Source organism: Phaenicophaeus curvirostris, chromosome 2, assembly GCF_032191515.1.
Source record: "Phaenicophaeus curvirostris isolate KB17595 chromosome 2, BPBGC_Pcur_1.0, whole genome shotgun sequence".
Taxonomy (NCBI): Eukaryota; Metazoa; Chordata; class Aves; order Cuculiformes; family Cuculidae; genus Phaenicophaeus; species Phaenicophaeus curvirostris.
The window spans coordinates 1506634-1646569 of NC_091393.1; the positions used below are offsets into that span (position 1 = coordinate 1506634).

Genomic DNA, 139936 nt, shown 5'->3' on the forward strand with positions numbered 1-139936 from the left:
TTTTCTCATATGGCCTTACCTGTGTTGTCCTGTAACACTGCCAGGAGCTTGCTTTGCTTTAGTGAATTCTGGCTCAAGCCTTACAGCTGAAGGGTAATAAATACGTTATACTCGGAAACCTACATTGCCATTTTATTTTGATTAGCTGGCACACCCCTATACTTATTGTGCATGTGAGGCAGATTTTCTGATGATATGTGTGGGTTAACTTCAAGTGGGGCCTTCTAACTCCATCACCTGTATACATCTATAAACATGGCAAAGTTGCATGGTGCCCTCCCCTGAGTGTTGGTCCCGGGGATACCTGACAGCTCTAAGTGTTGCTCTAAACACCAACCACCTTTGCAGATCAGGCCCTGAGTTTCCAAAATTAAGCCAGCAGATGTGAAAGTTGATGGTTAGTAATAGTGAGGGTGCTGGTAGCAGAGGCGAGGACACCAAGGGAAAAGTTAGCTGCTACCATCAGACTTTGAAGAGCAGAAGTGACTTAACAATTTTAGAAGCCTGTTCTGCTTTTGGTTTACAAAAGCACTTACTGCAACACCGGCCCCCCACCAGTGCAAGGAGAGGAGGATCCTTACCTGCAGGTGGTGATGAGTAGCTGTAACATAGGCACCTCTATCCAGCAGAGTCCCCATCCTGGGCACAGGGACAACTTCACATTTCCAGTAGTTTCTCATGTCCCAAGAATGACTGGGTTAGTGACTCTCATCTGTTGACTCATGTGCCACCTCTGTTATTTGTGGACCACCTGGCAGCCTGATTTTGATGTGTCCAAACTCATCAGCTACTGGGAAAAATTTGTTGCAAATACTTTGTGTGGATAGTTTGGTGTTTCTGCTTCTTCGTAGCAGCCATCCAAACCAGGAGGTGGTTACTTAATGCAGAAATAATAAAACACATTCCTGTTGGATGGATGAGTATAACATGGGGATTGGGCTTCTAGTGCAGCTAATGCTATAGATGAATTCAAGACCAAGTATTTTTATAATTGTTGAAGTTCATTTTTTTCAGGAAACCTTTTCTATGAAAGACTTTAAAATAGAAAAGCATGTATTGTAAGAAGTTAGAAGAGCTGTTAGATCTCTGTACACATGTCCAACACTAGCTCTAGTATGAAAAATCCAGATAAAATCTCCTGGGCTTTAGAAGGAAAGGGCAATTACCCAGTGATCATTAATAACAATAGTAACAACAAATACATGAATTGAATTAAAGACAATTAAAGATACAGAGGAGGCACATGAGCAGAACTGAAAATTCACAGGGCAAATACCTTGCTAGATAATCTGGAGGAATAAACCGGTGCACATTAAAGAGATAAAGTGATTTGGGGTATATTAACTGTCCTCCTGAGATGCTGAATGAACTAAGCAATGTCCAGAGAATGGAGTGCAGGGGCAGTGATTTCCAGGATTCTGATCTCCTTGTCGTGTCACTGCCAGTGCGGTTCACCAAGCCTGATTTATCAGAAGAGAGGGGCACTTTCTGGAAGCTGCTGAAGCTGTACTTAAGACATTTCAATCCTTTTCAGGGAAGCAGAGGCTTGTCCTCCACATTGACCTGTGACCTGGCTGCTGGGGCCTTGCTGAGAGCCAATGAATAGCAGACACGGATGAGACCGAGTAATTATGATGGGTGAAATAAAGATGGCTTCTTTCTTATTTTTATCTCAAACAGAGGAGCTAATTTAGGGAGCTCTTTTTACAAAAGCTCACAGTGACTCAAATCCTTCACCCTTTGACTCAGTGGGGACAAAACCAGGCTCAGAATCCCTTCTGGAATAGGTTAGATGGACACTTAAAATACAGTGGGTAATGAGTGCAGGTGGATCCTGGTGATGCCGGCACGGGCCTGGGAAGCTCTGGTTTGCTCTGGGTGACCCCAGGCGGCCTGTGGGCCTTGGGACCTGCCAGCATCTCCCTGAAGCCGTAGAAAACTGATTGACAGAGAACCTTGACCTTCTTTATTCTCCACCAGCCCTTCCTTGTATCCTGTCACTTCACTTTCTGTCTTATGCTTTATGGTGGTAGTATTCTAGGAAATGAATGATTCTGGTTTTATTTTGAGTGAGTATAGCGTGTCTCTGTGTGACTCTCAGGGGTGACAAGGTTTTTATGGTAACTACTTGTGGCTCTTGTCTGCAAGATAATGTGTATCTTGTGTTGATCTGCTGGAGGGTAGGGAGGCTCTGCAAAGGGATCTGAACAGGCTGGACCACTGGGCTGAGACCAATGGGATGAGGTTTAACAAGGCCAAATGCCGGGTCCTGCACTTGGGGCACAACAACCGTATGCAGCTACAGACTAGGAGAAGTCTGGTTGTAAAGCTGCCTGGAGGAGAGGGACCTGGGGGTGTTGGTTGATAGCGACTGAATATGAGCCAGCAGTGTGCCCAGGTGGCCAAGAAGGCCAATGGCATCTTGGCTTGTATCAGAAACGGCGTGACCAGCAGGTCCAGGGAGGTTATTCTCCCTCTGTACTCGGCACTGGTGAGACCACTCCTCGAATACTGTGTTCAGTTCTGGGCCCCTCACCACAAGAAGGATGTTGAGGCTCTGGAGTGAGTCCAGAGAAGAGCAACAAAGCTGGTGAAGGGGCTGGAGAACAGGCCTTATGAGGAGCAGCTGAGAGAGCTGGGGTTGTTTAGCCTGGAGAAGAGGAGGCTGAGGGGTGACCTCATTGCTCTCTACAACTACCTGAAAGGACGTTGTAGAGAGGAGGGTGCTGGCCTCTTCTCCCAAGTGACAGGGGACAAGACAAGAGGGAATGGCCTCAAGCCGCACCAGGGGAGGTTCAGGCCGGACATGAGGAAAAAACTTTTCACAAAAGGAGTCATCAGGCACTGGCAGAGGCTGCCCAGGGAGGTGGTTGAGTGACCATAGCAGGAGGTATTTAAAAGACGAGTAGGCAAGGTGCTCGGGGACATGGTTTAGGGGCAGATATAAATGGTTGGACTCGATGATCCTGGAGGTCTTTTCCAACCTGGTGATTCTATGATTCTAATCCATAGGGCTAGCCCCAGCCAGGAAAAAACATTTTCAGCTCTTAGTGCCTACGTCTTGCCAGCTCTCAGAACAGTGAGGTGGCTCTTTCAGTAACAGCAGTGAGATTTGTCTGGTAACAATGTACCTGATGCTTCTAATGTAGTTTGTAGATTGCTTTAACTCTGTATGCAATTTTTTTAATTGCATGACAGACTCTTCATATTTGTTGCTCATTCCAGAGTTTGATTTTCTGTTAAATCCAACAGTACAGCGCTGAGAAATGCTGGCAAACCAAACCAAACCAGACAGAGAAGTACACAGCTGAGCGGGTAGAAAGGAGAATCCCAGCCTTCCCCTTCCCAAACACAATAGCCAAACAATTGTGTCACTCAGGAAGCTGTACTTGCCCACAGCAAAATTCTAGCAGTCTAAGCCAGAGAACCAGAGAATGGTTTGGGTTGGAAAGGACCTTAAAGATAATCTAATTCTGACCCACTGCCATGGGGGAGATTGCCCAAGTGCCTCAGGGAGGTGGTTTAAACGCTCCTCCATTAGCTTGGGAGTGTGTATATCAAGTCACTTCCGAACATGCTAGTGTGCCAAGTAGCCCCCTCTGATGTCAGCTTAGAATGACCAAGTGCTCAACTAAAACGACTTCAGGGGAACAAGGCTGCAGCTTTTAGTATAAGGGCCAATAAGAGGCCGGCACTTCTTCGTGAGTCGCTGGGAGAAGCAACCCCAATCCCTGGTCTGGAAACAGAGCGTTACTGCAACAGGTGGAAGGGGAGCTGAGCCTATTGTTGCTCTGTGAAACCCCCTCATAAACTGCCCCTAAATGTGTCCAGTAATCACATTTTTTCCAGATTCTTTGGTCAGAAAGGCTATAAAACCTTTCCCCCTGCTTAATTTTTTTTTTAATCACTTAGTGCAGGATCCATATGCCTGTTTCTCAGTTCTTTTAGTTTCCCTTGGCTTTCACTAACATAGAAACAGCTCCTAGGGCTGGGGAGCGCTGGGGTGGCACTTCTGCCTGCCCCCTTTACTCTCCCAGGTGGCTGCTGCCAAGCAGAGGGTCTCTGCGAGGGAAGCCTCTGCTTCTTTCTGAGCAGCTTTGTGTGAGACAACCCCTTTTCACAAACTCTCAGGCTTGAAACTCCATAAAAGTTACGGTTCAGCAGGCTTGACTGTGACTTTTTGTCACGGCTGTCAGGGTAGGTCAAGGAGAGATGAAAGAAATGGGGGCTGGATGGAAAGGAACTTGCTGCTCTTCAAACCCCTGCCCTTGCTGAGCTGCCCTGGGGGAGAAGCAGCATTTCTGCTTTTTTTCATGGGCAGCTTCCAAAATATCTGCAGATTTAACTTATTTTAAGTTACACCAGTAACTTTCAGCCAGTATTTCCTAAATGTCTAGTCAGTCTGATTGTTTAAAATACTTTAAATGCTGAAGCTAAAGGTTTGCTTTGTTTGGTTTGGTTTTGGTGGGGTTCTTTCAGCTAATTATTTTAGAGAACCTATGGCATGATAATTGAGTGAATTCCTAAAAGGGAAAGAAGACAAAAGAACAAATTTTCTAGAATACTGGAGACCAAGAGTGTCGCAATGCAACCACCTGCTGTATAAATCTGTGTAACCAGCCACAACGACTGTAAAAAACTCACCTTTGTGTTGTACTGCCAGTAACAGGTTTACTCAGCAAAGGCCAAGACAAGTCCATCAATTTGTTTCCAGCTACAAAACATCTCTAGACATTTTGTCTTGGAGACACCAAAGGAAAGAAATTGCAGTCCAACTCAATTTGTCCTGTGCCTTGGTGGGGGAATTGTTCTGCTGATTAATTATCTTCACTTATGGAAATATCCACACATTTCTGGCCCAGGCTTTTTGCCTTTTCTCCTGCAGGGCCCAGTATGTGCCGTATCTCTGTGGCTAGTCAGGCTACGTTGTTTGGCTAGTGTCTATTTTTGAGTGAGAGAGATTTTGATTCATAATCTTGTTTTAAAGCCAGAGCTGGACACACTAGTCCAGCATCAAAGTTGAAGGACTCTGGAGCAAGAAAGTAGCCAGTTTCTCAAAATGACAATAAAGGAGGAAGCAACTCCTCATTAAAAAAAAAAAAAAAAAAAAAGATATTTAGTCTTGTCTATCTTTTAAAATAGAAAAAAAAATGGGTTTGCATTTTCCTACTGGTGCACAAAAGGACTTTTTACTCTAGTGAACAAAGACAAAGAGCTAGAAGTTGAGGCCAGGGGAACTGGAAATGAGGCACTACTTGTTAGCAGCAGGTGATTAAAACAAGCTGTCACAGAGTGGAGCATCTCTTTTTTCTCAAGAGCATTCAGGCAGGATCTGAAGCCTGACTGGAAAATATGCTTAAAGCAGCCAAGCAAACAAGGCTCCAGTTAAATCTGAGTGCTAAATTCAATACAGAGGTAACTGCCCTGAACTTAACAGCCTCCATCATGCAGCAGATCAAACTAGATAAATGACAGAATTTCTGGCCTTGGATTTTTTATTATTTGGAAAAAAAATTGGGTTGTAATCATCTAGAGCTGGATGGATACCAAAGCTCAGAACTCGTTACCATTTCTACCTAGTCCACGTTTTCATGGCTTTAAAATAGGAATAATGACACCAGTTCTTCTGTGTTAGTTTATGAACTGTTTCGCTGCTCCAGCCCTGAATACCCAGGCTAAGTGCTGCACAGCAAGTAACACACAGGGCCAAATAGTGAACAGCCAGGAAACAAAAATCGACCAGCTGCATGTTAATTGAGCACCAGCAGCAGTCTGAAAATGTGCCCAGGGCTTGATGGCAACTACTCTGCGATCATGTGTTGGGCAACACTTGCAAAAACATAACGGGTGCAGAGTAACCTGCTCTGGAGGGGACTGGTTGTCCAGAGGTCAACAGCATTGCAAGCAGCAGATGCCACTGGGCACAGCAGAGAGCTTTGCAAAAAAAGTCTTAAAGTTAATTAATCAGGGCATCACCTAAATTATACTAATTAACAGGAGTAGGACAGCCACAGAATGAACTCCCTCCTCTCTGCCACAGTTTCTTTTCATGCAAATACACAGAAAAGGAGAGTTTTAAATATGTAAGCAGCTTGAAAGTACAAGAAATTATTTGCATCTGGGATATACGCTTATTATCAGGGAAAATACAGCTGGTGTGGAGGGAAGAAGATAGGTAAGCAGCCTTTCATGAACTGAGAGTAATTTTGAAATTACTGACTTACGTTCACAGCTCCTGGTCCCAATAGGCTGCAGAAAAGACATTAGTTCTTTCACAAAGGCTAAATTTGTTCCAGCACTGAGGCTTACAGAAAGGCTGGAAATAGCTTGGAAGCATACATCCCAAGACCTACAGAGTACAGGGAAGCAAATGAGAATGGTTCTTTTATAATAATTCCAAAGGGCTGCTGTGATTTTTGCTGTTATTCTGTTGACTCATCAGGAAGTCTCAACACGAGAATTTCCTCTCGTTGGCATGAATCAATGTTGTTGTTAACGCTGCGTGGCAGATCTTCTCTGAAAGGTTAGAAAGGGGAGGCTTGGCTTGCAGCACTGGACTTAGGTACCCTGATGATCTGTCTTTGCTTAGCGCACAAGACATGACTTCCTGCCTTTAACATGAAAATTGTTCTTAACTGTCTGGGGAACTGACGAAATGATGAAGACCATTGACTTCTAGACACTCTGGGAGGGAGGGATGCATGTTTTGGAGACTATATGGGAAGAATTAGGTGTTGCTGCTTTTCCAGGCACTTTGATTTCAGCCACTATTAGGCACTACTGGAGGGGAAGCTTTCCCGTTTTACTTGCTTCAAGGGCTTCTTACATCTGTGTGTCTCCAGTGCTGCTCACAGCTCCCCGAGGTGTCAAGCTCAGAGGTTGGACAGTGCCATGCCCAAGATATCTCCACCATTCTCCAAAACACTGGGGTCAGGCAAGCCAGAACGATGTGCAACAACCCAGTGTGAATTGTGTTCTTCAACAAACACACTCGTAAGCCATTTTAAAGAAAGCCTTGCTCCGCATGACTGACTCAAGAAGTCTTAGCCAAGGGGATTCAGAGATACCTGTTCCCCTTTCCAGGAAAGTGATGAAACCATTTGACTACTAGTTTGGAGTGGGGCGGGGACAGGACTGGATGCGATGCGACATGCATTCGGGATACATGTTCACAGCTCACTCTTTTCTGAGGCCATGAATTGGGGCAGGGAGGGAAGTCATGCAACAAGAAGAGTATACGATAGAGCAAATAGATGGTAACCCTTCATGCAGGCACTTATACAAATAGGAAAAAAAACCCTTCTTCTGCCTTGTGTTTAGCAGAGATTGTTAAATTCTGCTATCAAACACCTAATACGGAGTCCTGTATAGAAATAAAGGCACTGTCACTAGCATACACAAGCCCTCTATATTTTAATAATGATGGTCTAATGCCATCTAATTCACAAATACACTTTACTTGGAAACTGCATCTCTAAATTATATAATGGTAGATGACACCACTCAGTTCTTAAAAAAAACCCCCCAACTCTTCAAATTATTTTAAATTAGCATGTAATAGATATGAACAGGCTTACAGATTATGGAAGAAGTAATAAAGGTGGGATGAGATTTAAATACCAGAGAATAACCCAAATGTCTGATAACTTTCATGACCTGTGTGCTTTCACAGCAAATAAGTACCAAAACCTATAATCTTGCAGTTTGACAGCTGAACAGGGTTTAGGATGCAATTTCAGCAGAATTGCTAGTATGATCCAAGTATGCATTAATTATTTATTTCTCCCTACCCCTAACAACAGCCTATACAACTAAAATTATCTTTTCTGAAGATAATATCCTAAAATTAAGTGAACATAGGTGTGTATGAAAAGTTTGCCCGGTGTCTGTGCGGTGCTTTTTTACCATGCAAATAAAGAAAATCTCAAAGGCTCACTGTAAATGCCAACGTTATATGTTTTATTTTTAATCAAGTAATTCTTTTAAACCTCACAATATCCATGACTGACAGGAAAAAAAGACATTAGGCATGAAATGAGAATATAAAATACATGATATGTAGAAAGGCAATCAGTGCTTTAGTCCCTCAAGAGCGTAAACAGGTGAAATGACTTTCAAAACTTCAGCTTCCTGTCTTTTCCTTAAAGCATAAAATTCAAGTGATTTTTCTTTTATTTCACCTTGTAAACAACATACAAGTCAAAATGGACAATGAGGTAATCTACACTACAGAAGATAATTTAGAAACACTAGATAAGACACAGTATTAAAGACTTAATAGAAATCAGTGTTCACTTTGGTCTCTAGTATGGTTACTGTTATTATTACCACAAGCAACACATACTAGTTTAAGCCAGTCTGGTGATGTTTGTCAGCCAGTTGTCGCTTAACTTAGTAATCCAAGAGGTAGTCAAAACCATTACCCTTTGTAAAGATGGTTGCTCTTACATTTGATTCAATGACAATGGTAGCAAATATCTTGGTACTTTTCATCGTTCTCATAAAAACACTGCCGAAGCTGGTAATATCCAGCTCCGCTTTAGTATAAAAAAAGAAGTGTGTGTTCATAGATCGACCTCTTGTTATCAGTCAACAGTTGTAACAGGGGTATCACAACCAATGATCTTAAAGAAGAGGCTGTTGATATACTAGGCAAAATAAGATTGATGCATTTAACAAGGCTCTGCTTGTTTCTAAAACAATACTCAAAATCTCATTAAGACTTCTAAAAAATTAAAAATCAGTGCGTCTGCACATGTTCATATCTTCCCAATTACTTTTATATTCTAGCACAGGGGAATACATATATATTTTTTATGATAAACATTTCTTACAGATAAATTAATTAAATTAAATTTAAGACTCAATGAGATTTCCCATGGTTTTTATAACTCTTCTTACAAAGAATGTTACAAGATCTATAAACACTTTATGGGGCTCTATTCACAAAACTAAGTATGATTGAGCAGGAACTCCAGGATAACACTGATGCAGAATAAAACTGGGCTGGAAAAAGGTGGCCTACAGAGGGAAGAAGTAGAATTCAAATGTGGTGTTTGGCACTCTCTCAAACTGTCTAAATTCAAAACATTGGAAATGGTATCACAACGCCAGATTTACCATCAACTGCAGCAAAAGGTTATTTGGCTCCTCCTTCAAATGCAAGCCTTCCTCATGGCCTAACTTCTGTGGCATGTAAATACAACGACCTCTCTTTGAGGGAAGAGTAAAAACCACCTCACAATGTCCCTTATGATTAAATTGAGTATTTTCAGGTGGGGGAATGGGAGACACAGAGAGATTCTTGTTCTGAGTTTAACCTTGTCTCCAGTATTGTTAGGAGAAAAACAGGTATGTCTGAGCAGATATTTGAACTATTTCTACTCAAATTGAGTTTTATTGTGAAGCATTCTGGCAAGGACAGGCTGGTGAATAGGAAAAATCTAGGCTGAGCCAATGCTGCAGAATATTAATTTTGTCCTTAGACATGAAGGAAGAATCCCAAACTCAGTCTGTGCTTCTTCCTTTATAAGGTTCTTTGCTTATTTGGAACGGGCTATTGAAGGAGTACAACTAGATTTTTTTTTTTCTAGGGCAGCCCAGTGCTAAGTAGGTACCTGCTGCAGCTTGTGCTGCACGTACACGTCTCTTTAGGAGATATATTTATTTTCATGAACAGTGCCCATAATCCTTTAGACAGAAAAATAAAAACTCAAAGAAATGTTTGGAATTGTCTCATAATTTCAAATGAATGCTTAATCTTGAACAAGTACTTGCCATAACGTATGCAGTGGTGAACTATCAGTTACTTATTCAGTACAGATAAAAATTATGTACCATAGATCAACAGCCACCTTTAAGGCTAGAGCAGCACAAAGGTGTGTTCATGCAGTAAATATGAGGTAGTCTTTTGCTGTAAACAGAATAATAATTTTATTGTCACCTATGTAAACAAAGTGGGCTTGACGCTTTTGTGTTTCTTCTCTTTTCCTTCCATCCCTTGTCACCCATCCCTCCCCTCCTAGAAAAGCTAAGCACCAGTAACTCCAACTGGAAGTCAGTGGGAGCTGTGGTTGCCTAGCATCTCTGAAAATTCAGACCCTGTGAATGTAAAGACACGAATGCTCATATAAGCAACCAGTACAGAACACCACTTTTTCATTTCACAGGAACTCATAATACAAAACGCCGAGATCTGATTATCAGAAGTGTAGGTCTACATCAACTCAGAGGTAGTTACTAATATCAGTACATAATACTTATATAGAGATACAAAGGTCTAAGACTATTTGGTTTTGTTATGAGTAAGCAGGTCTGTAGACTATTCTGTAAAGAAAAAACAACATTACATGGTATATTCCCTGAGCAAAGTTCTTTGTCCTGAGTATGTTATGTAATAGTGACAACATTCTAATATATAAAAATAAAACCTTAAGCTTTCAACAATAAGATAGGGTTTGGTATGTGCTCTTAGGAGTTCAGTCTGACTTTGGTGCGCACGGTGATTTCAAAGAGCACCAATTACAATCTGCATGTTAAAAATATTTCCTTATCTCAGCTCTGAACTTGTTATATATAAACAGGGAATGACCAGTTTTCAAATCCACAATTGCCTATTCTCTAAGGAACTTTGGTTTAAATTTTCAAAGTGACCTAAGTTTTGCATCTTTGCTGTTTAACCTGGTTTTTACACCGGCTAGGAGGTTAAGCAATGCCACTTTGATTTGTCTACATAATTTAAATAAGTTTACTATCCTTACGTAAGGCAAGGAAGTTCTTCTCTATAGGTATATCACATTCAATATCGTCAAAGGTAAGCTTTGCATTAGCATACTGAGAACTTCAGTATAAACCATCGAAAGTCTCACAAACACTGGCAAGGACTTCACACAAAATAGTTTTCTTGAAATTGTGCCCTTCACTGAGGCATTTGATTACTGCCTGTTCACTGAAGCAGCAGCAGCAGCAATAGTAGAAGTCTCATCTGGCAGGACAAGTGGGAGGGGGAAGGCCACGTAACAAGCCAGCTGTATACCTGTTGTAACAATCAGCTGCAAAGGAGGTACCATGTGTAGGACTTTGGCTCGCTGTAGCATTTCACGCAGGCTGTTTCTTTAGTTTGATTATCCAAGCTTAAACCTACCTGACTCTTTCAAGCTTTAACAGCCTGTGTTTATTGCCAATGTTAAGGATTATACAGGTTTCCCTAATTAACTTACATCCGCAATGGGATTTGTCAAAGTACGTTATCTTACGTGTGACTTGGTAATTCAGAAGTTACAAATGGAAAGCGACTTGAAGTTTTGATAGGCTCCAACTCTATTAACCCTGAGCAAGGGCTGCAGCCCAGGGAGTCTCACTCTGAGGCCACCAGTCTTTCTCCTCCTTAATGTAGAAGTGTGTGGTCCGGGCATGCTCTGGACGGAGGCTGGTCAGCAACAGTCTCCAGTTCACAAGAAGCAGATGACACCCAGGGCTTCTAGCAAATCTGCAGATTCCTTCACTCAGGCTTGTCTGCAGCAGAGACCTGTCCTTCTTGGCTGTACACGTGCTTTTATCATCTGCAAGGGAGGCTGGCTGAGCAAGCCCAAGTACTAATCTACCTTTATTCTTAAGAAACTACTTATCCCAGGATCTCATTAGCTTTGCATTTTGTTTTCTTTCAAAACCAAAACAGACATCAACAACAAAAATCACTGGGGAGTTGTCTCCATGGCATTTCAACAGAAAACAAGAGAGAAGACCCTTCAAATTGAGGGGCACTATTTGGGACCAAGAGAAGTTGCTGCTGCTGCTGCTGCTACTGCCACAAAGGTCCCCTAAATGTTCACAGAGTTGAAAGGGTTAAACAGGATAGTATCCTGATTCCACTCAAAAGGGTCTGTTTGGTAACAACTCATACATTCTCCCCTACACAACAGTCGTCTAAATTACAATTACATCCATATTAATTTAACAAAACATTTTGAGAAACCAGCACAGAAACTACACATTCATTGTCTTTTCTGGAGCTTTAAACTCCTCACCAACAAAGGATGGTGGCAATGAGAGCCGTGTCAAGTCATGACACTGCCCTGCATGGGCACAGGGAGGGAAGGGGGTTTGATACTTTGTGGAGATAAGAAAGAAAATAACTCGAATTGATGGCATGGGGGATGTCTTAATATCTTTAGTACCATATGGCAGCTTTTAAATGTTAAAAGTATCCTTTGGTTCACAAGAGAAGTAACAGTCTTGAATCTCATTTCTCTGTGTGGTTTTTCAGGTTTGGTTTGGTTTTGAAGGAGATTTCTTGGTGTTCTTGTCTTTTTTAACATGTTTGAAAATAGGTTCTAGGAATGAGTTCAGGAACATCTGTGGATACTGTGCCTATTGCTTCACAGTAATGTCTTGTGGGAGCTGGAGAGTGGTCTGATGGAAAAAATATATATTTATAGATATGCACACAAACACACACGCGCGAGTGCACACTCATACACACACATACAGAAGGTAAAACATAATGCACCCTGCTCAAATGTACTTTGCTTGGAGTGATTTGTCTATCAAAGAAAAAAAAAATTCACAGTTCCTCAACAGTAGTTAAAATTCCAGGTCAGGTACTGATAATGAAATTATTTCCCCTGTACTTGCATGAGGTAGACATCCCAAGAGGATAAAGAAAATGCAAAGTTATGACAAACATTTTAAGTTTTTTTCCTTTTCTGAACAGATGGCCCTTTTCTGCTCGGTTCTTCGGGTGACACAGACAACTTACTTGACGAAGCTTCCTGTGGTGACCTGCCTGTGCGCTCCGAGATCTCCGACCTGCCCTCCTGAGAGTATGATGGAGATGAGTAGCCATGCGTTCCTCCCCCTTCTCTTGGGAAAGCAGAAGTGGAAGGCTGCGGCTCAGCTTCGTGTCTTCCCTGAGAACTAGTGGGCTGCTGCGAGACAGTTTTATGGGGGCAGTTAGCCACCATGTGCATGATGCTCTGACAGTAATGGCACTTCTTTGGCTGCGGAGGTAGACTACATTCTTTAGCGTGGTGGTCGAGACCGCCACAGTTGTAGCATCTAAAACCAAAGAGAGACAGATAGTTATAAAACACAGCGTCAAACAGTAAGACTTTTGATGCTGGGTGAGCTCAGCGTGGTCGTGCACTGGTGACAGAGCAGGGGCTTCTGCGCCCATACCCACTGCCGCAGGCATTTGAGTTTTGCTTTATGAATTTGGAAGCTGCCCCTTTGCAGCAAACCCCAGCGTGTGCCCCGGCCCCGCTAGAGGGCACCAGACAGCCAGGCATCCCCTGCGTCCCACGCTCAGAGAGATGCTCAGCTTTGGATGCAGCCCCATCCTAAAGGGCAGCGAAACCCAAACTCGGAGGGGGGACCCGGCGCTGCCACCGGCTCAGCCAAGGCACGGGGGCCGCACTTACACGGTGCTTACGCTGCAGAGGGCTCCTAATGGCATTTACGGTGTCCATTCGAAAGAAAATAAATAAAGCCTTGGCAAGAGTCATAAATCAGTGTTGGTTTGTTTTCTCTCGAAATTCCCAAACTGCACGCAAGCGGTGGTGATCCAGATGCCACTTTCAAAAGGATGTGGCTACTCGGGGGCACAGTGTCTCCTCCACACCACATGGACAAGGAAGTGTCCCCAGTACTCAAAACCGGCTAAAATCCACCAAATATTCTTCTATTGATCTTGTTCAGTAAGGCAGTCCTGAAGAAATCTCCAGCAATTCCTTATGGAATCCACATGCCAGGAATGCCAGTCTGTGCATTCCATTATTCTAACACGTGATACAAAGCCATAATTATATACACGCCTTTGGCACGGTGACCCTAAGCCAGTCGTGTTCACCACTGAACTTCTATTTTGGCTATTTTTCTATGTTTTCTGTTTCTTTGTTTCATAAAACTTGCACTGAATGCATAGATGTTTAATTCGTTATAATTAACAGGCTTCGGAAGAGAATTAAACCGATGTATTTTTTTGCTTCCCCTTAACCATCAACTAACTTAAAAAACAAATGCACAAATACTTAGACCTGGTGGAGACAACTGAAGGATTAAGAAAGACTGTAACTATAACTTACTAGATGTAGAAAATAGTGCAACGTGTCTAGATAGAGCCTGCATTATAATATTTTAATTTTTCAGATTCCTGGAAAGTAACAAGGTTACTACTACTCTATGCAAAACCAAGAAGTTTAGTCCATGCAAAGCTGTGTGTATGGCTGCAGCCTCATCTAGAGAATTTACCTTCCGAAGAGAAACTATGAATAAAACCTGTGAAATTTTTAAAGATTTCAAAATGGCTGATAACGACTCTAGGAAACAACCCGCTGGCACCTTTACATCTCTTCTTCACTATTAGTAAGATACTAACCATATTTTAACAGACAAAAGAGAAACCAGCGCAAGTCGCCCACAGCATGCTGTCACGTCCTACAAGACTGACCTATAATTTAGAGAAGTTAAATGATGAACAGAACTTCATTATCCTTTCAGAAAACCTTGTAATTAAATTGTCATTTCTTCCCTAAAATTGAATAAAAACCAAGAAACCAAATCCATTATACTGCACTCTGTACTTCTATGACAACTGCAATAACGTATTTTAGGTGAACTGGCTCCATGTTTATGTCACCACTGCACTGAAGTTTTAAGTGATTTTTCAGTGGAATTTGTAAGCTGAGACCAAGTCTCTCTGCATGTACTACAGAATAACCCCTGAAAAGACATAGCTTCCCTTGAATCAAGAACAAAATAATATGTACAAGCCCCATTTTCATTTAGTATTGAATTCTCTAGCAAGGACATTAAATACATTGTAAAGTACAAACATCCTGATCTAAGACCAAAACATCAAGCTTTTTCCCCCTTCCTTTTTTTAATGTTTTACATTTTTAAACAGTATCCACCTCACTACTTTTTCCCAAATCATTGCTGATACTTTCAAATTAGTGACCCTCAATTAACAGTAGCCTTCAGTCTTCTGAACTGGCATTCCAAACTGTTTCCCAAACAAGCTTTCTGAACACCTTCTGGGTAAAATAATAAGGAAGTAAAACTTGCAATCAGAAAAACAAAAGAATAGCAACAATAAAAATCCAAAATAAATACAGAAAATGTTTTACTTTCTCCCCCTCCGATAAATACATTTAAGGAGTCACAAATGAGGTACTTATAATAAATTAGGTTATATTAGATTATGTTTATTATTATTATATTCTTCATTGGTTTCTAGCAGTGAACGCATTTCCACTTGCTTCTTTCCCATAATATCACATGTATTTAGAGTGGTTTAAACAGGAAAAAAGTTTGAAAATAGATTAAAGGGCCTCAGTAGCAGGGTAGGTGGTAGCCATGGACAAATCAATTAATCACTCACTACGGTATGCACTGTGTTATCCAATTCAGTGAACCATTTCACCTCACCAATTGACCGAGAACCTGCTGTCAGGGCCCCTGCTTCCACTCAAGAGGCCTCTGTCACCTTTTGCATATATATTTATCAATACACCTTGCTTGCAAAATATTGTAATTCCCTACTTTCATTCAAATCACCATTAAAATGATACCATAAAAGAAAACTCTATCAGAAGCAGTCCTGATTCAGCTATGATTTGGCTTTTCAGGAACGTTTTTTGTTTCCGACCAACTCAAGTATTTGGCTAAAGTGTTGCATTAGAATATATATGTGCCAGCCAGAGTGTGCCTGGACTTAAACAGGAGGGTGGTATTTATTCAGCTCTTTTAACTATTTATTCATTCCTTGTCAATCACTCCTAGCAGAACAGATCACACCCTGCTCTGAAATGCCTTCCTTCTCAAGGAATTTACACCAAAATGGAGATGGTCAGCCACCTCACAGCTCACAAATGATACCACATGGCATCATCCATACACATCAGAGTATGGTATTAACCCTTCTATCTAAAACACTTCAAGTCTTTGTTCCTGTCAGCTGCATATACTTCCATTACAACATTATGAAGCCTAATAGCATACAATATACACACACAAGCCCGTACAGCCATATCTCTAAACACATAAATATATGTAGGACAATATACAAGCTGGCTCCTGCTAAGAAAATCAGCAAACTCTCATTTGAGTATGTTCTCAGAAATTCTCAATTAGTACAATGACACCAAGTATTTCTTCACTTCAGAAGCACCATGGGAATAACGTACGCCAGCTTAAACACTACATAAAAGTTCATATGTAAATTACATCATGAGATGAATAAACCACAAAAAGCCCTTTAAAGTGCAATTATAGCAGAAGTAACCCTTATAAAAAAAGCAACAGCAAGAAGGATTTGTTAAAACAGGATTGTCTGTCTCACACTAGGCTCCCATGATTTACTAGGTAGCTTCAGGCTGAAGAAAAATGCAAAAAGAATAAAGAGATGGCAATTATCCTAATGTGGAATCCTTTCTTCACTACAGCACTGACTGTAAGGTAAACAAGGATGATTATTTTATATTTAAAAGCTGAACATTTTAATAAAGGAACCCCTTGAGGATCTTGTCTAGTATTGCATTTCAATATTTTCAAGAAAACTAACATTAATACCTATTTACGAAGAAGGAAGAGAACATATAGCAAGGTTAAAAAACAATTGTAAATTCTCCTTCACTATAGATTTGTAGTTTCACAAAACTATACATATTAAAGGAACCATGAACAAGCAAAAACCGTAGACATTCCAACATAAACTATGTTGGATTAATTGCTTTAAGCTTATAACTGAAATGCATTAGAAGTACTCATTTTCACATCAAATGCAAATGTAGAATAAAATGGCTCTAGTTTTCAGCTTTTCTCCTTGTCTTAGCAGTCAGCTCCTACTTAGGAAGTACAATCTAGCCCTATCCCTTTTTACAATTCTAATAGTCCTGTTTTGCAAATAGGCTTGCCACAATAACAGCTCAGCTGAACTAAGCAGCAAGGAGGGTAAGCACAACTGCTTGCTTCTTCATTCTGCTTTATAATATGATTTAGATGATAATCTAATATATATGACAATTAGAGAATAATTTCTGTGCCTCTACACTATTATCTGTTGACAGAACAAGCTTTAAAATTACCCTGATGACTGACTTTTTCTTGGGGGGGGGGAGGAGAGGGGTAGGGGAGGGGTTAACATCTAACAGGGACAGCTAAGGGAAGAATGGGGGTATAGTCAGAGGAAGACTAAAATAAATCACCAGGATATTTCAAACATCAACTTCTCTTTTGTTTTTCCTTTTTGAATGCTATCAGACAACAAAAAACTGCATCTTGGCCAACAATGCTCCATCTAGCAATGCTTTGAAAAATGGCATGGTATTTTAACAGCATATGCAAGTGAGATGTTTTTACAATACACTGAATGCCAATTAAGCAATTAAAGCATAAAGGACATGCTTAAGATTGTATCAAAACGTGCTGCCTTTTTCTAGTAATTATTTTCATGACATAGGTAAAGAAAAGGACAGTTCTTGCAGACAGAACACACAGCAAACTGCTTCTATTTTGCTCTAAGGGGACATTAAACTATCCATGATCTAAAAGAATATGGATCTTAGACAGAACTAAGATGCTTTACTTTTCAAAGGCTTCAGTGACTTGTCTTGAAATCTGGCTGTGGAGTGGTGCAAGGGGACACTGCTGGCTGGTGGATGTGAACCCTTAGAAAATTTCAGGGAGGCCTGTGCTTGCTTGGGCACCACCTTGGACAAGTAAGAAACACATCCAACAGTTCCACAGTACCGAAAGAGGCTTCTGGATTGTTGGGGATCTGCTTATTTCAAATTGTCTTTGACATGGACTACTTAAACGTTCCAGTAACCAAATCCAAGATACCAAACCTATCACAGCAGCACTCCAAAGACTGACAGGCTCACAGGTGATTGCTGCTACACAAGCACCTCTTGTATACTACTGTATTATAAAAGGACTAATCACCTTTATTTAAATACAGGTATAACATGAAATCTCTTCTTCCTGAGAAGTCTACACTTAAAAATGAAAAACTGGTTTGAATATTTTTTTTTTAAACAGGTCATTACCCTTATGTCTCAAAACAGATAGCACATGCAGATCTCATCCTTTTAGAGCAAAAAATGCTGAAACTAAATACGAGGCTGCAGTCACAGAATCACAGAATAACCAGGTTGGAAGAGACCCACCGGATCATCGAGTCCAACCGTTCCTATCAAACACTAAACCATATCCCTCAGCAGCTCGTCCACCCGTGCCTTAAACACCTCCAGGGAAGGTGACTCAACCACCTCCCCGGGCAGCCTGTTCCAGTGCCCAGCCATCGCAACTGAAAAAAAGGCAACTGTCCCTGGCCAATAACAAAGTTTGGTTGGCTGCCAGGGCAACAAGCTCCAGGTGCAACAGCAGAGAAGGAGCAAGGGCAGCAGCAGCAGCAGCGCATGGCAGGGGAGGCATGAGAAGCAGTGGGGACCCCCAGGAGCCCCCACAGCAGCCAGCACCTGCCAGCAGCCCTGCGCTGGGCACCAGCTCCTCTGGCATTTCACTTCCCACTCTGCCGCTTTTATTGGGGGGATTCCCTTGCAGGCATTGTTTCGGGAGACTTGGGAGACTTCTCTCCTCATCACTTCCTCCCTGAGCGTTTTAAGCAGCAGTAAATCCCACGGGGAAATAAAGCCAGCCTATGTTTTTTTAAAAAATCATGGGGCACAGGAGGGGCCTTACCACCATGCAGGACTGTGCCCCCTCGCTGCTGAGCTGTGCTCCACAGCCGCCCCACGCCCCACTCCCCACACCCAGCGGGGAATGCACACATAGAAATGTGGCCCAGCTTTTTGTTTTTAAAGGATGAAAACCCATCAGTGAGTCAGTGAGACAAACACAAGACGCATCAAACCTACATGCTCTGCCCGTGCCCTCCAAGAAGGAAACTGCTGCAATGTTTCTTCGTACATGCACACTGCTGGTGTTTAAACCATTTTCTTTATTAACCTTTAATTCCTAAGCAGTAGTTGAAGGCAGGAGAGAGAATACAGGTGACTTTGAGATGATCTAATAAGGTATTAGTATTCAAACTACTGAATACTGAAATAATACTGAAAAAAATAACTTAAGGTAAAGTGAAATTATCTTGCTAAATATACTAGAGAATGGAGCATTTAGCATCTTCATTACAGTATTTACAGTTTGTCCAGCAAGCATGGTTACACTAAGCCAGAAAACCTCACTAGCACTCTCACTTTATCCATGTAAAAAACTTAATCTTTTTTATTTTAATCTTTTTTATTTTAAAACTGTAGTTATTCTTAGCTATCTAAGTTGGAAAATGGTGTACTACCAATTCAGAAAGTGACACATCAGGGCCACATTTAGATTTGTGCTGATGCTGTGAGTATTTGCTACCCTGAACTCCTCATTCATATAAAATACTGTGAAGGGGCAGCATGCTGGGTAAGTTAATTGCAGGCTGTTGTTCTTCAGTAAAATTCAGTTTGAAGATTTCCTGCGCTTTACTAGCTTTTTGAGAGTAACAGAAATATCATCTTTTTTAAAAAAAATAATGATAACCTCCTAAAGAAATAAAGATGAAGTAAAATAAAAATGCTCACCTACCTATTTCTCCTCCAAACCCTACAACATATGTAAAGGTACCACAGATTGGAGACTTCCAATTTCATGAGAAAAAGAAAGCCCCTCCATTTTTTTAAGCTTGCCTCCTTTCATCTTCCAGATAGCCTCAGCAAGCTGACACAAACCCACTGTCTGCAAGGCATCCAATAACACAGGGCCAAATATTGATGATGTTTACTCTTGTTACAAATAAATAAATAAAAATGCTCCATTGTAAACTACTTTACTGTGGTTAGTTCTAAATCAATCTATTTCCCCCAGTGTACTGCAGAAGTAATATCAATAGGTTACGGTCTTTTGTTGCTTGGGTTTCCCCTCCCCCACCCAACAAAGAAGCTGACAAACAACGTGGGGCATTTGCCTGATAAATCAGGCCTGTCGGGATACAATTTAGCTTAAACAAATTCATTTCCTCACAAACTTAAAATCTGCTAACACAATTTTAGTGCAAGGCAGTTTTTTTGTTTTGTGCTTTGGGTTTTATTGAGAACCAAGAACGATAATAAAACAGGGAGGCGGTTGAAAATGCAGCCTTTTTCTCCACAAAAAAAAAGAGGAAAAGACTACACGGACACAGCTCTTCAAAAGTAACCTCAACGATGTTGTTTCCATTCCTTCTTCCTTTTCATGAATCCTTATCTGTGCTAGCCACTCAGCCCTCTTTACCTACATGGCGGAAAATGATTTTTCACATGATCACATAAACATCCTTCTGAAATGCACCCTCACGAAGGAATGCTTTGGATGTACTTTCATTTGTTACAACAAAAGGGTTTTCTTTATATTGAGAGTTAAGATCCCCTGAAACAACAATTTACAAAGTGAGGGTTTTTTCCTAAATAACATGAAAGGTTTTTTTGCTCAATAGTATCAATACAGCTTGGAAAGAATGTGACTATTTTAATGGCTTTCACCCACCCAGATAAAGCAGACGCAAGATCAGTGACGGTTTAAGTAAGTTATGTTTTAAACAGTCATACATCACGCATTTGGAACATGAAATGATATATCATGATTTCAAATAAGTCTACCATTGTTAAGCTTTTTGTGTTACAAAACCACACACACAAATATTCTCAAGCTCAAATTTCCCTTGCAAGCCTTAAAATAATTTTTTTATTATTCCTACACAAATTAATTAAAACAGTTCTGTACGCAGTACAGAAGCACAATAAGTATTGTCCATTGTTCACGTCGGCGGTTTGCTCTGGGTCTCCCTGCTGTGCATGCCCACATTGGTGGCCTATTGCCCAAGTTAGCTGGGGTGCCACACTTAGCCGGCCTGGGGGTGGCCAGAACGAAGTAGACCTTGGCTAGCTGAGTTTGAAACCACTTCCACCACAGGGTGCCCCTGCTTATAGCAGCATAGTTCAGTAACACCAGAAGTCTTCACAGAGGTGGCTTGAGCCTCCTGGCCATGCGGATAAGGATACACACTGCATAAAACTGGCTCAACTCTTTTTGGGTCAGTGAGATGCTGTTCATGAGCTAAGAGGCAACGCCTGACCTTATCTGCCTCTCAGCAGAGCCAGTTCCACGGTTTCCACACCCTCTGATTAGCTAATCTACAGACAAGATAAAAGGTTAGTAGGTAATTGGGAATCAGCTGTTAAAAACTGCCATTTCTCTGTTGTTCCTTATTTTATCTCTGTTGTTTCCTTATTTTATTTGCTAATGCTAGGCATTAGCAGCAAATACAAGTAACTAGGACTCCTCACAACAGCAGGCAAATGGCATCCTGGCAAGTACGTTGGAGCGCTGAAGCCCGTAGTGGTAAAGGAAGAGGAGGAATGCTACTCTGGAAGTTCAAGACCTGTTCTTCTTCCCCACATACCCCACATTCTTCATCCCCACAGAGCCATATGACTTTAAGCATCCCTTATAATTAGCTATCATGCACAAAGGTACCCTCACAAATACCTGATGACACGAGTATGGATTGATCCTTGCCTTGAACTAGAGTCTCCTATTACATTCACTGAATTAGATGACTTGCACAAATAGAGTCTTTATTACTTGTTAAGCATGGCAGGATTTAACCAGCAATCCCCATATTCATTTCATTATTCAGAAATAAAGGAACGGTTACCGTCCGAGACACTATGTGAGGAGGCCATGCCAGCTATCTCTATAGGGGTTCCTTCCAGAGCTCATGCAACTGATGGAGTAAGTCTTGTCACATGAAATACATTCACTGCTTTCTTTCCCAACTGTATAACAAAAGGACATAAAACGTGGTGGCTCATTTTTGTTGAAACAGCACCTGTAAGTACACGTGTTCAATACCAGCAAGAAGAATTAAGCCATTCAGTTGCTCTATAGCCACATTCTACGAGTAAGGAAAATCTGTATCACTGTGATGCACTGACTGAAAAAGCAAACAATTGGTTCCTAAGTAACTTTTCCAATTGGTGCCTCTTGAAGATGTCTCAAACAGATTAGCTCCATCTATTGATGTTACTACTAAACTGTTGCATTCAGCATTTTTTATGATACATTTTTAAATAGCTTTTCACATCCTAAAGAAAAAAAGATTGTGAAACTTTTAAAATCAAAATGCAGAAGCAAGAGTAAATCATGCAGATTATTTCAGCTGCATCAAGATTAACTCTCATATGTTAAAGCTTTTAACTCCCACATAAGGCAGGCATTTCTGTTGTCCCATACTGCCTGATCCCTGAGAATTAAAAGTGAAATAATGCCATTTTCTACTACTCACCCCACCTCACCGCCAGATTTATCCTTAATGTTAATTTTCTCTCTAATTGTGTACATGAAAATAAAAACCACATTTGTGCCCATAAAAACAACGTTGTTAATTCAAAATTTGGCATTTCCTTTTTCTTAATATTCCCCAGGATGAGAAATCTTATGCATAGGTTTGCATAGGTTTTAACCTATGCATAGGTTAAAACATCTTTCTCTGAATTCTGTTAATTCTGTGTACAATTAAAACTAATGAAACATAACTGAAAACATTTGATTATATGTAATAAACTAGGTAACTTTATCTGGTTTGGTTGTGATTATATAGATTAATTGGTATCACTCCAATGAAATGGTAACAATGAGGTTAATAAAACTTTTTTTAAAAGAGCAATTTAATAGTCTTAATTCTGCTCTCAGTCATATGGGCATAAATCCAGAGCAATTCTGATGATTTCACTGAGCTTATTCTCTGTTAACTTTAACAGTGTAACTGAGAAAATAATTCCCCACTGTGTATGAGTACTGAAAAGTCACATTGCAGTAGCCAAGATTGGTTGCAGAGGTCACAGTGATACAAGCTGTGAGGCAATGCAGGCTGAAGCCTCTCAGTTTCATCAGCAAATCTGTTTTTGCTGGTTTATGTAACAATTTAAAGCATAACACAGCAAGAATCATGAAGTTGAAAAAAAGAAAACCAAGAATTATGGCCAAGGTAGAGGAGGGATGAGTTTGATTCTTCTGCTTGTTTATGCTCAGCCATTAAGGTTAAGAAAAAATGGCCGAATGATTTCAAAAGTAAGGATGTCTATAGGTTTATCTTGTTTAAGAATCAATTTTCCTGCCATGACTTATGAACTCAGGATGAAATCAGGAGATTTAGATAAAATAGGAACCCTAGACTTAAATAAAATGTCTGAAAGAAAAGAACAATTCAGAGAAATGCAACCCAGTTGTGATCAATGAAAGTGGACAGCAGATTACAAGTCGGACACTGAATGCACTGACCAAAGAAAAACACAATGAACATGCTCACTGAGCTCAGCACAGAATGCCGTTTAGATCAGAAATTCATACCCAAGCCACAACTCCAATTATGGAAGCCCTGAATTTACAATTTTGAAAGCAGTCACAAACCAGAAAAGTGATTAATGCCAGCACCATGTCTGTGCCTTAAATAATTCACCTATATTCTAACCCAGACCACCTTCCAGTTACCAGTAACACTTGCTACTGACAGGAAAACCATACAATTAAAACTGGAAGTGCATGCAGGCAGAAAGGGCAACACATTTTAATGCAAGCCCTGAAGTGGCTAGTGATGAATCAGACCTCTGGTTGTTGTGGAAGAAGGCATGTATGTCTCTGCAGCCACCTATGCGAAGCATGCACAGGCCAGCAAGGTACTGAATTTCTGTAGGGGTTATGGTTACAAGTTCTTCTGTTTTGGAATGCAAATCCCACCTTTTGGCAAAATTAAAGGATTACTCAGTTATGCTGGTAGCCTGTCTGCTCTCCTCTGATCAGGTTAAAGACGTGGAAAGGTGACTGGGACATCATGTAGCAGCAAGTAATGGAACATGTAATGTGTCAAATCCATAGGAATCCACAGGATTTTGTTAGCCCTGACTGAAAACCAGTTTCTTCCTGTTTTAATGATTACTGGCCATAATGCTCTGAGGTTATGGAGACAACTCTTCCTATTCATTGAGCAGAATTATTCCAGTGACAGACCTTCTGCAGGAAAAAAAACCAAAGACAGAGTATCTTTCTCCCACAAGACCTTAAACTGTCAGAGCTGTATTTGAACTCACAGCTGGACAGAGAACTGGATCTACTTTTTCTTCCGCTCTGGATAAATGTCCATCACTGGGTAGAGAGAGCAGGGAGCTTGCTGGCAGGCAGAGCAAGGGAGCCCAGCTGCTCAGCACCAGGCTGGAGTAGTGCCCCCGCCACCCAGGCTGCATCCTCCATTTGTGTGAAATCTTCCTTACACCTAGTCCTGAGGGCTGGTGTATGGGTACCACAACCCTCAATCTGTGCAATAACAAATTGTACTGGCTGTCAGCATTAGATATTACTGCACCATTGTAAAAACTGCAACATCAGCCTTAGGAGCTGCTGTACTCTTTGTAGCTGAACTCTTCACCCTGTATTGCCCAGAGGCTCCTTCGCTGCCTGCCCTCTTCAAGCAGAGCCTCCCCCCACACCTCGTGGTGCTGCTTCCTTCCACTACTGGGTGTGATCCTCCTGGAAATGGTGAGTGACCTCTGCTCCCCAGAGGGTGAAGATGAGAAACCCCTGTCTCTTGCCTACAATCTACTCATCCTTCTTCAAAAAGCTGAAAAATTACTATTTGGAGATCACAGCACCCTCCTGACAAAGGGAAGACTTGCATCCAAACATGTCTTTCACACTGAGCAAGGTATGTGGTGAACCTACAGGGACCTTTTCTGTAGGTTAAAGTGTGCTCACTGCTCCGAGCCTTACAGGTGAAGGGGAGGGCTCAGGAGCCAATCTGAGAATTTTGCAGGGCTCACCTGTAAGCTAGGGTACTGAGTTGCTGGTTGTCCAGTAGAAATCTCAATGGATACAAGACACAAACAGCAAGTAAATTCAGGTTTTGAGGCTCTTGGCAGCACCCAAACATTAAATCTAGAAACCTAACACCTTTGGTGTGGTTGAAAATAGTAATGTCTGAACAGTTTTAACTGTAGAGGACAATGGATGAGACCTGAAGTCTAGGACTTCCCACGCTATTCCCGGATTCTTTCAGGAATAAACAATTTTAAACCAGGCTCACTCTTGAAAATCTGGAAGGCTTAGAAGCTTTGCTCCTAAACCGAGAGCCCTTTAGCCCTCTTCCTTACAAATCTAATTCTAAATATCCAAAATACCTGGAAATACCAAATTCAAAAAAAAACACAGAGTGGAAGGAGACTGTGTCCCCTACCCAGAAGTCTGGACCTCAAGCACAGCCCACAAATACCCTTCACAAAAAGTATCATCCTTCCCAGACTCAGAAGCTGGTTGTGGAGAAAATGGCATCACCTTCTTGTCATAGGCAGCCTGTGTGACTCTCGTGTATAATCAAATGTTTACAGGTATTTAAATACCTAAGCCTCACTGACCTCAGAGGCAAGCAAGGATCTGAGTCTGTGCCCCTAGGGATTATATCTGGCAAAGCAAGAAAAGAAAAAAGGTTACGGTACAACAGTACAACCACGTGATGATCACGCCACAAATTAATGGGCATTCACTGGACTAGAATAGGAATCAGCCACATCCTGGATAATGCATAAAATACCTGATTTTGAGTTTGTCACCTTTCTTATAGCTATTTCACTACTGTCCAACTATTAGGATGAAAAGTCATAGACAAGTTGTGAAAAATTTATTTCACTTATGCCTACAATCCAAACATTGCATGGAAAATAAAGGCTATCAAGAACTTAACTGGACCGCACAAGTGCACACCTATTTTTTATTCCCTGTTGGCAGGAAGCACAAAAGTGAGAATCAGATGAGGAAAACACACACTTTCTACAGGGTGCAAAAGCCTGAACCAGAATGTCTTCAACAAACCACTCTGCTTAGCTTTCATCCCTGTTTCCCTCAAAGCTTTGCACAGCGAGTGCCACTGCTGCTTGCTGTCTTGGCAGCATCAGCAACAGCTCCTGGGGTGCCCTTCTGATCCGTCCAGAACCTTAAGTGGTGACCAGAACTCCAGCTGAACTACTCTGCATTTCATTCATAGCTGTTCCTTGGTAATGTGAAAATTAATGGAAGATAATCACCCGGCACAACTGCAGGCGTGATAAACATTGGCAGGAGGCGGGAGGGAGTAGATTAAGCAGTGAGATTCCCATCACCCTCAAACAATTCTGCCAGAGGAACTGCAGTATGAAACCACACCTTTTTTCTGGGATATACCCTTGGTCACAGTACATACACAGCACAGAACCTACCCACTGTGATATGCCTGTCAAATGGAATCTTGCAGTAATCATGGCTATGATTACAGGACTGCTGCATAAAATCAGAAACTGAAGTATAATGCTGAAGGATATTCCTGTCTTTGTATGAGATACAAAAGGGCAGCACGCAGAGGCCATGAAGGTGGTTCGGAGAGCTGGGCAACAGAGGAGGGAGGGGGTTAAACAAGCACAGGACCATCCACACCACTCCCTCCATTAACAGTATGAACACCGTTCAACATCAGTGATACTGGTTCATCTTGGAAGCTGCCAAACCTTGGAAGGCATGAAGCAACTGCAGGGCTGTTCAATGCTGGTGAAGCTGAAGCCAACCTTTCAGCAGCACGGTCAAGAGGAAGCGTACCCTGACACAGAGGGACTGCACAGCTCACCAAGGAGGAAGCTTGGCGTGGCAGGATACTGGCTCAGGGCCTTCCTATGCAAGATTACTGATGTCATTAGGATAAACTGTTAGTCAACAACGTCTGCTGGTTTTACAGTACACAAGTTTAATTGTCCAACTTCAGGAGCAGTATGAATTTCTGCTCTGTTAATGAACTCACAATTTGGGGTCAAAGGCATATAACGTAACTAGGTTTCTTGTATTTGTTGCAACACTCCCTGCTCTGTGGATTGCCTTGAGCACCTCCACGGCAACAGTAGATGTGTTCTCTCTCTGGAAATTACCTTGGATCTCTGCCACAGAGTTAAATGCTCAAATGCTTGTCCTACATATCATAAAACAGCCTGACAATTGCATTATCAACTGTGATATCCATTCCATGACTACTGAATTTATATTCAAGAATGAGACAGCCCATAGGACAGTTGGGTCCCCCTGAAGCATTTCAAACCTGAGAAAAATAGCATGATTTCTGCAAAATGCTATGACAATTCCAACGCTTTATTACACTTAATGGCATAGAAATTAACAGGCCAATATAGCTGTTGATGTACCATTGGCTCTCTACAGCTAAAATGTTTTTTAAAAGTCATTGTTTACCACAGTAAATGATGCTATTAGTCAAGTATTTTGTTGCCTCTGAAGGCAAAGTGCTTTACAACAGAACACATTTCCATGTATCAATATCCCTTTTGGCTTAAAACTGGATTGGAGTTTTCAGGTTACCGTACAAGAAATGCTGGTAGTAACCAGCATTAATATTGCTAATAATTTCTGCTATTAGCTGAAGCCAACCACTAAGACTATAATGTCCTTAAAATTTCAGTAAACAGTATCTGACTGTAATTCTAATTTGTTGACAGGAAATTTATTTTTTTTTGTAAATGACTTAGCAAAAAAAATCTGCACTTTCGAAACAGTCCTTACAAATTATCTAAATGCTATTACTACTGTATATCTTCCAAAGAACATCAATACCAAATGTGTTTACCCCACCTGTTAGGAGACCCTTGCCATGTGTGTTTAGAGCAGTGCTCCCTCCAGTCCAGCTCATAAGTTGAAGCATCTGAAGTGTAAATTGTGTGTGACACAGCCAAGGAAACCCACTTTACTTTAACCTTGTTAATGGCGAGCCAGATGGAACGGCTGAGGCCACCCATTGTTCGGGTTTGCATTTTTGTGTAATGCCATGGTGTAGGTCCATAGGGCCTCATGAATTCCCCTCCTCTGAATATATACTGTGCTGTTAAAGGCACTGAAAGGATCAAGCTCTGCTCTGAGAGCAGCTGGCTTTGTATTTTTTTAATGGTTGTTAGCAGCAGCAGGTCCATTCTACTCCCCCACTCTCCCCCTGCCCTTTTAAAAATCCTGATCCGTCAGTTCTTTGGTGAAACCAAACCCTAACTCTGTCCTGTGTAGCACATCATACATTACCTCAGGTTCATCACCCCAAATATTCATCAAATAGTCTCAGATTCTCCCTTGCAGCATCAGACCCTGCCCCAGTGGTTCTTAATCACACAAATAATCATCACTGACTTCATCAACAGTCATGTAATTTCCTTCCTACCAAACCCAGGTAACCTGTGCCTGCATAATTTTTTGTTACTGATTGCCCTGACTTGACCTCTTTTGTGCCTTTAAGATGTAAATAGAAGCAAGAGGAGTTTTGAGTAAAGATAGCCCACGGCAGGATCCTCAGTCTGAGAAATAAGGGGAAGCTGGCAAATTGTTACATGTCAACACCCATCTGTACAGCGCTTTTGATGTAGAAGATAACATCTTACAATGCCTGTGCCATGATGCAGCACATCAGACATTTGCTGATGAAAAGCTGCAACACATAACGCAGAAGAGGCAGTGAAAAACCCACAAGACTACAGCTGGCTGCCTAGCAGGCTTCCAGCTGTGGTGTGAGATACTAGGTGTCAGAGGCTGAGAGAGAGGGGAGCACTCTTCTCCCCGTTTACTCCAGCGGTGGTGTATGCTGTTCTGAATGGGATAAGAAAAGCATGAAGCCATCTCTCCAGCCCTTCCTCCCCAACAGGCCTGCTATCAACAAAGCAAACTGCACATCACAAAAAGGAGACCGAAGCCAGAAATGACTGAATTGCACCATGAAGCACCAAGTACTGTGTCTGCCTTTTTGTGAGAGGACTTTTGACATACTGGCTCCTGAAGACAATACAATTAGCTTAACCTGCAAATTATATTAGAGGGATGCTGCAGACAATTATCTGTTGTTACAGAAACTACACAGCGGCTTTTGCAGCACTGGGGCTGATTAGGTTATTAAAAGGGCTGAGAAACCCTAACTGATAGCTTAGAGCAAATTCCCATACCTGTTCAAAGTGACTTGCTTTTGCACTTCATGGGCAGGGTAAGAACAGAAATCCCCTACCAGATACTCAGGTCAGTGCCTCTTCTGGTGTAGGAGATACACGACTCATTGAAATATATTCCTGCCCTTCCCAGCTGGCCTGTGTGCCTTTGGGAAGAGGAGCTAGGAGGCATCTGAAGCTCAGCAGTGTTGAGCACAACAGTACCAGAAAAACTCCTTCCTGGAGTTCCTATAAACCGACATAAAAGTTTTGGGGTAACCATACCTGGCTGCTAGAAAGAAAGACCACTGAGCTGGGGAGCCACAAGAAAGACACTCTGACAAGAAAGGCAGAACATGGTAACCTCTACTTTATCCCTACAACAAGATCAGTTTAAATCCTGTTACTCACCCCTTTATAAGTAGCAGGGTGCAACTTGGGAAAGTTATTTTTAACTTGAATATTTCTTTAACGTGGTTTTCCTTAAAGTCTGCCTGGATGCTACCGGGTGGCTCAGGGGGAACACTACACAAGCACAGCAGTTTTATACTCACTACATTGCTAAAAACATTTCTAATTTCAACTCATAAATCACAGGGGAGCATGGGAGGTTCAAGAACAAGTGAAGCTCTTGGGATCAGTTGTTTTACCGATTTCAGAGTTCATATGGTAAACCTTATTTTAACTGACAGCTTTCCCTTGCACGCTGTAACAAATCCTTTTTGAAAGCCAGATTAACTTTAGTGTATTTCCCTTGACTCAGAAAATAATCTAGTTAACAAAATACAAATGCTAGGTAAAGTACATAATAAAGGTAAGGCACAATTTGCATCTGATAAACTAACATTGTACTTCACTCATTTTTTCTAATTTTTCCAGGTCTATTAGTAGAATGCAAGGCTGTCATACATATTTTGAGATGGGACTGGCTCAGTTGCATTGCCTTTAGTTTTTATGTCCTTTTTCATGAGCACTCTTTAGCCCTAAGTCCATATTCCAAAGCAAAAGCTGTTAATAACCATGGAGATTATACATCCCCCTTGATTTCAGCACGTTAAGCTTCCTTGAAGCTTTGTTTCTTTCAGAGGCAGCTGTCTGCATTTCCATACCTTACCCTGCCCTCTTGCCACCAAAGTTAAAATCTTGTGTGTACCAGCTAGAAAAAACAGCTGCAAAATTATTTTTCCTATGAAGTCTTGTAGAAGGAATTAGTTCAGCTAGTAACTCTCCTGTGATGATTTCAACAAGAAAACCTTAAGCTGTCCTATAGAAAGTGGAGTCATCAATAAAGCAGGACCATAGTTGCCAATAACACACTCCTTGTACAAAAGAAACTCTGAGTAACATTCATATCACGGTAGAGCTTTATAATAAACTATTTTGCAAAAATGAACTGTGGCCGGGGTTTTTCTGAAGGTAGTTATTTCACTTTCCTGATAACTGAGGGCAATTGAAACGTTTGTAATAAAACTAGTTTGCACTCTCAACCAGCATTTTATAACATACTTTTATACTTGGATCAGTATTTATGAATGCTTTGAAAACTCCTAGCAAAGACCAGGGAAATACGCATGCCTAGCAGTATCAGGGAATACAGGCTTTCCTTCTTTGGAAGCCTGGAAAACACAATGTTGAAAGGATTATATACTGAGTTCCAAAAGGTTACTGACACTCGTGTACTTTTCAGTATTACAGTACTACTAGCTTTAAATGCTGATTTAATATAAACCTTTCTCTCCATTCAGTGCGAAAATGTCTTTCAAAGAACTGTCATTAAGAAACCTGAAACATTAACTTCTTGTGCACCACACACAAACACTCTACAACTGATGCATACAGTAAAATTAGACGGAAAGAATATGGCTCTTACTACTGTGCGTGAAATTTATATTTTTTTTCCCTCTCACAAAGAAGGCAGGTTATCATTTTACTATATTTAAGTTTGAAAGTAAAGCTCTGAAACTACAACATGCTTAAGCTGTTATGATTTATGTGAAATAGCAGAACACTACAGTAAGAAATGCTAGTTTTTTCCAACTGTCTTCACGTCATTCCCAGCAGTTCAAACTAATGCAACAAAAGCTGAAAAAATAATAAACAGATTGCTTAGAGGAAGCTAGTGTGAAAGGAAGATCTGTGATTACACCACACATTTCACTCCTCCAAGCCTACCGCTCACAGTTTGCAAGTTTTGAGGAGTAGCTGCTGAAAGACAGGAAGGGAACAGAGAAATGACCACTGCGTATGTGTACTCTGCCATATTAAAATACCAAACTAGAGGTTAACAGTGAATTAAGCCTGATCAGTGCAGCTTTTAAAGGTTGCTCTTCAGCCCAATAGGGATGCTGGGCATAGACAGTCCCTGATTTCCTGGTACAGTACAGTTTAATAGAAAAGTTAATGGTGTGGTGGCACCAAAGCATCCAAAACAGGTAGGATTTGCTTTTCTCATCCTGCTTTCTTTTGCTGGCCAGGAAACCCACAAGCTGCAGCACTGCTAAAAGCACATACCATTGTTCTTGTGTGCAGGGAGGTCTAGTATGTTAGACCTGGGTGGCAGTCTGACCGGGGAAGCTTGAATAGATAAGGCCTTGCCTGAGACGCTCCCCAAACCCTTTGCAAGGTCTTGCGGATGCAAGACACACCTGGCCTTTCACACCTCTGGCCTTTTGGAGGCCAAACCCAACTCCCTGCTGGGTTTTGTGTTCCTGATGCTTTCCTCCAGTAAACTCCTCCAGCTCTTAAATCCCCACCTGCCACCAATGAGAGCAGACTTTGCGTTTGTTCCTACTACAAGGACCACAAAGCCACCACCATGTTCTGAGGAACTTATCTGCCATGCCAAGTAAAGAGCACAACATGCTCCATGCCAAGCTGCCAGTAGGGTTTCATACTCCAGATAAAGCCACCAAAAGCAGAGCTGTTTCCAAGAGGTGTCCCCTGCTTTGCTATCACCCTATCTGTTTGCCCCTTGGTGCTAGTTTTTTCAGGACCAGTTTCTCTCAGTTTTGCTCCCTGAACTGGCTCTCTGCAGGTTCAGATCAGCACCAGTGACCCTGTGGGGTCCAGACCACAGCGCTGGCTGTGGGTGCAGAGGGCAGCAGCAGCTGGATGGCCCCTGGTAATGTCCAACTGCACCCGAGCAGAGACGTGGCTCACAGAGCCAGGGGCAGCATCCGTTTCTTTCAAAGACACAGCTCCTCTACAGGAAAAAAAAATAATGAATGGGGAGTCAGTTTGTTAATGTTGACCAGTACCTGTGAAACTCCCATTTCTTCAGCTTGACCAGCACGGGGCAGAAAAATCAACAACTATAAAACCTCATATGCTTTATACTTAAAACTACTTCAGTATTGCTTTCTAAAATTTACAGTATTTTCAACTTAATAGTGCCTCTCTAACAAAGAAAACAGCCTGAAAAGCATCATTTGTCAGCCACAGGAAAAAAAAAATTAGTGGTGTTGGCAAGCACAGCTGCTTGAGTCTTTGGCTGAAGAGTTTTGGGGCAATTGTTGGAGAGTTTTGGCAAGCCTGGATCAGATGCATGACCCTGGGGGATGTCAGCATGTGATGAGGAAAAGTCCCTAGATCCAGCTAGGTATTAAAAGGACACAGGTATAAGATACAGAACCAACCACTGGAAGTTTATGTACTTCATATTCAGCATATATGATTTACAAGCACATACAAAGGAAAAAAAGATCTCACTATATTCAATGCCTACATCAACAATAATCTAAACACTACACGTTTACTGCACGTTCAAGAACCACTGTTGCTGACACAAGAAATCTAAAGTTAACCCCTAAATCTGAATGAATCTGTTCTGAATTGCCCCAAGAAACGTTATGGCCTGGGGCTGGGCCAAGGCCATCTCTGTACCTCGCTCATCTTCATCTCTCTTCAGAGAGGCTCTTCTCCTCTGTATAGACTGCAGCATCTGCAGAATTAAGTTATTGTCACACTCTGCCAAATAGGTCTCTAGGGCTGCATCTATTACAGCATCCTCAGGAGAACTCTCCTGGCCACATTGCTTGACCATCTCAGTAGTCTCAGCCCAAGGGTACTGCCACAAGTGCTGCCTGTCTGAAATACCAAGAGGGGGATTTTACAAGCATCTGTCTTTTTACAACAAACTCTCTCAGGGGGGACCATCCTGGAACACCTGAGCCTGCTCATCCACCTCCCACACATCACTAGCAGAACCCCTGCCTTCAGGCCACACACTTGGTAGTCTTCCTCAGACAGTCTGTGCACAGCCAGGAATACCAGCTCTCCCAGCCCCTCGGGCTATACACCAGCCACAGCACACCTCAGAGGGAGCCTGGAACTCAGCACCAAGCCATGACTCAACCAGATTTCAGTGCAAACACAGTTGTGGCACACATCTTCGTTTGCACTGGCTTTTGCAGATAATGCAAACCCCGTGCATACGCATACAGAACACCTGGGGCCCCTGGGCGGCTACAGTACCCAGTATGCCCCAGCAGAGAGCTGTATCCCAGCTAGAGAGACCCCATGCCAGTCAGGTGCCCTGGGCCATGAGTGCAAAGCACACAGCTACAGTCTGTGTTGTTCTTTGACTCATCACCTTGCAGCAGACCCATGTTTGACACTCCACTTCCTCTGAATTGTGTCAAATATGCACATTAAAGAAGCTTCTCTAAGTGTTCCTCACTCTTCTAGGGGGAAAAGAGGGGCAAAGGAAGGTAAACACTACAGCCTGCTTGATTTGAAGTATGTTGAACACCTGTCTACAGGCACCGCAAGTCTTCATTCCCCAGAAAGCATCAAGTCAGAAGGAGCTTTGCCTCGTCTGCCATGGAGAGGTAAGCATTGCCCATCCACCTCTTCTCTTTAATCCAGTGAGCCCCAGTCCCAGAAACTACCACATCCAGCTATCCCTTTTTCCACATTTCCTCCCCATGTCTGGCTCTTCACACCCCCACCTTCACTTTCATCCCGATTCTGCTCCTAATCATCACATTTAACTTTTACATACTGACATGCATGAGCCATTACAGGTCACAGCTGGCTACTTTAAGGAAATACAGATTTTTAAACTGACAAACTTTAATAAAGCAGTGCCTTTAAAAAAAACAACAAACAAACAAAAACCCCAACAAATATGTTTCAAGTCTTTGTGTATAAACCTGTCCTTGTGGAATCTTTTATTTTTGCTTTAACTAAATGAGAATCTGCTTTAAGAAAACAACTCCAAGTTAAAATAAAATGCATTTATATGCACACAAACCATAGTCCTCCACAGTGTAACAAAATACTCAAACTTAAGCAAATTCACCACCTGCTGCCACAGAAAGGGAACATGGTGGTATCCCATTCCCAACACAGCATCTCATTATAGCAACTGGATGTTTCCACCATAGTGATAAGTGTGCACACAGTGTCACAAATAATTTCCAGTAATAATACCGCCTTACAATTCATAGAGTTTTTCACTTAAAGTTTCAACCATCATTTGTAGTGCATTATTTTTTCGCAGGTTTATGAACACCCTTGACTAACTTCACATGGGCAAGACCACAGATGCCAGAAGGGCATGTCATGACATTAGTACTTCTGTTGCTACCTGGCCTAAATGAGAGCAAGCTAACACAGCTATGCTGGTAAAGCTTAATTTTGCCTATTATCTCCCACTGCAAAAGAGGAATGATATAAAACAACGCACTTGGGATGCATAAGCAGAGAGAACTGGGAGAAAGGGACACATGCTGTGGCCACGCTTACTACAGACATGGACGGTTGGCTTATTAAAGGAAGATGCCTTACTAATGCAACACATGCAGCACCTTTCAGAAGAACCTAGTCACGCAGCGTCTTAGCTACCAGTGACTGCAATAAACTAAACCGGGTTACAATGCCAGGATTCACCAGTTCCACAGTGTGACTTTGTTACAACCTCACACAGTGGAAGTTTGAAATAGAAAGGGAGTATCACTGTCAGCACTAGAAAGGAACATTAATTGGATCCTGTCAGTTTTGTCTTGCAACTATAAAAATGACCTATGGTTTGTTGTTTGTTTTTTTGGTGTTTTTTTTTTTAAATCAATGAGGTCATCAACACATACAGGTCATTCCTAAGTGACCTCTTATTAAGTCATCTGCCTTTTGATACTCACTTTCTTCAATGCAGCTGAAGCAACCTTTCATAAATCTATTGTGTGTATACTATACATGTGTATACAACACTTATGTATACAAGAAATTAAGTAATATTTCAGGTTCTTTATGATTAAGGTCAATCGTGTATAAAATGCATCTTAACATTACAATAGCATAAAGACTATTATTATTATACTGCCAAATGCAAAAGTTTTCAAAATTGACTAATTCATATTTTATGCAAGAACGAAGCAAAAAATGTGGGTCATTAAGAAAATTGAGATAGAATAGCCTAGCTATATTACAATATACTTCTAAAGATTTTATGGATAGCTGTCACCTAAAGTACCTCATAGACATTCACATTCACCTGGCAGTTGGGAACAACTGTAACCACTAATTACAAAAAAAATTAAACACTTCTTTGTTGGCTTCTAGTTCAAATTAGCAGCTAGAAACAGATAAGGAACAACAACAACAAAAAAAAAAAGAAGATAAACAATAGTCTCTTCAACAAAAAAGGCCACCAATAATCCAGATTTCTGAAACCCTCTGAACTCGAGTGCATTACTACAAAAGGAGGGGGGCAGTGCAGGTTAAACCCTAGAAAGCAAAGGAGAAGAAACCATCTCTTTATGGCAGTTTGGGTAAGGAAATGACTCAGCTGAGGCAAATTACAGAGCCCATTTGGAGACACTGATTCCAAGAGCACTGGGGGCTGCAGTCAGAAATATGGCACAGCTGCGCTGCCAAAAATTTCAACCTTCACAGGCACATAAGCCTGAAAATACTATTTGCAGTAATTCTAATCAGTTTTGCTTAGCTCTGCAGCAATTTTTTGTTGTGAAAAGAACTTGTGAGGGAACTGAGGATATATTCTCTACCCGTTTCTCACACAGATCAAGCAATACCAAAGCAGGTCTTCATCATAAAAAGTAAAATATAATTTCTAAGTAATTAAAAAATTGTATTGTAACTTCTTTGAGGTTTGAATACCCCCTTCTGCAAATTCAGCAAGCAGTCTTCTCTGCCCTGCAAGCTATGACATGCAAAACTTGGGAGGCAGTTCTCAATACACTTAGAAATTGTGCAACAGTAACTATGGGATGAAAGCCTCCAGCACCCTACTCTCCACTATAGCGATTTTCAGTCTGTAAATCTCATGTGTCTATAGACTACTTTTAAAGGGTAGGCAAAACATAGTTAAGAAGAGAAGGCTTGTGAACAGGATGTTTGAATCATCAAACATCATGAAACAAAAGGATACACACAACAAAAATCCTGAGGAGCAGGTCTTCCAGATTAAAAAGTGTGTGTGTATTTCACTGCTTTCTAATAAATGAAATAACCAAGAATCACAATTACTATTATAAATAAAACCAGCAGTGATTTTAAGTATTGCACGGACTAAGGAGGAAACCAAGTCTGCATTGAAGAGTTTACCATCTGAACAGACAGAACAGAGGAAAGGTAACATAAGGCTTCAGCAAAAAAGAAAATTATCTTAAATCACATCAGGGATGCTGTCTTTATAGTTGCTTAACATTTTTCCTTTATTAATTAACAATTCCTCTGTTCCTTCACGATGATTCACGTGCTCTCTCAAGTGGGCAACCAAAGTCATTCTGCAAAATAGAACTGGCTCTCCATCCATCAATCCAAGTGATTTATTTAACCACAGAGAGGGCTGACAAGCAACCATCACAAAATGGCTGATCAGAAGCTACTCCATTTTATTCCAGGAATTCAAACGGGGAACAGATCTCCAAGATACAAAAGGCTTTCAGGGTTGCTCCTGCCTCTTCAAACCCTTTTTCCCCCACGCCTGTGGTACCTCTGGGGATGTGGGCCACGGCAGTACCACTTGGGTCGCAGGGCACACCCAGCCGTGGCAACAGCCCTTGCAGCCAGTAGAGCTTCTCCAGCCACCCCAGTGAAACGGCAGGAAGGAAATAAAGCAGTGGCTGCGTCTGTGGGAACAGTCCATGGGCTACTCCAGTCCACAACAGCTCCTCCTTCCCTTCTTTTCCTTCCACAAAGATAGAAGAAATGATGGTCATAATTTTTCTCAATTTCCCCTCAGGAGCAAGTCAGCGCTAAATGCTACAAAAGGAAGCTTTTAGCCTTTAGAGGAATAAGGAGGAAAGTTATGAACTTGCAGAGGGGTTTAAATCTCATATCCTTCACTATGAAAAGAACAATAATAACACATGGAGGTTAGACTGAGGCTTACAGATAGCTGTCTGCTTGAGTTTAGCTGTGGCTTATAGTACTTCAATTAGTAGCCACACCTATAGGACAAGTGCCAGAACCCATACACTACAAGTCAGAGCCCGAGCTACGAGATATCCCTAACTATTTGGGATTTTTTTCCTGCTAGGTGGGTTTGCACACTGTAACACTAGTCTGGCTTTTGCATGTGATAATGAAATCACTTCTATTTGCACTTTGAACAAGCAAGACAAAAGTATGATTGCTTAAACAAATCCTTGAACTTACATAATATTCAGATGTGGAAAGGTGTGTTTTTCTAGACAATGCCATCTTTGAAATTGATTGTACAGACAAAAGATGCAAGTTCTCATTCTTCTAAAAACACATACTAATGAATTTTGAAGTATGACAGACAAGAAAAAACAGACAGTGCTGTTTTCTTTCAAAGCAATTTATAATCTAGGAAAGAACATTCCTTGGTGACAAGTTTGCATTGGAAAGGAATTCACATTTGAAAAACTGTAATGAAGAGAGATGCTTATAAATGTTTTAAAGCATCACAGTCAGGAAATTGTAATATGGGAATAATTTTTCCAATGAACTGAGAGCACCTCTATTCTCCAACAAGAGCGAGGGGTCTTTGGCAGACCACAAGCAAAATTCAGGTTCCATAACACTTACTATTGCCGTTTATAAGAAACAGAGCTAATTAAGTGCATACAGACTGTATGATCAGATCCTGAAACATTATTCTGAATATGTTGCATGTAAGCATTCAGTATAAAAAAATATATAGTGCATTAATATTGAACAGGCATTATGTTTCTCCAATAAAAAAATTCTTCAGTGCTAATGTCCTCAAATAATATAAATTGCTTGCATCAACAAACAAAGTACAATTAGCTTGTTACCCTTAAACTGAGTTTAAAATAAGCAAATTGTTTGATGACTTTGATGTTTTCCACCCCAAATGTGCTGGCTAATTTTTCCATTCCAGTTCCCATTCCAATCTTTTAACTGCCTTAATCTCCTGCCCTCAGATGTTGACCTCCTAAGAACAGAGGTCATAGGTTAGCACAGACAGACCTCAAAAGATCTGGACTATCAATTCATGCCTGAAAGATTTCTCTTCCACAAAAGAACCACTAAAAAAGCAAATTCCAAAATCCAGCCCCACAGGCTGTGTAAAATATAAACTTGTTGATATGTTACATTCATAACTATCCTAAAAAGACTGGATCTAAATGATACAAATTCATTTTTTTAGGACACAAAAATAAATAAAACCAATGGCATTGACACAGAATAATGACTAAACTTCAAGATAAAGTGTCTTTAACCACAGACACTTACGTTTAAAATGTTTCTAATACCTACATTTGAAAGTAGCATTTTTCACACCAGGCACTTAAATTACAATTGTTTTCTTGTAATGGTTAAAGCATGAGACTAGCTAACATGGAAAATGAAACAGCACCAGTTTATACAAATTTTACTGATTATCAGTAAGACCACTACCTCATTTTCTTGTGATAATCAGCCATACAACAGATTCCTTGCTGCTTGTTCAGTCAATGAGAGTACAGCTCTCATTAAAAAAATGCCAGATGCTTCTTTTCTATGCATAGATGAAATGTATAGATTGTAAAGGAGAAAGATAACTTCATGAGGCTCCAGTGAGTTAGAAATACAGGGATAACAGGAATGAACTATTTGATAAAACAATTTCTGAGCTCCAAGTAAAATTTGTACATTACACAATGTACAAAAAGACAAAAATTCTAAATGTGAAGTGATTAATGGCACTCCCACATTTAATGACATAAAATCCCATTGAACTATTTAACAAAAAGTAAATGAAAACATTCTGTGGGTTCTTCTTTGACTTAGAAAACTAAAGTGCTTTGCACATTTTAAGCAATGATTTAGAGGAGACACAGGCATATATTCCTGGCATTAATTACGTGAGCTGCTAACCGTGACTCTCCAAAAATATATCAAAGCACTAAAACATGGAAAAATGAGTCTGATCAACAGGAAATTAATGATTTTTAATTTATTTACCGGAAAGAAGTGATTTACAAGTATTAGCTCAGAAAAAAGAATAAAATGAAACCTTCAAAAAGGTTAATAAACAGGCTTTTCCTTACATCTGAGCATTTCTAAGCTTATTGCCAACTATTGATGATACCCTTCCATTGATGAAAGAAGCAACACTGTATAATTTTATAGAACAACCTGTCCCATCGTGCAGACACAGACTGACACACACATGGTATTGTTTTGTTTTACATTCTTAGTTTAGCACAACAAAAAGGCAGAGGTACTAATTTTAAGCACTAGCAAATCTGAAGCTGAATTTGAAACATTGAACTATTGCAGCTTTTTGTATTGGCCAAAAGATATCTATTTATCATTGAGGAAATAAAAGCATTGTGGTGAAACTTTGATGCAAAGGCTGTTGCAACATTAATTGCAGACAATGAAATAAGAGCAGTCTGTGGTTTGCTATTGTTTTCAGAGCCGTCTGAAGTAAATTAAATGCTTAGTATTTAAACTGTCCAATAGCTAGGAGTAAAACTCCAAGTAACTTCTAGGTTAAAGAAAGCCATTCAGTACAGGACCAGTGCAATTAAAATAAATTCTTGTACTTTCAGCTATTCATTGTAAAAGCTCTAGTGCAGGACACTCAACACCAATAAGATTATAAATGAATGGAGATCAAAGAAAAGAAATTGTTTAGTTCACCCCCATATTTCATAGTGACCCTTCACAACTCTTTCCTCCTTAACCGTTCCACGGGTCTGTTACTGAGCAAACCCAGCTCCCTCTGCTCCATCAATAATGCCAGCCTCGGCTCGCTATTCCTCCAGCTTACTCACGGCCACCTTTGTTCTCTCTTGCACACGTAAATGCAATTTATTCCACGAAACCAGTCCCTTCATCCTCATCCTGGAATGTCCAGCACAGTTTCAAAGAAGAAATGGTCCGAATCCCCAAAGCCCAGCTTCTTGAATTTAGGTTCCTTTCTACCCATTACACATAAAGTCAGCATTCAAAAAAGAAAGAAATAATTTACAACTGTAGTACCAGCCTGTGAACTGCATGATGAGTTGTGAGTTCTCCTACATCACCTTTCCTCTTTTGCTGCACAAAATGTAAGACAGATAATGTATACTTCATCTTTAGCCTACTCAGTTCAATGCCCAGACTCACCACTAGGTCCAGCTAAATCTTGAACATTATATAGAAGTGTTGATTCGGGGCTCTCACAAGAATATTTTCATGCATTACAAGTATTAATTACTTTGCAATGGCTGCAGGAAATTGTGTGGTTTAATTGGTCTCAAGGAAATGCACTGCATTCTGGAGCACAAGAAAAGAAGGGCAAATTTGTTTTCAAGAGACTTATTCTAGATGCCCAATTTGAAATATTAGAGCCCACAGAGCACTTACTATTTTATAGCACCCAATACATTTACAGCAAAGCTCAAACTGAGCAACTATAACAGCTGGGAGCATTTGGTGGTTCTACAAAACAAACTCCAGATGTGTCACATTTGTCACCCAGTAAATGAGGAACACACAATAAGCAGACTACTGTAAAAAGTCCCATTTCAGATCAGTCCTCTCAGATTCACTGGAATCACCTCAGTCTTTGCAGGGCAGCAAAGCAGGAGCTTAGCTCTCACTTACACTTCAGCTCTCAATTCCCAGCAATCTTTCAAAATGGAGGAAGCACTGATTCGATCCCTGCGTGTGCCTGAGGTGGGTCAGGCTTCTTCACATTCCCTGAAAAGTGCTCCAACTACCAGCTTTGAGGTGATGATTTGGAGACCAGAAAACTCCGTGCTTCACATATTGGCACCGTTTTAAAAGGTCTGTACTCCCCTCTCCAAGTTCTTCTTCTCCCTCTTTCCTGATCTCTCTTGTGCCTGTGTTTTCATATTCCTGCTCCTTCTTAATCTTCTCCCTATCTATTGAAATATCTTTTTGCACAGCTCTACGGTTACATGTTCAAATGTATGCAAACACCTTGCTTTGCTGAAGTGAGATCAAAAGGACTTTTTGAGGCTCTGACTTTACAGTGCAAGGAGAAGATGTCTGTTCAGTGCAGTAATGCGGTGGGTATACCAGGACCCTGCCCTTAGGACTTTTCAATCCTATGCAGTTATTATAGCAAAGAGGACAGTAAAGGACGGGCAGGGTGTGTGTGCATGCAGATATAAATGCCATCCTGCCTGAGGGATCATGGACATCGCAGGAGCATTTCTATTTGAGTTCCACTGTCTCAATTCTGAACAGCTTCCCATAGCCAGAAGTGACTGCCAAGTCCCAATCAGTTATGCCGCCTGTGGATGGAGGAGGGTGCTACATTGCGGTGCAGGGGTGGCTTAAACAAGTACTTTTTCCAAAATTAACATACCTTTCCTGGTGTAAATATGCCTTAAACCCATGATTTCTTTCAGGACACAGCCTGCTTGAGAAGTGCTCTAGCACACTGTAGGAGCACTTGTGGGGCTGGAGGTGTCTGCACAGTATGAATAGCAGTAGTGTGCCTGCACCACCACTACAGAGATGACAACCTCTGTGACACATTCCTCTTATATAATGAGCTGCTGAGCTTCTTGACAAAATAATATATTTAAGTAAATTCACGTTTTTAAATGATTCATCTTTAAGTAGGTTTGATCTTTAAGTGTCAAGGACAGAAACATGAAGCCACAGCTAATAAAAAAAAACAGCTGTAGCAATCTGGAATTATATTACTGCACAGACTTTATTAATTTGAAGTTAAAGGACTGCAGAACTTTTATTCCTTCTGATGATATTCTGATTAATCGACAGTGCTAAATCAAAGGCAATGGTTTGGGAATATCTGATTTAGCAGCCATGCTGTGATTCAGTTTTCTCTGTCTTTCAAGTTCTTGGTATCTTTTTCAACAGGCCAAGATACTGGGCATATTTTTCCATCATCTATAATCACCACCACTATAGTCTTTCCTTAATGTCATGTATATTAAATGCTTTGAGTATGTTTATTATGCGATACTGGAATTCAACACTGGGATTTGGGGCCTAACTATTTACACTGAACATTTTTGTACTAAAATATAGTACAGACTGTGTGCGTTTTTTTAAAAGACAGTCCTGTGAGCAGTTCTGTTCCCAGTTCATTGACAGCTATAACAGAGCACATTAGCAAAAAGCAGCACAGTCTGTAGGCCAGGGTCAACATCAACTTAAAACAACATTTCCACCACCCAGGAAATCTTATCAAATAATGCCCTCTCCTCTACTACCTTCAAAGCACAGGTTTAAGTATTTACTGAGTTGGACCCTGAAAATATATGCACTTTTTTGTTATTCTTGTCTACTTAAAAGTAGCTTAGTAATACAAAACTAAAAACCAAGAGACAAATTTGAATTAAGAAGATACCAGTTATATTAAGGAAGATTTTTTAGAAAGAGAAATGATGTTTTGTAATCTGTTTACTGAAATACTTTTTAACATACACTCAACTGGAGTTACGCATAACCGCTATCAAATTGTCCAAAGTTCTCAATTCTTCCTTGTTTCTAAATTCTTTGAGCATGGGGAATCCTAACCACAGGACTAGAAAAAAAGCAGTTGGCATTCATTCCACAAAATCGGCAGTTCCTTCTTCCTGAATTACCAGTATAAAGCATTATGCTTGGTAGTGTACATGCTCAGTGCAAAATGAGCTTTCATGAGATGACAAGGAAGTATGTAAGAGTATGTGTTTTTCAGCAGAGACTTAACTGTTTTCTTTCTTACTGAAAGAAATGTTGCTGTTCTGATTTTTCATTAAGTTGTTTGAAACAGATACAAAATGCATAAACAAAAATTTTTTATTCAGCATATCCTTAATTCATGTTTTTTAATCTTCTGTGAATAGAAATGTGGCTAAATCAGGTGACTAAAAGCAATTAACTTCTCCCCCTTGCCTCAAAATCCCCTCAAAACAAAGAAATCCATCACCAGTAAAGTATACACTTGTCCTCCTGACATAACAACAAGCAAGTGCTATCAGAAGTGTTGTAAGTTAAGTAGTGTATGAAATATCGCCATAAGCTCCTCAGAGCACAACAGGACCTAAAAAGCTGATAATAACAGTACGAGATTGAACTGGGATGGCTGAAAACGCTACCCCCTTTTTTCTCCTACACATTGCTTCCCCATGGCTTCATCATTCATGAAGCAGCTCCTGGCCTTTGCACTTTGCAGCATGGCGTTTTAAAACAGTTCAACTACCTGTAATACTCTTTGTAGCAATTTACTTGCCCAGACCCAGAGGTGAGACTCCAGTGTGATCATTAGGCATATGAGTACACCACAGCATAGGCATGAATACATGCTGGTATTTTACTGTACACGAGAGAAAGCTCATCCCTTGATGAAAGGGGGTGAAAGAAAACACACGGCCTGAGAAGACATCTGATTAAAGGAAAACATGCCACATTCAGAAAACGGTATATGTACTTTAGAAACCCATCTGCTGTTCAATGACAGCTTTACTCAACATGAGGCTGCATAAAAACGACACCTTCCTACTCACTTCATCTGTTCCCTGTACATTTTCATAATTTTATCTACTTACTTTAGCATAAAATTTGGGATTCCTATTACAAACACCATGAAAAATTTGGGGCCTCTCTCTTCTTAACTGTAAACTCATAAACAGATACCAAATACAACTTTATTCAGGCTCTGGTCTGTTCTTAATACAAGCTCACAATAAGGAAAATTATGCTTGGATATCACTTAGTGATACCACTACCACCAGGTTTCTATCTCTTGCTTTAGCACAGAAATTTCTATTCACGTGAAGCACACGAACAGCCCTATCAGAAGGCACATCTGATAGAAATGTATTTTCATGTGTTTTGTCAATTTGTGTGCCTAACTGCAAAGCCCAGTCCCCATCTGCATCCGAGTGAGCGGGCTGAAACACCACATGGCTCATGCAAGTTCGCTATCAATCGAGGATCTGAAATAAGCCCTTCCTTTCAAGTTGCCTTATGATGAATTTGGTAGTTAAAAATATGTTAAACAAGAAAACTGCTCTTCAAATGAACGAGGAATTCCTTTTATCACCACCCAACACACTATGGTGTGCCCGAGTACCCCAAAATAACTCTTAATTGATCTTGGTCTCAGAAGCAATGCAGCCGGGTAAGGGACTAAATTAAGCTCTGTAGCCTGCTGTGGGCACTTAGCTTTGCAAATTAAACAGCGTTCCCTACATCTGAAATTTGGAATGGACCTTTTATCCCAATATTACATACACTGCTATGTACAACTGTAACTATTCCTACACACAGCTCCAACATTTGAGTACTGATCTTTTGGCTCTGTATCCTGGCTCTTACTGCTTGAGCTACAGAAACAGACAGGAAGAGAAATCGATTATCTTTTGAGGAAGGCAACTCCTGATACTGTGTGCTGGATCTGGGGGTAAAAGTTAGTCTAGCTATGGCGTGCTGCCTTCTGAGAGGCAAAGCTTTCCTGCTTGTGCTCTCACTCTGGGGCACTTATTCTACCTACACCTGGCATTTCCAGAAGGCTGAAGTTTAGCTACGTTCTAGGCTGGAGATTAAATCACGCCAAATAGTGTATGCTCCACAGATAACTGGGCACTATACACAGCAGCCAGTGGCAGTTGTTTTGTCTTTCCTCCCTTAACCTTCTTCAATTACTGGAGTAGTGGAAAGCTCTTGGGCATTTTGGGGTTTTGCCTTTCTTTTTTTTTAATATAGTGACATTCTGCTGCTCTGTTATGAACAGTTCATACTAGTTTAATGGCTTATTATGGCACAGTCAGCAAATATCAATAATAAGATCATGTAAGAAAGCACATTTCAGATTGCTGTTTATCCCCCTTTCTAAGTGTGCAAATCATTAACTACATAAAACTCTGCACAAGCAATCTCAAATTTTGCTTGAAGATCCAAAAGAAAGTTGCATCCAGCAGCTTGGGTACTTAACATCATCTAATTGTCTTTTGCGGATTAGGTGTTGATACTGAAAAAACGCCTAAATCACTAACTGCCAAAGATGGAAAGCTATACCTCCTTATTTCTCACTATCTCTACTTCAGTACATGGTCCTGTTGGAAACAGGACAGTAGGCCAGAGAGAACTCATTTAATACGTTAGTTTTCATGTAACGGAACAAAGCCTATGGTAGTCTTGTCTGTAAGTCTAAAAGCAGTCTCAAACATCATTGGAAAGAGGAACTAAACGTCCAACAGAATCACTCAGAGAGAAGCAGGAAAATACAACCCTCTGACAGTGACATGTTGACACCATTTTGTACCAAAGGCTACAACTCCCTGAACTTCTAATCTGCTTCTCTAGATAGCTGGGTGCTCTTACTTCATCTGCCCCCCATTTTGCCCCAGTGCTATTCAGGACCTGCTGAAAGCAGGTCCCCGTGGCTGACTGAGGGCAGAAGTGGCCATGCCCCTGTAGCATAGCTGTGTGTGGTGGCCACCTGCCTGGCCTTCTGTCCCACCTCTTGGGTGAAGGGACTTTGATGGGCTTTCCTCACCCATATCAGTCCCATCTGTCTGTTAAGCACAGTTTTTATGAGCTTCTCCCATTCTGGTACTAGTTCAGGGCTCTCCGTCCCAGGCTGTACCACTCCCATTATTCACATCTCCTTCACAAAAATGTCCTTGGTTTGAACCATAGAAGGCTTTTCTTTGAAAATCAAATTACACATTTGAGCAGTCAGTAGAGATGGGATTGGTATAATCTCAAGTTTGAAATGACTCTGTATCATGTAACTTTTCTGTCCTAAACAAGCTCTCCTAGTTCTGTTAATTTCAACCTAAATGTCTTCCACAGCACTTACCAGCAGCTGTTTGTGCAGATCATGAGCTTATAAAGAAAACTTTAAGATTTTCTTATTATACTCTGACTTCAGATCATCCGTGAAACATCTTCAGATATTAAATTAGTTTTCAGTCTGACTCAGACACAAACTAGTTTTAAGTACACAGTTCATCAGGGAAGTATTATTACAGCCCCCTTCCCTAAGTGGCTGTATCTCCACCTAATCAGCGGTTTAGAAATAATGCTTTTCTTCGTTTCAAAACTATGCTTTTCATCATGTCCAACAGTTACTGGTAAATACCATTTATTATATCATAACATAAAACCATTTCTTTTCTAGTTGTCTCCCCTTCATAGATGTCTGCATTGGAAAAAGGTTTTTTGAAGTGTTACAGCAATGCTGCAGTGCTCATTACTATTTAGCCAACTGAGCTAGAAATACACCACTATTTCACTAGCCATATTCACAGAACATAATTCAGCATTGCCCTTTATCCAGTGGTGATGCCTCATTAAGCTCACTCATTTCCAGCAGCTCCCAACTCCCTCCCTCACAATCTACTTGCAGGGCTGTACTTTAAACCAAGTCAGTGAATTGTTTCATGTCAAACTGGCACAAGTTGCCCAGGGAAACTGCGGCTGCCCCATCCCTGGAGGCGTTTAAAGCCAGGTTGGATGGAGCCTTGGGCAGCCTGATCTAGTAGGAGGTGTTCCTGCCCAAGGCAGGGAGGTGGGTTGGAACTAGATGATCCCTTCCAACCTGAACTATTCTATAATGCTATGAAACCCCGAATCTCATAACATACTGCTTAATTATTACACGTTTAAATCCAAACCACTTACTGATACAGGTCACCCAGGCTGGAAAGCTTCCCTGCCACAAGTGTGATGTTAGTAGAGGATAGCAAAGGACTAAAATCTCATAAATTAAAACTGGGAGATGAAGCTATACCCTTAATTATTTCTTCCTTGTCCCGTCCTTCTTGCTTTATTTTACTGCTTCCGTTTTGCAATAAATACTTCAAAACCAAAAAAAGAATAAAAAAAGTTGTCCCCTGAAACATTCCACATGAAGCAAGAGCCAAGCTGAGCAGATGCAGCACCACAGACACTGCTGAAAACGTATTCAAGTTTGAAATCCTACTAGGAATATTTACAGATACTGGATAATACCTTTAGGTCCCAAAGAGAACTGTAGCTTCTAGTCCTATGAGAATCATGCATTTTCTTTGTTAATATTGTGCCAATGGTTTGTGGATCAAATTTATTTAGATACACACTACACTGAAGGATATTTTCCAAGCTATACAAAATCATAAAAATAATGATAAATAACAAATTACAACTAATAAAATGGTCCTTTACCTTCGGTCACACACAAACACTGTGTTTACTTTAAAAAAAAGTGTAATTTTTTTTCCTTCTTCCTCCAACCCTGATTCTGAGACAGTGGGCTAGGTTCTGATTTCATTTATTCAACTCCAAATCAAGATTTCACAAATTTGCCTACAAGTTACTGAGCAGGTGATCAAGGTGTGAATTCACAGTACTTTATCTTTTCTGTATCAGCTCCCCACAGTCACTCCTAGAGAGCAGCACAGCATATTTCTGTGTCAGCTCACTGTCAAAGTTTAGCAAAACACATTGTGTTCAGCACGTGTTAAAATCTCCTACAAAGGGAGCTGCAACCTGCTGCAGTGTAACGCACTGCAAATTCACCCTCTGGCTTGCTTAGGTAGAGATCAGCCCCAAGAGCTGCCACTGTGCATCTCTGCCATAAAACACCACTTCTGAACCCAGTAATTGTCAGATGAAAATCCCAGCTATGCCTTGTTTAGAAACCTCCTCTCTAGCCAAATTACTCTAGACGCTTGTGAAAAAAATATATAGGCAAGATACACAGAGATTGCAATAACTTACAGTAAGCTTTGGGAACCTAATTCCTGCAGGCTGCTTACACCTGCAGCTTCATTTCACATGGACCACGAAAGACCTTCCCTTCCTTGTACTGGCCTGCGCTAGCGTGCTGGCTAGGAAAGATGATGAAGTGGCCAATATCATCAACAGCGATTACAAAGCCTTCCTACCCATGTCATAAAATAAGTGTGGCTCACAATAATCCTGAAGGGGAAATCCTGTCATAGCAACGTTCCCACAGCAGCAACACTGCAAATTACAGGGAATCCAAGTCTACTGTGGAAGAATCACAAAATCTACCAACAAGTGTCAAATACTGGTAACCTCCATGTCATGACATTTTTTTCCCCCTTCTCCATACACCTTGCTGCTTTTACCCCCTTTTTTTCCTCACTTTTGCTATCTCTAACTCCTTCTGCCTGTCTTCTTTCTGCCTAATACACCATTAACAGAGTCATGAAATCCATTCAAATAGGATCCATATAAAAAGATACAAGTAGAAAGGAGCTAAACACAAGAAGTTATTAGCTTTCACAAATGAAGGCAGGTCCCACAGTAAACCAGCAATCTTCCATACTTTTTCCACTATACATGTTGGAGATGCCCTTTTTTTTTACTGGCTAGGCATTCAGTCAAAACTATTTTCCTTCAAGCAAAAACACTGCTCACTGAGTGATAATGTTAATGCTACTTCAAACATTTCACATTTCAGCCTTTTTTTTGGCATCTTATGACTTGAGCATAAGAATTTTGAGACAGAAGTGGGTAGATGTTTTTGCCTACATTTTCTTATTCAAATCAATTAAATTTAATTTTGAATTTTTTCCTTCTTTAAAGGCAAGTGAACATTAAAGAGTACACTGTCTCATAGATCATACCTCTGCACTGTTTATCAGGGTGTATCTGTTCATGTAAAAACATCATTGAAAGTAGGATTCATCTTGCCCAACTTCTAAAGATGCGTAAGTATCTACAGCATCAGAGCTAGGCTGCCTTTCTATTTCCTGAAGATAAACAGCAACAAGACAAGATTCACCCCCTCTATTTTAGATGCTTACCAAGTATGAAAGGAGTTGTATTTAAAGGACTACTTCCTCTGCAGTTACTACACTGTGCACTATAGGTATCTACAGTTGTTCAGATCCTGTTCTCCTTAAAAGTAGTTTTTTCCTGATCTACTTACAACCTGTTCATTTAAATTTCCAGGCTTTTGAAGCAAGGACCATCTTCTTTCATATACATGTGCAACGAACAGGACAACAGCATCATGACTGTGACCTTTATTTGCTGCCATAGTATGAAACATCAATAACAATGACAATACTAATAGTAATTACAGTCCATGGAAAACAAATGGTTTAAGTATGAACTATACTGAAAGTCTAGCTCATTAAAAAAAAAAAAAAGAAAAAAAGCAGGGGAGTGAGCAAGGCCGGGGAGAGAAAAGATTTTTCACAGCCACTGCATGCACCACAACTCTGAAAGGCCAGATATGGTGAGCAATCAAAAAGAAAGCTTTGTATGCCTTACAAAGTCTCTCCTTGTTGTGGTTATGGACTCTGATCTGTTACAGCAGTAATAAATTTTGTTCATGGCCTTTGGCTTTTACAAAGAAGGTGAAAGAGAGACAACTATCATGTTGTCTACAGACCTTAATTAAAAAAAAATAAAAGAAAAAAATATGAAAAAAGTGGGAAAAAAAAACCCCAAACCTCTTAACAGAGGTGGGGACAACCAGAGTTCATCAGTACCCAGCAAAAGTTTCTGCTGTACCTGGCAAAGGTTTTTTCAAGGCTAGGCTACACTGACTTTCCAGGTGACATCCTCTTTCCCAAGCTACTCTCTCATTCAGAACTTGCAGTGGAAGAGAACCACCTCTCAGTCACGCCATAGATAAAATACTGCAAGCAAAACTTGGCTGTTTGCATGTTCTTACTGGGATCCTTCACAAGTAATGTATACCTCCTGATCACAGTCATTACAGCTACTGGGCAGGGCAACACAGCGAGGAAAAAGCGTTATTCACCTTAACACAAGAGATCTGAGGCAGGATGACTGTCCTTGGAGAACTAGCTGTAGATACCTTCATAGTGAAGAGGTTTACAGAACTTCTTCAAGCCATCAGAGGCAGAAAGTAAAGTAAAACAGAGCAAGTCAGGCTGCTGCAGTGTGTATAAACAAGTGCAGCTCTCGAGACTAACCTGGAATTCATAAAATAAAATTACAACAGTTCTTCCGACCACCAGGTGTTAAAACTTTGGGCAACACCTGATACTCTGCTCACTAAGTTAAAAGATAATTAAACAAATTATGTACATCTCAACCATGACTGCATCAATTATACTTTCTTCTGTATAAAACTACTGATACACAGTTCAAAACCCCATTGCACACAACAGTCTCTTTAGCATGTGCAATTCTCATCTAAACATGATGTTATTTCACCTGTATTCAGACCAACTTCTCTTTTCAGTCTAACAGCAATATTTTCAAAATAATATTACATTCCTTCGCAGGCTCCCTCTAATTCAGTACAACCTTCTCAAGTAAAAGCAATCAAGTGGGTGACATACGTAACTGCATAGATACAGCTTACTAAGTTCAACCGAATTGCTGGACTACATGTACAAGCCAAATCTACATAGGAGGGTTTCCTTTCACAAATGAATAAATGTTGAAAATGACTTTCAAAGGAAAAAAAAAAAGGAGGGAATAGCAAAGTAAGGTAATTACCTATCTCCCTTTGGTTTTCTTTTTTGTACTGTCTTCCCTTTGGGTCGTCTTTCACTTCCTAAACAGGGGCTCCCACCAGGGCCTGTTACCCGTATTGATTCAAGGCCTTTGGAAGATTTCTTAAAAGTAAATTCCACTGGTTCTCCTTCTTTTAGGCTTCTAAATCCTTCCATGTAAAGCTTGCTCTGTAAATAGGAAAAATACTCTTGGTTACCATTGCCTTAAAAACAGTACATACATTCACAATCAACAGGACAAATTATCCTGCCTACTATTCTAGAATACATACAAGTTGAATAACAATGTCCTCTGCATGAGCTATAGCAGACGATATTACAAATTATAGTTCTGCATATACTGAAAACACTATTCAACACTAAACAAGTAACAGAATCTATTTCCAGTATCAACAAAACTGAAATAACATTTTCCTTTTCTGTGATGAATGCTATAGATGTAAGAAGCAGACAAGACACTGTATTCTTAAAACTCCTGTCTGACAGGCAATGGGAACTGAAATATTTAAATATTTAAACTGAAATGTTTAAATATTTAAGAGAACGTTGAATAAAGCTCTGAAGTGTTCACTTCAGAGTAAATTCATTTACAATCAAAATTATCATAATTCATATTCTTTTTATCTGGGACACAGCTCTGGTGCTCTGAACATGAACCAAAGATACAATGAGCATGAGACAGGAGGAAGGCACTCAGAACAAAGTGAAAAGGGCAATTCCCTAGTGAGCTGCTAAATTTCTGTCCACTACTACAAAAATCTTACCTATTTCGCATGATTTAGGTATGGATTTGTATTTTCATCCACAGAAAAGGAAATTATTATCATCAGGGCAAGTGAACTAAACACTGATACACCTTTTGATATTACATTGTGCCAGCAAAATATTGGACAAAATTCATACAACAGGAGCTCACCATGAATTTTGATGCAATGAAAATTTTCATCTCAATTCCTAATAAATTCTGTACAATAGCAAGTCTACATCCCAGGACAAATTTGATGAATCAAACTCTTAAATAAAATTATCATCAAGTTAAGTAAGACAAGTCTTTATGAGGAAAAAGAGAAAATTATAGACTGGTTGCACTAAATGTTTAGAAGTGTCAGAAGTTACATATTACATGAATGAGATCAGTTGGACTCACACAAAACATTACAAAATCCATCATTTTCCAAACAGATGTAGTTTTTGCAGGAGAGTTATGAAAGTATTTTTTTCCTTTGGTCACGAACTCTTCACAGCAAAAAGGAAAATGTATCCTCACCAATCCCTACTCTGCCCTCCAACATTCACATGGCTGAACCATGGACTCAAGAAGGGAATATTCACTGCAGGTGCCATCCCACTCAGTCACACGTCAAAAATGGCACTCAGCTCTCAAAGTCACATCTACTATTCTACAAGTGAAACTAGGGAACGTCTTCAACTCAGATAGCAATCCCTGACATGGGTTCATGGGTTATAGGAGGTCTGCAGTACCAAGGAACTATTTTAGCAGAGCTCAAGAACTAAAATCTTGAGAGTTCATGGTTCATATACAAAGAGGGAGTTGGTCCCTTCACAAGGACACAGGGAGAACAGGACAAGAGGCAAGTGGCCTGAGTTTTCCAGGGGAAACACCATTCAGACGTAAGGAGAAGTTGCTCGTTGTGAGAAGAATTAAACAGAGAAGACCAGAGAAGTAGTGTAGTTCCTTTTGCTGAAAATAGCTAAGACTCAGCTTAACAGGGAACTGAATAACCTAACCTGAGGCCTTGCTTGCAGCAAAAGGTTGGACCAGAAGATCTCAAGAGATCTCTTCTAATCTAGACTTTTCTAGATATCTTAATCCAGATCTGAATCACATCCAGTAAGACTGGAAAACAGGTTTCCAATCCCAAATTCTGCAGCAGAGTTACTTTGGGGAACCTGTGCCACTTAACTTCTCCCAGTCTTTCTAAAAGGGACACCACCATAAAATCCATTTCCCACAGCACTGACAGACTAACTTAAAAATTATTTTATAATTGGGAATATTTATAATGACATCATGTGAAAGCACACACACCTTTGCTCCCAAAACCCCCAAGTATTGGGCCAGACGAGTTCTCACAGTCTACACAGAAGCAAACATTCATAACGCAACAAGGCACTATTAATATTATAATATATTATTATTACAATACATAATTATAATGTCATACTAATACACATTTTGATAGGAATGGTTGGACTCAATGATTCTGTGATTCTGTAATGCCAGTCTGACTGAGAGACTCAGTTGCTTATAATTTTTCCAGCAGTCAAAACTAAGCAAGAATGCAGTTCCACTGTTTAGGATGAAGGCTGGTTTTCTTGCTTATCCAGTTGTGGAGCTCTAGTACAGGTGGCTCTTCCACCAAATCTAGTAACAGTGCAAAGAATAAGTCAAATAGTTGACTTTTCTAAGTGAGAGGTTGAGCATTAAGCATTATTTTAAAAAAGGGGTACAGTACAGGGGACACATACACACAGAATAAGAAATGTATAAAATGTCACCTGAATCATAAGCTTGCCTGTTTTCGGAAATGAAAATATAAAGTATGAAAAAGGAAATATGCCATTTTTCTCACTAATACAACTGGAAGAGAGTAACTGCACATAAACCAATTAAAGAAACCACCCAGGGAGGTAGTACTATGTCAAGGAAGCCTTCCACTTTGAACTGTCTGTAAAGGGATCTTTGTCACAATGAAGAAACATCCAAGTTGAGAATATGCCCAAAGAAGACACCACTACTCATCAACTGAAACAACAGATTATGCTTGTGGCACAAAACCAGGCCTAGGTCCATACACACCTCTTCAGCCTCCAGCAGCCACCAGAAAAAAACCTTCGCATAAGAAAAGAACTGAACAACATGTATTTTGTCCCAGACTAAAACACAGTTAAATGTTCCAAAACTAGACAATCATGACAACACAGAATGGTGCTAATCACAAGAGGAACCTCAGGCAGATAAACATAAGCCCTTATTTCTCGGTAAGACTGAACACAACATGGATGCTTGTGTCTTTTTGTTTAATTACAACATAATGAAGATATTTTTAAGTCTCAACATGACTTAACGCATTTTTCTCTAAAATGTTTTTATTTTTCTCATTTCACTTCTAGCAACAGAACTTTTATATCCAAACAGAGCACTATATTTACAAGAGGGATTTTTTAAATATATTTAAGAGCCAAAGTAATGGAACAACTATGCTTTCATAAATCTCATATTGTGCAAGTGGACATTTTTGCATGTTTGCTTTTTAAAGCACTTTAAACAACAAAAAACGTTGAAAAAAAGCAGTCCAAATGACTTGCACAGTACTCTCCTTGAATACACCTCAACAGCTTTTCAATGTTACAGATGGTACCTTCTGACTTATTGCGTAAACGTATATACTACTACGCTGTCAGCCAGCTCAGTGAGATTCTCTCAGGATGCGATAACAATTCAAAGCCATAGCAAATAAATGGCATTTGGAAACCAGCAAAACAAATCTAAACACTGAATCCCTCTTAAATTGTCTGAAGAGCTGGACAAAAAATGTCTTTTAAGTTGATAATTTAATGTTGAGAGACCTAGTTCGGTATTTTCCTCACATTACTTAAACAAATAAAACTCACACAATTAAAAGCAGCCAGAGTTTCAAGTCAGTGAACCATTTCTAGAGTCCTGAATGGGGTGTATGGGCACATCACCAAGGAACAAAGGGAAAAACTTAAAAGCAACATGATTTTCCTCCTTTCTCTCTCTTTCAGCTGTCAGAGTCTTTGCTGTTATTTTTACCAGCAGTCAATACAGTGATTGCAGAGTAGGGCTTTTTAGTTTCTTTTTTAACTTTACAGTGCTGCTGGCTGAGGGAAAGGCTGTGGATGTATCTTCCTGGACTTCAGTAAAGCCTTTGACACAGTTTCTCACAGCGTTCTGCTTCAGAAACTGTCACCTCTGGCCTGGACAGGCGCACACTCTCCTGGGTGGAAAACTGGTTGGCTGGCTGGGCCCAGAGAGTGGTGGGAAATGGTGTGAAATCCAGCTGGAGGCCAGTGACAAGTGGGGTTCCCGAGGGCTCAGTGCTGGGTCCAGCCCTGTTCAATGTCTTCATCAATGATCTGGATGAAGGCATCGAGTGCACCCTTAGCAAGTTTGCAGACGACACTAAGCTGGGTGGAAGTGTTGATCTGCTGGAGGGTAGGGAGGCTCTGCAAAGGGATCTGAACAGGCTGGACCGCTGGGCAGAGTCCAATGGGATGAGGTTTAACAAGGCCAAATGCCGGGTCCTGCACTTGGGGCACAACAACCCTGTGCAGTGCTACAGACTAGGAGAAGTCTGTCTAGAAAGCTGCCTGGAGGAGAGGGACCTGGGGGTGCTGGTTGACAGCCGACTGAATATGAGCCAGCAGTGTGCCCAGGTGGCCAAGAAGGCCAATGGCATCTTGGCTTGTATCAGAAACGGCGTGACCAGCAGGTCCAGGGAGGTTATCCTCCCTCTGTACTCGGCACTGGTGAGACCGCTCCTCGAATCCTGTGTTCAGTTCTGGGCCCCTCACCACAAGAAGGATGTTGAGGCTCTGGAGCGAGTCCAGAGAAGAGCAACAAAGCTGGTGAAGGGGCTGGAGAACAGGCCTTATGAGGAGCGGCTGAGAGAGCTGGGGGTGTTTATCCTGGAGAAGAGGAGGCTGAGGGGAGACCTCATTGCTCTCTATAACTACCTGAAAGGAGGTTGTAGAGAGGAGGGTGCTGGCCTCTTCTCCCAAGTGACAGGGGACAGGACAAGAGGGAATGGCCTCAAGCTCCGCCAGGGGAGGTTTAGGCTAGACGTTAGGAAAAAATTCTTTACAGAAAGGGTCACTGGGCACTGGAACAGGCTGCCCAGGGAGGTGGTTGAGTCACCTTCCCTGAAGGTGTTTAAGGCACGGGTGGATGAGGTGCTGAGGGATATGGTTTAGTGTTTGATAGGAACGGTTGGACTCAATGATCCGGTGGGTCTCTTCCAACCTGGTTATTCTGTGATTCTGTGATTCTACTATTTCTTGTTAAGTTAGCCTACAATGTAAGGTCTCTCACACCTCTGTCACAAGCAATGGTTTGGTCCAAAATGCTGATAATGTTATAAGCGTATAGGAGTGGAGAAACCCATGATCACAAGTTCTTGGAAAGTATTTCCTGCCGTGAAACAAAAAACGTATATATAAACTGTATTAACAAGATGGTACCAAGGAAAAGTACCATTTCCTGGGCAGTGTCAGGGAATGCTTTACAACCACCACCGGTCTGTGCAAAAGAAAGGAAGCTTGGAATTAAGTCTCATTACAGGGCCCCTCCGATAAATGTGCATTACTTTTATTAACGTGTGGGGAGGGAAGAAGGAATAGGGTCCCGGTAAGCACCTCCTCGACACAACTTTGCTATTTCTAGTCAGGGCTGTGAACAACTGCTGTCACAGACATTAAATTCTTGGGGGTGAAGCAGGGCAGAGAGTAATTTGGCAGCATTCTGCTTAGGATTGTTCTTTTCTGTACCTCTCATTTCTGCTCCATTTTATCTAGTGATTGATTGCTCAGTACAATGACCAGATGCCACCAGTATGCCGGGTTTCCCAAAGTAAGAAAATGGGTTTTCCTCCAAAATTATCTGCAATTAAATCAAGCCACAGACTAAAGCATATCCTGAAGCCAAATCAAACTGAAGATCATATGAAATTCTCTCCAAAACCTCATACAGTTCCGTCAAGAGCTTGCAGCCTTTGAGTAAAGCAAGAGTACAGAGTAAGAGGACACAAATAAAACAATTTACACTTTATCTATACTAGTGCTCTTATCTGCATTACGTCAAAACCAGAATTTAACTGTTGTATACTGCAAATGTTAGGAGAAGCGCTGCAAAACAGTATCAGTTGCACGATACAAACACTGCTGCAAGGACTTTTGCTGTCCACCAAAAGTTCATTTTAGGAGGTTTGTGAAGATCATGTATGTTTGCAGGCAGAATGCTAAAACAAACAAAAAATCCACTAAACTGAACAAGAGCCTCTCTGAGAGTAATGTGCAGTTCTGCTGCACTAATACAGAAGAAGGCCAGGCACCCACAAGATAACTCACCATTGCTACTGCTGACCTCAAGGGCTCTTTCCTGCTCCCAAGGTTTATCTTGCACCAAATCTGGCACTTCTTGGTCCCCCACATAAGCCAATTTAACTCACTAATCTGACAGGAAACAAACTCAGTTTAAAAAGAGGGGAGTATAAGAGGAAGAGGAAACAGGGATCGAGTTTTGTTTTTCCAGTGAGCTAAATCTGTTCACAAAAAGGTTCAATGAGCTCCAGGGTATACAGAGTGGAAATGGCAACTTCTGAGATGAGAATGTGTTTCTTAATATTTTACATAAAAAAGAAAATCCACAGTATTAATGTTTTTTTCAGCTCAGTGAATTAACTTTACTTTAAAAATAAAGCTACGAACCACTTCATTTCTCAAAGATTGCATTTCAGCTCTTAGCAATGAAGAGCCATGTATATAACATCTAGGTATGTCTGTAACAGACAGGATAAGCTATTGAGTAACTTTACAGGAGGGAAAGAACTCATACATAGGCAGTCACCACAATGCAGCAGGTACACTGCAATTTCACATCCTTATTTACATAGAATTTGTTTCTGTCTTGAATTTCCACCTCGACTGTAGTCAGGTTCATAACCTGGTTTCTACTCATCATCCTGTCACTGTCCCCCACTGTCACTATTCTTGCTGAGAAGGGTGCAAAGGTATTTATTTAGCTTTTGAATTAAAGGCTCCCTTTAATTCCAAACCACCTTCCCTGTACAACAGAATAATTTCTTCTTTCTCTATTTATTTATATATCTAAAGAAACTTTCATTAACTGCTTCAACTCTTACGATCTTTAAGTAAATTCAGCTTAATACTTTCAGTTCTTGCTCCACAACTTCTAAGAAGGGACTTCCTTTGATAACTTACTCCTCCTTCCTTTCACATTACCTTTTCTATACCAATATCCCTTCCAGGAGAATGCCCTTTGCTAGAAAGATTAGGTATTTTCCCACAGTTCTCTTTTTCCTTTACTTGAGATTCAAGTTGAACCTCTTCTCCATCTAAGCTTCCAGTACTTCACCTCACCTCTATTCATCAACTGTTTTGCCTAATTTAACAAATGATTGCCTTAAAAAAATTGTTATTTACTTTTCATCATCCCATTTAACTTAAACCAAATTAACCCACCTAACACTCTGTCTTAATCTTTAAAACAATCAGGTATTCTGTAAGGTCAACAATTCCTTCCAAGTCCAAAATAACACAACCTCTATTCTGAATTATTCTTTTGATAAGAAAAACTATCGACTGTTATGTGCAGAAACATCATATCATTACAATATCATCTGTGCTTAAATATAGATCTGGCCTACTACATAGCCTATCTATAATGTTACTGTTCCTACCAGTATTCCTCTCTCATGATATTCCTATTACACTGTCTGTATATGAAGTTTGAGGTCTGCAACATGTCTTTCATAATTCCTTCCCAAAATGATTTTGACCAAACAGATTCTACTGTGCCTGTGCTACTGTTTTTTCTTTACATGGTGCCACTTTGTTCACAACACCTTACCAATTTTCTGCACAATTTTCAGTAATCATGTTCAGACCATGAATGCAATTTGACCGTGTTTCTGCTGCCTCTATATCTGGTTACATGTTAATCACCAGCTGCTCTAGTTTTGTATACTAATGAGTATACTAGTTTGTATACTAGAGAGTATATCCCTGACCTCACCCTCTTTTCTCGCTATAGTAAGTATTTTTTCTGTTAGTGTAGCACCTACACGACGAGTCTTCTACTAGTTTTCACCCTTCCTTTTCTCCTTTGCATAGACCATTTGTATTACCACATGTGCAATTCTCATTTACCCAGTTTTCCTCCTTTTGTGCTTTAAACCAGGCATGAAAATTAAGCCAGCCTCTTCTCCCATTTCTTAGTTTAAGTATTTTCTCATCAGTCGTGCTAGTCACAAGAACAGTTTTAGGACTCAGTTCAATCAATTCAAAGGGACAGTTCCTCCCCCTCACTCTCACATTGACTCAGGCAGAAAATCATTTTCCTCCTCTTGGTAACGTCAGGTTTTCTGCTGTGTTTCTGCCCCTGTATCAGATCTATGCAGTCAAAAACCCAAGAAGCCGCAAGAGTGTGCAGCCATGATAGATAAAGCTGTCCTGTGCAGCACCTTGCCAACTTACCACTTACATTGCCTCAATGATCTCCTGAAACCATGCTGCTAATCCCAGACAATTTATAATTCCCTCTTAAGTCCAACCATCAAGAAGCATCATCTTCTCTTGTGACATATCCCTCCCCAACGAAGCTGCCGAAGAGGGCTGTTGCTTTGCTGAGTCACGAGGTGGAGAGGAGCCGGGTGGAGAGGAGCGGGGTGGAGAGGAGCGGGGTGGAGGTCTGGTGGCTGCTCCACATCAGCGGCCACATCAAAGCCAACATGCGCAGCAAGGATGAGTCGGAGAGAATGAATGAGCCATTATGTCTCCGCTACTCATTTGCCAATCAGGATGACCAAACTGGCCCCTGGTCATCCCTTCCCGCATATCAACGCAGGCATGAAGTTACACCAGAGCCACAGAACAAAGAATCAGAGGTGATCATGAAAACACGAGTACTAATAAGATTATGACTTATGGATGTGGAAACTGTCAGTTTTGTGTGTTGGAAATGGCTTGATGTATGACCCTGGAGTTTTTCAGATCCCTACACGCTGGTGGGGGATGCACCAGCAGGGCGGCTAAAGTAACCCAGTATGTCCCTTACCAGCGGTGCCACTGGCCAAAGGTAAAGAAGATAAGGAGCAGGGCTGCCCGATACCCCAGATGTTATCACTCCAGAATGGACTATAAGAGAATGAGAAGAACAAGCCTTAATCAGAGCTCCGTCTCACTTGGTCTGAGACCCCCATCAACATAACATGATGGATCCACTCCCGCCAAGCACCGGAGAATCTGCAAAACTTCACCTGCAGCAACTTTGTGGAAACATCTAAAAAGTCTATCACTGTACCCCAGAGAGGTCATATAGTCCCTCACAAACCCTTATAGGATGCTAATATTGGTCTAGACTTAAGCTTATATTCTTAGCTTAAAATTGTAACATTATAGGTAACAAACTAAATGTTTAAATGCTGTTCTGGGTCCTACTCTGTCTCCCTCGGGGTGTGACATCTTGACAGCCTCCCAATGGTCGAATATCTCCAAGCTCCCCCTTCACAAGCTCTTCCTCGCTACCAGCTGACCACACTGCCTTTGGGAGCTCCACAGATCCTCCTCAGGATGGAGAGCCTCCCCTTTCTTCACTCACCACTGAGCACCATCTGTACCCTCAGGTGAGTACAGTCACTTCACGCAGCTGAAACCACCCTGTTTTCTGTTACAGTCTTGTCTGCTGTAAGGCAATTTTGCAGAAACCTGAAGGCTTTTTCTACAAAACTTGGGAACAAACAGACATGACCTTTTATGCAATCACTAAATAGGAAACATTACCTTCTTTCTATTTTCATTGGGAGGAAGCACTGGTTTTTTTTCTGTTTTTCTTCTTTACCCAGACATGGGTCTGAGGTGCAGATGAACAGGTTTACCAAGGCACACTGACATTCAGTTCATTTTAGTGACACGTCAAGTGCAAAAAACCAGCATGGCTAGGCTATGAGCACAGTGTACCTCTTCCAATGAAAAATTCATGACAGTTGTGAGCTTTGTACTTTCATAGTGTCCACCTATGCAGACTATTTTTCAAGCCTCTTTTCTGTTAAAAACCCAAACTTCCCAAGCAGACATCAAAGGAAGCTGTTATTGCAGCTTTTCTTCTATTACCTGGAAAAAGGTGTCACACAGAGACCTAGACCTTCCCTTCTCCACCCCCATTGCCATTCTGGCAAAGAAAAAAAATTCATGAATGCCACTGACTCCGGTTCTCTCCTTTCTTCCACAAGGGATATAAATGCACTGAAACCTACAAGATGAATGCAGGTTGAGCTCTCTCCTATCTCGCTTCCCCTCTATGAGTTTAATGGTGAGGACAGAATGCAGTATGGCTACAATTCACTTTGAAAAACACACTGTACATACTGGAACAGTTCCCCCCTAACAAATGAAATATCAACTGATTTCAAGGTAGGTCACCTCATAAACATGGGTGGAAGCACAAGAGCAGAGGATAATGCAATGTAAAAGCCCCACAGTTTTCTGCATTTTTCAAGTACTGGAAATGTACTCTAGTAGAAAGCATAGACTCAATGGCAGCTAAAACCACTATTTCCTCCAGATTTACTACACCTTTCTGGTGTCGTTAACCACATTTTCAAAAACAACTGCAGCACCTCTATCATCCATTCCTGCCCTATGATGTCTATAAGCTTCATTTCTGTGCTCCTCTGTATACTGCCATGTATGGGAATGATGATCCCCTATGCCAGGAGATGTTTTAGCTATATAAAGCTTTCCTTTCCGCCTCCCTCACCACCTCCTACTGCCCCCAAGAGACTGCATATAATTAAAAATAAATTAGGCCCAGATTGTGCTCTGCTAATTCAGGTACAGTAGGATCTCTCACTGCACATGTACCCTTCCCTTCCCCTGCATAAAAGTGGCCCAAGAGTCATGTTTTCTTACTGCAGACCCTGAATATCCACCTCTGGGAAGCTCTCCTTAACCTCTAAATTGGATACTAGTAGCAAAAAGTAGTACCAGAAAAATACTAAGAAAGAGGTTCATCCATCCTTTTATATCCCAGCTTTACACGAGAAAATCAAGTGGTTCATGTCTCATCAGTAAATAGAGGAACGGCTAACACTGTGGGCAACTACAGAAGCCACAGGCTGACACTGAAAAAAGGCATTTCACACAAATGATTTAGCAAGTCACCAGTGCAGAGGGAGTCCTGAACCTGTTAAGACACTTCAGCCCACTCTATCGTCGTGGTAAAACAAATCCCAATCACACCAACTTGCCTCTTTCTTCCTGAAGCATGGTATAACCGGTAGCTACCAACTCTGAAGACCAACAAGGGAATAACGAGTTGGAGAGAGGGTAGCCGAGTTGTATTGGCAGGTAGAGGGTAATACATACGCAAGACAGAAAGGATCTTACTTGTGAGAAGTAAGTTGAGGTAGGACTGTGTTGTGGGAAGGATGGAGGTAGAGAGAGGACAGTGATTGGATCATGCTGGAGGTCAGCAACTTGGGGCAGGATATAGGGTGGTGGAAGGGCTGTGTCATGCTGAAAGAACCAGAGGTGGTAGCCTGGGGCAATGGTCTGATTGGTGATTCAAGCTAAAACTGATCTGTGGATAAGAACTGGTTGACAGTTACAGTGGCTACAGGTTCTCAAAGCTGCAGATAAGCCAACTCCCCTCTCTTCCCAGGCTGTGAAGGCAAAGGAGCACCTCAAGTCCTGGAAGCTGAATGAAAGTTTAGAGCTCAATCCTGACTTGGACTGTGCTGGCAGCCCAGCCCTGCCACTACTTCCCTTTCCTTCTTCTTCTCCTCTGGTCAATCCCAGCTACCTGTAGGTTAGAGCCCGAAGAACTGTCCTCACACCACCACCATCTCCTCTCCTAGGCCCTGGGCTAAGAAATGGAGCCTGCCAGCATGCCCTGTGCCATGATGCCATCACAGGTCCTCACCTCAGAAACCCGAGATATCTGCGGTGGAGAATGCTTTCTGAAAACTACCATCAGCTGCATTATTGCAAAGCCCCTCTATGCTTCAATGACCTCTTCTAACCCTTCAGAGAGAAGAAAGCTGTCTGCTTGAAAGCTACAGCGAGCTGGGGAGCAACGGAGTAAGTGAGCACTCATGATATTTTAGCCAACCAAGAGTAACTATGCCCTAAGCAATCCCAGGATAAAAATCCATTATCTTGCAAACAGGAACCTCTCTTGAATTGTTCGCAAGCTCTTGGGCAAATGCAGTTTTTACTTTTAAGGTATCAGCGTCCTCAGTTCCCACCAAGGACTCACACTGCACTGTGCAAGGTTCTGCACAGAACGTACAAGCCATGGTTTATCAACAGGCAATACACTAATGCTGCTAAATTGTTCAGAGGTCAGAACCTACACTTACTATATCTTTTTTAGTTCAATGCATTTAAAATGCCAATGTAGAAGTGAAACAAAAATAAAACGCTGGTTAGAATATTTGTTTACTAAAACCAAAGTCACCATGCACACAAAAATAAGACAAGAGTATCTGACAAAATTGGTGGGGTTCAAATATGTTTGCTCAGAAGGCAAAGAAATGGTAAACAGGCTGAAATTTCTGTTGAGGATGGTATTCTTTTTTAAGTTATAGTTATTTTCATGACATCTCTACTGTAAAAACAGAACACTTTTCCCTTTACTATAAAAGCAAAATTAAACAGCAACAACTGTATTAACAATTCCTGACTTATGATCCAAGTTCTCTGGTATTTCTATGTTGTTTGTTTTTTTTTAATTAAGATTAATCTTCCTTAGTTATTCTTGTACAGCACATTATGCATTTACCAATTGTTCATTTCTTAAAATCTAGTACTAGATAATCTACCAAGTTAAAGTTATAATCAGCTATATCTTAATTAGACACAATTGTCAGAATTATAAATACTGATCATACATTCGGATTTTGAATAAAATAATACTTCTGTCTTGGAGGAAGAATGAACACAAGGTTATTTTTTTTACTTCAAACCTCTATCACTTTTTGGGAGGGAAGGGAACGGCAAATCATCTAAATACGTGACAGTTAAGGTACTAGACAGCAGTGAAACTAGCATTAAAAGTCTGATACCTTCTGGACATAACAGGAAATGAGTGGGTGACTTCAAATGAAATTACTTTTTAGAAATACACAGCAGTACAAGGAGATAGCGTTGATGACTCAAGAAGTAACTTCAACTTAGCAGCAACTTTAAATTATTATTTGAGAGAGTACTTAATTTGTAGCTTTACTGTGAACTAGCTCTCTGGACAGCTGCATTTTAGAAGCTGACAGAAATGATTGGTTTGGTGCTACTTCTGGTATCAAAGCACACGCTATATTCTGTTACAAAGGACATATCCCATGTTTCATTGAAACATCTCTGAATTTATAGTGACACAAATGAGAAAACAGCACTTCAAGCAAACCCCTTCTAAAGTAAACAAAAGGCAGTTTTTATGAAAGACAACAAAGGATTTTAAATAGCAAAGATAAACTATTTTGATTTATTAGCATAGGTACTGGGGAAGTACTTGGAAATGCTTGAAAAACTTTGCTTTTAAAATAGTATCTTATTACTATAGTTACGCTTATATTTATTGAGGAAGTAATTGTGAAACTGGAGTATCACGCATACAACCGCATTAATCAAGTGACAGTAACATTGGCTTCTCCTCAGATTACACAAGACTACTTAAATATTATTTAAGAATCCAATATAGAATCTGTCATTTTTATGCCCTAATTTTAGCATGCTCGGCCAAAGAGTGTAAATGTTTTCCGAGGCGTTCTGAAAGAGGATCAGCTACAGCAGGAAGACACAAAAGGGTTCCTTAAGGACAAGTATTTCCTCTTACACTCTGACGACACAGCTCTCATCAGCACTCATGGGGGAGAGCAGACCCACAAGTATCAGCCTTGCAACTCTGAATTTTTTTGTGGCTTGGTTACACCTCAGACATGCCAGACATCTCATTATGAAATGCAGGCAGGTGATGCAGTTGTATGGCAAATATTCCATAGAGAAATCCTTCCAAACACACATTTATGGTTTAGGTGCATCATCTAGTTCTATTCTTTCAATACAACAGTGTGAGATGCAGACTCTTCCCTGTCCATCCTTCTTTCAATACTAGATGCATGTTGTTTCACGGGGCATCAATGGCATACACAGCATGTTCAGGTTTCCACTGCCTGTTGGGGATACAAGTCCTGGCTGATGAAGGGAGAGCAAACAACAAGTGAGTATCTTCTCTTCCAACTACCCATCCCAGGGCAAGGCAGCACAAGACCAGGGACACTGACTTTGCAGTAGTTACATTTGCTTAACTTCTGAGGAGTTTATTTCTATTGTACCCAACTGTAGTAACACTAAAACAGTTCTATATGTAATGATTCTATTCCTCTCAGTTCTGATCGAAGACTTTTCCACCTCATAACACTGTATTTCATCGGGGACTAAAAACAGAACCGCAGAAAAACTGAAGTCTTTTCACTAAAACATATTTATGTTTCCACTCATTCTTTCTGCTGTATTAATGCAATAGTCAGGTCTAACAGACTGCCTAACACCAGTGAAAGCAGCCAACCCTCTTCATATCAACAGCTCAGTACCCCCAGGTGCCAGAACTTACGACAAACAAAATACAGCCTGAAATTTCTACCATCTACATTACTCCTTTACAAGTCCAATAAAAGTTGCCTGTTTGCCTTTAATACTATAAAGTAAACAAATTCCAGGCTCCGTTTTTATTGGACTGTTTGAAAGAGAAAACTCTGAAAGCTCAAATCAGAGGTACATCACATAGTAACTAAGGTGCAAGAACACAGCTGAGTTGTGGGAGACAGTAAGTTCTCTGTATCATTGCTTTATTTAGATTAATTTCAGTGACGTATCTTATGACCACATTCACACCAACAATTATTTTCTAGCTACTACGCAAGATGTAACCACTTGTAGATGAAAGCACCACACGTTATTTTTGGCGGTTGCAGGTTATCATAAATCAATTAAGTACAAATTAAAGTGAGAGAAATAAAAAGGGGTAGACTTGCAGCTGTGTGTGCAACTTCGGCTTCAGAATTCAAGTTTTTCCTGCTAGGCTTCCTTATCACAGTTTATATACATGTGTACATGCATGTGTGTGCACGTGAAAACGTGTAATTTAAAGCCAACTCCATAACCTAGCTTTATCAAACACATTAACTTAACGAAGACCAAATTAAACACGAGGCCACACAAGGTACCCATTACAAAGTATAATAAAAGGCTAGCTAGAAAGAAAGGTTTGCTGACAGAAAAAAATGCCTCTTGTACAGACTGTGCTGGGGGAGGGCGAAGAACAGCTATGTTACAGTATTTACCTACAAAGGCTTTTTAAAATCAAAGCAGCACCTACACGCGATGCATGTACCCAGCAGCTCTTGCACCAGCAGCATCCACAGAGATATTCCACTGTGAGAGAAAGTGAGCAGAATCAGGAGGAGAAGCACAGGAGAAGGAAGGCTACCAAGCAATTGTCCCAGATTTGGTTAAATAAGCTCTATTACCAGCACATTCATCTGATCATGGATCAACATCCATCTGTGCAGTCTTTGACTCTCAGTTATAGTTAAAAATAGCTGTGGTGATGCAGTGAAGTTGGAGATGCAGTGAAGTAAGTTTACCAGGAAAAACTGAAAAACTGCCTATGAGTGGGAATGACTCAGCTTTTGTAAATGTGGTTTTACAAAAGATGGCAGGTGAAATTGTAATGTGAACTAACTTGACAACCTTGAGTAGGAACACAGTGAATCTTCAGGGAAGATTTGTTACTACTGTCCTCTGTAATCCCCAAAATACCACATCAACTTCCCAAAAATACAGTAGTAGCAAGCAGAATGTCATCAACATGAGTGGCAGTCCCACCCAAAAAGCTGTTCATGTCCACCTTAATTAGACTCCTAAAACTACTGTGAAAGAATCAGAGAAGATATAAGTACTACCAGTGGCAAGAACAGAGAGTAGATGCTGTGCTGTTTCCATGAGGCTTAGATAGCTGGAGAAAATGCTCACTTTTTAAGCTGAGTCGGATTTTTCTCACTCAGTTAAAAGTTATCTCCTCCTTCGGATGAAGATTCAAAACTGGTACAGAGAAGAAAGGGGACAAGCAGGATCTACTGGTTGTCAGGAATCATCCAGGTTCCATACCATGATAAGCAGGATTGCACATCTCCCTCCTGCTGTGAGAGAGGACGCCTGAGAGCCCTGGAGTTGTACAGGGGTACACAGGGATGGGCTGAAGAGCAGACCTGCCTGCATCGGCCAAATGGAACATGAACAATGGAGAGTCTCGTTCTGTCTTAAAAAACACATGACGGATTAAAGGCATAAATAGATGAGCAGATAAGATTTCATTGACTGAAAGACAAAGAAGGTACTGATACACAAGTGAGGCTAAGGCCTCCTGCAGAAAAAAAGTTTCAACAATTTAGGATAATGCAATAAGTATGTCTCTAATTAGTCCGGCATAGTCTAAGGAATTGGTCTATGGTAGACCTCTTGCATTTCTGTTCATTATGCTGCCAATTTTAAACCAATAAATCTGCTTGTCTGGTATTCCTAAAGTTCAAAAAACACACTACTAATATCTATATCCACAACGAAGTAGCACATTAATTCCAGAAGCTGATTACCACCTTACGCAGCAGGGAGAAGATGACAAAGCTATTGCACCACAGTTTCAGTGTCAGAGAACACAATGATTATCCAAGTGTGGAGATGAGGCTGCATGGAAGGCTCGGCAGGCTGTGCAGCCACATACCCAGAAGGCGCCGTGACACAGTCTCAGCAGGTCAGGAGACTGGACACCAAGAGTGGAGGCACACTCAGAGTGTTTCCACACCCGAGGCAAAAACTCACACAGCACAGTTACGACTGACAAACTGCTTCTTCCAAGAAACAGATAAGTAACGTGGTCTACAGGACAATGTAGGCTCAGTAAACATTCTGCTCACAAGGAAAATGTGCTCATGGGCAGAGACATAGGAAAAAAAACAAACCTCAAACCAAGAAAAAAGCTTCCCTACATCTGTTTGGCTGAACAGATATGAATCATCCTGAGACCAATCTTACTTAACCTATTTCACTTTCTAAAACACGTACCCCTTCAATGGATCTTAAGGACAAATTAGTACACCAACTTTTTTCTTTAGAGCTACACAGTCCTTCTGCACCTCCAAAATCACTGAGATACGACCATCATGTCATGTGAATAATTATTTTAAGAATGCAAGGGAAGTTCAGAATTAGTCATCTGATAAGCTTCTGCAGTTCATAAACCATGTGGGATTTCTTATAGCTGGCTTTGTTCTGTGGACTTACGAATATTCTTCAGAATAATCAGTTGCATAAATGTCTGTTAGGTAGACAGGTGAGACATTTTTGAGATAAGAAATTTTAAAGAAATGTTAACAAGAAAACCGCAAGTTAAGACTACACAAAATTAAAGTCAGATTGTTTGGATTTTCAAAATTAACACAAATTAGCTTGATTCATCACCCTCAGTGTTTCCAGAGAATTAAGCCCCTGAGGCTAACCACAAACATGAGAAACCTAGAGGCGACAGCTACTGGCAGAGGTAGGAGAAAAGACATAATAAAACAGATACAGAGCTGGGAGAAGCATATTTCTCCATACACTCAAGACCTCAGGCTTCCCTATTGCATGCAAGAACATAGGAACAGCTGAAGATGCAAGAATTAGTCTTGTATTAGTAAAATGTTCATATTTTCAGTTCAGCTGTTGATTTAGAAGAGATTTAAGAATAAACCATGGAATGGATACCTCAGCACAGCTAAAGACCTCGTTTTTTTTCCCCTAATGACATACTCTAAAGTGAATGAAAAGCTCTCTGGGAGAGTAAAACCAGGGATTGACTGCTGTTCCTTGGATGCAGCTTTTCAAAACTAACAATCCCTCTGCCCTGCATTCCAAAGGATGCAGAAGGAAAATGGGCATTTAAACCCTTTTCTTTCTTATCAAGGAATACATATATTGTGAATGTACTCACAGACACCTCAGCCAAAGGTTATCTCTCCTGGGAAATAACACAGTTACTTATCCAATCAATTTTTAATTCCCTGATATGATACAGAATGAAGGCCTATCACACATGAAATCAAAACCAGTAGCAAAGTCATTTGTTGTCTGATGAAAGGGACACAGAACCAGCTACATATGATTGGTCATAAATAAATAAATAAAGTAATAAATAAATGATAATATGCTTAATAATATGCTTAGATTTATAACATATAATAATTATGTTTTACTCACAACTGCATGTAATATTTTGGTTTTCTTCATGTTGTTTTCTGCTCCCTTTCACTTAATATGACAAACTATCCAGGCAAGTTTTTTTTGTCAAATAAGACATTTTGGTTCTTAAAAACAAAACCAACCAAAACAACCAACCAGCTTGCCAACATTACAAATGAACTGTTCGTAAAACAAAAATACCAAACTCTCTAAATAGCAGCTTGAATCTATGCTATCTTACTAAATTCCTAAGAACACGTGTGGAAAAAAGACAAGATATACAAATATCTCTATATAAATATATAGAGAATACTCTGTTTTCAGAAACTGAGTATTTATGGGATGAAAACAAAACTAAAATGTTATAATTACTCTTCTAAACTCGTTAATATAACTTTTAATTTAAATGACACCTTCTCAGGAAGGGAGCAGCCCCCTTCTGCTCTCCCCAGCTCCAGATAAGATTCCTGCCTCTACCTCCTGTACCAGAACTGACACTCATCTCAGTCACCATCAGTTTAAGTAGCTTTGCCAGCAAGCAATTAATTCTACAAAAAAAAGAGGTTTGGTTTGTTTCATTTTTAAAACAGGTTCAGCTTGCTGAACTGACTCATTCTGGAGCCTGGGCCTGTGCAGAAAGAACGAAGAAGGTAAGACTGCTCCTTCCAATGTAGCTAAAACTGTAATGTCAAAGAAGACCCTGAGAGTACCAGTCATCTAAACCTGTAAAAGATCAATGAAGTTCAATAAATAAAGTTTCAAATTTTTTTTCTTTGTGGGATGTTTCACTAAAGTAGTAACACACTGTGTTCAGAACTCAAAGGGACAGAGATGAACTCTTCATGGAAAATTTGGAATTTGTGACAAAACCCTTCTATCAATAAGTCCAGCCTTCTCTACACAAAAGAGAAAATTTTTGCAAAATTAAAAAAAAAAGCTCACTGGGAACTAAATCCATATTAACATAATATAGCGGATCCATACAATTCATATCTGATATGCCCATTAGCTGCTGAACCAATCAAGCTACTAATTTTTTTCAACTACTTTCTCATGTCATCACATAGCAGTTGATAACACCCATTGCTTCCAAAGCCATGGATCAGTATGCTAACATACTGAATTACAGAAGCCGACTACTGTTGGAGTAAGTCTGGGTAAACAGCTGAGCTTCTTAGTAACTGGGAACAAATATAAAGCAGGAATTAAAAATATTTCTGAGAAAAGATCAAGCTTGCGGAGCAGTGAACCACAGGTCTTTAAAAAATTATTGTCAGGAGATGCCCCAAAAATTAATTAAGTGACAAGAAAAGATACTTCTACATCAGTATCGGAACTCAGCCTACAGAACAGACAACCAAATAAAACAGTGATGTGCACAATGTGCTGATCCCTCCCACTCTGCAAAAGGTGTATTATCAATAGGTCACTCAGTGTATGGAAAATACATGCAAGGGAACAGTAACTACCATCCTGTGTAAGTTCCACTAAGCCTGTGGATGTGGCTAAAATTAAGCACATTCTTCATTCACTGTAATATGAAGAAAATTTTCAGCCACCTGCAAGAATCAGTAACCCTGACAATCCAATATGAACTCACATTTTAGACTTTGACTGTGGGCTCCTCTTCACTACTGTTAAATCAATTGTACTTAACTCAATTACAATGAGGTAATTACATTAACATGAGTCAGTGCATCCACACATGGCATTTGCACGTGTGCTTAGTGAATTGCTGTTACCTCCCACATGGCACAGGAACTTCACTCAATCACATTAAACAGTACGCAGCTCAGGACACTTTCACCTGTGGTTCAAGCCAACACACTGCTGCCAAATGCCTCTATCCCACTTGCACAGCATATGGCTATTGCAAAGGTGTCTTTAACCAGGTACAAACTAACCCTGTGTGTCTTTACCTACTCACTGTAGTGCCTCTCACATTTTAAAATTTACTGTGTCCTTCTGGAAAGTAAACAAAAATACCAATTGTTGCAATCTGTTATTAAACAGAAAGGTAAGGAGGAAATGAATAATAATAAAAATCAGCAAAACTGTGTGGGCTAAAAAAATGGTACTGCTACCACAAACATTGTGATTCATGAGCTCCTGACTACATCTGCTGGCAGCCACACATGCATCCATTTCAAAGCCTCTCCCGCCTTTCCATCCCTCGGTGTCTCAGACTACATACATGTGTCTACTTAAACAGCTTGGGCATCATTCCCTGGCTCTGAAGCAAGGTGGCACAGCATATTTGAGCATCCATCTGGCAAAGCTCTTTCCTTCCCCATCTCCACCCAATTCCCAAAAGACAGGGCAGTGGTGCTCTGCTGCCTGGAGCAATGCCACCGGGCAGGCACCCTTCCGCCAGATATGCCAGATGCATCAGCAGTTGCTGTGGGGAGAAAATAGTTATAGGGAACAACATCCTACCTCTCACATAGCACAGAGGATCACGCTCCGCTGCCTCAGCCTGCTCCTGACCCTGGTTTATTTATCACCAGATGCAGTCTCAAAGCCCACAGAGTGAATCATACTGGTTCAGTTAATTAGAGAGAGTTTCTGCTACTGAGCAGGCAGGTATTTGCAGCGATTATGTTTAGCTGCCCCATGCAAGAACCTCGATATCTGTGAGCACACCTCAGCAGTGATCACTTCTCTCTGGATCGCAGCACAACTTTTTTAGTATAATCAACAAGCAATTGCTGAGAAACGGAATCCATAGTCAAGATGTGCAAAAACCAAACCCCCAGGTACAGACAAATAGCAAACTATTGCAACACTTATTTTGTCTTAAATGACTGTTAAAAGTAACTGAATAGAGTATTCAGGAGATTCTATAATAAGATACTGCACCTATTTCACAAAACTTGTGAATATCTTCCCTCTTTATACATGGAGAATGATGACTGGTAAACACAGAAATGCAAAACTGATTGCATAAAGTGTTCCCTGGTATTTAACTGTTTGGCACAGTTAACAAATAGTAATGCTAAAATCCTGTCAAAGAAAAGATGAAAATCACAGTTTAAGTTAGATATAACTCTGGCGACAGAAGGACAAGAGGAATGTAGGTTTCTTATATTGTCTAAAGAAGCACTTTCTAAAACACTGTTAACTAGCTTCAGCATCTACTCAACAAAAGTACACACAAAAGTACAAGGATATTCTGCTCATATTCTGTAAATACACTGTACTACAGAACACCGATCCTGGAATACTAATGCCAAGAAACAGGGTAAATATGCTCATAAAAGGTTTTAAAATATCATTATAACAAAACACTAAGTTAAGGTGAACTTCTGAATGAAAAGTATATTTATGCACAGCTCAGAGATGTAATTTCTAAGGAATAAATAAAAGGCGTTAATTCGGAAGGACCAATTAATATTTAAATTGTATCACACGGTTTTCCAGAGTTTATCTTTGGAAACTTGTTTGAAATGCAGAAAAACGAAAGGAAATAATCTTTCTATTTGGCATCTGCTTGCTTTTTTAGATCAAGAGTGCTTTTAACTATTGTTATTTTTTTCCCAAATTATAATGATGAATCACAATAGAAACACAGATCTTACAAAATCTATTTAGGGAATTTTTACAAATAGCGGGGTTATCTTGCAATATTAAATGTCAAACAATGTGCACAAAATCTCAAGCCTTGGTTTAGAACTACCACATCATTTTATAGGGGGGAAAAAAAAAAAAAGGAGACCTTTACTTTCCTTTTGCTGCCTTTACAGTCTCTTTCCTGACTTGTGCACTCTTGTTTTATCCAACAATATTAATCTCTGATCATACCAGTGTCTTGCATGGCTACAAGCTCACAGAATGGGGTCAATAGAGAGCACAACCAGAAAACCTGCGGAAAAGGAAAACAAAATGGAGGAGGGGCACCCGCAGAAGATGAAGGAAAGCCAGCAGAAATGCCTACAGCATACACCGCATTTTGCCCAGTTCTCCCATAGCAGTGTTTCCTTATCAATACTTGAGAATTAAAATAAAAAAGGTGTTAAAGAAAACCTCTTCCTTGGGCAACCTCCCCAAATTTCCTGGGGCAGTTCTGAAATTCTTTATTTACTATAAGTTATGTCCTATTTGTAAAGAACTCAAGATTTAATGGTAAAATGCTGGCCCCAAAATACTAACCTGATTGGGGAAAAAATTAGTTTATAAAGTTCTCTCTTTGTGAAATTAACAATTTATGTATTTTTCCCCAGAAAAGGTAGATACTGCTTCATTTTAAAATAAAAAAACCCTTATGTTTTGCAAATATCTTTAAATGGAAATTAAATTTACATTTATAGTAATAAGGACTTCAAACATTGCTTTCATAGCTCATACTCCATTGAAAAAAATTTTCTTGCATGCAGCTTATTCTTTCTTACATTAATTTTCCCATTTGCTCACAACTTACCCTCCCCAACCACTGGAAAAAAAAAGATAAATTGTTTACTGCTAATGTCATGGTGGTAACTTATTTTAACTACCTGAAATTTGGAAATCAATAATGACCCAAAGAACAACCTACAAATAAAGATAAATTGTATTCTGTTCTCTTAACTGAGTCTTTGCTAGAATAATATGCCAAATAATTCAATTTGTTACCACATACCTAATACTGATATTCTTCTTATTCTTATCTGTGTGCCAGAAACAGCCATGCCTACTTTAGTCAGTCTTACATTAAGGCAACTGTGTACAGCCATGATCCACTTAGACTGTGTATGTAATATCAGTGCATAAGTCACACAAACTATTGTCTGCAAGAGACACTGTCAAATTACTTTAAGAAACCATTAATCTAAGCAATAAATGATGGTTACTGAAAAGTGTAATAATTTCCTCACAGTTAACGTAGCAGTTGGAAGGAATTTTTTTAGTGGCATTTGGCAATTTTTCTTTCTGAAATGAACACCTAGATGCATTTAAAGAAAAGCAGCTACAAATTCAAACCATATATAAATTTATATATGAAAGGCAACTTTATCATGAAGACCCTGATCAAATTCTATTAAACACAGGGCTTTGCTACTGGACAGGATCCATTCATCAGAGGAAATCTATCTGTATGAGAGAAGTATTTCCCAAATTTTGATGATATATATTTTTCTCAATTAAAGCCACACACAGCAGTTTCTCCCAAACCACTGACCCTACCCAGCATGGACTGGCAGCAGTGTCCTAAACAGCTGCCAGATCCCTTCCACTCCAATTCTGCCCATCCTAGCTGACTGAGGCCACTCACTCCCAACAAATATATACATTATAATAGAATATATGTATATAAATAAAGGCTACTTCAATTTACATACACCTGTATATTACCTCCTCACCAAATAGCTGTTGGGGAAAGGCGTGGACTTTAACATATAGTAATAACGTTTACTGTATCTGTAGTGTGGAGCACCTCAGCCAGCCACAGCACAGCTTGGGTAAACGAAAACCTGAAGATAATCACTCTTGCTTTTTATTAACTATGACATCTTTCTGACTTTATGTTAAACTCACAGCAATGAGACCTCAACATTTTCAATCTGTTGACTAAATCTGCCCAGGTTACGCGTAAGCAGCACCCGACATAATTTCATCGACCCTTCACAGACAGAATTCTGTCCTACCTGCTCAGACAAATCAAGAGCTTGTCCTAGAATTTGCCACACATGAGAGTCCTGCACAGAGCTCAGTTTGGGACCTTCAGCAGCAGCAGCCAAGTCCAAACAAGTCCAAGTGACTTCTTAGCTCAGTAGATGTGGCACAGGTAGCTGACACTTTGCAGCCCTGTACTAACACCATGAATGATAAACACATGCATGTGCATGAGAAGAAGTTATTTCTTTAAAAATACTTCAGTTAATTCTGGACTTTTCAGTGATTTATTCTGGTGAAAATATTTTTCAAGTGTCTTTAAAATAGAAACGAAAATTACTGCTACAGTCTGCTTTGAAACAGAGCACAGGCACCAGAAGAGAAACCTTGCTATTTGATGAAGCACTGATTGGCCCTGAACCTCAGTCAAAGCAGCCACCAAGTTCAACTAATACACACACTACATAGGGTCTGCTAAGAAAGTTTAAATCATGGAGACTCTTTGAGGGAGCTTAACTCAGTATTCTTGCAATATTAAATAAAAGGTGAATTGGTAAAGGAGACATCTCAATTATACCTGCTAGTCACAAATATATATATACCTGACAGTCACAAATTAAATGTCACCAATGGCAATGGGAAACTTGCTCTGAAATCTCTGTTTTTGAAAAAGTTACAGAAATACACTCATCCACCATTTGCAGGACTGGACTGTAAATGTCTCTTTCTAAGCAAATGGACACCAGACCAAGTACAGCACTGATACAGCCTGCAGTCACTGGAAGCATATGCCAATAAAGACGGAGGTTCTGGGAGATGCAGTAGAGCAAAGTCTCGCTCTGCCAGTTTTCGAAGCTAGCAAGTTAAATAAATGAGACCAAAGAGAAGTTCAGGGAACAAGAAATCCCTTTTTGTTTTGACTCAGTTCCTTGAAAAGTACACTTTACCACTGTCCTGACACCAAACAGAGCGGTTGTTCTGCATATCCTTTCTCAGGCTGCATATTTCTACCACTGTCCTTAATTGAGCTTAAATTTTCAAGTAGCAAAACCAAAGTCCTATGAGCTTTGTGATACAAACGAAATTCTTAACATGCAAAATAGATTACTAGTTTTCAGCTTGAAAAATAAAGGATTATAATTCCTCCTGCAGCTACTAGGCAGTGGAATTGACACAGGAGTCCAGGCAGGAACATGAGGCCAGGGTAGAGGAAGGGCTAGGTGGGATTGCCTCTTCTAGCAGAAGTCTACAGTTAGGTGGCTTAAGGCAACAATGAAACTGCAGGATTATAGCAAGCAACGATTTGCCCTTGGGGTAAAAAAAAGCAAATCAAAACAAAATAAAAGCCTAGCATGGTATCACATCTTCAGCAAACATTTTTTTTCTTCTAGAGTAATAGAGATGCTTGCTTAATTTAAAATTAACCATGCAGCAAAATTTTGAAGGTTACAAAAACAGCATCGAAAAGTTTGATGTGTATCAACCAAAATGTCATTAAAGCACTGGTGTATGGAATGACAGTTATTGGGCTCTCTGATCTGTGATTTTTGTAAAGCATTTCTACCACTTGGGATTGTAAAAGCAACATTTACTTAAAAAAAAACAGAAAAAAAATTTTACACAAAAGGCTAAAATAAGTTGCTGACTCCAAAGGAAACTATCTCATTATTCCAATTATCTGACATATGCAGTAAAAAAGCCTGCACATTTTGTAGAACAACCTATGTTTAATTGAAAATCCACAGCCAGACAGCATATATGAATTAATTCAAACTATAAAACACCTGAGACAAAGTTATCTGTACTTGAAACGTGCAATACTTCTGCTTGACAGACACCTTCAAAAAGCATGTGTCACCTATTCAAAGCTAAGAACACAAAAAAAAGCAGCCTTTAAGCCCTGAACTATTTCCAAGCAACCCTAGGGTTCTGTCAGTACAAATTCCATTCATAACATACGCAGATGAAAAAAATAGTTTGCAAGTAAAAATGTTATTAGAAAAAGACGTAAGATTACCAGCACGCTGACTGGGAAGAAGCAACTGACAGAAATGTATCATGGTCATTGGCATTACACCAAAACTCATGCCACAGGAGACACAGAGGAGTCCTAAAGGGCTGAATCGTTACACCCTATTTAAAGCCTAGAAGTGTATTTTTTATTTTCATATGTAAGAAGTATTGGTTTTAATCATAATATTATAAACTACAGTCAGAGAACTTGTAAAACAGTTTTACACAACTTGCCCACATAGACAGAGAAATCAACATATTGAGACCTATGCTGTTAAAGATTGCTTATTGCCCTTACAGCGGAACTGGTTTTGTGGAAGAAACATATATAGTTCATATACATGATATGAAGTATATGCATATGCATGTACTTCTTTGGTTTTAAAAAGAAAAAAACCCAACAGATTCTCAATCCTTTCCTCAATCAAAGAAATATTTTAAATAGTGACACTATAGTTCTTACACACACACACACAAAACTCCTCCATGAGGAACTTTGCCCAAGGCCAGACTAAAGCAGAAGACCATTTTCAAGAGGTGAATAATTATAGAATTCACATATTTAAGGTCCTTGTTTATATGAATAGTTCTTACTTTAAAGGACAAGTGTTTGCAAGACAAGAATCCTACAATCATTAATCTTTTTGAATGATTTTTAGCATGAAGGACTATGTTCTCCTTTGAAACAAAAAAAAAGCATATAATTCTGCTTAATATTTTGCAAAGAATTTGTGTTGTCACAATACTCAGAAGTGAGAGAAATTGTAAGCCACGAGGTAAAACGCTGCCGAGAAGTTCTAATAAGTTTAAGAAAAATATTGGTTGTTGCTAAAAATGTATTTACTTTAAAACTGTCACATAGTTTGTCAACACAACTAGTCGAACACAGTGTGTTATTCAGCTTTGCTTGATCAGTAAGAGGGAGAGTCTAGCTGTTTACTGAGAGGTCTACGAAAATCACTGTACATCCAACTTTAATTCATTCATTTCATTCTCCATCCGGTATTCTTTTTCCTCTAAGCATCGACACAGCCAACGACAAATGCAACACTTTGCTCAGGTTCCATATGCTCCTTAAAGAGAGACTGCATTTCTTTTCAAAGTCATTTACAACGTGAAGGAGAGGAAAGACATCACCACCCACTATCCCTTTCTCCAAGCTCTGCAACCCCTCCATCGCACTCCCAGGCAGTGGAAGGGACTAACCCCCACCCAGGCCTCCTCTGGAACCTTGGAGCTGATCAAGTACTCACCGCTCCCAGTGCACCTTCCAGGCTGCCCACGTGTGGCGGCCCCACAGCCACAGAACAAAGGGTGGCACGTGATGGGGCTGCAGCACATCCCAAGGCAAGCTAAGGCCTGAGTTCGACGTCTCTGTGACAGCCACGCGCAGGAACCCACGCTACTGAGGCACTACACACCGGCATAAATAGCAGCAAACCTCCGGGAAATGTCACCCATTTGTTGCACATTAATTGCTCTGTGGCTGATGGAAAACCGGTCCTCCAGCACAGGAAACGATGGTCACCCCCACTGAGCCACGCCAACAGTCTGCAGAGGCAGAGCACGCGCTTTACTGCTTGAAAGACACGGTGGGGCATTAAATCCATTCATTCCAGAGCACTGCATGCTCTAGCAAGTCAGATGGTCAGATACCTATTTTCTGATCTATTATTAAATCAATATTTCCAGTTCTGTACTGCGTGCCAAATTAGCTTTTCTTTTAAAGAAAAATTTACCCTATAATAAGAGTAATAAAAAGAAAATCTTTGATCTTTTCCATCCATCACGTCGTCGGGCTGCGGTTGCTACCAGGGCGGGATGAGTTATGAATGGCCCAAGGAAAGGATAGGCAGCGATGAGCCCTGGCTTTCCCAGCTGGACCAGAGGGTCCACAGCCCAAGTCCATGGGTACCAATCCCTCCCACGGGTTCCAGCTGCTGCGGAAGGGGCTGCGATGTCCAACTTGCTGCTGCCGGGCTTGCTGTGCTCCCAGGTATGTGGCCTGTTTTAAAGAAAATGCCTGAGCAGCAATATACCTCACTCCCAAGCATGTAATTGCCCACCTGAATTAATCTAGCCAAATTCTTTAGCGAAACATTAAAACCAGTTACCGTTTTATACTGCTACATTAAAAATACCCCACAATCTTCCTGCTTGTTTTGCCACTGGCATGAAAAAGAGTCAAAGAATCATCTGTCTTTACATCAGCCACTCAATTACTCCACACTTTATAAATTTGTAACTGAGAACAGGATTTCTGATGTTTTGTTCACTGCAGTGGTTATGTTTTGCTGTTGTTTATGTTCACGGTGAGGATGATAAAAACAGGCATAAGAACAAGCACAAACAAAACCTCCCTGCAGTTAAAACGTGTTTTAAATGAAGGTAGGTACTTACAGCATTTATCCTACAGTCCCTTCATTATCAGAGCAGTCCAAGATAACTTTTATATTAGAAGCAACCTGCCTTACATGAATATTACCAATTGAGCATGCAATAAATACAACATCTATACAAGAAAAAGTCTTGTGAGGCCAGAGGTTTTCCTCCATCCAACTACAGCACAGCAGAGAAGTCAATAGCTGACTGGCAAATCTTGTCAGCAAGCAGAAAAAATAGGACTCAGAATTTTTACTTTTGGCTCTTTCCAAATACTAATTACATGAATTTGCAAGGCATTGATCCAAAAGGGGACTGACAAATACAAAAAACACTGTTACAATTAGCATCCGTCTCTGCCATTCCTTTATGCAGCAGAATGTACACTGGCCTACACTGGTATTGCCTTCCTGAGGTAGGCACAAACACTGTAGAAGATGAAAACAAGGCTTGAATACAAATATTTAAGAGATCCTATATTAATTAATAATAAATATTTCATTTTTTGCATAATATCTAATGAATTTTGTTTATTTCATTTCTTAATGTTTGACTGCAACTTCTTAATTTTAAGAGCAACATTGTTACCAGAAAGTTCTCTATAAAATTAGTAAAATTAATGGAAACATTTAAAAATCTGAGCACCTGCTTTTGATGTGAAAATATTTTGCTTAGTAAATGCATCAAAATTATTTTACAAAAACGTAATTAGTATTTTTCAACAAACCAGTTTTTAAAGAAAGCACGGACTACTGTCCTTCATATTATTAGTGTTATTATGATATTAGTTTGGGGGGCATTTTAAAGATTGTGAGGTACTCACATGGGAAAAACAAGTACACTGAATGATATTTTATACACACAACCTCCCCTTACATTTATTTAATCAAACTTTTCTGGTTTAATTATTTAAGCTCCCAAATGAAACTATCACACAAAAATCTTTGAGAGAAACTATGCATGCATATTGAAACTTCTTTACAACTATTCCACTGATTTCACCTGGCTCAACATTTTATCTCTTAGTAACATTTAGTCCTTCAAGAGTAGCTAAAATATATTGTACCTTTAAAATGTGTTCATACGGAGGGAGAAAACAGAAACTAAGCTAAGGTTTACCAGTTTTAAAGAATTTAACAAATGGATTACATTAATCATCCTAAACCCAGAAATATTACAGCAAAATCAATCACTTTATGCCAATTGCCTCAATACTTCTAAAGAGACTACAATATGCTATAGGTGCATTTTGTGACAACTATTGTGGTCGGTGCTGGTTTAGCTCCCTTCTAATGGACATACTATTAATAAGCAATAAATACTAACTTACATATGGATAAAAGGAGAAATTATAAATGCATAGTATTGCTTTAGAAAAATGACGGGTTCCTATATAAAAGCATGGAATCAGCTGTCAGTTTCCAATAAACTGTCAATGTTTGTCAGTAAAAAAGAAATTGTTGTATTACAAAACCAAAATAATCTGCTATTTTAAAAAATACATAATTGCTTAATGAAAATATATGAATGAAGACTAATGTAAAAATTCTTCAGGGAAACTGAATCCACTAATTACATTATTAAACACAAAGATATTTTATTGTTCAAAGCAGGCTCTAGATTAATTTTGAAAAGTATCTGCTGTCTTGCAAAAATGCTATGAAGTCATTAAATGCAAGGACATCATACAAAATGGAAAATGCCTTTTTATTTTTTACAACAAATCTTTGCTAACTTGTACTGAAGAAGATGTAGGCATAGATCAAATTTAAAGGAATCTTTTCAAACAGTGTTTTAAATTTAAATAATTTTGAACATTTTCAAATCTGATAGATCAGAGTTTTGAACGTTTAGATTTTCTTTTTTTAATTCCTCTTGAAGAGAAGGCACTGCTAAGAGTAGAATCTGATACCCTGCTTTCTTAGGGTAGATAATATACTATAGTCCAGGAGAATTAAGCACTCCCTTGTGAAAGATGTGGTATTTACTGCTGCATTAAGTGTTCACAAAAGCATGAATCAACACTAACAAAGTCCTATTCCAGTTAGTCTAAACAAAGATTTTATCTTCAGATGTACTGTACTTCTGCCTGAAAATACTATGATTTTCATCTCGATGTCACACCTTCAAAATCTTTTGCTCTTGTTTCATCTACAGGTCAATATCACAGTATTCTCTTAGTGAGTAGTCCTTTTAAACTCACTGGTTACATGCAAACTTCTCTATAAGGAAACTCTTCATTTATGATATTGTTTATTCATGCAGCTGCTTCACATCCAGATCATTCACCTTTCAAGTAATGTCTGTCTTTAACAATTATCACTATTTCCTGAAGCCAATTAAAAACACTTAAAAATTATTTTACTTTTCTCTTTGTTTCTAGGTTGCACTAGTTTCTAAACCAGAATCACACACAATGAACAGGATGCCCTGCTGGATGTCCTGTTACTTAAAAATCAGTGTGCATGCTACAGCCACACAGACCCCTATACAAGAAACCACGTAGTCCTTATACCAAACATTTCCCATCTATTAAACAGGTTTTGTAAAACAAGTTATGTGAAAACATTAAACAAATGTGAACTTGATTCATATAAAAACAGCTATTACAAATGTAACATGCTTCCTTTAATTAACACACACACACACACAAAACCCCCAAAACCAAACAACAAAGCAGACAAACAAAGCAGGTTTGGCAGAGCCAGATGCAAATTTAATCACTGTAGTACAGAGCTATAAAGCGCTGCGGTGAAATTGAAACTTTTTTACTGACTGCATTTACAAATATTTAACCATATTATGCCTCCAGATCTGTAAACTGTCCACTACCCTCCTGCATGGACAGGGGGTTCAGCTACCTTGCTCTCACCAAGAGTCAGTACTTTCCCTTTTACCTGAGTAGGATCTCTACATCCCTTACACCCCGGCTTGGGAAAAAGGCAGACTGTGAAGGACTGCCAAGAGGATTTCTATCCTTCCCCTTGTGAACACAGATAAACAATAATGCAGTTAAAAAGTTCTTCAGAAGTTTTCCCAAGACCTATTGCAACCCATTACCCCTGCCAGAAACCAAAGGCCCTGTACAGGTCCGCACAACTAACTGGCTCTGCTGATCAAGATCCCAAAGGCGCTTTCATTGCAAGGATGACATTCATTCCCCTTCAACAGAACCTATTTCACACTAGGAGCATTTCACATACTAATTCTACCACTTTTTCCTCCTGTGAGGGAACGATTTGGGACTGAGCAATTTTTCAACAGGAAGATGAAAAATCTCATAGTATCAGCATAGCAGTTTTCCACCACAGCAGCCTCTCTGGTTAGTGGTCAGGTGAACTGAGGTAAGGCATTAAGTATTATACATTCACAGTACAAAAAATAAGCATATTGTGAAAAGCAAATACAAGTTAGACAAATGTCAAGTTAATGCACACACATTATGTTAAGTTGTATCATTTTAATTTCACTTTTCATTAAGCAGCACTGACCTAAATGCTAGTTTACTACTCTACATTTTAGGCACTGTACAAGAAGCAAATTAGATTATGATCCAGCCCTCAAGCTTTTGAGCACAAAATGCATATTTATACATTTAGAAAAACAAAAGGATGCAAACTACATACTTCTAGTAACACCATTCACGTAAAAGACTTAAAATCAACTCCTAATGCTGTCCAGTTTATTGAACAAGTTTCACCAGTCAGTGGGGCCACTTCACATGAGAAAATTGGGCAGAATTTGGCCCATGAGGTCTGTAATATCCACAAGAAAAGAAAAGGTGTCATGGTTTCACTACATTAAGGCAGATTTTTTGTTTACTGTTGCAACAATCCTCTAATTTCCATTCACCTGATGTAGTTTTAGTTTTAATATCTGGGGGAGAGGGTAGCAAACAGGCTTGGAATTATTATTTCTTCTTCAGTGTCAGCAATGGCTACTTCTCGAGATGCACAATCTAAGTGTCTTAGGCCAAGTAATTAAACAGAGTAAGACAGCCATATATATCTGTTAAATCAAGGGAGTAGTTGGGGGACTAATCCAAGGTCTGCAGAAGTCAGCTTGGGTCTATTTGGTACATTCGAGATTAATTTTTTTAATATATTTCTAGTATTTCCATCATAATGAGTCTAACAATATTCAGAAATTACTACACATGGTCAGCAGAGACTTTTTAAAGCCCCATGTTTCCGCTAAGATTGTATTATTACAAATAGCCCATAAAACCAACCAAGATTTTGATTACTAGCTTGCAAAACACTGTTGTAAAATGAAATAAAACATTTTTAAAATTATAACACACGTGCACTATTGAGTGATTTTAAAGACATCTGTACCTTGAAAAATTACAAGTTCATGCTTATTCTAGTCTACCTAAAGTACACAAGGGCTATCACTTCCACTCTCAATTTCAGCCCTGGGATTATTTTGGTGCCTGTATTTATATGACCATAAATGAAGAAAGTTATAACACAAATGTTAAAGCAGCCCCAAGTGGCATTATAATAAAAGAAAAAAAATAATCCCTCAATGCTGTATAGCTATAAATTACCATGACTAATTACAAGAAGGCCTCTCTGGGAACAGATTAGCTTTGATGGGAAAGCCACTATCAGCTATGTTCATGCTTACGAAGCACATGCTTACGAGTGTAATAACAATATCACTGTTTTCAACAGAGCATCATAAGATCTGTAGTAGGTCAAGGAATATTACCTTGATTTTGCAGACAAATTCATACATTCCAAATACATGCATTCACTCACATTTTACCTGTTAAACAATTTTAATTGGTGAAAATACTAACCTATGATGTCAACAAAACCAAACCGAACCTTTCAGTCTCCTTCCTTCCAAAGCACTAGATTAGAATTTTGGAATAGATGGTATCCATGTGACTTTTTTGGCTCCTCTGCTGGTAACAGAACAAGGATATTCTACAAACTCTCAGACAGGTAGGTTCTCAAGTGTACTTAATTTTCAAAGTCATATATATGGAATAATTAGGGAGCTATACTTTTCACATTATTGACTATTTTCACTAAACTCTCTTCTGTCTCATAGAAAGGTAGATCTAAATTATTATGAACATGTCCTGTAAGTATACTTACTTCTTTTCTGAAGAAGTAAGAAACACATGATTGTCACAAATAATAACTGCTTCCTATTTTGTTGGGTTTTGTTTTATAAATAGTGCTGATTTAAAACACCGCTTAACTGTAATCAATAAAAGACAAAAATGTAAGATTGAACTAAACTGTGACCCAAAAAAAAGATTCCTGAAACATTCAATTTGCAAGGAGCTTGTACTCATTCCAGTAACCACTAGTGCCCTTTTTCTTGAAAAGTCACTAACACTTTTGCTGTCTGTGTCTCCACCCCCAGCCAAAAGTAACACCAATATTCTGCTCTTCTGCACCAGAAGAGACCACAGTTTCATTCACATTTCTGCAACAGTAGCTTCCAGCTCTCTTTCCTCCTATACCTTCACCTCATACTGGCAGCTGCTTGTTAGCATCCTTGCCTGCAGTTCCACAGTGCCAACACTACCAGCTTCTATTTCTGGGGATCACAGTTTCTCTGATATAAAAATCAGATACAAAACCCAAAATTTCCCCAGCTGGGTTTGCCATGCAGTTTCACAAGCACTTATGCTAATCCAACAGGGAGAGTGCTAAAGGTTTTTGAAGTTTACTTAAGCAGCAGCACTGCTGTCAAATGTAAAATCATGGCTGTAGGGCTCCCACCAAGAAGTGTGGCTGCAGGAATTTCAACCTCCACCTGTTCACCACACTGCTACTGCAAAGCCAACTCAGCTGCTTGCAGAGCAGCTGCTGACTGACCTGCTGCATGTTACAGCTTCACACATTAGGAAAAAATCAAAATCGGTGCCAGTTTTCCTTAATACTGCGGACTGTAAAAGTTGAGGCAGCTTCCACAGCTGCTCTGCAAACAGCTGAGCCATCTCTGGAGTGGGGATCTGGAATTCCCTCTAGCTGTCTCCCAAGGAGGTAACTCCCATTTCAAGTCAGGACCAGCCAGAATAATCTGAGGAAAAGTCTGGACACCAATTTCTCCAGCAAATATGCTTGAGCAACCAGAAGCACTTTCCCATCTTCCATGCAGAGGTGTTTACTGATACTCTGTTGACGTAAAAGCAATTTAAGGATTCACTGCTTTGGCCAGTGGTATCCAACAAGCAACACATAATCCAGACCTGTCCCGAGTAACTGTCCCTTAGAAAGAGTTAAATATCACATAATACCTTTCTATCCGTCATGATAGCTTTCGGGGGGGGGGGGGGAAAGCACCCTTAAATATTGGGAATGAAAAATGCACGCGGTATCTCCTAATTTCTTTGTGTTTGTTTAAGGACCATCATAAAAGGTCTTTACCCTCTGGTTTCTAGGTTCGTTAAGATCTTACTTAAATTATACCTTTATGGCCACTTTTCTACACCTTTGTAGAAACTGATGGCCCTAATTTTGCTTCTGTTTATTACTACTGGGGAAAGATGACAGGCCTTATACTGAGATGGGTTACACAAGGAAGATTAATCAAACGACACCTAGATGAGAGTACACTTTGTAGGGCCTAAACCAAAACTCTGGGTGGCTCTAGATACACTTACTAACTCAGCAATTTAACTGCAAACCAGGACAAGCAAAAATGACATTTTTCCCGATTTGACAATTAATTTCCTTTTAGCTAAAATTCATATATCTGCTTTGATATTTTATGTTTGTGCCTCAGACAAAATATCCTCTTCCTTCCAGTATCCTAACCCCTGCACACAACTTCCTCAGTCTTGGAGAAAAGGAGGATAGCATGCTCTGGAAAGGGTGTACTCTGCTCTGGCAAAGAGCGAAATCTCTCTTTAGACAAAACAGTCCCATTGAAGGTCTCTGATTTTGGGCAGCTTGTGATTTTTGCTTGTCAACACTTAATTTCAAACTTCTTCAGCAAAATCTAATCTGGTTTCACACCATTTAGGCTTAATGGGATTTGCCGTTCACTTAAATACTATATAAGTCTATCAACAAAAATGCACTGTAATGTTGGGTTTAGATGTAAACAGATGAAATCTGGAAGATACTTCCACAGATGGCAACTTCATAAATTAAATACCAAATTACCAAGTTTCTTCATACAACCATCTTAAACCATCAGGCTCTTGGTGGAGTATTTTGCCATCTGCCTATGCGCTCACAGGCAGGGCTTGAAACGTAGGGCTGGCCGTTACTGGTAGCTAAAATTAATTTTTAAAAAAAAAAAATCTCAACAGGGCTATACCACACCACAAGTCCATGATCCCCACAATTTGAAGCAAATTTTCTCTGTGTGATCCTGCACACATGGCGAGTGCCAAAACTTAGCTCTGGATCCCTAGCAGTTACCCATTACAGTTTCTACATGTGTTGAGGCTGCTGAGCAGACTTCAACACCCACTTTTTAGCACAGGTCTGATCTCTGCCAGATCTGCGATACACATGTTCACTGCAGACACATACTTACTCCCCATTCGCTTCCTTCCTCAGCTTCCCTCTCTAAATCCTGCTAGCCACTTTTGTTTTGATTAGGACTGGGCTTGCCTGGTCCCCAGCAGAAGTCAAAGATGACAACTTTGTAATAGCATACTCTGCATGAAGATTTCTGTACTTGCATTTCTATGTCCCATTTAACAATAAGGAGCAATGTAATATTGATCTCACTTGCTCACTCAGAACTTCCAGCTATCCTGAGGTAGAAGAGGTCTTTTTACAGGCCTCTAATAATGCAGAAATGGAAAAGATGTGCTAGATGTATTAATGCATCCTTGCAAAAGCACAGGATCCCATGTGTCACCATATAAAAAAGTCAACGTTCAGTGTATCATGCCCTGCCCAATTTTATCCTAGAAAAAGCAGTTAACTGCAGCTAAAATCCTAGGAATTTAAAGAATAGGCATCTGATTCATCATGAAAAAGGACAGTCAGCCAAATTAAGAGAAAATACTTTTCAGATACTGCTTACATGTCTAATTTTCCATTTATTCTTCTGTTTACAATTGTAGCTGAATAGTCTCAGTAATTTCCCCTCCTTCTTTTGTGATAGGTACTTGCCACAATAAGAGCAAAATTTATAAAGTACAAATGATAGCACAATGCAGAAGGAATCAATGAAAGAAAAAAAAGCTCTCTCCCCTTTCTGTTTAATCTTGCAATTACAATAACTTACAGCAACAGTATGAAAGTTTAGATGAAAATGAAATATTTCAAATCATCCATGTTCCTATTAATAAGAAAACAAAATACACCAACTCCTGTATGCTGTTCCTCCCTTCCTTCCTCTCCCCATCTCATAAAAGAGAATCCCAAAGACAGATCAGGTTTAAACTCCCAGTTCAGAAATTCTGCATCAATCCCTGAATGCAGTAAGAATTTTGGACTACAGAGCCAGATCCCAACAAACATCTTTGAACAATCTGTCTCATCCTGAAAGACCACATAACACAGAAACAAAATGTAAAATTATAAACCTTGATATTCATAAAAGTATTTAATTGCATCTATTTACAGCCAGCACTCTACCCTTCATTATCATCTTTAACATCTGGGCTTGATGCTAAGCAAAGGAAAACAGACATGTTTCTAACAAAACCATGCAAAACGTGTGCAAAAAAAACATCTGCAGCATTTTTGCCTTACTGCCAGCATCCAAAGCAGCTGTGTGTATCTAAGTTGTGTGTACAATTTTGAACATGCAAAAAAAATTTAATAAGCATCACCCTTTTCTCTGGTTTTATGAAAGCTCGAACTCTCAGTTCTTATCAGTAACTTTTCTAATGTGCACCACAGAAAGTTTCATTCACTTCACTTCTCCAGCCTGCTTTTCACAAATAGATCTTTTTCTAAAATTTAAAAAGAGCTGTTCACACATAACTGTGCAGAATTCATGTCGTAAGAGAGAAGCAAGCTAAATTATTCATTCTGTGCTAACCTATTGTCCAAATGACAATATTGAGCCAAATTCAATAAAGTACTCCTTTGCTTGAATTTGAAAGTTACATAGGACCAACATGGCTACTACTAGTTGGGTTTTTTTTGTAAAATAAACACTAGGCAGGTTGCTACATTGGACATGGCTTGTGTTTGAAAAATTAAATAGTTTTCTATGACTTGTAATTTTTACATGATGCTGAATGACTCAAACACATGACCTGAAGGTATAATCTGTATCAGAATAAAGCTAAAAATGGACAATACTGTAGATGTTTGTAAAAGTACCCTATCTACATCGTACACACAGACACACTCATATGTAACAGCTGATGTGTTTCTACTTTAAATAATGCATCTAGTTCTAGATACGTCATTACCAGAAGGGTAACAACAACCTTAAGGTAGTTCAGAGAAGATCAGTCAAAATTATTAGCGCTAAAACTCCATACTTCAGCTGTTTCATGAACAGAACTTTAATTGGGTGAAAGGGAAAAGAAGTCCAAACAAAAGGATAGTCCTCTAAAGATATATCAATATATACAATTAGCGAAGCCCTGACTGCAGAAAAACGTGACTATAATTTGCACACAACCAAGTGGGAACTCCCAAGAAGAAAGCAAAATTACTTGCTGTGCGTTCAAAAGCTCAGGTACTCAAAATGAACTCAAACTATTACAGGAATTTTGACTTGACATCCAGTAAGCATTTGCTTATAGCAAATTCTCATAAACTGGGCACAACCTCACCTAGAAAACATAAGGTAAGGCAGTAAAAATATTGTTGCAGGGTTCAAGCTGGCTTTGACAGGACTTGGACTAAACAAGATGAAAGATTCTTTCCCCTGCTCAGATTGTTTGATTCTATAAAACGATACTAGTAGTTACAAACGTTGCAGAACAAGTGAATGCACACAACACTAGGTGCACACAAATAAATGATCAAGTGTTTTCAAACCAGGTGTGAACAGCAATATTTGGTTTCAACAGATTAATAAACTAACAACTTTGCCTTGAAAAGGCTTTTTCACACTGACTAAATTTTTCAAATTATAACTAATAGAAATAGGGTCCAATCACTATTCAGGCAACAGACTCTGCTGTACAAGCAGCACTGTTAAATAACGTAGTGATTTAAATACATTTTTATGCTCTGGCTGCTACAGTTGCCACTGATCAAGTAGTCAGCTAATACAAAGTATACTATACAGCAATATACATTATCTAACGTACTCTGAAATGGAATAGGTACCTCTTCTCCCCATCACATTTAAACAGAAAAATTCTGCTTTGGACTGATGGAAGGATGATTCAGGTCACCATGAAGTTTGGGGATACCCTAGATGCCATCAGAAAGAAAAAGGTGAGAAACACATTTCCTTTGTTGTAAGAGCAATCCATTGCAGAATTCTAATAACTTGACTCTGTAAGGTATGTTTCTAAGTAATGGTCAAAATTACTGAGGTGTACAGTTTATGTGCATTGAAACATGCGATTTTTCACTGCCTTTTACATTGTGATATGTGTTAAGAGACCTAAGAATATTGAAAAAATTGTTGATTATTTAAGTGTAAATAAATGTGTTTAACATTTCATTCCTGTCCCCTCCTTTAGGGGACACAACTGAATAGCGACTTACAAATTTACCACATACATTTTTATTATTTTTTGTGTCTACTTTCCATTACTGAACAGCACACCTTCTCTGGTATTACTCAAATGTTTCGTTATCATACAGTTCAAGATTTCTATTTCCGCAGCTCCAAGAATATCTTTGTTTCCAAATGTGGGTTTTTCATTAACAACACTGCTACACTTCAAATATTTGCCTTCTTTTATTTGAGAAGCGAAGAGGATGACACGTGTTAACACAAAATTAGATCAAGAAAAAGCTTTTTTTATCTAGGTAGTAAATTTATAGAACTGTAAAGAGCAATTGCATGACTTAAAAAGGTACAAAGAAGGGAAGAAAAGGAGAAAAATAGGACTGCTCCTTCTCAGAAGAGTGTTTCATTCATTCGGTCCTAAGCAGAAAAGGCAGCAGCAAAGAGGGAGGCACCCATATGCCAGTACAAAGCAGGAAGTGTAAGAATCGAGTAAGTTCGCTATTGGATTCTACATTTTCTACAGAATTCCAAATGCAAGCAAGTAATATTGATGTGCAGGCCCTTAGGGTACATGTTAAGAGAGCAAGATCTGAAACCCACTCCACCACTGCAAGGAGCAAGGCGACACGCCACAGCAGCAGAGCTCTGTCTAAGCTTCAGCCACCTTCTTATTAACCTAATGAAAGGTGTGTTCTTTAAAAAAGCCTGAGGAAGGTTACCAGAAAATAAGGCCGGACCATCAAATGGAACACTAAAAAAGTATTCATTATATAATCATGGAACACACACCCCCCCGCCCCATCAGTGCAAACGTCATAGAAAATGGACAACCACGTAAAAAGTTAAGATGCCTTTTTCCCTTCCTAACATGGCCCTAGCCAAACCCAAAATGGTCTCTTTACCTGATACCGCTCTTCTGTTCTCTGATCACAGAAAAGACGGGGGAAGATCAAAATGCTGGAACTGGAGATTAACTAAAGGACGGGGGAAGGTCTACACATGCTCCTTCTTCACAAACCACACTACAACCTTGGGAAGAGTTCCTTTAACCTTACGAATTTGTACATATCTTGCATCTGAACCCCCTTTTTGTGAAGGCATTCAGACCAGCTGCCATGTTCGAAACACGGCAGTTATGCTTAAAAATACCAACAAGGGCCCCAGGCGCCTTCTCTCCCGAGCAGCCTTACAGGGACCCTGCTCTTGGGCCGATCCTTAATCCTCACTTTTTTATTCTAGGAAGGAATATTCAAAAATCAACCAAACAAACCACACGCACGCTTCACTGTATCACCACAGGGACGCTCTCAGGTCTGAATTACTGTAGAATAACACGATAATTACGTCTTAATTTCGCTAATCTTAGATGAGCTTTTAAAAAGCAATTCGAGGTTTACAAGAAAAGCGTTTAAAATTGTATCCAAATGTTATCTGAATTAAACCCGACATTTATTTATCCTTTTCCGAGCTTAATTTTAACCAGTTTCCAAGGAAAGGCTGTTTCTGATCAGCCTGGTGACAAATGAAAAATCTTGTTAAAAAAAAAAAAAGTGGCATTTGAAAAGAATGAAAAAAAACACAGGAGACGTTTCTAACCAAGGAGTAACATATGAAGAAACAAGGTTATCCTTTTGCAGAGATCTCCGGCCACAGAGACTAAGCACCATCTAACGACCTTATTTACTCAAACTGTAGGCAGCCAACAAAACCACTACCTAAGGCAACTTTTAAATTACAGATGAACCTAAATACCTAGGAAAAGTAGGTTACTTCTCTTCACATAAACCCGGAGCCCCACTGAGTTTAACCAAACGCGGCAGGCTGAGATGGAAGACAAAAATGGGTCTTACTTGGTGTACAAAAACATCAACTGGAGACTCCAAAGGGCTTCCCTCTCGGTTGTTCATGGAGATGAACCCGAATCCCATTCTCACATTGAACCATTTGCAATGGCCGGTTCCGTGCAAAACCTGGGATTCTTCCTCTTCTTCCTGCTCCGGCAACTTCCCGGGCTCGTCTCCACCTTTACTCGCCCCTGCTGAGGGAGAGGGAGAGGGGGTGGGGTGGGGGGAAAGGGGGATGGGGGAGAAGGAAGGGGGGGACAAGATGCAAAGCAAAGAGTTAAATTCTGGTAACATCCTTTTTGCCACTGCCTAAAGGAGTTATTAAAGAAACGGGGGGGGGAAAGGAGAACAAAACAAAATCGTAACACAGATGGCGAAAAGAGCTTATTTTTTCTCAAGTCCCAAAATAAAAAACCTTCTCCCCAAGACACATAACAAAATAAAATCACCGGAGGTTACAGAGAGGAAACACTACATACGGAGCCTCTCCCTTTCTCTTTGCCCGGGTCAGCCCACGTTTCTGTACATACGTGTATTTTTCCATTTAACTCCATCTTTCAGCCACATTACAGCACGGAACGAAATACTTTACTTGAATATTGCTGGTTTAAGACCGATCCCATTTCGCACCAGAGCTTCTCAGCCCAATTAGTCTCTCCTCGCAAGGCGCAGGACCGGGGGGCGAGGAGGGAGGCCGGCGAGGAAGGGTGGAGGAGAGAGAATAAGCAAAATTGGGTAGATTGCACAACTGCTTATTGCACATGCAGCGCCGAAACCACTATTTTCCAACGTGTATCCATCTCTCCTTGGAATAAACTTTCGATTAAAGTTGGGACAGGTGTACGGCCGTTTTCTCATCCCACCACCGCAACTGCGCTTAATCAAACAGGAACAATTCAAACAATAGCCCCCTGAAAGCTTTTCAAGTTGTGAATCGGTGTGGGCGGTACGGAACAGTTTCTGAGCCGGGTAACAATGGGTTTGGAGAAAGCCCCCTCGCGCGAGCTGCTAAAAAAGGGTAATGCAGAGTTGGGTTAAAAGGGGGGTGGGGGGGGAGGGGGGGAGAGAGCGAGCGACCGAGCGAAAATCATAGTAAAACAATAGAAAAAGAAAATTAACCTTCGGCCATGTTGCCCCACGGGCCCTCTGCTCCAAACTCGTGAGATGAAAACTTTCCCTGCGGATCGAAGTGGTCTTCTGCATTAATCTAACATCCTGATTTTGAACGATCGCAAATTTAGCTCGCATGGTCTAATGTGCTTTCCCTCTTTTGATTTTTCCCCTTCTCGCTCGCTCCGGTTCTGGCCCCCTGCGCACACGTGACTCGGTCAATTACATGCTTTCTTGCTACTAATTTCACATCGGATCCTTAAGGGGTTGGCAGGAGGCAGGAGCAGCCAATCGCCATTTCAACTGGGCTGACACGCCAAAATAATTTATGAATGAACAAGAAATTTCCAACTTTTTTTTTATTATCAATATTACTATTATTTTTCCACAGCTAAGCTGCGCGCTTCTTTACGGGAAATCGAAATGACGTACAATTCTGGGGTTTCGCGCTCCCGTGCGCGCACAAATACGCAGGAAGATCGGCGTGTTTCTAGATGCAGCCCAGAGAAGAACAAATACATGCGGAGGCAGACGCGCAGAGGAGATTATTGGGGTGTCTCCACCCGCTCTGGGCAGGCTCCGCACAAGACGCTCACAAACGAGCCCACGCGTGTGCGCAGACGAGCGCTCGGCGGGTCGGGAGGCACCCGCACCGGTTACCGTCTGCGCAAAGCACGTGTGACACCGGGTCGCCGTGTCCACCTGAAGAAAAGCCCCCGCGGCGCCGCTGCCTCCGGGCACCGTCCTTGGCCCACGTGAGAGCGGGGGCGAAATGCCACAGGGGGCGGGGAATCCGCCTCTCCCACGCGTGTGCGGGGCTGCGCGCCCCCGCCGCGGCTGCGCGGGGATAAACTCGCGTTCAAATGGAAAGCGCGCCGGAAACGCGGTATCACCTTAACGCGGCCCGGAATGCGCGGAGGTTTAGCGTTTCAAAACATTTTTGGAGGGGGATGGGGCGAGGAATTGTACTTCACAGGTTTCTCCGCCATCTCTTTCCGGGGGAGGGGATGTGATTAATGACTTCCTAAATAAGAGCCCAGTTTTCGAGCCTAGTATTGGAGTGAACCTCCATCAGCAACGATTGTTCCTCGGGAGCGCGGGGGAAAGGAGGAGGAGGAGGAGGACGAGGACTGATCGAGAAAAGGATTTGCTGGAGGGGAGGAAGGCGGAGAAAAAAAAAAAAAAGCCGGAGGAGGAAGACAAAGAGGAGAGGAATATCGCTGACCGGGGACTGCTGTTTTAAGCCTTCACTGCCAGCGGGAGGGGGGAATCCAACTCGCAAAAGAAATGTGGTCTGTGTAACGGGACCCCTGTACAAAAGCCCTCCCCGGCTCTCACACTGGTATCCAGCTCCTGCCCTGCCCGCAAGCCCCTGCTGTTGCTGCACGGTTGCAAGTTTGTTTAAAAATACTTATAGAAATGTACCTTCCTCCCCCCCGCCATTAGGTGAGATTCCGTTTTATGTACCATCTGTCCTATCTTCTTCAATGCAAAGGTACAGACGAAGGTATGAAAAGATCAGACAGGTCTTTTCTGTCCTCGCCACCTACTCACATACAACCTCACTTTACGTCCGCTGTGCGTAACTTTTAAACGCTGACTATACCTTGTTAAAACCTGGCCTCAATTACTTTCTTATTAAACCTCCTTCCTTTCCCCTCCCCCCCAACCCCGACATCCTCTCTTATCCCAAGGACACACACAAACAAAAGCCAAAGCACCAAGCCGATCCGCGCAGAACCTGAATACAAGGGGTTTATGAATTTGCAAAGCACTTGCTCTTGTTTTGGAAGTGGCGTCGAGCAGTCTGCCCAATTACAGGGGACGCCTTTGCCCCGATGGGCCTGTTTACCCCTTTTGTTGCCTTTCAGGAAAGCGTAAATTCCCTGCTAGCGCCTCGTTTCTGTGTGAAAATACCAAGGTGCTCGGTTGGATCGTTTGCTAGAAAAAAGCGAGGGTGGGCAAAAGTGTACAAATAGGAGCAGCCTGGCAAGTGGAGCAAAAGCTTTAAATCCTGAAATTCCTTTGCAGACTTCAACCGTAAATTTCCTATAGGTTATTTCAACAGTGGAGGTCGACTTCTTACACTGACCTGACCTGCGCATTGGTGCAACATACCACTTCTTTTTGCCCGTACCCTCCCTTCCCCCTTTACAAAAGCGATTATTTTACAATATTAATTCACGAGTAATTTTATATGCTTGGATCTTATGACCGGGACGATATCTAATATATGATAAATGTATGAGATTTTAACACATGTGAAACCCCAGCTACGAACAAGAAATTAAGATTACCGGAATAAAAATGCTTAGACTTGCTCCAAGTGCCTAAGACTCCATTTCCTGTAGCAGAACGGCATATTCATAAAATACGAGCCCTCTGTGTCCCTCCTTTCGAAAAGATATGAAGTATTCTGTTTAACACAGTTTTAAAGGTCTTTATTTTTTCAGATAGATTTATTTCACCGCATTTGGTATAAAAACTCCTTAGAGGCTAGAATATTGGTTAAACAGCCACAAACGAGTTGATGGAGTTCATTAAATGGAAAAAATGTCTTATTAGCAAATCAAGTTAAAAGAAAATTCAGAATAATAGGTTCTTCGATAAATAAATTAAAGAGTAAAAAACCCCATAAATACATGAATGTAAAGATATTTGTAGCAAAGTATCTCTTATATTGCAAGACAAATAGAGATTTTGTAAAATGGAGGGGGGATTTGCACAGGGTCTTTACTGAGATTTTCAGGCCTCCAGTATTAGTAAAATTAAGGTTGGGGTCACTGGACTGGTCACTGGTGTCAGATGTTATCGACTCATTCATTTCCTGCAAGGGACATCAGCCTTTCAAGTTTTGTCGAAGGTAGAGAGCTGATGCCAGCTGGGAACTCTCTAGAAAAAAAAAAAAGAAAAAAAAAAAGAAAAAAAGGAAAAAAAAAAGGAAAATAAGCCAGCCCACTACTAACAATCTTCCAAAATTCATTCGCAATAAATTGGGGGGAAGGGGACGAGAAGATAAAGGTGGAGAAAGCCCTACAGAACAAGTCAGTTCATGGAAAAAATAGTTTAATGGTAATAGTTCACATATTAAAAAATATATTTCCATCCTTACATTTCGCTAAATAGATGCTAATTTTGGCAAAGACGATTATAAGAAGCTGGAACCTGTCTTTCTAAATGCACAGTAAGAGCTCGCTTGAAACTATGTAACCAAAACCAGCAGTGTTGGATTTCCAGTTTGTCACTTTCCTAAAAACTTGTTAAAGTCCTAATTGTTTTTTTTTCCTCTTCTCCAGGGCAAACAAATAAACCCCCAAACCCCTCCACCTCCAAAAGCCGAAGTAGGGAAAAAAAAACCAAACCAAAAAACCAAACAAAACCAAACAAAACCAAACAAACGGACGGCCCCGCGTGCATTTGAAACCAAACGCGTTTTGCACTTGAAAGCAGAGCTCGGGGTGCTGCCGCGACTTCCCATTTCAAAGCTCAGCCAGCGCTTCTGGGGCGGGCAGGGACGGCGCCGAGAGCCCCCCCGCCCCCCTTCTCCGCTCGCTGGGGGATGGGGGGGCTCCGCGCCGCCCCCGCCGAGGTTTGACCGAATGAGGCGCCCGTCGTGTTTCCTACCCGATTTCTATCGAAACCGGCTCGTCCTAAGGAGGAGCCGGGGGGGAGGGCTTTCCGGGTGCTTCCTCGGGGCAAAGACTCCCCCCCTCCCCCGACCAGGGCTCTCTGCTCTTCCCACCACAACCTCCTCACCTCCAGCCTGGCTGCGCCTTCGCTCTTGCCGCAGATGAGCGTTGCCCAGCTTGAAGGGCTTGCGCTGTTACAACTGAACTAAGTTTTACATCAAACACTCACTAAACTGGCGGAACACTGGCTGCTTTCAGTGGGCGAAAAAGAGGTGTCTGCTACATTGTGAGAAACCGTCGAGTATCCCAGCCAGCTGCCAGTCTACGCTCAGTCCTCCACGGTTTGCGCCAGCCCCATGCCAGCTTCCTGCAACAGTCGCTTTCCTATCAATGTAATGTTGTAGATCATAATGAAATTACCTTCTGTGGTTACTGTCAATTTTGTCAAGCATCAACAGCAGTCTGCGCACACATGGATCACCATGACCGAGTAAACCCAGTCAGGAGTGTGGTTGATGCTGTTTCTTGCACTGAGCTGCAATCGTGATCTTTTCCCTCTACTTTGTGCTCTTTCTGTAGATTTTGCAATTACAAACTTGGAATACAGACAACAGAAAATGAGATAATTTATCCAATTATCTCACATACTGAAGTCTCATCATTACGTACAACATAAATACAATGTTAATCTAACTTAATATTCAATTGGTTTCGCCTTAAGAATATCGTAAGTTTCCTTTGATCCCGAAGTTATGCACCTTTATGTGAACGTTTGCATAAAAATAAATCCTGCAGTGCTATGCGAAGGTTATGTAAAACACAGACCACCACAGCAAGGGATTTTGCCACTGCCGTGTTTCTTTGTGGTTACTATCGGAGAATGAGAGGTGAGCACCCCCTTTCGAAGTCCCGCTCTGCACTGACGACTTTAAGACGCTTCCAGAAAATGCGGTTTCTTCCCACCGGGAGAAGGCGTGTTTCACAGAGCACCGTCAGTCGTGCCCAGCTACCCCCCGGCGCTCTTTTTTCCCTGCTTGGGTCTCGCTATTCCCGCGGGACACGCACCCAACTTCTAACGGAGGGCATCCCCGCTCTCGCGGCCGGCCCCGCTGCGGGTCGGGATCTGCCCGACGCGGGGACCAACCGCGGGGCTCTCGCCGCCGCCCCGGCTGCCGGTCGGGCAGCGCCGCCCGAAGGGGCTCGCCCCGACGGGCGCGTTACGGGCGTTCCCGGCGGGACGGAGCGCGGGTGCCGCGCGGGGTATTTGCGGAACGCGGGGAGCCGAGGGCAGGAGCGGGAGGGACGCGGTCTCACGTTGGTTTTGACGCCTCCTCAGCTGCGGGGTCGCAGCCCTTTCCCGGCGGGTTTGGGAGGCTCCAGGGCCGTCGCGGGAGACCCGCCCCCCGCCGCGGGACCGGGAGGGCTGGCGGGCGCGGTTCCCCCGGGCAGGCAGCGCCTCTCGGCGGGAGCTCCGCGCCCCCCGTTCCGAGGCGGCTGCGTGCGGGGCCGCCCCGCCGGCGCCGGGACTCGGCAACGACATGGAAAGAACCGGAGGAGGTAAAATCGGAGCCGGCGACCAGCGGTAGGTGGTCCAGAAGTGACAGGTACAGGCGGGCGGGCTCACACCGCATCCAACAGGTACCTGACGCTGGGTTACTGTAAACTTTGCTCGCACAATTGTTTATTTGTATTACAGGAGCAGAACGCTCAAAACGCATCAAGGAAGAACTCTGAAGCCTGTGCACAAAGTTAACTATCCTCCCCCTCCCCCCAAGAATTAAGTTCGTCTGAATCAGTAGGGCACAAGTGCTACAGTGCTTCAGTTTTATAGACACAAAGTCAGCCAAGTAAGACGCTATAGAGAAGACTGACCTGAGCCTGACGAGACCTTCTTGAATGACCTCATCGTCTTCTGAGGAACCTAAAATCAGAGAGCTGGAGTCAGTACTGTGTACATTGTGCCAGGGTACCATATCTAATTACCCCTTCTCCAGTTTAACAGCTCATTAGAAGGCCATAAATTGCCAGGGCATTGACTCTGTGAAGTGACCTGTAAACTTATTAACTGTCGGAGACTTACCTAGCTCATCAGAACCACAATGAGATAACCAAGGTGTAAGATAAAAATGAGCAGCTTTTTTTTTTTTTTTAAAGCATCCACAAAGGCGTTGCCCCCTTCACTGCTCTCTTAGGAAAGCTATACAGTTCACAACAGCAGAGCGAAAAGACAGAGATTTGCAGGACATTGGAAGGTGTTTGTTTCCTTTATCAATATTTCATTGCAATAGGTAACCTGAGAACTAATGAATTGTCTTTACTACGCTTAAAATTCTACAAATTAAGCAATCAGTCAAGCCTTGTATATGATTAAAAAAAACACAATAAAGATGATTCTTCATGATTCTTTTAATGGTAAAAATTGTAAATGGATGCCAGTTTACGAGCATCAATAGAAAAATGTTTTCAACTGCGTCAGTTACAAAATTGCACAGCATACGTAAGAATATTAAATCCCAGGTCTCAATGCGACCAAAACTAATTAGTCATAAAAGTACAAATGTGTAACTTGAATCTTCATGAAAGGTGTACTTTTGATATAGCTGAGCAACACCTGGCTGATTTTGTATAATCCAAATAACAATTTCACACAGAAAACGGGTACACAGATGGTAGGAAGCATGAAGGAAAAAGACCTTAGTTTTGGAATAAGCCTGTTACTTAGGCTGACCAGTTTGCTTAGTAAGAGAAAGGTGGGGAGGAGCATGCACAAACTCACCTGCTACAAGCCTGTCCTCTTGTCACTCTACTGTCTTTTGAATACTCTAACTAAAACCCATCCAAAACAAACAAGAAATTACATTATCTTCCTGTTTAGATATAACCCAAATACTCTTTAGGAGAAATATGAGATTTATCTTTTTCCAGTTCAAGACCACATCCTGACACTTATCCTGCTCTCTAACTAAAAAATGGGATGTTCCACTAGGAATAAGCAAAGCCAGAATGACCAAAGACCAGTGAGAATCACATTTCATTAACTTCTTTTCCCCTACAGTCAGTTACCCTGAATCCTTTCCAAGACCAGAAATCTGAAAAGGGGACAGTACAACTTTATTTTCAGTGCAAAAACGCTGGCAAGCTGATTCAACTCCTCTTCTTTTGTAGTAACTAAGTTTTCCACTGCAACTATGTGGACTTCTGCCTGCTATTAAATCTAGCTCTGCTTTTACACCTTCAGGCGCTGAAGCCCAACCTCCTTTGTCTGCCTCTTTGTTCTGTCAACCTGTGGCTATGTGGCTTTTGTGTCTTTTGGATTTACTTGCATTATTTATACAACTTAATGAAATATGCAAGCATAGAAGTAAAGGATCTGTTCTTGACTTTGGCAGGTAGCCCACTTCAGTTTATGAAGAGATTAAAAATAAATATTTGGGGGAGTGGTGTTCAGACTCAAGGGGATAAAGTACAGTTCTTGAAAATTACAGCAGGATACAGCACAAGCTTATTGTTCTTGTTACTGGTACCACCATTTCATAACATATTTGTAAGCATCACATATTTTAAGAGTGTCACATAAACGTATCACATTGAGTAGAAAAAAGGAAATGTAATATTTTTATAAAGTATTTATTGTAAGTAGTTTCTCAATACCTAAAACTTGGCACAAGGGACATTAGTGTTTCCAATTCTAAACCAGATTAGATGAGAAACTAAGTAGCAGGTATTTTACTGCATCTTACTGAAAGCCATAAGAAATCAGTCCCTGACTTAAACAGAAGCAGGTTTGGGCTCTGAAGTGGCTCACAGTGAAGTCTCCTGTTCCTCCTTATGCTGTACAAAAATGAAACGTATTTTGGCATTTTAGTTCTGAAACTATCTTGCCATTTACATTAACTCTGTAACTGCAAATAACCTAATGCTGTTTAAGAATTAGGTGCTAAATAGCATGATGAGTTGGAGGAAAAGGTTAGTTGCTTTGAAAGCAATCCTTGTTTTAACTAGGTATGCACAGCACGTGGAAGGATACTGTAACAGTAGGCACAAAAAAATAATGCAACAGAACACCACATGGGGTTATCACAGAATGGGAAATACAGTGAAAAGAGTAGTATCAGAGACACAGACATCCAGCAAAAGTAATACCCTTTTCCTTACAGGTAGCATATTCTACAACTGAACTTACTTAACAGCTTATATAGTTTATTTTTTGACAACTCATTGGCCAGAGGAAAACAGTAAATTTGTATTTATACCTATTTAAAAAAAAAAAAAGTTCCCTCTCTTTGATAAGCATTGTTTTAAATTAATAAGCTGAAGCAAGTTTGCTTCAGAAAGACTGAGAAACCTGATTTGCTTGGATGAAAATAGAGCAGGCATACATAGTTACCCCATTTAAATAAGCTATACACTTCCTCCAAAACCAAGTTGAAAATAAAAATTCTGATATTAAATCTGTTTATTTCACAGTCAGAGGTAGCCAGGGCACAGATTTCTTCCACCGAATGAAGCCTGCAGTGTATTTTCAAAAGAGTGTTGGATACTGTAAGTATGATCAGAGTGCAGAAGAACTAGAGAACAAACTCCACCAATACTTTATTTTATAACAAACAAGTATGATAGTGATGCAAAGGAACAAGGGAAAACATTCAGATGTTAAGGGAGTTCTTCTGGTTAATGCAGCAGGAGTGAAAGCTTGAATAGATGAATGCTGTAAAGTAAATAAAAAATTTATAAAGCTCTGTGTACAGAACCTAAGCATAGAAAGAACATAAAACATCAGCTTTTAATACATATACAGACACACATCCGCACAGTGATCAGATATATTAACTTAAAAAATGCATTTTGTAATTAGCAATTTTCTCTATGTCTTTTCAACCACAGTTAATTTTAACACTTTATTTTTGTTTACAATTATTGACTGCTGATTAGAAGCATTATGCACACATGATTTCAAACATCATAAATATGTTATACTCTGAATTAACTTGTTTTAAGAGTCTGTAGACGGATTCCTTAACGTACGATTCTGAATAGTGAGTTTCCTCCTGAGATGTTTTCATTGTTTTAACTCATTTCCTTTTTGTTTAATTCAGTAAAACATAGTTAGTTTGAAATGCATAAGTAAGAAAAGTTTTCATGAAAATGTATACTCAGAACTCAATGTCCTTATGCAATTACAGAGGGAAAACAAAGTTGAAAGCTGTCACAATTTTATTCTTAGTCTAGCCATAATTTTCTTTGCTTTTTTTCCCCCCCTACTTCTCTTCTTACATCATTACAATATTTTTCTAGCAAATGATGATAAAAGCAAGCTCCTGTGAGATGCCAAAACATCTTAAAAATGGTGATTCAAGAGAAGTAATTGAACAACTATCAAGTTAAAATTTAGTCTCTCTTTACTAATTTCACTCTATTTTCTCGCTGGTCTGAAGGAGGGTAAACTAAAGTTTGAAGTAAATAAAATGGGTGGCAATAACCCAGATATATGTGTCTCGGATATAAAAAGAGGCTAAGCATACCTTAGTTTTTAAGAAATTAAGTACACATTTTTGAAGAGCAAACATCCAGTTAATGCACCTTTCAACTACTTGTAAGAGTGTCATTTGACTACAGTGGGAACAGGAACACAGAATGGTAAAATGTGCTTCCACCGTTCTTATGAATCTGATTCTTCTGGGTTATACAAAAGGAGTAATAAAACCCACCGTATCAGAATTAGAACCAATGAAAGCCTGCCAACTACTTAAACAGGATCAAAGTTTCCCTTCAAAATGAAATACCGTTGTTATATTAATAGTGACAGTTATTTCAGCATTAAAAACTCTTTAGTATTTATTTAGTTTAAAACTTTAACTAAAGGAACAAGATTATTTATGTTTTAAGGATTGAAAATGGGTATACACAATTCTCATATTTATTCTGTTTGATTTAGTACAATCTGCAGTTTCATATAGTCTACATTTTACTGTACATGTATAAAGCAACTATGACTATTATTAAATTAAAAGGAACGTAAGATAAGTATGTTTCAAACAAAATTTTGTAAGATTCCAAGAATTTTTTTAAATTACACAATTTAAAAATAAAACCCATCACTACTGCTTTTCTACTTCCGTCATATTTTAAGTATTTTCTTCCCACTTTACTGTTAGCATTTGCCTATTGAAATTGCCACAAATTGATCTGCTATACAGCAAACAAAACCATGAGAAAGCTACCTTGTGATCTCATTACATTTGTTTTCAGAAGGATTTTTCTTTCTGTTATTTAAATTAGTATCAGTACTTTGTAAGGAAAAAAACCCCAACTTTAAAAGCCACAATTCTCAAATCATAGATCAACTTTTTTTTTTCAAAGCTTAATGACTGATTTATTCAGTATTTATTTATTTCTATAAGAAACTACACATACATAAGTAAGATTTTATTTCCCCATTTAAAAAAAGCTATTTGCAAACAAAGCAACACTAAATGAAACTGTGAAAAGATACATGTTAAAAGCCAAATAAAGAGCATTATGGCAACAACTTGAATTCAATATTTAAGCTTTTAGCTTTAAGAAAAACACATTTTTTCCCATTTTCCCTGATTGCACTAAATTGTATGTGAATTACTGACAATCACTGTAGAAATGTTATATTTTTAATCCAGAACTGTGCGCGTTTCCTCAATGCAAACCTAATATCAAACCAAGATTAAGTACATTCTATAAACAAATGGTATGATTTACAACTTTCATCTAGGTTATAAGAGTAACTAATTTAAAGACTTTAACATAATTCCTTCAAAAGCAATAGCACTGCAACGAGTTTTATTTTTAGAAGTATATTATATAGATTTTTAAAATTGTTTTTATAACAATTTTACTATGGTTTTTTCAGACCTCCATTCTGAGATGTTTTAGATTAAGACTTCTTTTCATGGAATTTACACTTCTTTCACATATATTTTCCTTTGCATAGAATTTTTGGTTTATTTGTACATGCCATTTACCCACAAAACAGAGGATCTTTTTTTTAAAATGACTAAATCATTACTTGAGAGCATTAACAAAGATAGATTTTTGTTATCTTTTGCATTTTATAACATGCTCACCAAATACTGCTATAGATATCGTGGATTAAAACAATCACACTAAAGGTTATAAAAGAAAAACATCAGATAAGAGTCTGTCTTTTAAACACCGACACTGTCTTTCCTAGAACTATGGATGCTACAGGGCGTATGACAGTTTTCTCGATTTAACTGGAGCAGACTGCAGCCCTGTATGTCTTATCTTCTGACCAAGTCACTATCTAAAACAACTGAGCAAATAAAGTAACGCAATGCTCGTCTTTTAGAAAGTTAGTGCAGATAGGTCATTAATTCAAACAGAATAAAGTACACAGGAACATCAGTAATATGTCACTAAAAATGCATAATTTCTAAAATCAAAGATGAAAATCTTTAAAAATCAGTGCACACCTAAGTATTTCAAGTAGGTACAGGAGAGACTGTGTCTGAAAGAAAAAACAACACCTATGCTATACAAAAGTACTAAGGAGTGTACAATTTTAACAGTATTATTTGTGGGCTTTATCCTTAGGTTTTTGCAGTACTGCATCAAATGTTCCCTACAGAATCATTTTTAAATACTTCTGGAATGTTTCTGAAAACATGATTTAGTGTAAATGTAAAATTATTAACATAAACATTGAAACAATCCCTTCAAATGATTAAGAAACCTGAACCTTAATTACTGAAAGAATACTACACTGCACAATAGAAAATGATAATCATGGTCAGTTTTTAGGTGTGTGTAATTACTGCATAGTGACATAGGGAATGCTGCAGGCTGGAAGCAGGATTTTTGGGAAGGAAAGCGTTGTCCTAGAAAGAATAAGTACGTGCATGACTACCAAAAATGCATGGACCTGCAATTTAACTTTACTGAAAACACAGTTTTATCTGTCATCAGGATAGACCTCTTTTTTTTTTGCTAAGATCACTGGAAAAACACAAAATGGCTATGTTATCTTCTCTCAGTTCTCAAGTATAAGCACTTAATGCAAATTATAAATTAATAAACATATTTAAATGTTTAGACAGACCTTTTTTTTTGTATCAGTAACAACAGCACAAATAATTCCACATTACAGCCACATTCAAGAAAAAAGGGAATTGGGTCAACCTATATCTACTTCTCTGTTAAAATTGACTGGTTAAATATTACACTCCTCACTTCTGTATAATTAAGCTTTTGTTCAACCATGAAAAAACTAGGAACTGATTGCCTGAAAATGAGCTGCATGACCTTTGTCCTGGTTTGTCACCTCTGACCTTTAATTTGAAGACCCTGCATATCAATTAATTCTATTTTTAGAAGCAGAATGTTAAAAAGTATGTGTATTTTTAAAATTGTTATCCTTCCACATGAAACACACCAGGTTGCTTTTCTCCTTCTTTTTAGCCTCTACACATCAAACCAGAGTAGCATATTTGCTTCTTATTATGCAACTGCATTTGAACCACACAGTGTGCAATTACAGAAAATGAACACTTGTCTCTGTAGTAAAAAAGAGCTTTTTTATTTTTTATAGGATTGTGGAGATGCTGAAGCACATTAAAGTGAATTTAGGAAAAAAAAAAAAATCCTCTGGACTGCATGCCTGTAGAAATTTCACTGTTTTCTCTTAAAGAAAGGAAAACAAAATAAACCTCATGTCTGTGTGTGTAATGCTGCTAGCGGATACCTGTTTTTTTCTTGAACCTTCCCCATACAATCAGTGCTTATTATGTTCTCACTGATGACACGCTGTTTTGATATCAGCTTTCAGTGTCCTTTCATAAACTGAACCTGTGGTTAAAAATAGCAAGTTCCTGTCCAGATGCTGCTTTCAGCTGCACTTCCATTTTACATAGGCAACATTACATTTCTCAAGTGTTCTCCGAAAAAATCTTTATTGCTGGAAGGGTTCCTTTTCTAAAGAAGGAAGCTCTATAGTATTTCTGTCACCGATTTTACTACCGGCAGACAATACCAAAGTGACACAGCGCATTACATAAAGGCTTTCGGCGAAAGCATTTCCCTACCGTGACCCCTCGTGAACGACGCAAACACGCACCAGAGGAATGAGAGGCGGCGGCACAAGCGGTGCCCGTGCCAGCACCGCCCGCCCCGGGACCGCGGGCTGCGGCCGAGACCAACATGGCTGGCGGCGTTCAGCACCGCGGCCAGCGGCGCGGCGGCCGGAGCAGGGGGGGCGGCGGCCCGCGGGCCCTCGCGCCGCTCCCGCTGCGGGGAAGCGGCTCCCGGGGAAACCCGCCCAGACACCGGGCTGCGCGGCGCGGGGCTCGGCTGCCGCTCGAACAAAGCGCTGCCGCGGCGTTGTGAGAAAGAAAAGGAGCACGAACAAAGATTTTAACCTCCCGGGTTTTAAAATTCATTTCTGTGCTCGGGGATGCAATCCGGAAGGCTGCCTGTGACCTACCGCCGCATCCCAGCAATGGCTCAGAAGGTTCAGGCCTAAGAGGAGAGGGTTTGTTTGGGGTTTCCTTCTGCATTCATCCATCTATCACCATTTTTTTTTCCTTCTGAAATTTTTAATAGGTGCTACCTAATAAATTTTCTGATTAAAAAATGAAGTTTTGATAAGACCGAGATGGCAGCACATGCCCTTTACAGAACGTATTTTAACAACAGCGTGGAATACAGCTATTCTTGTCATACGTATGTGAGCGGCTTTCACTAGGCTGCATTTCTGTAACTACGACACAGGGCAAACATCCGCCATAATCACTACTTTTGCCATACACACGTGAGTCATTACACTACAGCAAAGGAAACTTAGCTTCCTGGTGTATTACTAATTAAGGTCATAATTTAATTCAATATTGATTCCAACCACTCTATACCAAGGGGAAACCCCATCACCTTTCTTTAAAGAACTATGGCTTAGTTGTATATCTTACAAAATGTTTTCCAAACAAGCTTGTCAGTGTTGCCTCCTCCTAAGTTTTAAGGTTGTTTTTAATGTTTAAAAAAAAAATAAAAATAAAAAAGACTTGTGGGCTTGTAAAACAAAGCATACAGATATCAATCTAAAGGTAAACACAGACTATTGCGTTTTAGTACAATATTACACCCAGCTACCACTCAAACAAAACACAGCTCTATTTAAACAAATTAAAACCAAGTTTCGCTGTAATTATTTTCTTGCTGTCTGATGACTGGCTCATGACGACAGCTCCCCGTACTTGCAGTTATCAACAGCGTCCCCATGCAAGATGTAAAATTCCAAAACAGGCTGTTAGAGAGGGAAAGACCCCAGCCCTGCGGAAGGCCTACTTAAAAAGAACAGCGAGACCAGTTACACAACGAAAAAGCGTGAAGCCTGTGAACAAACTGGCCGGGGGCTCTACTCTTTCGTCCCAGCCCTGTAACAACCTCATGCAGAATTTACTCACGACCACTGACAGGAGAGAAACCAGTAAATGACTCAAATATCTTTAGGTAACGCGTTTACCAGATTAAAATTGCGTTAAAACAAAAAGATATTTAAAATAATCAACCTAGAGTTTTCAGATTTATTTCGAACCGCCGATTTTGTACTGCGTAATAGCCTGGACAAAGTATTTTTACGCGCGGTGCGGCTGAGCCGTTTGCTTATTTGCGTTCGCCTGCGGTTGATGCGACCCACCGCGCGATCCCCCGCCGCCCCGACCGAGCGGAGCCGCCGCTCCCCCCCGCGGCCGCGGCACCAGCCGAGCACAAACCACGCGCCTCGGAGCCGCTTCTGCACTTTATTCGCGCCGCGCCCGGAGCCTCCGCGCAGCCCCGCGGCGCGGGGCCATCCAAGATGGCGGCACCGCTCGCCTCGGAACCCCCCGCGCGGCGCTGCGCGGGGCTCCCGGCCCGGTCACCGCAGCGCGCTCCGACCCCGCGCCTTTCGCGGCGCCGCAACGCGGTCCCCGCCGCTTCCCCCCGCCTCATCCCACCCCCCCCCGCCAAGCCGCGGGAGCCCCGCGCCGGCCCGCCGCGCCCCAGACCTGCGGGTGGCAGGTGGGGCACCGCCGCCGGGCGGAGGGTCCCGCACATCCCAGCGCCGCCGCTCCCGTCCCGCTACGGCTGCTGTGGGCGCTCGCGTCTGACGCGCGGGGCCGGCCCGGCTGCCCTTGTTTCCCGCATCCCGGAGGGCGAGAGATGCGGCTCCGTTCGAGGGCGGCGGCGAACGGGGCGGGTGGGAAAGGTGGGAACCCGGAAGTGCGCGCGCCACGCCGCCGCCCGCGGGGGCGCGCGCCGCCCCAGCGCGGAGCCGCCGCCCCGGCGCAAGTTTCCCTCCGGCATGAAGGCGGGAGGAGGGAGACGAAAGAAAGAAAAAAAAATAAAAAAGCCAAAACAAAAAAATCCGCCCTTCGCCGCGCCCCGGCAGGTGCGGCGGGAGGGCGGGGGGGGGGCTCGCTTACCTCCCGCGCGCCATGGTGGCCGGGCGAAGCGGGGCTGCGCACCCCGCCGACGGGCGCCCCCGCTGGGGGGGGGGGAGGGCGGCGGGGTGGGGGGGGGGCTTCGCCTTTCGCGAGCCGCCGGGAGGACGGAACCGAGGAGGAGGATGATGAGGAGGACGAGGAGAAGAAGAAGGAGAAGGAAGGGAGGGAGGGGCGGCGGGGGGGGACGCGGCCCCAGCGCCGGCTCACGCCGCAGCCGCCGCGCACCTGCCCGCCGCCCTCCCCGCGGGCAGGGCGGGCACGCGCGGGGGCGCTCGAGGGCAGCGCGAGCCGCCGGGGCGGGGCTGGGTGTCCCCCCCCGCCCCAACCCCGCTGCTCCCGCCCCCCCCCCCCCCCCCCCCCCCGCCCGGGACTCGCCCGCCGCGCCCCGCCCCGCCCCGCGCGGGGCTGAGCCGCACGAGCTGCGGGTTCGCGCCGCTCCGCCCCGTCCCGCCCGTGCCGGCGGCTCGCGGCGTCCGACCGAGCCGGGCCCGGCAGCCCGCGTGGGGGGACGGGCTGAGGGAGTTGGGGCTGTTCAGCCTGCGGGACAGAAGGCTCCGGGGAGACCTTACAGCGACCTGCCAGCACCTGAAGGGGTGTAGGAAAGCTGGGGAGGGACTGATTACAAAGGCTAGTGGTGATGGGACGAGGGGAACGTGTATAAACTGGAAAGGGACATATTTAGACTAGATAAAAGGAGGAATTTCTTCACTGTGAGGGCGGTGAGGCACTGGCACAGGTTGCCCGGGGAAGCTGTGGCTGCCCCATCCCTGGGGGTGTTCAAGGCCAGGTTGGATGGGGCTCTGAGCAGCCTGGTCAGTGGGAGGTGTCCCTGCACATGGCAGGGGGGTTGGAACTACGTGGTCTTTAAAGTCCCTTCCAACCCAAACTATTCTATGATTGTATTTGAAGGCATCTCCATGCATCATGGAAGCCATTCCCAAATGTCCAAAGTCCCATCACTGCACTTGGCTCTTAACACCTGTAGCTGCAACGTGTCCAGTTCACTTGCAAGTAAATAGAATCATAGAAATTCTATGAAAAAAAAAAGAAAATCCCATCCCCAAATCTGCCACTGGCAGGTGGGGGTGTCACTGTTGTGTGGAAGACCTTGCAGAAGACCTTTTAGGCTGGACATTAGGAAAAAAATTTTCACAGAAAGGGTCATTGGGCACTGGCAGAGGCTGCCCAGGGAGGTGGTTGATTCACCTTCCCTGGAGGTGTTTAAGGCGCGGGTGGACGAGGTGCTGAGGGACATGGTTTAGTGTTTGATAGGAATGGTTGGACTTGATAATCCTGTGGGTCTCTTCCAACCTGGTTATTCTATGATTCTATGATATCACCTTAACCAGCTGCGGCCATGACCTGGTGGTAGATCTCAGGACGTGCTGTCCAAATCCCCAAAGCAGGCAGGCTTCTGCTGTCCGAACGGTTTGTCCCGATCTTGTTACTTCCCAATTGTCTTGCACCACGATCAAGTTTTTTTTTTTTCCCGAGGCATGAGACTTTATAAATCCTCAAGTTTCATTTTTCTAGCTTGTCGTCACATATCCACAGAATGTCCCAGTGGTTGTTTATGTACGGTCATGAATTCACTTCACCCAAGTGTACACTCAAGTGTACATCATTCTAGAAACAAGAAGGTTGAAAAAGCTTATTTACCTACGGATTAATGTTCCGCATCCTTTTTCTACCTGTCTCCTCTATGTAGGCTCGCATAATCCCCACCTCCCTTGTGCACTAGCAAAACGGAGATGGTTCCCAGCAGTGTGTAGGCTGGCAGGTTCACCAAGCACTTGTGCTTGGATTAGCTAACAGGGAAGTCAATCAGTAGGCAGCTGGAAAGATTTTTTTTTCCTGAGATGATGTGTTAAAGTGACCTGCCATCCCTAGTGAAAAAGAAAAAAACACTGAAGATATTTTGGAAAAAAAGATAGTACTTGAAAAAGCACTTTTAATTTTTCATGCTATTATGTTCCACCCAAAGTAAAATAAAGCATTAGTCTATTTGTGTTGTGCTGCAATCCAAAATAAATTCTGGAATAGCTCATGAAAAAATGTCATAAAATCATTATATATAATATTTCTCTAGCAAAGTCTGCTAAAGCTTTTTCATTAAAGTTAAAAAAAAGAAAGAAAGAAAGAAAGAAAAAAGAAAACAAAGAACGTTCAGTAAATAGTGCTGTTTTCCATTCTGTAATGGTGTCTCCAGCTGCAGGAAATATTCACTGAACATTTGAAAAGAAGGAGCTGAGAAACTAATGTCAGAGAGCGAATTACTGAGGTTCCAGGTAATACTTTCTTTGGCATATTCCGGGGTTCCATAAACTAGTCCAAAGCCAGAGCTGCCAGGCTTTAGTTCCTCCTATTCCACCTCCATTGCTACTCATACCAGGGAGTACATTTACTGATTTTGTACAGCAGGGAGGGTCTGCTGCTCCCGCAGCTTTGTGCTGCCTCAGATTTTCCATTCTTCTACGTTTATCCTCTTGGTGTTCTGTTTCGATCATGCAGTGTTTCCTTTCCTGATGGTGTCATCTCCCAGGTGCCAGCTCCTTCATTAGTCTACTTTATGCTAGCTTAATCGGGCTCTGAGTAAGTACTTCTGGCAATTGTGTATAGGTTTTTCTGCAATATTTCTATGAACTGCTGTTTGTTTTAGGTGGGTGTGTTTGTGTCAACTGTTAGTAAAATTGCCTAAAAAATTCCCATTATAAGACAATTTTCCAGTTGCTTCTGTCTTCAGCAAGTTAGCGCTTTGGTATGAAATTATCTCTGCCTCATGTTACAGGGTCATCACATTTTTTTCCCAGTCATTTCCAGGAAAAAGTATTTTAGAAATACGTTTGTTCCATATTATTTTCTTTAAAATAATTTAGTGGTCCCAACATTTAAAGCAGGCATTTCAGATGTAGAGTAATGGCAGGAGAATGCCTGTTGTTCATGTGGATACTCAATCCAGGTCTGGCTGAGCTATAACCCCTTGCCAAACCACAGTTTGCACACACTGAGGGACTTGATTAACAGATGAAATCTACAAAACCTTGAGCCCAATGAAAACCCAAGTTGTTTCCAACACTGAACGCCCAACATCCTGAGTGTACCAAGTTGTCTACAGTGAATGAGTACAGTTCACACACATACTCCCCCTCCTTGTCCAGGCTACAGAATCTCAGGGAAAACTTTCCATGGATGCTTTTAGCTGCTGCTTTTCCCAAACATGTTCTTGTTTGGGAACTGAGAACAAGGAAATTCTTTCTCTTGTCCTCTTAGTGACCCTGCTGCTAACACCCTGGAAACATGAAGGAAGAAGCCATCCAAGTCAAGTGGAAAAAAAAAAAAAGACAAATGCCAGGCCAGAATGAGCGGGGAAAAAAAATAGATTAAGTCTCCTGAGATCATAACTGTTCAGGGGACAAAAAGCTAAGTCTAGAAATCGGAGAGCAGAGGCAGACACTGTCTAAGAGCGTTTCACCTAATATAAGCACGCTTATTTGCCAGTATCGCGTAATCAACAATATGTGAAGTAAGAGTTAATGAACACCAGGGTCACTGTTATATGGATCTGTGGGAAGTAGCAGCATCTTTCCTATTTGTTGTGAGGGGCAGGAACTGGGAGTATGTGTGGGGGAGACTTGACTACAAAACCATGAGAGAAGTGTGGGAGGTTAGTGGGCAAAAAGGATACTCTAAAAGAAAGAAAAGAGTCTAGGAATGCAGCAGAGAAAGAAAACAAAATTTAGATGCTTTTCTGCAAGATGAGAGTTACAAGAGTGTTGAAGTAGATTTGATAAGGAACTCTGGTAGATGAAAGCAGGAAAGAAACATAGGAAAAACTTCAGAATGGTAACAGTATACATGGCTGGTGTATGCGGGTCCTGCGTGCATTCCCCCTTCTGGGTGTGTGGCTGCCTGGGCTTAGGGCCAGCTTAGAGATAATGTAGCTGGTAGCCTTGAAATGAAACACTAGAAGAAACCTCAGTGAGGGACTGCTGGTCCTTCACACAGGAGCTGGTTTTAAGCTGAGGCCCCCACCCTTGTTCCTATTTAAACTCCACTGCAGTTGCGCTGCAGCCATGGCCGTGTCTGTTAATCTGAAGCCTAACAGGTGACAAGCTTGACCTCAGCCTTGCCTCATCCCCGTGGGCTCATCTGACCATCTGAACTCTTGACTGGCCTTGGTTGTCACAAACAGACCTGCTTTACGCCCTTGTTGGAGAGGACCCCGCAGGCCCTGATGTCACCCATGGCTCCTGGTTCCCCTTCATCAGTGGAGCAGCCTCCCCTCCCTGTCTGTGGCACTGCTTGCTGTGGGCTTTCCCCTATGGCTTCTCGTTCCACCAGTGATCTCAGGAGAAGCAGTGTAGTAGGACTGCACTAAGACTGCACCTTAAGCTTTGGAAGATGTACACCAGGTATACACCTTAAAAGTCTCAAGTCTGGTGACAAATCATATGACTACGAAATATTCTATTTAACTCCTTTTTAGCTTGTTATTTTAAAGCACATCAAGTATACTGTAGAACTCAATCAAAAGAAAATTACCGCAGTTGCAAAGCTAAGTGCTCCCTGCATGCTGGCAGCAAAGCTGATATAAAATGCGTTATAGAAGGACCCTGATGAGGGTCTTGTTTCTGTTTCCTGTTTTCTTTCCCCCAGAACTGCTCATGCCTCATGAAGGTCCAAACTGTCAGTGGCTGTATGCAGTTACAGAACTTTCTCTTTTCTCCTTTTAGCCATTAGTCTCCTTCTTTGCCCTTTGAGATTGTTCTAGTTTTTTAATGACCCAATGAAAATGTTAGTAACAGAAAAGTTTCCTATTTTTCTTCTGTTGTTCTCCTATTTTATTTGCTTTTGCCAGCAGGGCCAAAGAAAGGAAGTGATTTTTTTTAAGTTAATTTGAAAAAAGTGTGGCAAAATATGCTGTTCTGTTTTATTTTGTTTTGTAAAAATCTTGCAGCATATTATGAAGATTGAAATTGTAACATAAGATTCTCAAAAATGTTCCATGTGCAAATCTAGACAGATATCTAGGCACACAGGCATTTGGTATGGTAATCAGAGAAAGGCGTTTTATCATAAATGCTTTTTTTTGACATTTGTTTAGTTGCAGCCAAGTCGATTGTATTTCAGTCAAACCCTTATTACAGGCACACTCAGAGCACTCAGCCAAGCCTCAGCTGTTGACTTCTCCATGCCTTTTCTAAACCAATATTTACTACCTTGTAAAGACTACATTTAATTCCAAACTGGCGGCTATATTGGTTTCTTCAAATGCTTGATCATTTCTGCCCTTGTTCAGTTGCTCAGATACACTGATTTGAAGGTTGAGGTTATGCTCATTGTTCAAACTGGTGTGTAAACTGAGTTGTGTGTATCCAGAAACTTGCCATGGCATCAGCTGGTGATCAGTTGATCAGAAAGAACTAAACCAAAGAGGAAGCTGTGAATCCCCTCAATCAGCGCAGATGCTGTTTTCTGCTTTCTAGAATAAGGCCATATAAGCAACTACAGAAAAAGGTGTTGTTGGCTTGGGCTTTCCTATGAATGCGAATGAGCGTGCCACGTGTGTGTCATACAGGCATCGGTTTTACATCAAGGACAAAGATCAAGGAAAAAGACAAATATTTTACTCCTGACAAAACAGTATTGGACTACTGCTCTCAATCTGTCTGTTCCCCTTATCATATTTTGTTTCATGGATGGAAAATCCTGTGCCTGGGTCTTCACTGCTCATTTGCTTGTTCAGGGATATGAAGACTGTGGCCATGTAAGAATTAGCAAAATGGACAGGGCCAGGGCAAATGCCAGACCACTGGTTGAGCACAGTCCATGAAGTGGTTTTGTGCCAACCAGGCCTCACTGAAACAATTGGTGCCATGTTGTGGGTTGGGGAACTAGTATGGGCCAAAGCCAAGCCTTAAATGCAGATTGCTTTTGGCCTGGTTGGGGGGATAACTGGTTAAACCCTTGTGTGGTTGTGAGAGGTGCCAGGCTAGTTAGCCACAAGGTCAGAAAATGACCCCTGTACTGTTTTATTTGCCAGTATAGACATGGCCTTTGGGTTTTGACCCCACAGTGAGGGTGGTGGGAGGAGAAGAAGGAGAGTCTCTGCTATGAGGACCCCTTTTGTAAGAGCTAGCTCCAAGGAGACTGATCATTGATTGTTTACTGGTCTAAATTGCTTCTACGTTTTACATTACATCGTCACTGAATAAAAAGAAAAGATAGTAGGCAGGGAATACGAGCTCATATCTCCTTGTGTCCAGCTGACTACCCAAAGTGGTAGTTTGTGGCCAAGTTTTTAAATGTTTGTTTTACTTCTGATCCCAGGATTTTGACTTCTGTTCTGTCCAGTTCAAACAGAGAGTTTGAGCATGCTCCTCTACAGAAGAGTGGTGGTTATAGCACTTTAATAAGGAAAAATAATGTGTAGCTTTTAATCTAGTGCTTATTAAAAGTAGCAGCAAAGAATTTGGTGCAGGATGAGGGATTTATGGTAAAGCTGAACTAGTGCTCAAGATCCCCTGACTGACTTAAACAATTATTCCACGGTCACGATCAAATACTTTTTTAAGAATTCAACGACATATACCTGGTTAACCAGTAACATTTTAATGCTTTTAGAATCAGTATATGTAGCCTCTAAGAATAGCAACTATAAGAAAATGTTAGTTTAGCATTAGGAATAAATTTTATTTTGTTATGACCAAGACTGTTCTGTGGGTTTTATTGTATTACACTGCATGCAGTTTTCATCAGCTCAAACTGTCTGGCTCCTTATAACAGCTTGATTTAAGGAGTCTTAACTAGTTTCCTGCGGGAACTGCAGCCTAAAAAACCTGATTTGATAGCTGTTAGGAAAAAAATTACAGAACATTTTTCAAAGTATACAGTAGTGAAGAAAGGAAATGATTACATGGGGTTGGGGGTGTAGAGTGAGAAAGTGCCTTCCTCATGTGTCTGTGGGTGGTAAGCCACAGTTGGTTTATACACTTACTTTGTTTCTTCACCTATCATTACTCCAATCACAAGAACTAATTACAGTCATTTAGGTCAGCATTTCTTCATTCTGTTGAATATTGAAAAAACAAGTAGGGCATTTGATGTGATTTCAAAGGAGCTTCTCTGCATCTCCACTGGACTAGAACAATATGCGACTAGAATAGTAATTTCCAAGCATTCGCTTTTAATGTCACTTTTACTGTTAATCATGAATTTTAAGAGAGAAAACTTAATTGATAGGCAAGGCTTAAAGTGCTCAAAAATATTGTCTCAAAATTTTGCTTTAGTCCTTACATCTGTCGCTTGAGTTTGAGTCAATCAGAATTCACTCATAGATTAATTGCAGAAGTAAACCACATTGCTAAAGGATGAACTGATGGAAAGCTAAGCAGATTCAGATGAATATTGTTTTCATAGAGGAGAGTGTCCATATTTCCCACATGCTTTTAAATAAATAAAAAAAGACAATGGAAATAGAAGTATGGTATTTTAATAGATTTGGGGTTATTTTGTGACTTTCTTTAAATGTCAGTATAGCTTAAGTCCCGTTGTTCTTGCCATCAGAACTAATTTGGAAAACAATTAGGCAGACAGAGATCAAGTTAAATTGTCAGTGGGTAAGGAAGCATGGAATGTAGAACTTAGCAAATCCTATTTGTTTGCTCTTTTAGATATGTAAAAAAAGCAGCAGATAACAGCCAGAGAGAAAAACCTTGGAAGCCAAAAAGAGAAAAAGAGATGCTCCTTGGCCAAAATAAAACTGAGCTAGGAAGTGGAGGATCAGCTTGCTGTGGGAAGAGCAAGGTCTTGTGACTTTTTTCCAACAGATTCTGGAGTATGAAAAACAAAGGCATGTCTGAAACTCAAAATTGACGGAAGAAAACATGGGACAACACGCAGTGATCAATATGATCCAAGTGAAGCCATTTAATCGAAGTTCACAACACATTTTATACCTTACTTGCTGAAGCAAGCCATTGTTTTACAAACTGATTTGACGATTCTTCATTAGCAACAAGTAATCATTAGTTACAATACATTATTCTATTTTCCCATGAGAAATAGCTATGTGAGCATTTCAGTCTACAAATTGATAGACTACAAAGTAACAAGTCAAGGACTACTGAGGAAAGCTTCCCGTGAGAAATGAGAGGAGTATAAGGTAGAACAACTCTCTGTTGTTGAAAAGAGAAACCTTGAAGACAGTGTGTCAGTTACAGCAGCTACTTCTTCTGCAAAGTTAGCTTTAATTCTGGTGCAAAAGCTGTGAGGCCTTATGCTAAGGTGCTTTTATTTCATTTAGCATAAGCTGCTCAGTGCTTGGGGTGCTCATTAAATGTCCTCTGGTTCGTAACCACCCATCAAAAAATAAAGCAAACGAATCAGCTACAGAATGGTGAAGAAGGTAAAGTTTCATCATCCAGTTGGGGAAAACTAATGGTGATGAAAAGGAAGGCAGGGAAACTGGAGCATCAAAAATCTGACAGTTGCTGAAGGACTGAGTAGTGCAAGTATCAGCAATATTTGGCTTGTTAATGAAGCCACTGAAGAGAAGACTCTATGCCAGACTCAGACGGACATGTGGAAGAAGGGAGGCAAGGCTAACACTCAACAGCTGGAAAGGTGGGTGGTGAACTGTGAATATATAAAAACCATCCAGGTGTATGGCATTTTTCTCTCTCAGGAACAGAGCACTAGCATAATCTGATTGATAATTCTGACGTTATTATTCTTAGTAATATAGGCTACTAAAGCGCAGAGCTAACTCCATTGCTAGAAAAACTCCACTGCAGGCAATAGAAGTATCAAATAAATTATTCTTGACCACCAGTACTGCAATTTATGTAGACTGTTGTGTGTTTAAGTAGCCAAATCTGTGACTTGCAGCTTTAAGCCCTGTCCTTTTCCTCAAGCAGTTTATCTGTACTTCAGCAACATACCCTTCATCTAAGGAGCTGAAAGCTGCTCTTGTGTGTCTCTTCAAGTACTGTGCTAGAGTTCTCATGTGATATAGCATTGCTTCCTAATGCTAGCTGTTTTAATTTATCAAAACATGTGGACCTGAGTTTCCTATTCCTTTCCTATTACTAAGAGATTAAAATGGCAGTGACATAAACCAGGGGAGAGACTTTTTCACCCTTAAACATACAACTGATTATTCATACTGTGAAATTTTACACAACAAGTAAGTGTAGAAGAATCTAATGGTTTGTGAATTATTCTGATGGAAGCACATTCATATATCATTTTCAGGTTATTTATTAGCAGTGGCTGCTTGTGACCCTAATTAAAGTAATAGTTGCAGAAGACCCAAAAGTAACGGAAGAATGATCATTTCCTGTGGCCCAGTTTCATGAATGCATTATCTTCCTTCAAACCTAGATTTCTGCATTGGGAACAATAACGTACTGACACTGTCTAATGAAATTAACCTCAATTACCATGACCTTTCGTTTACTCAACCTTTTGCTTCCATTGTTAATTATACGTGCGTTGTAGTTAGTGTAGAAGCGGTGGTTTGATCATTATTAAAAACCTATCAAGCTTACTTTCTTCTGAAGAAAGAGGAAAAGCTAACAAAAAAGCCTGGAAAGAAGACATAAAGCATTTATGAGAGAGATGAAAACTGAACTCTTTTCAGCCTGGAACAGCAAAGAGATACAAAGCAACTAGTGGGTGAGGCTTTCTTGGAAAAAGCACAAGATTTTTGCTCATATACATAGGGTTTGTACTTGTTTTGGTTTTTTTCCTTGCATAATCGAGTATTATACCAATAAGAGATTACAAAGTGACAACTCTCTGAAAGATAATCAGATATACAGTAGCTGAACATAAAAAGTAGCTGGGTTCTTGCAAGACATCAACATATTTTGGTCCCAACCCAGACGATCTGTTTTCACAAATAGCACAGTTTGGAAGAGAGTGTAGTCTAGATGACACGATACCTGTCTCAGAGATAGGTCTTTTTTCTTTTCCCACAGCTGGTCTCTTTTTACAGGGACAGCTTCTCATGCATCAAAATTTGAGCCATTCACTAAGCTGGAAGGGTCACTGAAGAAAAGTGCTCTGCCTCAAGCCTATTCTGGCACAAATGGTGCCTTCCCTCAACTGAGAAGCAGCCTGGGAACTGGGCATGGCTGAAGTATGGTTTTTTTTTTTCATTTAGATACTTTTTACAGAGAGGTGAATCTTTTCAGTAAGATAAGTCCCGTGTTTGTGGTTCACTGTGCAAGTAAACATGAGTGAGTTGTGTGGGAGGAGGGGAAAACCAACCACACCTGTCATGTCTGATTTAGCCCCTGACTTGCTCTGTTAAGGCAGGAATAGAGCTTTTGAAGGCTGCTGTGGGCATTGCAAGCTCTGAGCCCAGACAATGGCATGATGAGACAAAGACTTTGGTGAAGGCGTGCCTCAAATCTCTTAGTCCATTCTTTTGTGATGCAGCTGCTACTCATTTTACCTGTCAAGGAAGATAGTGTAGCTCAGCAGCTTAAAGAGAAGAAGCCTTTAGATTACCTTAAAACTGTTCTTCAGTGCTCATTCAACAAAACAGTCCCCAAATGGTATACAAAACAGTCCCCAAATGGTATTATAGAATGGTTGAGTTTGGAAGGGACCTCTGGAGATCACCTAAGTCAGCACCTCTACTCAAAGCAGGGTCACCTACAGCAGGATGCTCAGAGCCATGTCCAGTCAGGTTTAGATATCTCCAGGAGTGGAAACTCTGCAACCTTACCAGGCAATCTGTGCCAGCATTCAATGACTCACACAATAAAACCAATTTTTCACGTTTAAATGTAGTTTGCTGTATTTTAATCTGTGCTCATTGCTTCTTGTCCTCTCACTGGATACCACTGAGCCTTCTCCAAGCTAAACAACCCCAGCTCTCATCCTCTCCCTGTATGACAGGTGCTGTCATCTCTCAATAATCTTAGTGACCCTTTGACGGTTGATTTATTGTATAGATATATAGGACTATAATATCACAGTGAATAGTCACAGCTAAGACTCTCCAGAAACACATGCCTTTCCCAGGTGACAATCATCAAGTCTAACTGCATGCTTGAAATGTGTGATACTATTTAGCAGCTTTACCCTTTCAAATGTACTGATAAATTCCACTGCTTCAGAACCTGTAATATATAGAAGCTAACTAGAGTATTGTCTTTTCCAGCTTCTCTTCAAACACTGATTGTTTCTAGAAAAACACTGCAAATATATCTTCCAAGATCTTGGTATCTACTCAGGTCCTTTGAATCTACAGGATTTTATCAAAGATTCAGTTTCACTTCTGAAAGGAGAGTTACTAAGGGAAAAGACTATTTCCTGCTATCAGTTAGCTCCCCTTGCAATGAAAGACCCTTCAATGCAGATTTATAGCTTGCAACAATCTTGTTTGAAGAACAGGTCATCATAGAAGTGTATCCCAGGATTGATGTGAGTTGTAAACTTGAGATGCATTCTACAAAAGGGGACATGCACAAAGAAAAAACAACGAAAATGTCTATCCCTTTTCTCCTTAAACATCATGCTGGCTTTGATATGGGTCTACACAGGGAGAGACCTGGGTTGCTTTGTTCTTTCTATGAGACAAACCCCAGAAAGTGTTTGCATAAAGATTAAAAGGTGTCTTAGAGAAATGAGGGGCTTCATAAAGACAAATTTCAGATATGAGAATGTTGTAATAATCCCATGCACTGTGACATTCTGGGGGATGACTAGCTAGAAAGCGCCTTGGCAGTAAATGAGATGGGGTCCTGGTGGGCATCAAGTTGAACATAAGTCTATGTGCCCTTGTGGCAAGAGGGCAGAAGTATCCTGGGCTGCATTAGGAAGATCATCTGGAGTGCTGGATCCAGTTCCAGGCTTCTTAGTACAAGAGAGACATGCTGCAGTGAGTTCAGCAATGGGCCCCATTAACAATTAAGGGATTGGAGCATCTGCCATATCAGGAGAGGCTGAGAAAGCTGGAACTATTCAGCCTGGAGAAGAGAAGGTTCTAGAAGGTCCATTCAATGAGAATAAATACCCGATGAGGAGAAGATAAGACTTTTCTCAGTGGTGCTCAGTGAAGCGACTAGAAGTGACAGGCACAAGCAGAAATACTGGAAATTCCATTTGAACACAATTTGAAGGTGATAAAATGCTGGCACAGGTTGCCCAGACAAGTTGTAGAGTCTCCATCTTTAGAGACCCTCTAACCTGGACTGGATCCACCCCTGAACACCTTACCACAGGTGACCTTATTCTGAGCATACATACTGTATGTGTATCCATATGTATCTCATCAAAGCATCTGAATGCCTCAAAGCCATTAATAGATTTTATTTCTTATGACATCCATGAAAGAAAAAGATTGGTGATGTATACTAAAAAAATGTATTTTCTTCCTGTTGCTGATGGCTATATGCCCGAGTGGGAATGTGAACTACTATCACTATTTTTAGCCTAGTAGCCTATTCATTAGCCTATTTTTTCTTGTAAACTAAAACCTTTAAAATGTAAGCAAATTACATTTAATTATACAAATTCAGAGATTAATTAGGTTGTTAGCAAAGCTGAAACAACTGAATGTGTATAGATCACAGAGATCCAAATAAATAAAATATCAGCTTTGAATGCTACTCCAAGGGAACATCTGAGCCCATCATGTGTAGAATTTTACATCTGAGAAAGTGTTTGGTTTTGTATTAAGCCAAGGGGAATCACAGAACTGACCTGATATAATAAGCATGGATTTCTGCAGCTTTCATCGCCTTTCAGTTAAAAAAGTATGTGTACGTATGTTTACGTAGGCTTACACATTTTGTTATAACTTCTACACTACTGATTTATGAAGTTCTGATTTGCTAGTTCTTTGTGTTCTCTACAGGGATAGCGTAACATCAGATTATGATCTGATTTGAGGTAAAACCTCCAAAAGTATGATACAATTAAAAAAGTGTAAAATCTGCGGTGCACTAAATGGAAACATATCAAACACAAGTTGTCTTAAGTGAATAGGAGTTAGCACCACTGTAATTATATGAAAAAATATCCTACATCAAGCAAATAAGGGTGAATATCTGACCAGTTTTGAAGAAAAATGTCAATTTAAAAATAGCAAAGTATCCCAAGGTTATAGCATAAGTGTGACATAACTTACACTTATTTTTACTTACTAAAAGCAAGTAAATTCACTACCCTAAGTTCATCACAGCTAAGTGTTCTTTTGGAGTGCTTCCTGAGAGTAGTTCAAAAGTCCTTGAGTGACTGAAGAATTGTTTTGATGGCTTAGGAAGTTCTTTTGTATTTATTGGTTGCTACTCAAAGACAATAATCAGGTAAGATCAGTATTCTACTAATGGTATGTGCTACACTTTGTAGCAGTGCTATTTATCACTTAGCATCCCTCTAACGAGTTATTTTTGGTACTTACAAAAATACTTGCCTCACTCTAGGGATACAGAATTAAGACATAAAAGAATAAGTTGTACAGCATCACTTAGTGAATCACAGACAATATTAAATGTAGAACCAAGTGGAATTTGGGGAATCCAGTCTGCGTGTTACAAATTCTCTCTCCCATGGGAATTGGATTCCTGCATTGTTCCCTTTTAATAGCACGAGAATAAAAACAACCCTTAATGAAAGACTTTAGAGAAAAGAATTTTTCACGAAGTTTGTTAACCACAATTCTCACTGCCTTTCTGAAAAAATAATTGTCAGTCTGAGGAAGAGTCAAGAAAGCCTAAAGAACTATCTCCTTCAGCATGCCATTTTCTCAGTACAGGTGACAAATACAGGGATTCACTTACTTCAACTTGATGACAAGCTGGGTATGCTATTATATTTAACAGCTAATAGTGGAACCCTCAGAGGAAAATTAAATGGAAACCAAATCACAAAGAGGAGTTTTCTGTAACTCCTTAACAGATATAGATACAAAACACTTCCTACCCTTCATTATAGTCCTTCCTAAGTCTGGATATCTAACTCTGCTTATAAATTCCTCTGCCATTCAACCATAAACCGACACTTAATAAGGGAAGACAAGTCTCTCACAGTTCTGTAGAGCCATCCTATTGTGCTGCACCAGACCTGGGAACATCTAAATAACAGATAAGCTAACACAGCTGGAAGTCTGAAGAAAAAAAGGATTCCTTTTTTTATTTTCTTTTGTTTAACTAACCAGTCAGCAACTATGCAGGAGGAAATAGCAAAAATAAGGAAATGAGGAGATAAAGGCTTTATCCCTTCATTATCTCTACAGTCAGAAAAAGAAAGGAGCCTCTTAAAAACATAAGACATTTTCAACTGAGCCTGCATCTTCCTGCACTAATTCATTCTTCAGGCACTGTTCATGAAAGCTGAACTGTAGCCATGCAGTTTCTATAACTTTCATTTATTCAAGGGGACCTGGATCTTAAAAAGTGAGTGGAGCAGGCAGAATAGGTGAATTAGATTATGTGGTGTGAATTCTGTTTCTTGCTTGTTTTTATCCTGCTTGACATCTAAGTGTCGAGTCTATTTGTGTAAAGGTTTATGTAAATAGGAAAAAACCCACATTATCATCAATAAAGAGTTTACAGTTCAAAATAAGAAAAAAGATTTATAAGAAGGCACCAGGAGACAATGAGATAAAAGTAATCGTGGCACACCAGTAATCAAACTGTTGTCACATTTTCTGCAGGCGTTATGGAAGAGATGTGAGAGACCTGTCTGAAAATGGATGATGAGATGACCTTGCAGCAGAGAGCTCCTACTGAATGTTAGGAACAGCACAGGAAGAATCACAAAATTTCCTTTTTTTTTTTTTTTTTGTTTTAACACATAGGCAAAGTAGAGCCTGACCTGAGACACGAACTGACAGATTACTAACAAATGACTTCATCACCACAAATTGAGTTTGGTGTAGAGTGGTATGTGGAATGGCAGTTGGAGATGTGACAGCATTGCTGCCTCCCAGAGCCAGCAGTCTGTCACCTGCTCTCTCCTACATGAATACTTCTGCTGAATCCCTGTTGACACAGAAGAAAGTAGACTGGGAGTAAATCAAACACTTTGAAATGAAGCTACTCTGTCATTCGCCTTTCCTCCCCCATCCCAAGGCACTCCTGCCATCCTCCAAATTTTATGTTAAGCTAATCATCCCTTCCCTCCAGGGACTCCACCCAACAATACTCCTAGTGTCTCAGCCTTCCAATATGTCTAACCCCAAGACTCAGCCAGGCAAGTGAAGAGTCTTTCTTCAACATACTTCGAAGAAACTAAATAATCTTTTACCTCTTTCCTACTTAGATTTTTTTGTTAAATGAAGTCAGACATTCTTTCTACTGACTTTCACTTTTACTTAAAACAAGTCTGTCTTTGAAATACCAGCAGGCAATGTGCAAGCGATGTGCAAACTATGTAACGGTTGACAATCAATTCACTTTTTCCCGAAAAACTCTACCTAACCAGGAGGAGTCTAGCAGCAGATCCACTCTCCTGTCTTCTTGGAACCTCAAACAAAACCACAGCAGAGTACAAAGTAAATGAAACTTGCTTCAACCATTTGCTATACACATGAAAGGCACCAAAGTACTTGGAGGCAAACTTCCATGGAGTAAAATACCATTGTTCCATTGATGTCTGAACCAATTTATCTATCAAATGTGACATACATCACAGATTTTGTCCTGACCTCTGAAGTATCACCACAGCTGTGCTTCTCTTGGACAATTCAAAGCTGTGGTTGAAGTAAGGGAGGGCTGGCACAAAAATGTCTCTGTCAGAGAGATAGAGTGATTGAGCAACCTTCCAGTGAAGAGAACGATCTGGAGCAGGAAATAACCACCAACTCTTCTCTTTTAAAGATATCTTTCTATCATTTGTGACACTGATGAATGCTGAGTTCAATTATTTTTTTTCTTCCAAGTGTGTTAAAGAACTTTTTGTTCAGCTGTTGCCTGATAACTTTTCACCTATCAATGAAAGACTACAGGAATTAGGTTTTCCAACTACCAAATTGTTAATTTCAACAGGATAGGAATTGGTAAGCAGTAATATGTTTCATAACTGTGAAATTGCTTTCTTGCCCTTTCTGTAATGTCAGATTTTTGTGTACTCTCGAAGCTGCCTACTCTTGAAGCTCCTTCATAAAAAACCAAACAGAAATCTTAAAAATTTTTGCACTTTCAAGAGGATGTTGGAGATTTGGTGAAATTTACTGATAATTCTTATTTTTTAAAAAAAATTATATGGAAAGACACTTTCAAATTCACATTAGCAAAACTCTCAAATTTCCTACCTTTATCTTCTGCATTACACCAGTGTCTATGCCTTGCAGTTAGGCTGTGAAACTGTCATTAATGGACCTGGCTGAAATGTAAGCCCATAAATTCAGCCAGAAAACAAAAAAATATTTTAACCTGAATTATGTATGCACTTAAGCCTGTCAATTGTCTGGACTTACGTGGGAAAGTGTTAAAAAACATATAACTTAAATACCACATACAGGATGAGTTTTCTTACTCGGCTAAACTGTATCTCATCTCAGACCCCTTGAAACTCACACGTCTACAAGATGCCACCTGGAAGGCTTCTTAGAAGATAAGACACGTCTTTGACATACAAAAAGGATATGAAAAACAATTAACAGGCATCTCTTCCCTGACCACATATTTGAGAAGATTCAGTTGTCTGTTGAGCTCAGCACCTGCACAGTCTCATCTACACACAAGCACTTGAAGACAGCTACTGATTTACGCATCATGGAACATGAAGGGAGAAGAAAACACTGTGTGCTCCAGGGAGATGCAAGGGAATTGAAAGCTTAATGCCTTTAGGATGTCATGGCAAGCTGCCTGGAGTTTTGCACATGTTTGCAAGACACAGAGCTACTTTTGCTACTCTCTTGTAATTCTATAGCAGTTGTCTTTTCAGTCAATTCTGCCAGTTCCTCCTCCTTTGAATAAGCCAGCATTTCTACCTCACTGATGGTAAATCACCTAGCCCTCAGAGCCTGTAGGTACATAATTTGACACATACATATTTTTCTAACATAATTATTTAAGATACTAACTTACAAATGAACTCAAGAATGGAATAAACTGCAGGATTCTTTTCTAGGACAGTGTTTCCAGGAACTCTTTTAGTGCCATATTTGGATCCCAGGATCTCATAGGACTACATTTAAGATGCTCTTTTTCCCTTTAACCAGGAGATTACTTCTTACATCGAGGTATCTTCCACTAATACATATTATAACAACTCTAGGCATACATCCCAGGCTATTCCACTATGGGCTGAAGAGTCAGTAATTGCACTTATTTGTTTAAAAGAAAGTAGAAGCAGTAAAGCCTAGCTGACTGAGAAATAGTGTAGACCTTTCACTAAGTCTAAGGTTGCCCTGACAGCAATATTACTTCAAAAACTTTAAACTTACATCCTACAGAGGCGAAAATACTTTGAGTACAGAGCTGCGTAAGATCATTGGCAAAGCTCTCAAGTGGTTGCAAAGTAAAACCAATTCCTTTGCCTTGTACAGTATTAGAGTGTAGTCTTTTTCTTGTCAGACTCAGTAACATATATGCTCTCCCTGGGTTTGAAGGAAGAGAGGAAAAATATGGAAAAAAAGTATGATGAACAGATGGAAAGAAACAAGGCGAGCCTGCTCTCACTGCTCAGCTTATAGGTCTGTCAGAATATTAAATAAATAAACTTTTTGTGACTGCCTAGAACTTGCTATGTTGATGCCCATTCTTCTGTAACTCATTTACCAAGAGTTTAATTTAGCAGAAATAGGGTTGATAGCTACATGAAGTCAAGCTTTTTCAGTGTTGTTACTGACGTGATTCATCAACTTAGTTGGCCTGACTTCAGCACTATTAATTCCTGAGACGTGGTTGTGAGTAGAGACTTTGCTAGAATATCTTTTCTTCCTGTGAAATGCTAATCTCCGAAGCCAAAACTCACCTACACAGCTGCTGAAGCTATTTTTGTACATCCAAAGTTAATCCAGCTCTGAGCTACAGTAATGAAGTTATATCCCTTTAACTCACAGGCACTGAAGCTTTACTCGATTCTTTTAAAACTGCTCCTAGCAAGTATTCGATTGCACAACCTGGATATCTGACAGACCAGTGTCTGACGGAGTGCTATCATTCTTCCTCAAAGTCATCTAATAGTTTAAGTAGCGCAAAAATCAAACCCAAAGATTTTTTCAGATAAAGCCAACTTGAATTTTCATTTGTGTTTAAGTTCTAGTTAATAAACATTAATTGACTAAGGTGATTATAATATGGACATGACACATACATTTTTGATTGGCTGTGTCTAAAAGGCAAATGTTTGAGCTATGGGACAAATATGTAAATAATGTTCGCACTATAATTTGTAATTGCCTTAATTAACACACATTAAAACAGAATGACAGTTTATGAAACAACCAGTGGGAAGTCATTATATAATGGCCAATGCAAATTACGGCCTGGCAGTAATTAACAATTAACTCTGTAATTAACTAAGTAATTAACTCTGTTGAGGAACAGAAAATAAGAATAATTTTACAAATTTAAAAATAAAGCCCAATATCCTATCTTCAGCAATGAGCAGGATGATTCGTTAAAGCATGTGAAAGCACATAGTGATGTTCTCCTGGTCCTGTCCACTGGCATTTTAGAGCCAGAGTTGTATCCATGACTTTGTGTTTAACAGAATTTTTTTCTAGGAACTTCTTTAGCTGCTTTTTGAACCTATATGTACATTGAGCTACCACAATATCCTGTGGCAATTAGCTCCAGTTTGCTATGCGGTGTATGAAATAATCCTCTATTTTGTTCACACTCCACTTGCTGCCTGGAAATTTCACTTGATGCTCTACAGCCAGTTTGTGCGCATCTTTTCTGTGCTATTCCTGATCTTACAGAGCTCTATTATAACTTTCTCCTCACCCCCGCCTTTGTCTTTGAGTAATTAGAAACTTCTCAGATGGGAGCATTTTCATAACTTCACCTATCCCTGACATCCTTCTGTATCCTTTTTGAGCTGGGTGAGTGGGCAGAACTGCCCACAGTATTCAGTGGTGTATTTTATATGTTTTCATATTATTCTTTCTTCACTGTCGATTTATCCAGGAGAACAGATTGTTCTCCCATTCAAATACCACAGGGCGTGCTAAAGATCATGCCTTGCAGAAGGCTTGGGATTTCTTCTACCAGACCTAGTGTGGGACTTTCTTTAGTAGTCATTATCAGCCTCCAAAATAAAACTGACTGACATTAAATCCATGAATGAATGGGTTCACTAGCCAATTAGTTAAACAAACTAGTAGTTCTCTGGGGCTGACAAAACCAGCTAGTGTTAGCCGTTTTTTCTAACTGAGGGTGGCCACACACATACCCTCTTGGAAATGGTCCCTGGGCATGGCCAGTTCCTGAGCTATAACTGGAAATTGCTTGGGAGGGGTGTGCCTGGGCAAAACCCTTCCAAGGAGTCCTTCAGCAAGTTAGCAACTACAGACACTTCAGTCCCAATGACTGGCAACAGTCCCAATGCCCAGCAACAGTGCCGGGCACTGATTTACTCATACAGATTGAAGCTCAGGGGCAGGCAAGATCAACACAGAGTCCACACTGAGTGGGTGCAGGTTGTCCTAAATCTGTGACTTTGTATTTTCTTTGTATTTGGAGCAGGAGAAAAATGTTTGGAAACTGGATGGCTCCAGCTGTTTTCTTCTACATTATATGTAGAAGACCTAGGAGACATAATAGCATAAGACAGCACCATAATAGCATAAGACAGCACCATTTGGGATTGAGGAAATGAAAGATGTGCCCTGTCTATATAGAACACATATTTAAAGGAGATGATTCATGCTAATAAGCAATTAAGTCTTTATACGGTAATCCAGGAATCAAGAGCAGGTGATTGCAGAGGGGAGGATTTCCTCTGATTTAAGATTAGGAATAATCAGGATTAGATACAGACATTAAACCATTAGAGCACACAGGTTCTGCAGAGTTAGCATATCCAGAAATCAGATTTTGCTTAATAGCACATAAAAAAATTTTTAACATAGATACCTGTATACAAATCTGGCCTTGCATAAGAATAGGTATCTCCCTAATGGTCTATTTAAGTATTTAATTAAAGGCATAATTTTTATGTAAATAGATAGATATTACTTCCTTTATGTCTGGATTCTGATTCTTGTACTCACAAGGAAGAATATTCTGCTCATTACCCAATGCCCTTACTATAAAAAGAAAACTGACAAAAGATATTATCCAATATCTGTATACTAATTTTATTGAGGGGATTATTTTAAGGGCTGAAACAACAAAAAAAACCTAGCATACTTCTCTTGTATATACATGGTTGTACATACCATTGTAGATTAATAGGTTTAGTTGATATTTTTTGTAGCTTGATTAAATATTTAGGTATGGTTAGAAAATCAAAGTTTCAGATTAAAATAGCTATTGCCTGCTTTTATGAACTGTCAGAAACTAGGTCATTGCAAGAACTGAAAACATCCCAGTCTTCTATCGTATTCTGCATATCTATGTGTAGGTAATACAACATATTGTTAATGTGAGATCTGGTAGGTCTTATTCTAGCACAGATTAATTTAACTCATGTCAGATGTGAAACTTGCCAAGGGAAGCAGAAGCCAAGCACAGTCTATGGATGCTAGGCTGCCTTACCAATTGTTTTATGACGGCTCAGAAGGCTCTTGACCTCATGCCCTACACCTCCTTGCATATGCATATGAAAGTTTCAAAACTCGAGGTTTCCATTCCATCCCTCTGGGCGAGCTCTGCAAACCATGGTCCTGGTGCTCCATGCAGTCTTACAGTGTAGCCAGGATGTGTGTCTTGAGCACAGGTCTCTGGTGGTAGTGTTCTGTCCATGCGGAAACTCATTCCAGTCCCTGGAAGACAGCGGTAGTCAATACATTGAACTCCTCTGTAGGACCTGTCTGCCTGGAGATTTGTGCTGCTGCTGTTTCCTGTGCACTCCCCATTTTCTTCTCCCACAAGACCACCCGCTATTGTGCCCTCGCACTTTGCTGTCAGGTGCCCTCTCTGGCATCCCGTGTGCATTACAGGCAGTAGTAGCTCACTGGAGAGAGTCACTTTTCCTCACTTCCTTAACTCAAGTCACAATGTTCTGTGTCTGTGTGACAGTATCTGGGTATGGCTGTGCCTTCTAGCAGTTTACCATAGCTGCTTTATCATGGCTTCATTTTCCTTGAGTTACTCTTTTTGTACATGCATTGTCTTCAGAAGAATTGACCAATACAGAGGGAAAGTTTTTCCAAAGCATATGAAGTAGACCTTTCATCTCATTGATTTCTCTTAGATGGTCCCAAAGAGCCCAAAGAGGGAAATGAGTAACAGCCTAAAATAATAGTTCAGAGTGATATAAAACATTCTGCTGCTTGTTCTGCACACCACTTTCTCTCTTCCCAGGACCCACACCACTGCTTTGCTCCCAAGAAGCTAATCAGATGATGACATAAGCAAGGCTGACAAGACTGGGTATTCTGTATAGCTATGTTTCCCAACCGTATATATGTTTTAGACAATTGATTCTTAATTTACAAAGTTGCTTTTACTTATAAAGTTGAATACTTTGGCAACAGACACAACCCAATGACAAACCTCTCTGAATAACAATAGACGTCATAAAAAAGAAAAGGCATTGTAATAAAAAATAAAAATAAAGTCACCACTAACTAGCATTATAAATTCTGTTCTAGTGCTCAAGGTTTATCATGCATTCAGAGAGTAACAGAATGAATAACCTTTCCTCTCAGATCTAGATATTGAAATCATTCTTTAAAACCGAAGCTTGCTCATACTCCTCCTGCCCATGTTCCCAAGCCATGGTACCAAAAAATCGGCTCTCTGCAGGATGTATTCCCAAGCTAACCTGCATCTGTTTTCTGGTTCCAGGGTCCCATAAGTCAAGTGCAGCTGAAAGGCCAGCCAACCAACTGCAAATGGCAAGGCAAACAAAGGAGTCCACAAGGTGGAGGAGCAACCAACAGTATGTGCTGGAAAACAGACTCCCCAGCTATGGTTCTGGCCATCAACAGGTCCACTGTTGCTTGATCCAGTGCTTCCAGGAGGGAGCAATCAACAGAAACCTTGTTATGTGTTTGGATTCAAGGAGAAAAAAGTGTGTGATGAAGATGTTGAGGTCTGAAAATTTCAAAATCCAAATTTGGGCTTCATGCAGCAGAGGAAACCACAAAGAAGAAATCTGGAAAACCAGCTTTTTAGCTTTTTTTCATTTTTAAGCTGAAACTAAGATAACATCAAGAATCCCATCCTTCCATGGCCTTGCTGTTAAAGGGAAACCTTATCTTAAAGTACACATCATCCCCATTTGCGTGGTGAGCTCTTTAGACACACTACTAAGTCTCATCCTGTCCTCTGGGATATACTCCAGTGCAAGGAAGCAAATGAGACTGCAACAGAAAGCTGGTATATCTGCATGTCTCATTGGGCTTGGGTTTGTTTGTTTTCTGCCTATAAATGCATGTTCTGAAGGACTGAAGAGATACTGGAAGCTGATGCAGAAGAGAAGAATAAGGGTAGTGTTTATGGGCGGACGTGTTTTTAAAATAAAAATAATGTGTCAGAATAGAAAGATAAGGAATGTAATAGATAAGCTTAGGGATGCAGGGCAGGAAATGGATTGTGAATTAGAGTCTTGCCATGAAGGGAAAGTATACATCATCTATTATCATCGCTGTCAATGGGTAAAAATGAAGTTGAAAGAAACATCAATATATAACTTTGTCTTAAAATGTTAAAACCAGAAAATTATATACTAAGAACAGGTGGACAAGTGAATAACAATTAAGAAGCTGATTAAGCATCAGGCAAGGAAAGAAAACTCCCTCTAATGGAATGCAGTAACTCTATTATCTGTCTTCAATGAAACTTGAGCTCAGGTTGTGCTGACTAAAGCAAAGCTACCCATGAAACCAAATGCTGTAGGAGCTTCTGGTGTAAAAGCTGGGGAGCTATACTAATCAAGTTTGCAAAATGAACAAGATCTTTAAATGGCAAATTCTAACAGACTGTGTTTAGAAATGTTGAAAAATATAAATATGATTGACTGATTGGTCCGAAAATTTGATCTTGGTATCTTGGAAGCATAGGACTTTTTGCTGAAAGTATCTATGTCAGCTATATCTTTAGATAAGTTCTGGTATTTCATTATCTTGCTGACATGTTGTATTTCTCTAGTGGTACTCATTAAAAAATAATTGATGAGTACTAAATCAATGTATGCAAACTTCTGAGTCTATGATTTTATATCCCTTGTGACTGTGGTAGTGGTCAATGTGTCTGGTTGCTTTTCAGAGAAGAAAGTACACAGGAAGGAACTGATTTTGTACCAAAACTCAGACAGATTCCAAACAAATTACAAGATAAAAGTTGAGAGGAAAAGGAAACAACAGCTTTTCATCCTTTAACTTTGTTACTTCTCATATTTGTAAAGGATACTGTTATTATAAATGATGTATCAGGAAGAAGCTTTAACACCCCAAAACATTTTCCCTCCTAAATTTTGAAACATCCTACCATAACACATTCATTTTATGAAGCATAGAACAGATCTCAGCAGAACATGAGTCATCTTTTAACCACGCACACAGATAACCTACATTTACAGGCACACTTGTCTCAGAGAGCAGGTGACTTTCAGCTATGGGATGTGGACTTCTGGAGGCTCCACTCCAGTGCATCTCCCACCTTTTGGCTATCTTCATTTTTAGGGGGTAGTAGTAGGCAGTTGCAAGGTGATGTCTCTGCTTTCTGTTGGCTTCTTACCACTCAAAACCCCAGAGTCGAGCCCCACAGCATCTTTTATCTGCCTGTTCTCCCCATAAAGCAAACACCCCAATGGAGACCATCATAGGGTATATTATGAAGCCTGAAGACAAATGTGAATTAGATTTTAAGGCTGAAGTAACTTTAGTGGAAGTGTTTTTACTTAACAGCAGAATAACAAGAGTTGGTCAGCTTCCGTGAAGAATTTTGTAAGACTGGAGGACTGGGGTGCAGGGAGGATGACAGTCTGTGTAAGAACCTTGTAAGACGAGAGCCTAGGAATCTGCCTGCTTGCAGAGAGCTGAGGGCCAGTGAAGAAATTAAAGGTTTGGGGCTGAATTTCCAGATGTGTTGTAGTGCCTTGGCATATTTCACCTATGAGTTGAAGTGTAAGGGTTTTAATTGTGTTCTGGGCAATTTGTCTGTGTTTGCTGAGGGAGCAAATACTGAAGCTTGTCACGGCATCTCACAACGAAAGAATCAAAGGCAAATCTGGGTCAAAGCATTTTTTGGTATTTTGTCTTTTTTTTTTTTTTTCAGCACATGGATAAAGTCCTGCTGGGAAATTACCCCTTTGTGGCAAGGTCTCTGTGCAGATCCTGGGTATCACTTCAACTTTTTAAGCTCAACTGAAAGACTGTATTGGCTGCAGAAAGAAAGGATTGAGCAGTGACACTGAAACAGTCAGGAGTTTTGCTGCAGAATAGAGCACAGCAAAGCAGCACTTTGTGAACAACCAGCAGGAACAATAACGGGAGGTTGTGGATGATAGCAGTAGCTAATGGTAAGTCTGGCCAGTGTGAGCAACTAGTACCAAACACAAGTGTGAGTCACTAAGGCAAGGAGAGCATTTGTACCCCTGGCAGACAATGAGGGAATAGCTTGCAAAGTATTCCAGGAACAAGAATCAATATACGTCACTTGGATGTCTTCAAATCTGGACTGGAAATGGATATTGAACTTTCTTATGAACTTATAAACATTCAGAACTATAGTATGAGTATATAGTAAAGAATATTAGAAAAATAAAGATGGCTTTACAGGCAAAAGCCTGATGTTCATCTAGTCTGATACCTCAGCTCTGACAGCAGATGTTTAGAAAAAAAGCAGAAAACAGAGGGCAAGTGGGGAGTGACAAATCCCTGCCATTTCCTTCCTGTGAGTCTCAAGAAGAAGGGTTAAATCTTCAGCTTTTTTTTCTAGTGGAAACAAGTGAACATGGGGACTACACTTGGACGTGATATTTCATTTTTCTGAATACCTTTCTGACTAGGAATGTTATTTTTAGATTACTTTCTCCACAAAATTTTCAACATGATAGTTTTCTCCTATCTAATTACTTATCAGTTAGGATACAATCAGAATAATCTACTGTAATTCATTAAGACTGACATCTTGTGGTTGCTTTTTGTATGCCGCCTTGTACTTTAGTTTCTTAGGAAAGGCAGAATTTCTCCCTTTGCTTAAATAGCTGTTGTACATCTCTCTGTATCACCGGTTGTGTATTAGCTATGCGATTCTGAAAATTATTCAGTAACCCCTAAAGGAAGCTGAGAAAAGAAGTACTGCTGTTATCAAAATTGACTTCTGTTTCTTTTCCAGAGGTTTATGGTTTTGAATTGCTAATGTACGAAAGCATTCTTATGACTGCAATCACAGCCCTTGTTAACAAGTCTCTGTTTACATGCTGATACTTATCAGCTTAAATATTTTTTAATCTCATAGAATCCCATCCTAGAACACTAAACAAACTTAAAGGCATTGGCTAGAGTAACAAGGAAGTATGTTTTAGTTTGAAAATATCTCTAATGATGTTCTGGTTTTTGTAAATTAAATGCCATCAGTGTCCAGCAGAATATGTGTAGTGAGGCCTGCCTTTTGCATATATTTAGTCAAGATAATTACAGAGAGCACTGCTGTGCTTCCCAAGGTTTCATCATTTATTTTGTTGTGGTACAAGCTTAAAAGACAGACCTCCAATGTCTGCAAAATAGGAACAATTTCAGAGAATGAAATACTGCTATTGCCAGTTCAAACAGTATAGCATTTACTACATTAATTTTTTAGATCTCAAGGATGTTATTATAATAGCAGGCTACTCGTTTGCATTTTTTTCTGAATTTAAAGGTAGAACTTTCTTTCTTAGACAGCACTTTGCAACTTGCAATACATTGATACAAAGATGGAAAGTAATTTGGATGTTTATCTGCAACTTTCTGATCATGTGTTGGTACTTTGTTAGCTTGCTTACAGTTATCAACATATTCTGCAGCAATATTTTACAGGTTTGGGAGCCCACTTCTTGCTGTACAGCAACAGCAGCAAGTAGCAGAGAAACAGCAGATAGGTTATCTCTAGTTATTATTGTGCTAAGTAAGGATAGATCAACCCAGTATTTTCTCATGTGTTTATAATTAATTCATTTATTTATTTGCTTGAGAACAAAAGATTGCCTGTCTTTCAACTTTCCTGAGTGACAGAATGCTTGCAACTAAAATTAGCTCAGTTTTAATACACTTCCAAGAAGGAAATCAGTTGATCAGCAGCAGGCTAATAGATTTTGCTTGTCCTTCAACTTTTTGAACAATTTACAGAGTTAATGAGAATCCGAAACAGTGATAGATAATGAAAATTTCAGGATTTTAGGAACTCTAAATTTGCATCAAATGCAACAAAATAAGTAGTTCCAGTGTCCATTTAATATGTTTGGGTTCTTGTTCAGGGTGTAATGAAATGTAGTATTTCAACATTGTTCACATTGCAGGTTTCCTTATTGCGATCTTTACTTAGTTTAGAGATAATGAATTACATGACCTGAAGTCTACTATTGCAGAATTGTAAATATGCAGGTTCTAGAAACATAAGAGAATATGAAAATATTGACCCAATTTTCTAGAGGAAAACCTCTCACATCTGTAGAGAGCTACAGCTGCACAAATTAAAGCTGGAAACACAACTAACTGAAGAATTGGTAGGGAAAACATGACAGTCAGCAAGAATCTTACAAAACCAGCATCACCTAGGTTAGTCAGGCTAAGAAAGAATGATTATTGACTTCTTATTGCCCAAGCAGATATTTAATAATCAGTTCTTCACTGATTCCACCTAGGCTAATACTGAGAGGAGCAGAATAATTAGCACAACAAAGGCTCTTGTCTGTGTCTTACCATTTAGTATTTTGTGCTCAATGCAGAAGATGGGTTTTACTAAAAATAGAGTGATGCTGTTTTTTTAAACATGAGATACAGTTGTAAGCTTTCCAAGCTCCAGTAAAGATATTGCAAAGTTAAGGGCGCAGACATTATGGAAACAGTTCAAACCATCTTCACTCTGACCCTTGAACACTGTGGATTTGTTTTGAGGTACTGTAAAACATCCTTTCAAAAAATAAAACAAAATGCAGCAGAAATAGAGCAGAACTACAACAGAACTGACAGAATTGCTTCAGACCAGGAACATGGATGTATTAGACAAAGAGAGAGTCAAAAAAATTATCTTCAAGCCCAGACACTCTATTACAGAGAAATTTCAGCAATTCAGCTTTAGGGAAATGTAAGTAGGCGTAGTAGCACTAGCTGCTTCCCAGGGAATAGAAATGGATGCTGCACAAACTATAATTGGTGGTCCTTTAGTTTAAAAATATTGCTGAGAGTCAGCGTAAATTATGTGAGTCATAAAACCAGACACTAACATTTTAAAATATATGTTAGATTCTAATTAAATTTAAAACAAACAAACAAAATCTGTACCTCTTTTGCAGCACTGTAATAAGACTCAGAAAGAGAAACCAGGATTTAGGATGGTTCATATAACAAAGCAGGAAAGAAATAGAATAAAAGAATTAACAACTCAGATAAAATAAAACCAGAAAAAGTGATGGGGATTTTCTCTGATGTTCTACCCACAGCTAGTTACCTGCCAACTGTCAGAATCAAAGCAACTGCAGTGCTTTCAGAGCCTTCTTTGAGTGTATTTCCCCTCTTGATGAAATCTCTTCATAATAAAGTGAAAAGAAACCCAGTCAAAGTATACACAAGCAGTACTTTTCTAGAACATGGGTTTCAATATTATTTGGGGAACTAAGTTTGTCCATTAAAAGAAGATACTAAAATAGTTTTAAGAAATACCACAAAGTGATTATAAATCCAGCATATTTTTACATAGGATAATATTCCTCAAAAATAAGACAATACATAGAAATAATAGGTCTTATTTTGTAAGAGGATGATGATGATTATAATTATTACAGTCCCTATTAGTATTGCTTTGTTACCTATGGTATAAATAATGTGGAACAGAACAGCCCAGTTCACATTTCGTTCAGCAGCAGGAATTGGTGTGGACATAATCCATATTATTATTATTGTCTTATAAATCTCATTGACAACACAGCGAGGCTACACTGATTGCTTTTAAGATGGATATACAAATGGAACTATTGATTTCCAGTCCAGAATACAGATAAAATTGATGCAACACTTTCTTACCCTCAATACTATTGATCATGAAGCTAAAGATAAATTCTGGAATCTGAAAAGCATCTGGAAAACCAAGAATTCATGTACATATATATAAAGCCTATCTATCCAATGATACACAGCCACTATATCCTGAAAAGGTCTCACAGTGGCAGCATTTTACATAGTCAGATGTACTAAAATACAGCTGTACGAATCAGAGTATAGGACAGAAATGAATCTTTGTTAACAGTGGAATTCACCAAGATACATATAGATTCTTCATCATTGTTTTCACTGGGATTATGCACTGTTCTCTGTCTGGAGTGGCTTGACCTGATTTCCTCAGTCCCTAAGAGCTTATATCCAGCAATAAGAACAGTCTTCCCAAAAATCGAGGGAAAGCAGCATGGACTTGTTATCTCTGAATGTCTTAAGTTCTTTGATGGTAACATGCAAAGGAGGAAGGTAGCTGCAGTAGGTTTCTGTGAATTAAGTTGAACTATACTATAATTCTGCAAAGGTCCTCTGTTAACGTTGCCTCATCTTTAGCAAAGGCAAATTTCTGCACAGAAGATGCAGACAGTTTCCAGCCTCGATCTGCTGGTGTGTCCAGAAGAAGCTGGCTCACCCCACAAGCAGCGTGTGGCTGCTGGGAAAAATGGCTCCAAGCCACACTCTGAAGATGTGCTGAGTCCTAAAACTGCAATGCAGCAGAGAAGAAAATCTTTGCTGGCAGAGCACCTTCCAGGAAGGACTTAAATTGCACTTAAGAGTCCACTGGCAGAGAAGGAATTCAAGGCTAATGGAATTGCAGTGGGAAGTACAACAGATTCTACCTGCCTGGCTGGATTATCCCATCAAAATATCACACTCTGATAGATTTTAGTTAATTTGTTGATGAAACATGAGCTACCATGCTACCTGCTCTTTCAGCATGAGTTGCAGGCAAAAAAAACAAACAAAAAAACCAGGAAAATATACTCCTTTACCTTTCTAGTAAATATTTAACAATATTTTTCCTTTCTGAGGAGATTTGATGTTTTTTTTGATCCAAGTAGTCCTGTTTCATAGTTTGCCAGTAACTGACTAGAGGCTGCTAAAGTGAACCTGAACTTTAGCAGAACCTCTTTTTTTTTTTGTAAAAGAAGGCAATATAGCTTTAAAATTCTTTCCTGTATTCTGGCATCCAGTGATTCCAAAAGAATCCAATTGAGGACTGGCAATCTAATGATAGGCAAGATACGACAAAAAAACAAGATCCAAAGTTCACTGAAGGCTTTATGCCACAAATTTCTCCAGGGATTTCAACACAGAAATACCAATATCAATATCAATTTCTCTCTTTCTTCTATTCAGTAGGCTAACTAGCTTAAAATTATAATTCTGTAAGTCTGTGTGAAGAATGTGCAGAGGAAAAAAAAGAGTGAAAGAACTGGAAGTTTTTATTTTTACATAGCACTGGATTCCCTTTATGATGAAAATCTGCATCCTCCAAATCCTGAAAATAAAATGATTTTTATCTTCGCAGAAGACTTTGCTTGTAGCAAAATAAATGCCTTGAGCTCTGCAGTTTTAATTGTTTTGAAGGTACTATATTTTGAAAAGAGACACAGCCTTTCTCTGGTCTTCCCTGAGAACGCTCACAACTTCCTGTAAAATCCAGTAACAGTGTTTCTCTTGCAGGACTGATAATTGATTTCATTCACTGTGAAAGACAAATTTGACCAACTGCTTTTAGGCCCTTGAACATGACATCTTTAGAAATGTGAGTGCAATGGATAGATATATTAGTGTCTGCTTATCTCAGCATTGAAGAGAACTCTGTTGACTGTGGAAGTGTTGTTCTGCTGGAGGGTAGGGAGGCTCTGCAAAGGGATCTGAACAGGCTGGACCGCTGGGCTGAGACCAATGGCATGAGGTTTAACAAGGCCAAGTGCCGGGTCCTGCACTCAGGACACGACATCCCTATGCAGTGCTACAGACTAGGAGAAGAGTGGCTAGAAGGCTGCCTGAAGGAGAGAGACCTGGGGGTGTTGGTTGACAGCGACTGAACATGAGCCAGCAGTGTGCCCAGGTGGCCAAGAAGGCCAATAGCATCTTGGCTTGTATCAGAAACCAGCAGGTCCAGGGAGGTTATTCTCCCTCTGTACTCGGTACTGGTGATACCGCTCCTTGAATACTGTGTTCAGTTCTGGACCCTTCGCCACTAGAAGGATGTTGAGGCTCTGGAGCGAGTCCAGAGAAGAGCAACGAAGCTGGTGAAGGAGCTGGAGAACAAGTCTTATGAGGAGTGTCTGAGAGAGCTGGGGTTGCTGAGGTGCTCAGGGACATGGTTTAGTGGTTGATAAGAATGGTTGGACTTCATGATCCTGGAGGTCTTTTCCAACTTTGTGATTCTGTGATTCAGTGACTGCATTCAAGGAGTAAATGACTTACAGGCCGTTAAGTGGTAAGATGCGACTCTTAGCCTTTCCTTGGGATGACATTTTTATCCTTGACACCAACGAAGTCAAGGAAGTTAATAAAATCTGTGAATATTATTGATGATACCTGTCATGGTATAACAAATTTTAGCTAACTTTACGACTTTCATCTAATTTTAGTCACTTATAAGTTTTCAGTTTGTGGCTTACTTTTACTACAGGTGTCTTACAGACACCTCAGAAGGTGTTTCATCCCTCTATAGTACCAATTTCTAAAGCAGATGAATTAATTACCACCTGGAGGTGCCTAATTCTCCATGACAGTCAATATAGGCATAGACAGTAGCAATACTACTGGAGAAGCTCACTTTTCAAACAGGAATTTCCCAGGATATACTAACAGATCATAGGGTTGAGCTGAGGTGTTTTTGGATAATAAAGTCTACCATAAAGTAGACAACTAAAAAGAAAAACACTTAGCCATTCATGCAGCCCTAAAACCAGCTGAGTGGATCTGGAGTTTAAATCGGCCTCTGAAACTGACTGAAATTTGTGATCACTGACACTGACTACTGAGATCACATTACCACTACGTGCTTTGCTATTGGGCCTCCACTGGCTTTTCCCTCCTGCAATTTTTATGCAGTCATCAGCGTATCTTCTGCTACAGTGGAAAGAATAAGGCTTCAAAGCTGCAAATGCCCAACAATATGTCCTAAATGTTTGGGAAAGTCATGGCAAGCAGAATGAGTTTGTTTAAGAAAATCTTAAATAAGCAGGAGCAAAATTAGTCAAGGTGCTTGGCTGATGATCTTCCCTGATGAGTCAGGAAAAAGGGTCTTATGTTTCCTACCCTGATGAAGCCCAAGCTGTTTTGCTGAAGAGCAGACCTCATGAGACAGCTAGTGGAAGACCTTGTATTTAGGTCTAGGAAAACCTTTTATTTAAGGTTGAGAGACTGTGTAGCTTATTGCTAGGGAAATGAGTCAGGTAGTGGCTATCCTCCTTTCCTTCTTTACGGAGCAGTTTGTCACAACATGGAAGGTAATAACCATTGATTCTATCCATTCTGTTTCCCAAGAACAAAGAAAAATCTTAAAACCACGGCTGAAGTAAGACCAAGAGCTTATGTTGTTCTCTTTGCTGTCTACCTGCTCTCTAATAGCATTTCTGTTCTGTTGATTGCAGATCACAGTGCACCCAATGTTTGACTGTAAAACATTCTCTGTTTAAAACAAAGTTTACTAAGGATTTTATATCACTGCTGTAATAATCCTTTAACTTTCAAACATGCATCCCTTGATATATTTTGCATTTAGCACTGAACTGGAAGTTAAATACATAAGAATTTATAGCAAAAAATTGCATACCCTTAATGCTTTTCTTTTGTTCCAGCCCACTATTTTGATTCTCTTAAAAGGTGCCACCAAATACATTCTGTTGCAGTGGTGTACCCTTGAAATATCATTGCACTCACAGAGGGTCTCAAAAGACATTCACTTAGAAAGGACAGACACTCTCAAATTTTCCTGCTTTTCTGCTCTTTGATCAGTATGATGAGCAAAGGCAAACAATGGTTATTGTTCACACATGTTGTGGTTATACTATTAGGTATATCCAGAATCATACAAACATAAAAGGGACCCAAAGAGGTCATTGAATTCATCCTCTACTCCA

General features: G+C 40.4%; 1 protein-coding gene across 3 annotated transcripts; it reads right to left on the minus strand.

Moving 5' to 3' along the window:
- Positions 1–12194: 12194 nt before the first annotated feature.
- LIN28B (lin-28 homolog B) lies at positions 12195–107602 on the minus strand. Of its 3 annotated transcripts, none has more exons than XM_069850924.1 (5): positions 107537–107602; positions 97962–98010; positions 91357–91541; positions 50865–51049; positions 12195–13056 (listed from the first exon to the last, which is right to left on the minus strand). In XM_069850924.1, the coding sequence occupies exons 2-5, from the start codon at positions 97993–97995 to the stop codon at positions 12687–12689; spliced, it is 774 nt and encodes a 257-aa protein (XP_069707025.1). In that variant the 5' UTR covers positions 97996–98010; positions 107537–107602; the 3' UTR covers positions 12195–12686. The 3 variants fall into 3 exon arrangements, with proteins under 3 accessions (XP_069707025.1, XP_069707024.1, XP_069707026.1); XM_069850923.1 differs by having other exon boundaries at positions 91357–91544; XM_069850925.1 differs by lacking the exons at positions 97962–98010; positions 107537–107602 and adding an exon at positions 92470–92515.
- Between the last annotated feature and the right edge of the window lie 32334 nt (positions 107603–139936).

Bases quoted from the DNA above. Each gene is read 5' to 3' on its own strand.
- LIN28B (XM_069850923.1), bottom strand. From the start codon at position 97,995: ATGAGGTCATTCAAGAAGGTCTCGTCAGGCTCAG. The intron at 91,545-97,961 runs GTCAGTCTTCTC...CCTCTCCCTCAG, and splicing joins GAAGGTCTCGTCAGGCTCAG to CAGGGGCGAGTAAAGGTGGA. The intron at 13,057-50,864 runs GTAATTACCTTA...CTTTGGTTTTAG, and splicing joins AGAAAACCAAAGGGAGATAG to ATGCTACAACTGTGGCGGTC.